General features: G+C 41.6%; 2 protein-coding genes and 3 long non-coding RNA genes across 13 annotated transcripts; 3 read left to right on the forward strand and 2 right to left on the reverse strand.

Moving 5' to 3' along the window:
• The first annotated feature begins 10117 nt into the window (after positions 1-10117).
• POU1F1 (POU class 1 homeobox 1) lies at positions 10118-30487 on the forward strand. Of its 4 annotated transcripts, none has more exons than XM_077342345.1 (7): positions 10118-10262; positions 15835-15984; positions 16713-16826; positions 20808-21053; positions 22636-22800; positions 27775-27835; positions 30274-30487. In XM_077342345.1, exons 1-7 carry the CDS (start codon positions 10121-10123, stop codon positions 30485-30487), a joined length of 1092 nt encoding a protein of 363 aa, XP_077198460.1. In that variant the 5' UTR covers positions 10118-10120. The 4 variants fall into 4 exon arrangements, with proteins under 4 accessions (XP_077198460.1, XP_077198461.1, XP_077198463.1 ...); XM_077342346.1 differs by having other exon boundaries at positions 15919-15984; XM_077342348.1 differs by lacking the exon at positions 16713-16826.
• On the reverse strand, positions 26492-57856 carry CHMP2B (charged multivesicular body protein 2B). Of its 4 annotated transcripts, none has more exons than XR_013231869.1 (7): positions 56302-56929; positions 42762-42853; positions 41895-42089; positions 38528-38630; positions 36177-36283; positions 35491-35987; positions 26492-30393 (listed from the first exon to the last, which is right to left on the reverse strand). XR_013231869.1 is itself a non-coding variant. In XM_077342344.1 (6 exons), the coding sequence occupies exons 1-6, from the start codon at positions 57839-57841 to the stop codon at positions 35874-35876; spliced, it is 630 nt and encodes a 209-aa protein (XP_077198459.1). In that variant the 5' UTR covers positions 57842-57856; the 3' UTR covers positions 34492-35873. The 4 variants fall into 4 exon arrangements, 2 of the variants coding, with proteins under 2 accessions (XP_077198459.1, XP_077198458.1); XR_013231870.1 differs by lacking the exon at positions 26492-30393 and adding an exon at positions 34492-35280; XM_077342344.1 differs by lacking the exons at positions 26492-30393; positions 56302-56929 and adding an exon at positions 57823-57856 and having other exon boundaries at positions 34492-35987.
• Positions 56596-105077, forward strand: LOC143839812 (uncharacterized). 3 transcript variants are annotated; one of them, XR_013231873.1, is made up of 6 exons: positions 56596-56730; positions 58043-58235; positions 63639-63712; positions 79215-79316; positions 95073-95244; positions 95367-98184. It is a non-coding gene; the product is annotated as an uncharacterized LOC143839812 (long non-coding RNA). The 3 variants fall into 3 exon arrangements; XR_013231872.1 differs by lacking the exon at positions 56596-56730 and adding an exon at positions 104714-105077 and having other exon boundaries at positions 58002-58235; positions 95367-95563; XR_013231871.1 differs by lacking the exon at positions 56596-56730 and having other exon boundaries at positions 58002-58235.
• On the forward strand, positions 69747-70202 carry LOC143840671 (uncharacterized). Its single transcript, XR_013232300.1, has 3 exons — positions 69747-69837; positions 69924-69992; positions 70124-70202. It is a non-coding gene; the product is annotated as an uncharacterized LOC143840671 (long non-coding RNA).
• A 1411-nt stretch (positions 105078-106488) lies between the features above and the next one.
• LOC143840672 (uncharacterized) lies at positions 106489-113997 on the reverse strand. Its single transcript, XR_013232301.1, has 4 exons — positions 113860-113997; positions 109433-109552; positions 107989-108093; positions 106489-107296 (listed from the first exon to the last, which is right to left on the reverse strand). It is a non-coding gene; the product is annotated as an uncharacterized LOC143840672 (long non-coding RNA).
• Between the last annotated feature and the right edge of the window lie 4197 nt (positions 113998-118194).

Consider the following 118194-nt stretch of genomic DNA (forward strand, 5'->3'; position numbering starts at 1 on the left):
AGTTTCTCAGTGGAATAGGCTTCCTTGGGAGGTGGTGGGTTTTCCATCTTTGGAGATTTTTAAACAGACGCTGGATAGCTATCTGTCAGAGAGGCAAATTCTGTGATGGTTCAAGGTGGTGGCAGTTTACAATGGATGAGTAATAGGGTTGTGAGTGTCCTGCATTGTGCCGGGGGTTGGACTAGATGACCCAGGAGGTCCCTCCCAACTCTATTATTCTATGATTCTAAATACTAGAAAATAAACCAAGCCAAATGCATATGCCTGGCCGACTACCAGATGTTAGTCAGCATCAGCCAGTTAGGTGGGAATTCTACCCACTTTAGCATGTAAAGGAATTGCAGACTCTGACTAGGTGGTGTTTGGTGGGGCCAGTTTCTTCTCCTTCCCTCTTCCCTGCTCTTGCTGCCTCTTGGGGGGATTTTAGTTTTCTAGGGTATGTGAGAGATCTGGTAAATTTGTACCTCTGTGTGTGTTTGTGTGGGTATGAAAGAGAGAGGGGGGCGGGTACTTCAAAGAATTTGAAAATTATCTGAGTTACTTCATCAAATCGCTTAAATTTTATCGACAATAGTTTCCTGAAGACACATTTCCTACAAACATCCCTTAACCTCACAGAACCACAAGGAAACTAACTTTATATACTCATCCCTTCTTCACCTGTGTTTTGAGAACCGTGGGAACCATCTTTTTCTGATCACACAATATGCTCTCTGTGATCTACCTTCAGAGATTGTTTTTCAGAAATCTGGTACTCGGGCAGGTGTCTTGGAAAACAAATTATCTTAAATTTTTTTATCCATATCAAGTAGACCTATTTTTCCCAATTGGGCTTTAAGGCTATTGTAGACCATAATGAAATTATACCTTTTCTTAGTCCAAGCCCATTGAACCAGAGCTTGGCAACAGGAGCTAATATGCCTTCTATATGTTTTTAAAATCCATCTACACTGTGTTAGTCCATGGGAAAGTATCTTCCCTTAAAATCTCTTAATCCTTTTTATTTATCAGGGTTTTTTAGGGGGGAAGGATGCTGGCTATGTCTGTCTATGATACAAACTGTTCAGGGAATTGTTTTGTTTGTTTCAGAGATGTAAGGTATCAATTGCAGTGTTTGATGCATGTAATAACTGAGGAATCTTTTTCTATAGTTTACCAAGAAAAATCTGCCTTACTACTCAATTGTGAAAAGCTTCTACCCCTATGCTCCAGAATTCTGTCTCTCAGCCTTTGGGACCCAGAATACGTTTGCTGATATATTCATACCTATCTGTGGCCCTAGTTTTTAACAGTTTCTCCTGTCCAGTCTAATACAATTATCTTCTACAAGCTTAATGACATCCTTGTGGTTTATCACTATGGGGATATGCTTTTTTTAAAAAAACAGAAAATTGTATTCATATATTTCTTCTCAAACAGCATTTTAGACACTATTCCATATGTATAAATCATAGAATCATAGAATCACAGAATCATAGAGCTGGAAGGGACCATACGGGCCATCTAGTCCAACCCCCTGCTCAACGTAGGATCAGCCCAAAGCATCCTAAAGCATCCAAGAAAAGTATGTATCCAACCTTTGCTTGAAGACTGCCAGTGAGGGGGAGCTCACCACCTCCTAAGGCAGCCTATTCCACTGCTGAACTACTCTGTGAAAATTTTTTCCTGATATCTAGCCTATATCGTTGTAGTTTAAACCCATTAATGCTCGTCCTTTCCTCTGCAGCCAACAAAAACAGCATCCTGCCGTCCTCCAAGTGACAACCTTTCAAATACTTAAAGAGGACTATCATGTCCCCTCTCAACCTACTTTTCTCCAGTCTGAACATTCCCAAATCCCTCAACCTATCTTCATAGGGCTTGGTCCCTTGGCCCCAGATCATCTTCGTCGCTCTCCTCTGTACCCTTTCAATTTTATCTACGTCCTTCTTGAAGTGAGGCCTCCAGAACTGCAAACAGTACTCCAGGTGTGGTCTGACCAGTGCAGTATACAATGGGGCTATGACATCTTGTGATTTTGATGTGATGCCCCTGTTGATACAGCCCAAAATGGCATTCGCCTTTTTTACCGCTGCATCACACTGCCTGCTCATGTTTGGTTTACAATCCACAAGTACTCCAAGGTCTTGTTCACACACAGTGTTACCTAGAAGCGTATCCCCCATCCAGATGCAGAACTTTACACTTATCTTTATTAAATTGCATCTTGTTCTCATTTGCCCATTTTTCCATTGTGCTCAGATCTCATTGAACTCTGTCTCTATCTTCCGGAGTATTTGCCAGTCCTCCCAATTTGGTGTCATCTGCAAACTTGATGAGTAGTCCCTCCACCCCTTCATCTAGATCAGGGGTAGTCAACCTGTGGTCCTTCAGATGTTCATGGACTACAATTCCCATGAGCCCCTGCCAGTGTTCACTGGCAGGGGCTCATGGGAATTGTAGTCCATGAACATCTGGAGGACCACAGGTTGACTACCCCTGATCTAGATCATTAATAAATATGTTAAAAACTACCAGACAGAGGACTGAGCCCATTGGTACCCTGCTACTCACCTCCCACCAGTATGATGAAACACCATTGACAACATCTCTTTGTGTGCGGTTCTCTAACCAATTTCCTATCCACCTAATTATCTGAAAATCCAGATTGCAGTCCTTCAATTTATCCATCAGAACATCATGGGGAACCTTGTCAAAATCTTTACTAAAATCCAAGTAAATTACATCAACCGAATTTCCAGGATCCAGCAAACCTGTTACTTGGTCAAAAAAGGAAACCAGGTTGGTCTGACAAGATCTGTTGCAGACAAATCCATGCTTACTTCCTTGGATCACCAAATTGTCCTCCATATGTTTGCAGATCGCTCCCTTTAATATCTGCTCCATTATCTTACCCACAACAGAGGTCAGACTCACTGGTCTGTAGTTTCCCGGGTCATCCTTCCTCCCTTTTTTGAAAATCAGAATAACGTTTGCTGTCTTTCAGTCCTCCGGGACATCTCCAGTCCTTAAAGATGCCCCAAACATGATGGACAAGGGTTGTGCAAGTTCTCTGGAAAGTTCTTTGAGCACTCTCGGGTGCATTTCATCCGGCCCAGGGGATTTGAACTCAACCAGTGCAGCTAAATGCCTCTTGACAAACTCTCTGTCCATGTCAACCTGCCACCCAGACACTATCCCTTGGCTGCTGCCATCTCTAGATGTGCCTAAACCCTTTGACCTGTGGGGAAAAAACAGATGTAAAATAGGCACTGAGCCTTTCTGCTTTCTCTGCATCCTTTCTTAGAGTTTGTCCATCTGCACCCAACAGTGGGCCTATTGCCTCCTTTGCTTTACATTTGCTCCTCACATAACTGAAAAAGCTTTTCTTGTTACAATGGGCTTCCCTGGCCAATCTTAGCTCACTCTCAGCTTTGGCCTTTCTGATGATTGACCTACAGTGCCTAGTAACCTGTAAGTACTCATCTTTAGAGCTCTGTCCTTCCCTCCATTTCCCTCCATTTCCCTTTTCTTTCTTAGTTCCTCTTGAAGTTCTCTGTTCATCCATATAGGCTTCTTAGAGCTCCTGCAGTGTTTTCGTCTTTGTGGGATAGTCATGGATTGAGCATGCAATAGCTCTTGTTTGAGTAGTGCCCACCCTTCACATGCTCCTTTCCCTTCCAGCATTCTTGTCCATGGTATGACACTCATCATGTCTCTGAGTTTATTAAAGTTTGCCCTATGAAAATCCAACATCCGCATCTGGCTACAAGCTTCTTTGCCCCCCCCCCATCTAAAAAGGAATTCTATGAGGACATGGTCACTTCCCCCTAGGATCCCCACCTCCTTCACTCCATCCACCAACTCTTGCCTGTTGGTCAGTATTAGGTCCAGTATGGCTGAACCTCTTGTGGGTTCATCTACTATTTGATAAATGAAATTGTCAGCCAGGCAGATCAGAAAGCTGAGGACACTTTGGAGAGTTTGTTTCCCAGCACACATCTGGGAAATTGAAGTCACCCATGATTACAAGGTCCTGCCGCTTGGATATTTTCCAAGCTGCTCACAAAGTGCAGCATCCACATCCTCTCGTTAGTCAGGCGGTCGGTAGCAGACACCAACCACCACACTGTTTGTTTTCCCCTCGCTTATTTTCACCCAGATGCTTTCCAATGTAGATATACTCTCCTTCACTAGAATTTTCTGACAGGTAAACCCTTTCCTCACGTACAGTGCCACTCCTCCACCTCTTTGATCTATTCTGTTTTTTTCTGAACAGTTCATATCCATCCACTATTACATTCCAGTCATGAGAATCATTCCACCAAGTTTCTGTGATGCCTACTAGATCATACCTTTCCATCAGCATGAGAAGTTACAGCTCTTCCTTCTTATTGCTCATGCTTTGGGCGTTAGTATAAAGGCATCTGAATCCTTTTACTTTTGGTTCCCTATGAGCTGACCTTCCTGGTTGGGCTGTCCCCAATCGGTCTCCTTCCTTACACTCTGTATGTTGAACATCTCCTTCCCCTTGTGACTTCAGTTTAAATCTCTTTTGATGAATCTCCCCAGGTTCCTGCCAAATACATTCTTCCCCAACTTTGACAAGTGCAGTCCATCAGGTGCTAGTAGGCCTTCTTCAAGAAAGCCTATCCCATGGTCCCAGAAACCAAATCCCTCATGCCGGCACCAACTACGCAGCCACTGATTCACCTCCATTATCTTCCTCTCCCAACACATTCCTCTTCCCTTGACAGGCAAGATTGAAGAGAATACCACTTGTGCCCCCATTTGCTTGAGCTTCCTCCCCAGATCTTGATAGTCTGTTTTAATAGGAGCAATGGTATTCACAGACATGTCATTCATTCCCACGTGGACCATCACAAATGGGTAGCAATCCGTAGATTTGAGGAGTTTGGGCAGCAGTTCTGAAATATCTTTAATATTTGCCCCTGGCAAGCAACACACCTCTTGGGTTAGGGGGTCGGGCCCAGCCACATGACGATCCATTCCTCTTAGTAGGAAGTCTCCAATTACCAGTACTCTCCTTTTTTTCCCCCTTATCAACACGATTTCCTTCTATCCCCATGGCCTCTTCACTTTGTCTTAGACTTTGTTTTGGGACCTCTTCCCTCGTTGACACTTGCACCTCCTCTGCAAGGGCCTGAAATCTATTCTGGAGTTCCAAAGGCCCCGAGAACCATCTTGCTCTATGCCGTTGAGTCTTTTTCTGTCTACATAGGCTTCATAATGAGGTCAATCCCCTTATCCTCTTCAGGACTGGTTGGGGCAGATGTAGTCCATCTTGTCTTCAGGAAGGAAGGCTATCATGTCACACTCAGTGCAGATGATGGGATGAGTGTCCTGGAGGTCCATTGTAACTTCTAGGCAGTGCAACTACTAGGAAAATATAATCTACAGATTCTAATTGCTAGGCTAAGAACCCCAAGCTAAGAGCCACAGGTCAAGAGCCCTTTGTCTCTCACCAAAGGTGAGGAGCAGCCCTTTGTAATCAGGAACAGAGAGTGGCAGTAGGAGAAGTGTATCCCAACATAGGGTCCAGAACTGTGAGGTTCTACAGGGAACTATTCTTTGTCCAATGCTATTTAATATCTATATGCACCCCCTCACCTGGCTGAGCTGGAATTTCAGGATGGGCTGTCATCAGTATGTGGATGCCACCCAGCTATTTCTGTCAATGAACAACCATCCATCAATACCCCCAGACAATCTAGCCAGGTATCTGGAGGCTGTGGCAGACTGGCTAGAGCAGAGTCAGCTGAAGTTGAACCCAGCCAAGACAGAGGTCCTTTGGCTGAGCCAGCATGTTGAGAAACAGGTAATACAGCTCCTAGCACTAGACTGGGTGCAAAAACACTGGCACCTACTGTCAAGAGTCTGGGTGTGATCTTGAACCCCTCTTTATTAATGGAGCCCCAAGTCACAAAGACAGCTCACTTGGCATTTTTCCATCTGCAACAGGAAAGGCAGTTTGCTCCTTATCTCTCAGAGTCTGACAAAGCCAGAGTGGTCAATGTGATGGTCACTTCTAGATTAGATTCCTGCAACTTATTCTGCACAGGGCCACCCTTAAGACTGCTCCAGAAACTCAAACTGGTTCAAAATGCAGCCACACGAGTTTTACCAGGGACTCAGTGGAGAGCACATATAACACCAGTTCCTGTCTAGCTACATTGGCTCCAGATTGTAGAATAAATCAGGTTCAAGGTGTTGGTGCTTACCTTTAAAGCCCTAAGTGGATTGAGATCAGTGCACCTATGAGACTGCCTTTTCTCTTATAACCCCCTAAAAGCTCTAAAACCTTTGAATCAATATCTGGTCAGTGATCCTGACCCAAAGGAAAGGCCTTTTTGGGCCGGGCCCCAGCCTGGTGGAATGAGCTCCCAAGAAAGTTCTAAATCAGTTCCATAGGGCCTGCAAGACAGAGTAATTGCACCAGTCTTATAATCAAGGCCTAAGATAACATCCATCGAGAAATGGTGGTCTCACCACTAAGAGGAGGAGGAGGATATGCTGCCTGATATCCCTCTGTCTGGGAATTTTAGTTGGGGGAGCATTAGGAGAACTGTAACTGTTTTTAAGTCCTTTAACTCTAACGTTGAATATTGTTTTATTGTTGTTACTCACCCTGAACAATATGGAGGGTGGGATAGAAATTGTTGTTTTTAAGTTTCTTCACAAATTCTGCCACGTGCAGCCTAAAGCTTCGAATATAGTTTTGTGAGACATGGCATACTATGAGTCTACAATCTTGTAAAATTATCGATTTTACCATTCCTCTACAAATATTGTAAGCTAGTTAGTCAGTACATGGCACTTGTAGCAGTAGCTTGAGTACTGAATCAGCAGTTCTGCTATCTGCCAAAAGAGCTACAGCAATATCTCATGTATCGGGTGGGGGGGGGGGACTTTAGCCAAAAGTAGATTCATCTATTCCATGTTGAGCATCTATGAAAAGTACATTTTATTGAAAACAGCAATATCTATGAACATGCTCATTTGGTCCAATATTAAGTGTGGCTTATTTCTCATATGGAGCCGCCAAGCTATCCATGATCATATGGAATATCTATTGCATATTCCTGTGCACATACATAACTATCCTAATGGACATTTCCTTGAGGTTTAGGAAAATGAAATGCTTTCAGATGAGTGTACCCTTGATTAGAAGACAATCTTCAATCATAAATTGTAAAATTCATAAATTATAAGAATTTGAAATATGACAAAGTTAAGCATAATAGTAAACGTATTTCATAACCTTGGAAATTATAAGCGAGTTACTGTTTCCTCTAAAATATTATTACAATAAGTATCATTTTCTAATTGAAGCTATAAAATTTTTAAAAGTTGCAAATCTGAAATACATAAATTGCAAAATGGTCCCAGATTCAGCAACTTACAAAAATATTGTCCAGGCATGTTTTAAAGAATTCCTGACATTAAACTAGGGATAGGCATGAATCGACATATTGGTTCATACTGAACCAGCTCATATCAGTTTGTTAGCCATGCTTTCAGCACCCTGTAGCTTTTCAAGGACTATTTACGCACTGGAGGTTTCATTCTGGGCTGCAGGCTGGAGTTTTAGTTGTGGCAGGTTGCCCCACCTCTTCCTTCACCCACATGGGGGAGCATTTGGCCTGTTGTACCTCATCCAATTTGTGCTCCTGCACAGGAGCTGGGGCAGTGAAGTTTCCAGTGCGTAAACGGTCAAGGGGAGCAAAAACTGGGGTCTTCCAAGCAGTAGTTTAAATGGCTCCAAGTAATTTTTATCATGAAAGCAGAAACCCCTGCTTTCAAGAACTACCACAAATGGCATCAAAATTCATGGGAATTCATGCTGGCTCTTCAGTCTGAGAACATCATGAACCACTGGTCAAAGTTCATGATAAACTTTAGTTCATCAGTTGGTTCATGCCCATCCCTATAAGGTAGATGGCAAAAAAAGCTTTTATTTTATATTGAACTCTGCTTCTGAAACCATTAACCTTTTAGCAGTATGGTGGACGCCAGTTTATGAACTCTGGAGAATTGAAGCAACAAATGCTGAGTTATTAATTAGATGTGAAATAGAAACTTCCAGGGTTTGTATCTATTTGAATTATTTAAAACAAGACTGAAATAATGAAAAACTAATAGGACAGAATATGGAGAAACAGAATGGTTACCCATTGGCAAAGATGTCAAACAACAATGTCTTTTCAATCTGTATGCAGAATACATCATAAGGAAAGGTGGATTAGAGTTAGATGAAAGTAGATTGAAAATCGTTGAAGGGAAAATCAAGAGTTTGAGATACACAGATGACACCACATTACAGGCAGAAAACATAAAGATTTGAAATGACTGATGAGGGTTAAAGCAGAAAGTACCAAAACAGAATTACAGCTGAGCATCAATAAAACAAAAAGAATGACTACCAAGGAATTACACAACTTTAAGTTTGATTATGTAAAAAGTAAAATTGTTAAAGATTATCTATTCCTTGACCAAAGGGAAGACTACAACCAAGAAGTCAGAAGGAGATTGAGAAGGAGATTGGGAAGGGCAGCAATGAAGGAGCTAAAAAAGATTCTTAAGTGTAAGTATGTGTTGCTAGCAATTAAGATAATTCATACTGTAGCATTATCCATTACTATGTATGGATTTTAAAGATGGAAAGTGAAGAAAGCTGACAAGAAGAAAATGGATTCCTTTGAAATATGATGCCGGAAGATTTATGAATACGATGGACCACCAAAAAGATAAATGTGGGTTCAAATCATGCCTGAACCTTCCTACTAGCTAAAATTACCAGACTGAGGCTATTGTACTTGGGGTAACATGATGAAAAGACAGGAGTTACTGGAAAAGATGTAACGCTAAGAAAGGTTTAAGGCAGCAGGAAAAGAGGAAGATCCAACATGAGAGGATTTAACTCAATTAAGAAAGTCATGGCACTTAGTAAGCAAGACTTATTAATGGTTGGATGTTTTGGAAGTCAATAATTCATTTGGTTTCCATAAGTTGGAAATGACTTGGCAGCACTTAAAACACACAAGATTACTCTAGTAAAATAATGCATGTGCCTGGTCTAGTTTTCTAAGAGTTCCTTTCCTAAATAGATACTTAATACTTTCTACTCATGCAAACCAGTATATGTGTGTATGAGAAACTCTGAGATATCAGGAGCAAGCTGGAATCTGTGAGGAGAATGAAATTCTTTTTTTGGGGGGGGAATCTCGTGTTCTTTCTATCTTCCTCTGTCTTCTCTGCTTGTGTGTTGAAGATTCATGGCTTAAGTTTGTCATGATGTACAAGCAGAAGTACTTTAAGGAATTGCCATTGTTTCTTTTCAGTAACCAAGATTCTAAATGGCATTAACCCATAGTTTGAAATTCTGGTAACTGATAAATAAACCTCATTTTGTTAACGTGCCCACAATTTGATGCCCCACTGAAAAAGAGCAATGGAAAAGGAAGGAGCAAATTTCCCATACCCCCAAATGAACTGGCTTTCTGCTTATCACAAGCAAACTCTAGTTTGTTTGTGACATCTGTATACTACGTCATTTTGGCTTAATGTTGAAAAATCAGATCAACTCCTTATAGTTCTTGTACTTATTTTTCTTGCATATTTTTTCTTTAAAGCTGTTTATTTTTCAGCCAGGTACTTTATCTGTGGAGGCCTTCTGCCCCCTTCTATTTTGGACAGGTGTTACTACTTATAAATAACTCTAGCTTTCTGCAACTATATTGTGAGCAGAAATCAGGATAAAAGAACTGCTTCCAGCTACCTATCCAATGTTGTCACTACACAAAAGCTAGCTTTAAAGAATCTGCAAAATTGTGTCTCTGGTTTCCGCTCATTAATTTGGTGTCTATTGTGTTTGGGTGGGAAGGAAGGAGGTCCCAAAATGATCTAGCCATACAGCTGAGCAAAGCTCATTAAAATGGATCAAAAGATTCCCGCATGGTATAAATACCTGCACACGACCACCCTGTGCATCGTAGTTTGGGTCATGTATATATGCAAGTGAAAGAGTTGCAATTGAAGTGAAACTTCACTGAACTGCACAGGGCAAGCTGGGAAGAAAAGCGAGGCGAGGCATCTCTTGATTTCTCCCTTTTTGGTGGGAATGAGTTGTCAAGCCTTTCCTTCTGCCGACACTTTCATCCCTTTGAATGCTGAGTCGTCTCCCACTCTGCCTCTGATAATGCACCATAGTGCTGCAGAGTGTTTGCCTGTCTCCAATCATGCCACTAATGTGGTATCTACAGGTACATTTTTATTATAATAACAATTCTATTCTTGTCTCTGTTCTATTTCATTACCTCAGCATTTTTCACATGCTAAGCAAGTGTTTTAAGAAAAAATGGGGGGTGGGGAGCCTTTAAAAAGTGCCCTTTAGGATACTGCAGTCAATGTGAATGCAAGATTATCATAATTATATAACTGAAAGGTTCCAGGAGAAACTCAAAATGACAAGGCTAGGTTTGTAATTATCTTTACAATGCAAATGTTTTAGAGTTTTCATTGCCACATATACTTCCTGTTAAAACTTTTACTATCGATTGATTCCTTGGCACAATCAATTTTATTACATGCTGAAATTTTTGAATGATTAAAGCTAATGGGCCCACTTAAAAATAATTTTCACCAGTACAAAATTGGTTTCTTTTCTTATTATTTATGTGGGGAAATGCTAGGAAAGCAATTTTTATGTTGTAGTAGAGACTTCAAGAGCATAAACATATGCCAAATGGCACTGGACTCCAAGCCTGAACAAATGTCCTCATAAATCAATTGCCTTTGAATTTGGTGATTAGTTGTTTTGTTTTAATTGTGGTTGACCAAAATCATCAAATTGTTTTAAGTGCCATGAAATATCCTTTGTGATTAACTAATATACAACTTCATCAGTGTCTCTGCATTCAAACAAAAGCAAGTCATGGCAAAGGGAATATAATATGATCTTCATTTATGTCAAAGACTTTGATACAGGCTGAAAGCAACAAGTGCTGAAATTTCAAAAAAGGAAGATGTTTATTAGGGGCAACAAAACTAATTTAAAAAAAATTGTTAGCAAGTTTCTATGCTGTGCTGCTTCATTAATAATTCCCAAAACAGCAGCAGGTTGCTGTCTTTTTCTTATTACAAAATAAACTATCCCAATATGGTATGCAAGTTGTAATCTGGATGTTCAATACAAAGAAAAAAGAAAAAGGGTGAAGCAGAAGGCAAAGGCATACCAGCAAAGGCATATTTAACATGGCACAAAAAAGTTAACATTAAGTAGCATTTTTGTGAGTATGAGTTAAAGGAACAATCTGGATCCGGTACTTGAGTCTGAGACAAAATGGAAAGTATGAATAACTACAGAATGATATATGTGTAAAATCCTCAGGACGTATAACCATTAGAATTTGGGAAAGAGATAATCAAACATGCCAAATTAATTTTTTTCCTGGAAGATGTCTAGTCTGTATTTTACTTTTAAAAAATGGCAGCCTTGATTGTATCATTTTCTCCAGCTAACTCCAGAGGCAATCCATGTGTAGACCATATTATTACTTTGCATTACATAGCTACAATAAGAAATGTGAAGTATAGTTTTGTAACATTTGGATTGTGTTTCTGTGCCCACAGATATAGTTCCACTGAAATCTACTTCAAAGCAAAGGAGTTTATGATAAGGATCTAAAATGGAAACATTAAGATTAAGGGGAAAAATTATAAATAGAGCTTCATTGTCTGCTAACTCATTGCTCTCCAATGGAAAAAGGTTTTGCCTCAAACATGTCTAAGTCAGATATATTTATGGTGGTGTTCTTTTTAGGAACAGAAGACAATATAATCAGATATGTAACCAGCTAACAGATACTTTTATGTACATTGATATGAGGGACCAGAAGGTCACAAATCCTAACAAAGTTCCTATGCCTCCCTTTATTTTGAATCAATTAACTAACAAAGAAAATGTTTGTCATGCCCCTTGCCTCCTTGCTTTAGTTGTTCTACTTAAAAAAAAAACACCCTTCATGATAATAAGGTGTCCTGTTTTCACAGTCTTCTTTTCAAAGGTAGATCACACTTCTTCAAGATGGCCTAACTATAAACTAATGAACTAGATCTAATAGAATAAGTTTTCAAAATAAGGTGGGGTGGTTGACTAACAAAGGTTTTTTCCCATCAAAGTCAAGGGACAACAAAACTCATGTCAATTACTTAGGCTGGGCACTATCTTAGCAGTTTTTATTTGAAGCACTGCAGAATTTGGATCTCTGTGAGTAATCTGTGAAAAGACATGACCAAATAACTTCTCACTGACAGAAAATTTTACTATGGTAGGATCTATGGTCTGTTTGAGAAGCTGACCCTTCCCACTGTAGCCTTTTTCCTCCCACAAAATACTAAGGACTCTGCAGGCCCTGAGTAATAACATTGAGCATGAAGAAGAAGACTTTGTTCTTATATGCCACTTTTCACTACCAGGAGGAGTCTCAAAGTGGCTTACAAACACCTTCCCTGTCCTCTCCCCACAACAGACACCCCGTGAGGTAGATTAGGCTGAGAGAGCCCTGATATTACTACTTGGTCAGAACAGCTTTATCAGTGCTGTGGCAAGCCGAAGGTCATCCAACTGGCTGCATATGGAGGAGGAGCAGGGAATCAAACCCAGCTCACTAAATTAGACGACAACGCTCCTAACCACTATACCAAACTGATATGGAGGTCTGCAGTAGGAAAGAAATGGTGAAAACTGCCCCCTTCTCTCTTGGCAATATGCCATTCACCAGCAGAAATACTGTAGGATCCTGTGGGGTTTTACTGCCTTCTATTTTTCTTAAATGATCACATTAGGAATACATGAAAATCAGTGACAAAGAACTGCAGCTCTCTTTTACAGATACGGTAAAGTTTTGTATGAGTATATATTTGTTGTTTCAATCTCAGCGTCAGGTGATAAGGTAGATGGCAAAAAAAAGCTTTTATTTTATATTGAACTCTGCTTCTGAAACTATTAACCTTTTAGCAGTATGGTAGACGCCAGTTTATGAACTCTGGAGAATTGAAGCAATAAATGCTGAGTTATTAATTAGATGTGAAATAGAAACTTCCAGGGTTTGTATCTATTTTAATTATTTAAAACAAGACTGAAATAATGAAAAACTGGAGTTTGTTTCCATGGATGGAAAGATTTGAACTGTGGATAATAGCCTTCACATCTCCCCTTTCCTGCAGGCCCAAATGGTCCATGTTGCTCCTGAAAATTCCCTGTCTCCCAGAGTGCATTGTCCTAGGGGCATTTTGGGCTGCAGTAGGAGGGAACAGGCAGAAATCCTTCTGTCCACCAGAACGTTCTGGAGGATGCAAGCTGCTATTTCTTTGCATCAAATATTTTTCCTCATTTATTTTACTAGTACTATAAAGCCTTAGCGGTTTGCTAATTTAACATGTATTCATACCTGGGATCCCAGAATTGTTTTGTAGTTCTGACTTTTGAAGTTTCCCACACATTGATTGTGCTGTGATTTGAACATGTTTCCCTTAGGATTTGCAGGTAAGCTTTAAATAACTCTAGGTCAAAATAAAAATGATACATGCAACAAAGTTGGTATCTCTGGCTAACTAAACTGGGATGCAGCTACGAGTAGGCATTTTTAAATTGACTTGTTTTTATTGGCACGATTTCTTATTTTTTATTATTGTGTTCTACTTCCTTGATTGGTTTTATTGCATAATCTGTTTTGCAGACATGTTTTATTGTCTTTGTTTTATCAGTGTTTTTGAAGTTAGCTTCCTGGAGTAGGTCTGGAGGTGTCATGTACAAATTTCCAAAATAAGACCATTTCCGCATGGAGGTATAAAACATGTGCCACCTCCTTCTTGCAAATGTGCGATAGGAAACCATGCATTTGCACGCTTCCTGGTAGGATACCTCTCCCAAGTTATCCCACCACCTCATCATGGCTTTTCCCTTCCTGACAAGGTGGTGGAAGAAGCCTAAAGTGTGGACAACCTGCACTTCTTCCCCCACTCCTTGGGTTGTCAATGAACGCAAGCCACCAATCCCTTCCATCTCCCCCCCCCCCAAGTCCCAAAAGCATTTTATTAAAAAATACACTTCTACATTGTTATGGGGAAATGCCACAACAGTAAAATGGTTTTTTAAAAAACAGTAGTTTTTTTGGGGAGTCAAACTTCTATGCCCCCAAGTCACAAAATTATTTTAGTTAAAAAAATACACTTCCACATTGCTACAGGATCACACAACAATAAAACATTTCCTTAGATTCCTTTTTGGGATACTTTGTATAATTGGTCTCTCTTTATGATTGGATAGATTTGTGATAGGCTGGCCATAGTAACTGGACCCCGATGATTGTGTGTTCACAATAAAGATTTAAAACCAAAGCATGGATGGCAAGCTAACAGGGAGATGACTGCTTAATCATATGCCCCCCTTATTTTCCCATTCATACGCCACCACCAGAAAACAGAAATCGGAATGTGTTTTAATTACCTGATCCCAATATTACTATGCACACTGAAGAAAACATTTTATTTGTACTGAGGGCCTGTCACTTTGTGGCCCCCGTAGCAATGCATACTGTGCCATTTGTAAAACAAATCGATCTGGAAATGGAGAGGGCAGGGTGGTCGTGAGGGTGGGCAAAACTCTACCAAGACTGTCATGCATTTCTTCCTTCAGACGGCCTTGCCCGTTTGTGCCCCGATTTACAGCCCAACAAGAAATGGAAATCGTTTTTTTGTATTTTCTCTCATTTCGGAGCAAACCAGATGAAGATTTCTGTCAACTCCTGCACATAACTCCTGCACAAGGGACCAAGCCCTATGAAGATAGGTTGAGGGACTCGGGAATGTTCAGCTTGGAGAAAAGGAGGTTGAGAGGGGACATGATAGCCCTCTTTAAGTATTTGAAAGGTTGTCACTTGGAGGAGGGCAGGATGCTGTTTCTGTTGGCTGCAGAGGAAAGGACACGCAGTAATGGGTTTAAACTTCAAGTACAACGATATAGGCTAGATATCAGGAAAAAGTTTTTCACAGTCAGAGTAGTTCAGCAGTGGAATAGGCTGCCTAAGGAGGTGGTGAGCTCCCCCTCACTGGCAGTCTTCAAGCAAAGGTTGGATACACACTTTTCTTGGATGCTTTAGGATGCTTAGGGCTAATCCTGCGTTGAGCAGGGGGTTGGATTAGATGGCCTGTATGGCCCCTTCCAACTCTATGATTCTATGATTCTATGATTCTATGATTCTATGTGGGTTGTTGCCGATGTCATATGGAAGCAGCACTAAAACCCATGAGCAATGAGAGGCTGTACAGGGACAAATTCCTTGTGCAGAAATGGCCAATATATTAGGCATGAAAGAGAGAAGGGATTTAGAACTGCAATCCTTAGCATTTATACATGCAAGATCCCAGCTGAACAAGCATAAACTTAAAAAAAAACCCTGTTTGCATGATCCATTATAGTCTACATTATGTACTTTATCATGGAAAGCCATCTTACTTAATGATATGTCAGAATGGGGGGATGAATGGATACATTCAGAATTCAACATTTATAAAAGCGTTATTCTGTTTCTTCACTGTGCATCCAAATCAGACCTTTTGTGCTTCTTCTCAGCAGCAGATTTCTTTTGTCTTGATCGGTAAATCTGATCTGATTTAAAATCAGTTGTATAGCTGTATATTTGGATTGCTGCTTCACCATTAAACATGGCTGTGAGAATTGCCATTTTGGTGGGTTGACTCAGACAGCTCCAAAATGACATGATAATACCCTGCCTTCTGACTGAACGGATGTATCTTGAAATTTCTTACCAGTCTCATCTGTTTTGTTTTTGATCCCAACTCTTAAATGTTCCCACATATGCTTTGCCATGGCAACTTTGGGAGCTACTCTATCAGGTCTGCATTACTCTGTCCCTTCTTGTCATTATGGAAGCCAGCAGGCAACATATGGGGTGATGGCAGGTAAGAAATCCTTTCTTAAACTTAATTTTTTAACGAAATGGATCTATACACTTTTTCTCTCAATCTGAAAACAAAAGACTATAGACCACATATTTAATTTCAGCTGTAGCTGACATCAGTCCCTGAATCTATTGTGAACTTTCTTGGAACATCTATGACCCATATTAGTTGGTATTATTCTTCTTTACTATGACCAAGCTTGTTTGTAGATGTGACAGAAGGCCAATGGTTTGCCAGATATGTTAATATGGCTAAAGGTAAAGGTATCCCCTGTGCAAGCACCGAGTCATGTCTGACCCTTGGGGTGACGCCCTCCAGCGTTTTCATGGCAGACTTAATACGGGGTGGTTTGCCAGTGCCTTCCCCAGTCATGACCGTTTACCCCCCAGCAAGCTGGGTACTCATTTTACCGACCTCGGAAGGATAGAAGGCTGAGTCAACCTTGAGCCAGCTGCTGGGATTGAACTCCCAGCCTCATGGGCAAAGCTTTCAGACAGCTGCCTTACCACTCTGCGCCACAAGAGGCTCTGTTAATATGGCTACGACTATATTAACTAGCTATCAGGAAAGGCTTCCTGGTCAAGGTACAGGGTTGCCTGAGAAAACAGCAGATGCCAACCAGACATGAGAGAGAGGCTCTAGACATCATATGGGGAACTCAGCCAGCGTCATTCATATGACTTTATCTTTCAGACTCTTCTTGTGGGTTTGTTTGTTTCTGTCAACAGGCATCAAGCCTGCAGCTTCTGATATGTTAGCAGCTAGTCTCTCTCAAAGTCGCATTTTGCAGACCTGCACCATGCCTCATCCCAATGTTATGAATGGAGTTGGCAGCTTACAAGGCAAGTCCATCCCTTTTTGTGTGGTTGCTCCTGTTTGATCATGGATTGATGAAATGTTACATTTCTAATAGTCTGTGAGAATACTTCATGTGCTGAACAGGTATACCTGTTGCCCTATATTTTGCATTCAGCTTGGGGGTCCTTTATTATCTGCACAACACAACAAGGTAATGAGAAAGCTCAGAGAGTTCTTTATTAGAAGCCAGCACAGAAAAATGCCAATAAATTGATATATAAACATTTGTGACTATTGGTTTTTAAAAACTTGAAAAATCTTCTATAAAATATAAGCCTTTCAAATTCATAAAGTTTCCAGTAAAACCAAACTAAGGACAGAGGAGGTGAAAACCTTAAGTTTTTTTAAAAAACATTTTTATGATGCCTTTCTACCCAGATAGATTCCCCAAGGCATACATGAAGTGTCAGTATCCCTCATTCAGGCAATGGGTCTCCAGAGTCTCAGGCACAGAGATCTTTCACATCCCTACCTAATTCTTTTAACCAGAGACGCTAGAGATTTAAACCTGGGCATACCACTGGGCCATACTGTACCACTATGTTTTTGGCTTGTCTCTCTTGTATTCTGAAGGATTTACTAAGTAAACCAAAGGTAGAAAGGAAAGGACAAGATGTGCACTAACAGAAGGTTTTGTTGAAATTAATGACCCCCATCCATGTTGATTTTAGTAGAACTGAGGATCTATATGTTAGTTCAATAGGTGTAGTTGCCAGCATGGTATAGTGGATAAGAGTGGCGGCTTCTATTCTGGCGACCTTGGTTTGATTCTCTGCTCCTCCAAATGAAGCCAGCTGAGTGATCTTGGACTCACTGCAGCACTGATAGCGGCTGTTCTCACAGAGCAGTCCCTCGCAGAGCTCTCTTAGCCTCACCCACCTCACAGGGTGTCTGTTGTGGGGAGAGAAAGGGAAGGTGATTGTAAGCTGCTTTGAGACTCCCTTGGGCAGTGAAGTGACACTCCCTTGGGCAGAGTGAAGAAGGGTGTTTTTTTATATAGGAGTCTCAAAGTGGCTTACTTCCCTTCCCTTTCTTTCCCCAAAACAGATCAAATTTAGAGTCCAGTGGCACCTTTAAGACTAACAACTTTTTATTCACAGTATGAGCTTTCATGTGTAGGCACACTTTCTCAGATACAGTGGCAACAACAGACACTCTGTGAAGTAGATGATGCTGAGAGAGCTCTGACAGGACTGCTCAGTCAGAATAGCATTATCAGGGCTGTGTTGAGCCCAAGGTCACTCAGCTGGTTGCATGTGGAAGAGCAAGAATCAAAGCCAGCTCACCAGATTAGAAGCATTAACCATTACAGCACACTGGTATATATTAAAAAAAACATCTCTTCTTCTTCTGTAAATAACTGCTCACATGAACAGTCAACTTCCATGGTCACTTGGATACTGGAAGAAGCAAAATTGGAAGCAATGGCTTACCAAGGGTGGGGATGTGGTACTGAGTTTGTTGGGCACTGTAAATTGGAGTGGTTCTGCTGGGCTTCTACACACACAACCTTGCGTGCACTGTGTGTATGTGCTTGATATCAACTGGTCTTGCATTGGTTCTGCATTGTATTGGTTCTGCTAGGCTTGCAAACCACCCTTCTAAAGCCCTTCAATTTGTAGTCAGAGATTCTCTGGTTTGACTTAGTCTTTTGGAAACAATGGGACAACTGTGTGTGTGTGTGGGGGGGTGTTTCTTAACATTAAGTTTAGTGAAGCTTGTGCCCAATATTTTGTAATAAAATAAATAAAAGATGTTTGGGTCCAGAAACACCTTTAAGACCAAACTTTGTTCTGCCACTTCAAACCAAAAAGCTATCCACCTAATCTATTTTCTGGCCATTATTTATTATTTTCAGTAATAATTATTTCACAATTATTACTGAAAATAATAATATCATATAGAGGAGGGGTCTATATCATATAGAGAAACCATATAGAGAAACCACATCAGGTCTCAGAAGCTAAGCAGGGCTTGGCAATAGCAAACCATCTCTGAATACTTCTTGCTTCAAAAACCCCAGGGTCACCATAAGTCAGCTGTTACTTAATAGAAAACAATACAATGAGGGGTCTTAAAAAATTATCTGCCTGGGGCACCAAATAGATTAGGAATGCCTCTGCCTGTGTGAAAGTTATTTTTCTAATTTATGAATTGAAAACTGTAATTCTTGCTGTTTGCCGAAGGATTATGTTCATACATTTGCTTTGTTTTACTAGTATTACACTGCCCACATGGAGAGAATACTCACGTGGACAGTTTGTGCTAGTGAACTGGCTTGATCACATCCATCTTACCCTTGGCATAATCCCAACTCTTCTAAACACTTTTGAGTTCAATAGAGTGAACTGAACATTATACTGCGATAACATTTGCCTATTGGTCTTGGATAATTGCTTATTGGTCTTGGATAATCAATTTAAATTAAATTGGATCAATTAAATATAATGAAGTCACAAAAGGACTTAAAAGTAATTAAGTAATTAATTGGACTTGCTTAGCTTTTCCCTGGAGACCATAGAATGCTGCTTTTTAAATATATGTCTCTGTGTCTGTGTGTTTTATTTAGGGTGCTTTTCCTGCTGCCTTTTCAGAAAAAAGCTGAGATGGCTTATGGTCATATTAAAGTTAATAAACTGCAAAATCAAAATAGCTGTTAAAGTAACTAGCAGCAGTAATAGCTCATACAACAGACTTAGACCTCCAATAATAAAATTCAAATGGCCAATCCATTTTAAAACAACTCCTCAAGGAAAACAAAGAAATAAAACATCAAACACAGCAAAGCCATAACAATACACTGATTATTATCCTGCAATAAAATTTGCCTATTGGTCTTGAACAATCAGTTTAATTTCAGTTCATACTGAGATTACAATAAAGTGGAGGCTGGACCCTCAATATTCACCCTGTTTTTGGTCTCTTCTTACGCTGTTCCATTCTCACCACCATGGAGGCAATAATCTGTTTTATGTACAGAGAAACGATAAATAATGAAAGATAAAAGAATCTGATCAACTGCAGTTATGTGAAGTATTATTTAACCCCTGATATTTTCATAAGCCAGCAAGTGTTCCAAGGCTTTAAGATCAGGAGGACTTCATGAAATCTGAATTCCTTCCCATGGAGCTGAAATTAGCATATTTCTAGTCTGACTGACTTTATTTACTCATTTTTTAAATTAATTTTTGTATTTATGCTTCAACTTTTATCCTGCCATCTCAGAGCAGTGTACAACATGGAATCCAAGACATAGCTTACATAAAGTTAAAACTGTAAAATCCATATATATAAAATAATGTAAAATTAACACATAAAAAAAACAAATAGGAAAACAAACACTAATCTGAATAATTAAAGCATTTAACTTGTTTCCATTTCTTTCATGATCTAAATATATCACCTGCAATTTTCCATGAGAGAGTGGCTGTGACTCACAAGTTCCACCAAAATGATCCATATAAAATCCAAACACTGATTTTGATAAAAACAAGGGGATGTCGGGTTTCATTTTGAACAGAGCAAATTTCCAGATTTCATTCATGAATCTGTACTATGCAGAGTACTTGCCAGTAGTGATAAAACCTCTATCCTCTTTAACACAGGTCAGCCTAAACACATGAAAGTCAGTCTAGACACATGAGACTGCCTTACATTTATTCAGACCATTGACCTATTGAGGTCAGTGCTGTCTGCTTTGGCTGGCAGCAAAGCCTGCAGGTATTTTTAACCAGACATATCAAGGACTGGCCTGGGATCTTCTACATGCAAGGTGTGTGCTCTGTCACTAAGTTGTGGCCCTACTCAATGGTAGGTCTCTATATGGCATGTTATAAACCATAAGCTCTAAATTTTAATGTGTGTAGGAAAGAACAGTCCACTGTCTATGGCTTGACACTATAGCATTTGGTTCCCCCATCTTTTTTCTTTTCTTTTTTTTCTTTTTTTCTTTTGGTTTCTCGCAGGTGGCCTTACCCCTTGTCTTTATAAATTCCCTGACCATACTCTAAGTGCCAGTTCATGTGCTCTAGGCCACAGCTTTACTCCCATGCATCCATCTATCCTTGGAGATGACCCTTCCACTGCTGATTTTAAGCAGGAATTCCGCAAGAAAAACAAGTCACTTGAAGAACCAATAGACATGGATTCTCCTGAAATCAGAGAACTGGAAAAATTTGCCAATGAGTTCAAGCTAAGAAGAATTAAGCTTGGTATGTGAATCATCTTTCAAAGAGATATATATTTTTACAACTTTGTCTTTTACTTATGTTACTATACATGTCTCATATTCTATTTGAGTCAATGGAGTAAAAATATTAATAGGCATTATTCAATCAGTCTTCTAACTGAACTTCAGAAAAGTATCTGTTACAATTTAATGATAAAATGATATAGTCAAGCCAAAATGAACCTATGACAAAAAAACATGCTTTAAAACAGTGGTCCCCAACCTTTCTGAGGCTGGGGACTGGCAGGGCACCGGGCCACGCCCGCGGGCCATGCCCGCGCACCGGGCCGCACCCGCGCATCGGGCCGCACCCGTGCATTGCGCATGCATGAATGCACCATGCGCATGCGCAATGCGTGGGCGCGGCCCATCCCTGATTCCCTCTCCCCGCCCTCCCGCAGTAAGAAGCTTCCCGGGCCGCAAGCTTGCGGCCTGGGAAGTTTTTTACTGTGGGGGGGGGATGGGGAGAGGGAGCCGCGGCCCGGCACCGGGCCGCAGCCCGCAGGTTGGGGACCACTGCTTTAAAAGGTCATCTTAAGCCTTTTGGTTCAGATTAAAACAGAAGTCTAACAATCTCTGACTCTATTCCTGAATGTTCCCAGATTCAGGATGTTCAGATGTTACAAGCTTAGTGGCACATCGGCAAGGAGAAAACATTCTTCACTGGCAAAACACATGCTTTGCATTCAGGTAGTCCTTGATTCAAACCTTGGAATCATTAGTTAGAAGATCTCAAGGAATATCAGTTGAGACCTGAGACCACTACCAAATTGTGCTAGATGTACTAATGGCATGATTTAGTTATATGACAACTTTTTATACTGATATGTCATTCTATGTGCATAAGTTCATCATGGAGAGGAGTGACTCTCAGACACAAACTACCCTCTGGCTTTCCTCTATGGAAACTGGTTGATAAAAGAACAAACCTTACTTGGTGGGTCAGAAATAACACAACACTGTGATTTGGCACAAATGTGGAAATCTTTCATTAGATTATCACATGGAAGAAGAGTAAGAGGAGAGAACAGGAGGAATGAAGTTTACCCAGGTTTGGTAAGAAAATCCTGATGGTTAAGATCAGAAACAGCTGGTGTGGTGACCTTAATGCAAATCATAGCTAACCATGGGAAAGAAAATGGATTATCCTCTGATACTTAGAATCCCCATTGCAAAGGCAATTTAACACTGGAACACATTCACAATCTGACCACCACAGAAGGACTCCCTGGTGTGGAAGCAGCTCCTGTTCACAGAATAATAAATTATAGTTTACTAAACATGAATCATGTTATTTGTATGTAAAAATAGGTGTAGTGGTCCAAAATGATCATATTCACAAAATTAAAACAAGAAACATTTTCAGGAAGTAAGAATATAAATCATTTTCATCTGTGCATTTAGCTACTGGTAGTTTAAAAACAGATTAGGAATATGGAATGAAAAGTGATCAGAAGAACTTCAAAATCATTTATTTGAGCAAAAACCAGGAGAAATGTGTCTTAGACATAAACAAGACCATCACTTCCTTTGCTTAAGCTTTTAGTTTTGTCTTCTTTTGGCAGGTTATACACAAACAAATGTTGGAGAAGCTCTGGCAGCTGTGCATGGTTCTGAATTCAGTCAAACAACTATTTGCCGCTTTGAAAACCTGCAGCTAAGCTTCAAGAATGCTTGCAAACTAAAATCGATTTTGACCAAGTGGCTGGAGGAAGCAGAACAAGTAGGAGGTACAGCAAAATCCCAGTCAGTCTTTTATAGGAAATTTCTAGTTAACATGTGTATAGATCACCATGGGGCAGTAAGGACTCATGACAAGTAAATGAGCATCTGAAATGTCTGCCTGCGACATCTCTCCTTGCAAAGTCAACTCTTGATGGACAAAATGCTTACAGTACAGAAATCCCATGCCTTGCCTGTATGTAAAAGGTCATATTTTAACAGAGGTATGATTTCAGATGTAATGGTGCTTCTACAGGGGTTCTTTAGGACTATGTAATGCTACCACAGCTTCAGTCTGGCTGCTGTCTTGTTGTGACATCCATCATCCCATTACCGGTGCTTTACTTATTGCAGTGGCACCTCCTCCACACCTGCATTTTATCTTTGCAAGAACCCTGTGAGACAGGTTAGGCTAAAAAGGTGTGGGATAGCCTAGGGTCAGCCGTGGCAGAACGGGGATTTGAATGTGTCTATTCATATCTCCAATATCCAGATTTAAACATCCACAGATGTAGCTACTTAACTCTCAGAGGCAAGATTTTTCCCTCCATTTCTCTTTCATTTTTGTGATTGAGACACTCTAGTTGTATTTTCTTCTTTCCTGGAGAATTCTGGCTGGCCCGCCCATTTGCTCAGCCTAGAAACCTGAGGAGAGGAATGGGAACCCCCTTTAACTGAGATGAATTAAATGGCACTCTAGACGATTTTATATTCCCAATTAACAAAATATTTTATTCAACACAGAGGGGAAAGATCAGCTGAGACCAGGGATAAAATGTTTCAATTTGAGGTAAAATCATTACATGCATAGACTTTCTTAAATTTCAGGCTAATGAGAGTTTCTTAAACCTTTCACAATGACTTAAATCTTAACGAGAGGTTTCTGTTCTAGAGCCCCCCCCCCCCCAAAAAAAAAAAAAACACCTCAGTATACTTTCTCTGAATAATCACTTTCAGTTTCCAGAAACCTGGCATAATCTTTCCAGTACTCAAGCCTTTCTCCTGAAACCCCAGTTCTTGTTTTAAGTTTCTAACTGACTCTCAAGGTCTCTAAAGGCAGACCAGGGATCTCTGTACTCTTCAGAGCTACCTCCCTGTTTGACTGGGTAGGGAATGTCCTTCTCTCTCTAGAAGACCTAACCTCTTTTCTTGGCCCATATAACCATCCACTCATCCTTGCCAACTTTCCCCAATTCACCTGTCTATATTAAATCCACTGTTAGTCAGGGCTGAATTCTGAATGAATTCTCCTCCTCAGGTTCAGTTCTAAAGTTTCCTTCTCTCTGCTCAGCTAATGTTAATCAATCAGATTGCTTGGAGCAGCCTGTCACTCAAGGCTCTCTGTTTTTGTGAATTAACCCTTCACAGCCATTCAGCTATTTGTGCAGGACTTTTAAGCCTTTTCAAAGTGTAGCCTGTCATAACAGCCACTCAGTTAGATATGAGGGCGTGAAGATATTCCACAACCTTACCAGCCAGCACCCTACTGCTCTGCCCCTCCTCTCACCCACCAAGGGTCATGTGAGGGGAGAATTTCTACTATCCCACCTGCCTGCTTCTTGGCTTCCTTTGGTCCAAATAGGACCAAAGGAGGCAAATAGGACCTCCTTGCTCACTTTCCTTCCTCCAGCATTGCATTGCCACTTCAGCTGTGGTTTTGGTGAGGGTGGGGCACTGGGGAGCAGAAGCTCCCCCTTCTCAGCTGACTACTTGCCTCAAGCACTGCCACTTCAGCAATAATTGGGGTGGCAGGCCTAATCCTTGCCAGCTACCTGCATACCTCTAGGAAGGCTGTCTGTCAATCCACCTGCCTATAATTCTCCTCACTACTTGTGGGTGGGTGTGGAAGGGACTGGTGGCCGCTTTTGGGCTCTGTTGCTCACCTGCAAGAAGTTAGGGGGTCAAGGCAGAAGTCTGTGTTCCTCCCCTCTAGTCTGCAGGAATACCACTTCATTGGGGATACTTTACACTCCACCTCCTCATTAACCAGCAGGATTTGAAATGACAGGCAGGGGTGGTCTGCATCACAGGATCATCTGTCTCCATCTTCCCTCCTCAATCCTGGCAAGTTGATGTGTGAGCCTGTGCAGTTATCCTGATTTTTTCTGCAAACCTGCTACTATGCATAATTTATTCATTAATGATTTAGCGCAAAAACTGGAACCTATTAATGGTCATCCCCCAAAACTTGGTTCCCAGCATATTCCTTTTTTGTTGTATGCCGACGATACTACAATACTCTCATATACAAGGGTTGGCTTACAATGATACTTATCCACCTTTTACCAATATTGCCAAGATAATAAGTTAGTAATTAACTAACTTAATTAGTTAGTTAATTTAAAACAAAAAGTTAAAACAAAAAGTTTTGGTTTTCTCTAAGAGCTGGCATGCAATGACTTGGTCTATTGGAGGCACTTCAATAGAACAAGTCAAAACATTTAAGTATCTAGGTGTTACCTTCCAATATAACCAGAACTGGCACTCCTACTGCCAACGAGCTATCAATCTGGTCAAATCCTCATCTTGCTTGATAAAACAGTTCTTTTTCTCTGCGAAAGGTAAGCAATTTATTCCTGCAGCAATTAAAAATTTTAATGCCAAAGTGATGTCCCAGCTCCTGTTTGGATGCCCCTTATGGGTTCCTGCCTTTAATAAATCTATTGAGGGTGTTCAATCTGCTTTCTATAGGCAAATTGCAGGGGTTCCCAATTGTGTCTCCTACCATGCCATTTGCGCAGAATTTGGCCAAATTAGGGTAGAGACAAGGGCCTGGATAGCTACTTTTAAATTTGGGGTCAGACTATTTTTTAGAATAGAAACTGGCAGCCTTTTAACTTGTCTGAAAAGTGACCCTCTTAAATTTCGATGGCTCCAGGCTATTGAACAAAAATTAGTCTCCATTGGCATCGATCTGAACTCCCTACTACCTCTGGAAGAAAAATGTATCTTCCGGATTATTAAACAGAGAATACTAGACCATGAGCAGCAGGAACTCATACCTACCCAGCCTCGAGTTTGCTTATCAGCATTCTTTGGCATCACTATGCATAAAAATATTATGCCTACATATTTGCATCTTCTTGATGTCCCACCCCTGAGAAGAGCTTTTCTCCTGGCACGAATGAATGCTTTCCCCTCAAAGGTCTTAGAGGGAAGATTCCACCGTATCCCATACCATGCAAGACTCTGTCCGTGTGGTTCTGGCTGCCCTGACTCTGTCTCACACATTTTGTTAGATTGCCCCTTATATGAGCAGTGCCGGGATGACAGCTTTGTTGCTTTGCTGGGAAACAAGCCTTCTGTAAGTAAATCTATGACCTTGCAATTTCTGCTCTCTGACAAAGACCCAAAGGTAACCATTTTAGTTGCCAAAGTTTTACTAAGATGCTTTTATAATATGGTGCCTAGTATTTTATCTTTTATAGTTTATTTCAGTGGTCCCCAACCCGCAGGCCATGGCGCCGGGCCGCAGCTCCCTCTCCCCGCCCCCCCCGCAGTAAAAAACTTCCCAGGCCGCAAGCTTGCCCTGCTGGTCTCCAGCCTCAAAAAGGTTGGGGACCACTGGTTTATTTAATCATTTTAAGATCTGTTTGGTTATGTAACCCCATGACCTATTTTATTATTTTGTTGAAATTTTAAACCCTATTTTCATATGTCTTATACATATTTTGTGCCAATAAAAGGTTACTGACTGACTGACTGATAAGAACATTCTTTATTTTGTATACTCACAAATTGCTGTTTTTAATTATCATTTAATTTTAAAGAATTTTGAATACAAAATGTAAAAACGGAAAGAAGTACAAAATAGAACAATTATTAGAAAGATAAATTACAAAATAACATAGCAACCTTTATACAAAATGAAAAATGAATGAGTTAGATAAACATTAGGAAAATTAATAATATTTTAACCATTTGTTTTACACTTTGAACACAATAAATTAATGAAAGATTATAATATGTATCTGCATGTAACCCTCTTTTCCCAATATTATATTGTTTCTAACTTAGACGGAAAACAAGCAAAAATGTGTTTTGTTAATGACTTTTCTCCTGACAAGTCTGAAAATTTAGCAATTTGCCAGACTCTATTTGTTTTATTGATCACAGTTTGAAATGTTATCAATTTTATTTTTGAGTTTTATAACTATTTTTAAAGTATATAATACTATATTACGATATCAAGGAGTAACACAAAGTGTTACAAATAAAACAGTAAAAAAACTTGAGGCTTTATCAGTATTTTGCAATTTACCATCAGATACATTTCTAAAATGACTTTATTCCACCTTGAGAAGAGCTGCTATATTTGTAAAAGAAAACCCTGGTGAGATCTGATGACATTGCCAACCTTGTTTATTCTGTTTAATGTATGAGGTATCAACTACAAGGAAGATTCTCTTTTTAACAGTTCTGTCCAATATGCTGCATCAGCTGATCCTATGGTGAATATATATCTAATAGCTATGTGTGACCCCTTATCTGCAGATGTATAAATCTGTGAATCAGAGCCTCATAAACTCTAAACAGATTTTCCTGCAAACATGGAGGTTTGGAAAAAAATCTGAAATCTTATATATATATATGGCTGGAGCCACTACAGACCCTCCACATGTTCAGAAGATATTGAGAGAGGCTCTGGGTTCAGAACCATTTCCAGGTACTGGCACTGTGGTAGCCAGGTTCAAAGGTGTGCCCTGGAGACCCACTAGGCTCAGTGATGGAGAGATGTGATTCCCCATTTGTGGAGTGCTATTCCAATAATCTGTTGTACTTTAATTTATTGCATTGTATTCTGAAATTTCCATTAACTGCAGACACGGAATGTGATTACATTCTTTTTGGCATATACAGTGTAAACCCAGAATACAAGTACAAATGTATATTGCTCTTATTAACATGCAAGTAGCAATTGTATATGATACTGTTCACATGGCCTTGGAAGTAACTTTATCTCAACATTGCTTTCTATACAGCTTTATACAATGAAAAGGTTGGTGTGAATGAACGGAAAAGAAAGCGCCGAACCACCATAAGGTATTAAAGATTGCTGCTGGGTTGGAATTTTCAGCCCTAGAAACAGTGTATTAACATGTACATTTCCATCTGTTGGATTAGTGTCCTAAATTGTATGCACCCTGAATATCCCAGCATTAGAGATCCAGCAAAGAGAATATCTTTTTAAACTATATGATCTTTCAACAAAGTACTCATTTCAATAGGCATATTTTGGGAAGAACAACTGGAGAATTTACGTAAACAAAAGAATTTATGTAAACAGAAGAAAAACATTTTTTTATTTATGTTTATCCAAAATGAAGCATAATTGGCCTATCAAAGGCAAAAAAGGTTGATTGCTAAATTCAGTATGTCTATTCACGTTCATGCTTCTTCTCTTAAACCTTTTTAAAAAGAGCCTATACATCTGTACTGCTCACTTCTTTTTCACCAAAAGGAAAATTTCCAGGTGCAGATGAAGAATGCTTTTTCAATATTCAATGCACTTTCTGTGTCCAGCATAAAGCACACTACTGCCCTCTTGAGGTCAAACCTAAAAACTAGTTACTGTTACCAGGACACATTATACAGCACGAAAAACTCACAAAAATACTGCCAAAAACGATGTCTTCAGGCTATGAGCAGAGGCTCCTGTTTTGGGCTCATCAATGATTTTAAAAAACCTTCATGGGGAAAGGGATGGTATGCTAGATGGGAGCCTGCAGTCTGCTGTGGTCCATCCTGCCCACTTTCTATGAAGAACAGTATACCTCAGTGGAGGAAAGGTGGTAGTTTTAGCAATCAGAAGCCTGTGTTTCCCCACCAAAAAGTCTCTATGTTCATGAACTACAATTCCTATAAGGCCCCGCCAGCAGAATGTGCCAGAGTGGTGGTCAGGTGACTTTACAGCACAATGGAGGAAATTTCCCCTCCCACAGTTACAGTCAGAATGGTTTAGCATGCATAATCGCTCAAAAAAAGAGGAAAAAAACAGCACAGAATCAGAGCAGATGCATAAATGGGAATGTTTTAAAAACATTTTTAAAGAACTATTTTAAAAGGCCAGCGAATTGACTGCGGAGGAAAGCAGTGTATGCATAATAGGCCCAGAACTCTACTTCTAAAGAACAAATCTTTGTGTATTCTATGTGCTTTTAAAAAGAACATACCACTTTAAATGGGTTAAAAAAGCACAAAAATGTTCAGGAACAATTTCAACTTAAAATATGTTAAATTTTCCTCTCTGAATAATGCAACAACCCATTGTAATAACAAGGAATTAACCAAGAGGAAGCTGTGCTGTTTGTGCAAATTTTAAGCACCAACAAGAAGTGTTTTATCTGTTTTGGGAGCTTGCTTGGAAAAGGGTTAAAGCATTAGTCTACTCATATGCTCCTAGGATTCTAAATGTTTAAATTCAACTGTATTTTTATTGTGTTATAAGCCACCCTGAGCCTCTGGAGAACAGAGGCATATAAATTAGATTATAAATCCCTCAATGAATAGTTGGAGCAATGTCGATTCAAGAAACATTGCTCTCAAAGTTAGCTTCACTGCCACTCATTAATGGCATTTTCTAATTGGCTATGTACTGTAATGGACTCAAATGAGCATCTGTTGGAATCATTCATATAATGGTGGCCCTAGAAAAATGTGGTGGAAGCGGCATGCAAACAGATAATAGAGGGAAGCAATAAATGGATAATCCTTCACAAAACTCGTGGGCCTCCAGTACTGTTCTGAACCCAACAGAACAGCATTGAGCAGGGGGTTGGACTAGATGGCCTGTATGGCCCCTTCCAACTCTATGATTCTAGAACTACTTGGATTCTGCCTGCTGAAATGTATGATCCTTGAGCACAGAGATCAACTCTGCACAGAACCATCTAAGTGCACTCCATCAATGTGATTCTACTAAAACCCACTGATGGGGATTGCTTGTTTTTTGAAGCCAGCCACATTATTTTAAGGTACCAGCACTATATGAAAAGACAATTTAAAAATTAACTCAGTCTACACTTTGATGCCATGAAGAGGATCAAGGGAAATAGCACTAAGTAGTAGCTGATGCTGGTTTGCAGACACTGAGTTAGTGAGGTATTTATTTGCTCTACAGAATGGAATGAAAAACTTTTGAGTTAGGCTGTCTTCCATTTAAAGACTAAAGATTCATGACAGGTAAAACGAGAAGAAGCCATAGATACATTTGGCCAGGAGAAAATTAAATCTGTGTTTTCTAGAACTCTCCATCTGAACACAATCATGGATGGAAGTTTCTGAAGCACAAGGCCTTGATGATACACCATAACTCTTCAATTCCTGCCCACAGTTTCATACCCAAGTGTAAAATCTTTCCGTATCTCTTTCCTAATTGGACATTCCATCCGTGTATATAGAAAGTAAATGTTTCAAAGAAGCCTGTGATTTCCTGAGATACTGCTCAGGTTACGATACGACTACTATATTCTTCTTTCTAGTATTGCTGCTAAAGAAGCGCTAGAAAGTCACTTTGCTGAACAAAGCAAGCCGTCTTCACAGGAGATTATGAGGATGGCCGAGGGGCTCAATCTGGAGAAGGAAGTTGTGAGAGTTTGGTTCTGCAATCGAAGACAAAGAGAGAAGAGAGTGAAGACAAGTTTACATCAGAACAGCTTTCACTCCATTATTAAGGACCACCCAGACTGCCAGTAATTTTTTTCCCTACAGACTCTTCCTGATTTCTTCTTCAATACTTTTAAATTTTTAATTGCTTTTCCATAATAGAAATATGTTTGCGGATATGCTGTGTTTGTCACCATTGCAAAGTTAATCTACTTCAGTCACACAGTAATCTTTGATAATAATTTGTGATGCTTTATGATGTACATCATTCTCTAAAGGGTACACTGCTAAAAAGCTCCCTGCATTATCACCCTGCATATATTAATATAACAGCAAAATGAAGAAAGTAATCAAAACAGCTTTCTCCAGACATTCTGGTACAAGACCTCTCATCTGCAGGATGGAAAGGTGGACTTGGCCAATGGCACCTCAGTAGATGGCAGAACATAGGTGTACTTAACCAACCATCTTAAAACTGACATACATCCATAGCTCTTTTAATTCATTTACTCTTTGGTACTTGTAGCAAATTATATTTTCTTTTTGAGATAGATAACACTTAAATGCTGTTGAGACTTGAACCACATTATCATATCATTTATCATTTACTCTAAATATAAGGCACAATCCAGCATCTTTATATGATGTGCATAGGCACTAGGTCAGTGATCCCTAAAAGATTCCCTACACAGCCACCAATTTTCAGAAAGCCAGCAGCACAGAATGCACACCATTTAGTAATCAGCCCCCGTCTGAGAAAAACAGAGTTAAAGCAAACTTAACTTACAGCAAACAGGGCCACACTCCGGCAACCCTACTTGTGCTTCTGGGACACTTGGCTTAGATCTTGCAGTGCTAATGATGATTAATGTGGGCTCAGCAATTGCCTCCTCCTCCTGCACTGTTGCCAGTTCGTGGGAGGTAGGTGAGTCAACATCCCGTTCTGGCACTCAACTGGCCCCTGTAACACTAGCTCATAGTAATGCAGGGGCCACTCGGCTCGCTTCCAGGGCCAGGTTGGGACCAATACCTGCAGGAGGTGACCATTACACATAGGGGGAGGAGGCATGGTTATCATTATTGGAGCAGCACAGTATATTTGTGTCTGTAGCATTCAGTGAATAGCACAAGCCAGTATCAAGACTGCACAGGATGCTGTCTTGTTTTTCTGTTTGCCAACTTCAGAAGGGATGGATGTGTGTTTCATGTAACTGGCATTTATGAAGATCCAGGATGCTATAGTATAAACTGGCCTCCTTAAATTAAGGCCCACAGATTGTGAAATCCAGTTTAATACATAAAATCTTTGCATATGACATTTAGACAGATACTTAGATTGACGTGCGTGTGTGTATATATATATATATATATATATATATATATATACACATACATACACACATATATATACATACACACATATACATATATAAGACTATATGTTGTAGTCTGTTTAAATCCACCTACTCTGTTAGTGCTGTGCACACTAAATCAACAAGCTAAATAATTTAAGCAGAGAGCCTTTTCAAAACTGTCAAGAGAGCAGACTACAAGTATTAAGAGATTTCAGAGAAGAAAAATGGAAAACCTGTCAACTCCCACTGTGACTGAGCTTATCTGCCAGTTGATGAGAATACTCTTACTTGACAGGCTTCCTCCATGCAAAAGCAGCTTAAATAAGGGCAGCCTAATGAGAAGCCAACTTTAGAAACAGTGAGTGCCCCTGCTGGTTAAAATATCGGCGACAGCTTTAATATGGGAGAGGCTTATAGGGAAGATGTCCCTTCAACTCACGTTTAAGCTATTTCAGTCTCTCTCTGTCTTTTGCTGTTTAATGCTACTTAGAAAACCCTGTGAGGATTAAAAGATTGCTGTTACCAAAGGAACCTGGCCTAGTGAGAGATGTGGCTTAACCCACTTTGTGCTACATCTCAGCATCAAAGGAGCAATTACCACCGCCCAGTTTGCTTAGAAAAGTCACATGTATTAGTTCTTCTTCCCTTCTTCCCATTGCTCTGGTGAAAAAAGGAACTGGGGGATGGTTCCCTCTGACTAGTCAAAAGGATATACTGTGGGTCATGAGACCTGCACTGACAAAAACTATGGGAAATAAATGTTTTTTTAAAAAGGATGGCTAGATACAACACAATGTACTTTTGCTACAAGTCTTTCCTTACCATTAAATGCAAACCAGCAAATTTTAATTTGTATTTTCCTTGCAAAGCAGAATGTCCCATAATTTGGGGGGAAAACAAACCATGGCTTTAGCTTTAGCTTTAACAGCAAACTGCGCTTTGGGCCAAAAGTAGACATATCTAATTAGGTGACCACACACCAAGCCTCAGTACCACTCTGATTTGCTCATGTACCAGCAATTAGTTTGCCTCTATGCCTGAATAATGGTGTCACCCAAGTTGTACTCACTAGATCTGTCGAGTACATAAGGTAACTTTAAAAAAACATCAACAAAAACCAAGGGAAGAGGATATTATCTGAAAACTGTACAATTTTATTTATTTCCTATGTGTGCTTTTTTTAAAATACTAGGCATTTTAAAACAAGGTAGACTGACTTAATTTATTCGTGTAAGTTATTTGACAGTACTGAAATCTTAAAAACACATTTTTTGGAGGGAAATAATTGTATTTCACATGTATTGGTCCTTATTGTATCATATTATTTTTTAGTTTAGTTTAGTTTCCAAATATTGGGATAGCTACTTTTGCAGCTACTGTTCAATGAATTGTTTATATGAACTGGAGTCTAGTTTGTATTATTATATATAAGCCCAAGGAGCAAGAAATAAGGCAAGCACACACATATAAGCCATGATTCAGCCGTCAATTTTCATAACAGAGCTTCTGTGACTGTTTGCCAAACCATGCTTTTCTTCTCATAGCATGAGGCCATGGCAAACCTTTCTACCTGCAGAACGTCTGACTTGTATGAGTTACTAAGAGAACAGCAGGTCTGGAGCAGAGAGAAAGAGAGTTGGAAGCACCTTTCATAAAGATGATTTTCTAAGATTCAACCAGATGAGTGCAATATGATTATCCTAATAATCTATGCTCATTTACTTGATAGTAAGCCCTATTTTATTCAGTATATTTCATATATGACTGGGTTTTTAAAAATCCAATGCAGATATGGTCTAACTTAATTTATTACTCTTTCAAGATCAGCAGCTTGCCTTCCTCATGCTTACTACACAGCCTGCCTTACACATATATTTTAATCTCCTCCCCTGAATCACAGACAAGAGCTGTGCCAACATTAAATGCTATTTTAATGTTGTCCAATGGATAAAGAGCTCCATTTGCTATTAGATTTAGCTGGTTCATTATAAGTCAGTACAATACATAATCCATCAGGGATATATTTTCATTTCATATTTTTGTTAAATCACTAGATTTGCATAAAAAACTATTCTAAATGAACACAGACACTGCTTCCATTTTTTTTTAGCCCTTGCCTTTAGTTGTTGGTTTCTTTAAGCTTGTAGGTTAGTGGTTCCCAATGTTTCTGAGCTTGTGGCACATTTGGAATTCTGACACAGGACGGCGGTCACAACCACAAGATATTTGCTACAGAAGGCAGGGCCAATCACAAAAAGGCTGCCACAAGAGGTAGAGCCACACACAGGAAACCCAAATGATGGGGAGAAAAGAGTTAATGTAATGAAAACACTAAAGACAGGGGGATTAAAACAACACTGTGTTGACAGCTGCCACTGAAACAATACTATTTTAATCTTCCCTGCCAATCAAAAGCCTTGCTGGGCAACTGTCCCACCTGGTTCTACCCTCTTATTAAAAACACTTGGTGGGCCCCAGGAAAGATGTCAGAGGACACTTGCATTGCAGAGTTCCTTCATTGTGCAGGGGATTGGACTAGATGACCCTGGAGGTCCTTTCTAATTCAGACACCCTGGTGTCCAAGGACACCACACTGAAGACACCTTTTGTACATTGTTCAGAAAAATACAAAATGAAATCTTGCAAATGGAAGCAGCACTGGAGGAGCTAAAAGCTTTTATTTAGTTGATATATTTTTATAAACTCCATAAAAAGAAAGATTCACCCACGTAGCCATGCTGTCTGCAAAACTGCAAAACCAAATTCAATATTTATTGTAGATAGCTTTGACCTTTTGTTTATCCAGCCAAACATTAAGTACATTAAACTGGAATTCTAGGTTCTCAATATTGCTGCAGATTCTCTACTTTGATGTGTTATATGGTCAGAATAACAGTAGTCACTTCCTTGTCTTTTTCCTTGAAGAAAATCAACTGTTGTGTTCTTGATGGTTTCCAAGGTTTGGGATATTTCCACAAAGGAGAATAGCCTCCTTTTTACATACTGCTGCAGAGTTCCAGTACACTACATTTCCCATAAGAGCCACTGTTTCACTTTAAGGTATAATTTTTAAATCCCAAGTAAATCAATTAACTTCAAATAGGCAAACTTATAAACATTCCTGTTAATGCACGATAAATCAGTTTAACATAAATAAACATACATTGGACAATCAAATATTTTTTATGAAAAAATGATGCATGGCAATATGTACGCATGCTATTTCAAGAAAACACATGACTCCCAGGAATCAAATTTACGTACTTTGCAGCAATAGCTGTTATTTGTGTAGATTGTATAAATTGAGAGAATGGCTTTTAACATTAATTTTTCACAATTCAAAGCTTAATAAAAAAATATGGACTATGTACACAAAGGCACACAATTCTCTTCAAGTTAGGTAAGTTACAGTACAATGGAGTTTGTTTAGTACTTTCCTGACAAACAATCTGCTACAACAAAATACTGATGGCAAACAGCCCTGTTTCCAGGAAGGTTCCCCTAATGATACCAGCATTGTACTCAGATCTGGGAATAAATCAGAAATGCACATATCATTTCAAAACAAGGCTGAATAAGCAACAATGTGTTAGAAAGGCCTCCTAAACTGTTAAAACACATCCTTCACCTGAAGAAAATAAATGCCACCTCCCACTTTAAAGAAAAAAATGAAGTCTCATTTAAAAAGTAATATATTACATATTATTTCACTTTACTTGCAAGAGACTTTTAATTTACCTTTATCACCTCCAGAGGGGCTGCTAGCAATAACTTCAGAAAGTTCACAAATCTGAAGGAAAATGAGTGTTGGTCAAGCAAGGCTGTTTTGGAGAAGTGGCTGAAGGCAATGGATCCAAATTAAGACCCAACATAACAGATGCTCTTCTTTACAGTAGAACCTAATTTGGTTATGCATGTTGTTTTGTACACAATCGTCACTTTATATGCTTCTCTTGCAATAAAATTCTGGCTAGTTTCACCAACTGCCTCTAGAATTTGCTATCACCAGTGACAGCTGAGGCTAGATAGATAAGAGGAATTTGGTTTTTATTGAAACTGGTGCTGGAAGTTCATATACGTGCCTACATTGGCGTCAAGGCAAACTGCACATCACCATTGAGTTAATCTACTCCCAGGGCTTTGAGCTGCCTCTCAATCTCTTCATCCGAAATGGTTGCACTTTGGGATGTCGATGCAGATGGCATGCCCCTGGCAGCTGAAGGAGCCTTGGCCATCTATTAGAAAGAGGGGAAAAACAGTTTTGTTTAGGCAAGCAAGGCAACTCATGTTGACTGAGACATAATTAAAATGCACACAAAGTAGAACTACTACAAAAGGTGTTCAAAATGATCAGAGCAAAGAGAGATTGGTTTTTGTCACCCCTCTTACACCAGCCATATCTTTGAGTAGCCATTTCCTCTTACCTTTCCAGATATTTCAATCCCGATTTCATCAAGGACTTGGTTCACAATATCCTGACTTTCTTCTTCTTCCTCAGAATCATTGAAAATATCATCCAGAGTATCATTAACTTGGAAGAGAAAGTAAGAGCTGAATCAGGACTGCAGAAAAGTAAAAGCTTCTGGTTCAGGTAAATACTACCCAATATTCCTCCCTTTCATTTCTTAGGAACCTGAATGTTTTTCTTGTGTGTGAGTTTTGAATTTTCCCCAATATTTTCTGCATGTAAATCTCCATAAGTGTAAACTAAATTGTCATAATTATTTAAGGAGGGCTTCTTCCAGGGAAAGGCCCTCGTAAAAATTGGTAGGAAGATCTTGCACTATCTAGTCTCTTGCAATATGCATTATTTCCCATAATTTCCTTTAAGGGAGCCATTTTGGGTGACAACACAATCCCTGATCCAAACTGTAAAATGAGTAAAATGGTGATGAATGTGAAAATAAATGATGCCAGAATTTTGGAGCCCCTACAGCAGCAGTCCACAACCTTTTTCAAGTTGCGGACCGCTGCCAAGGGGTGGGGGGGGGAGAGGCCGACCCGGGCCCTGCGCAAACGGCATGTGTGGACCTGTCATGCCTGTGCGTTTGCGCCTGGTGGGACTGCAAACGCGCATGCACGCTTGTGCAAAACTGCTGCGCGTGCTTGTTTGTGCTCCCGGCAGGGGTGCAAATGCACATGCACGGCAAGTCCGTGCATGCATGCTTGTGCCGCTGGCATGCCGATGGACGCGCTTTCCTCTCCCCCCTCCCACAGCAAGAAGCTTGCCGGGCCGCAAGCTAATCAACTGCTTCGGTGGCCGATTTGTTTGCGGCCTGGCGAGCTACTCGCTGTGGGGGGGGGCTGGGAGAGGGAGCCGTGGCCCGCTGCTGAGGTTCTTGTAGCCCGGCACCGGGCTACGGCCCCGGGGTTGGGGACCAGTGCCCTACAGCAGTGGTCCCCAATCCCCAGGCCGTGGCCCGGCGCTGGGCCGCGGCTCCCTCTTCCCTCCCCCAGAAGCGAGAAGCTTGCCAGGCCGCAAAGAAATCGGCTACCGAAGCGGTTGATTAGCTTGCGGCCCGGCAAGCTTCTTGCTTCGGGAGGGGGGGAAGAGAAGCTTGCCGGGCCGGAAGCTAATCAGCTGCTTTGGCAGCCGATTTGCTGGCGGCCCGGAGGGGTGGAGAGAGGGAGCTGCGGCTGCTGGCATGCCGGTGGCACAAATGCGTGCGCCGCGGGATGCAAACACACGGCAAGTCCGCCCATGCGCGTTTGCGCTGGGGCTGCCGCGCATGCACGGTGCCCCGGGCCGCCCTCTCCCTTTGCCGCACAGCAGCGGGCCGCAGCAGCCAGAAGGTTGCCGACCGCTGCCCTACAGGACTTGGGAAAATATATCACAATTACAAGGTTTTAGGAAATAGAAGACAAAAATGGATCTGGCTCCTACTACAAAGACTCATCCACCCCTGTATACTATTTCAAATAGACTTCTGAAAATTATTATATTATTGTTGTTTTCATGTTCTGACCCAGATAGCCCAGGCTAATCCAATTAATTCCATACACACTGGATGAAGAGAAAGTGTGCTCTGTGGCAGAGGCTACCTAACATACACAGAACCTGCCCAAAGCATCTATCTATACATAAGAAAATTAATTGTTGCAAGTATTGCTAAACCCCTATGAAGCAATCAATGTACTGATTAAGAAGCAGGAGAAAAAGAATCCAGTTTCTTCATCAGAATGTACAGAATGACTCATCCCACAAAATTGATGTTTTAAACTAATGATGCTCAATGGAATTCTATTCTGAGGCAAGAGTCTTTGTTACTACTTGGTCAACTGCAACTTTAAATCTGTAAAACAGTCTTTTCATGGCTTCTTGTATTCAAAGCCCTACAGACACTCCAACAGAGTTCAACCCAGATGATGAATTGATGCTATATGAACAACCAGTATTATATTTATGTACTCTTTCTTTCCCCAACACTGGAAGCCATTAGTTACATCCTGGTGTCTGGCAAAGCATGAATCCAAACTGGCAATGAACAGGAGCATATGCTTCCCATGAAAACCAGGAACAAATTGTGGGCTTGGATATAGCCAAAAATTAATGCTAATGGAAGGATTCTTTCAGTGGAGCATGACTTTCTGATCTATGCCTTCCTGCTGCAGCACAATATTATTTCCATGGGACAGAGAGCATTCAAAAATGTTCTTGCAAACTGCAGGTACAGTTCAAATTAAATAAGATGTTATGTAAATGGTAAAATACAACTAATCTCAGTTTCATGATAAATGAATGGTTTGAGGTATAACAAGAGATGCTTTAACTTACTCATTTCTTCAGTCATTTCCATTTTCATGTTTTCCTTCTGGAAATTCTGCATTGTTTGCAATGTCTTTTGTGGATCCATCTTCTTATTAACAGCCTGCATTGTCTAAAAATATAAAATACAATATTATACATTTGGAAAGGTTTTGAAGATAGGATAATTAGCATGGAATTATCTGACAATACAACACTATTTGCTGATACAACACTATTTGCTGATATATACATATACACATACACATATACATATATATATATGCTGATATATATTTTATAAAATCCCAAGAATACTTTATAAATTCCTTAGGGCATTTTCATTGTACAGGATCAACCCAGAGTAGAGTACTTTTTGTGCAGATCTGGAAGAAATCCAAGATTTGCAGAAAAGTCTCAAGTTTTCTAAAAAGGAAAAGGTACAAACCCTGAAAAAGTAACATCTGTAAATGTTCAGATAATATCTTGGCTTTCTGCAATAATCTAAAATAGTAGCCTGTGATCCCTACCAGCAGGAAAGGGAGAAGCAGAATAGGGAACACCAAAAGGGACATGAAGGCTAATGGGGAACTGAGAAAGAGGAAAGAAGAGCCAGGAGAGAAAATGACAACTGGAGTGGGGGTAGGGGAAGGATCAACAAGAAGATGGGCAGCTGGCTGAGAGGGGGTAGGAAGATCAAGAGTGTTAGAAGACTGGGTGGACAAGGTAGAACAGAACAGACAGCATGTTACAGAAGGAACAATAAAAAAGAAAACCTGGTCAAGATATTTAGAAGTAGAGGCCAGCAAGATGCACTAAAGAGGTATCCACTCCTCTATGATCCTCATGGGTCCTCTAATTAAAACAGCCGGGTCTTCTAGAGATGATTCCATTTTTCTTTTTAAGTTCCTCATTTCCCATCAAAGACATACATAGGTATGCATGCACAGCAGTGCTAATGAACCATTCAGGACCTCAGCAACACTACACCATATGCTAGTTTATGATATTCTAATTTCTTATAATTTCTTATAAGTTGGTTCCAACAATTTAAGTTTCAGAAAACTTTGTGCGTGCTTCTCATCTGAATTGCTTATTCTAATGAACTACAGACTTGGTTTCTCTAGGCACCAGGCTAGTTTCTTTGATATCTCCATGGTTTATCTTGATTTTATCTGTTGTGTTTATGGTTATATGCTTATGTTTTCATTCTTAAATTAATGTTCACAAAGTATTTGACATCTCTTTATTCCTGAACTACCACTTCACAGAGTCATTATGACAAAAGGAAACAAATTCATTGATACTATTTCTGCTTTTCAGCTGATCCTGCTACAACTTCAACATTTTGTGACTATTTAACATCAACACATGCAATTGAAGAGCAACCCAGATTGCAGAAAAATCTGCTGTCTAGTCCCATCTAGATGTAGCAAACATAGAATATGCTAGATGTTGTATACATGCCATCATGAAGGCTCTTGTTTAACTTCGTTTGTATGATACTAACAGACATTACTGTATACTTTTTGACATGGAAACTTTGTCTATACAATTCAGTGTGCAATGTCACCAAAATGTACCATATAGTGAGCAAGGAATTGTGTACCTTAGTCATTAGAACATATGATTAGAGAAACTTTTATGTTACTTTTCAGGGGCAAAGTTCCTTGAACATACTCCTTGAAGTGCATTGGAATGAAGAAGAAAAATCTACATTCACTGGACACATGCAAGAGGACTTCTGTGTCTTATTACAAGGATAATAATATTCCTTGCAAAAGAACACATTACCCTACAGCACATTAAAAAAAAAACTGTTGTAAGCTCCCAGAGGTTTTCTTCATTGCCATCCACTGCTATAAACCCTGGCCAATGGCAGAAGGCCTATTATCAATGCAGTACAGAAATTTTATCTTCACATTGGAAAACTGGTTTCAAAGCCTCGGTCGGCCCAGACTAGGGATAGGTGATTTGGCTCAAATAAGCTTGAAAATACTCAAATCAATGCTGATTCAAGTACTTATCAGGCTTAACCAAGCCAAATCAAGCATTGCATCAGTTTAAACCAGGTGAAATCACAGAAGCCCGACTTGATTCAGGCTTGATTTGGCTGGTTCACGATTTGGGCATTGAGAAGGAACTGCCAGCCAACTTTAAATGCCTCCCTAATCCTTCCCAAGCAGCGGAAAGCCTGCTCTCTGAAGGGGGGGGGGAATCATAGCATCATAGAGTTGGAAGGGACCTCCAGGGTCATCTAGTCCAACCCCCCCCCCCCACACACACACACACTTCAGGCACTGACAACTACTTGCCTCTGTCAGAAACTCTTCCGGATGTTTAATTAATTTCAACCCACTGGTTCTGGTCCGAACCCCTGGGGCAACAGAAAACAACTCTGCTCCATCTTCTATATGACAGCCCTTCAAGTATTTGAAGATGGTTATCATATCATCACCTCTTAGTCATCTTCTCTCCAGGCTAAACAGGTCAAGCTCTCCCAATCTTTCCTCATACAACTTGGTCTCACCATCTTCATAGCCCTTCTCTGGACATGATCCAGTTTGTCCACATCTTTCTTCAGTTGTGGTGCCCAGAACTGAACACAGAACTCCAAGTGAGGTCTTAACATAGTGAAGTAAAATGGTAACATCACCTCACATGATCTGGACACTATACTACTTTTAATACTTCTTTTAAATCCTATTTGCATTTTTAGCCACTAAGTCACACTGCAAATTGTATGTTCTACTAAGACTCCCAGATCCTGTTCATATGTACTACTGCCAAGACATGTCTTGCCCATCCTAAGTGATGTGTATTATTTTTCCTACCTAAATGAAGAACTTTAAATTTAACATTACTGAAATTCACTTTTTTCATTTCAGTCCAGTTTTCTGAGCTAAAAGAGCATTAGGATGAGCTGGTTGGTGGATCTTTGCCCCCCCCCCCCCCGAAAAAAAAATCTTCTAGGCATTGGAGAGTCAGTTCTCAACTTCCTGGGACGGGTATGGGGGAGGGGAAGAGTCATCAAAGTTGTACATACAGCCACTTCCCACCCACTGTTAAAGAGTCAACAAGAAAAACAGTTTTCACATGCATGTATAGTGCTGACCTACACTTAAAGAACAAAGTGACAGTGAGGAATTAAGAGCAGAAAAAGAAAAGTTTGAGGAGAGTCCAACCACTCCTGAAACACTTCAAAAACTGTATAAACATACACTCTTTGCATAGCAAGGCATCAGACAGCTAAACGAGCTGAGCTTAAGCTCCTAAAACAAGCATACAAAATCTTCACTATAAATTGCACGAAATAGTGACTAATTGTTGCCAATATAGTTACTGTCCATTATCACTGACCAAGAAAATGACCTGCAGCTGGCATACTGTGGGTTACCTTTGCGGTTGTTGACATTGCTCCTGCCATCTTCATCTGGGAGTTCATCAGTTTTGTTTGTGTAGACATAGATGTAACTTTTGAACTAACTGCATAAGTTCGAGTTTTCTGTTTTCTCAATTGCACAAGTTGTTTGGCCAGAACCGTACAGGCTTCTTTGTTTCCAGTTTTAGCCATTTTCTTTATTTCCAATTCCTATTTATTTAAAAAAAATCATTTAGTATGCATATATTTCTCATGTCTTAGCATTAGTTATTTACTTATTTCAGGAACAGAGCCTCTTGTGGTGCAGAGTGATAAGGCAGCAGACATGCAGTCTGAAAGCTCTGCCCATGAGGTTGGGAGTTCAATCCCAGCAGCTGGCTCAAGGTTGACTCAGCCTTCCATCCTTCTGAGGTTGGTAAAATGAGTACCCAGCTTGCCGGGGGGTAAACGGTAATGACCGGGGAAGGCACTGGCAAACCACCCCGTATTGAGTCTGCCATGAAAACACTAGAGGGCGTCACCCCAAGGGTCAGACATGACTCGGTGCTTGCACAGGGGATACCTTAACTTTTAAGCAATGGGGCAGAGGGGACACATACACACATAGCAAGTGACTGGGACTCAAAGTAATTTTAAACAGTCTAGTCTGCTTTCCAGTGTGAGGGGAGGGTGGATCCAAAAGCAGAACCTTCCTCTAATGCAAGGTGACGTGCTGGCCACAGAAGACAACCTTTACATTCAACCCAATGTTTCCCAAAATCTAGTGGCAAAGAAGACAGCAGACAGACAGCAAAGTACACTCTGATAATAAGTGAAATGTTTACCATAACCAGTTTGACCACCTACTGTGAAAGGTGAAATAAAAACGTGTATTCTACTTACCAGTTGCTTTTCCTGTTTTTCCAAAGCTGCTCGATCTCTCACTATGGCCCTTTGTGTCCCTCGCAACTCTCTGTTCTGTTCTTTAATTATATCTGTCAGACAGCATAGTTGCAGTTAGCACTGTTGGTATTAAGAAGTGTATTGCAAATACATAGCATGTCTGATGAAAACATGCTTACCTTCTCATGAGAATACTTTTGCTATGTGGAAGACAGCCACACGTTTACTACTAGAGTAACCCACAAAGCATCAGCAATACAGATTTTGCTGTCAACTCACAATGTAATTAAACAACCGTGGCATGTTAGTTTTGGCACAGAAAACAGGGTTGGGGGTGGGAAACTCATCCTGATCATACCTTGGCTAGGCTGTAATATGTCATTTTCCCAAATGATATCCAGCAGTTTCTAATGAGGAACAGGCTGATTTATAGTTAATGAACATAACCCTTCCACCCAAAACAAAACCCAGACAAAAAACATATCAGCTGCAACTTTTGCACTTACCTTACCACATTTTATTGTGCTGTTTAGGGGATTTTATTGTGCTTTTATTGACTTCTGTAAACTGACGCAAGACATTCGTGAGAGGCGGTATATAAATTTAATTATAAATGCATAAATATATTACTATCAGGAGCATTTTCCTTCCTTTTCATCTTTTAAGGGTGCAAAGACACTGTCAAGGACCAACATAGAAATCCTAACAAAAAAATCATCAAAGACTATATCCATCAATACCCTGAGTCTTGAGATCTCTCATCCACTACAGGAAATACATTAACATTAAGAGACATACTGACAGGGGTACACTCAACACCTCAGCATGATCACGTTTTCATCACATTCTCAGCGGGATTCACAGTAAGGTTGTTCCTCATCTCCATCCCAGGTTTATCTTTATACTAGGAGCAAAGCCCGTTGTACCCAGGAATAGAAGAGACGCTAGTACACATGCCTACCCTGTGGCTTTCCTGGGTGCTGACCCCTCCCCCATTCCCTGCTGTATCTTGAGATCCAGCATGTTAGAGATGATTAAACAGTAGGAGAGTCTAATCTCAAGAGCCCAGATTGATGCCTCACTTCTCCTCCAAGTGCAGGCAGATGAGTTGCCAACCTCTAGGTGGGGGCTTGGAGATCTTCAGGAACAACAACAGGCATCAATTCTTCTGGAGAAAACAGCTGGGAGGAAGGGAGAACAGAGGCTACACTGGGTCCCATGGGGGCTGGTGGGCAGCTTTTACTCCTTCTCCCACCAACCCCCCTGACTCTTGAGGCCCCACCTCCAACAGGGGTCACCAACCTCCAGGTGCAGCCCGAGACCTCCTGGAATTGGAGTTCATCTGCAAGCTATAGAGATCAGCTTCCCAGTGGAAAATGGCTGTTTTGGAGGGGGAATTTTGCTATGACAGCTTATCTCCAGACAACAGAGATCAGTCCCTCTGCAGAAAAGGGCTGCTTAGGAGGGGGGACTGCAGCCCACAGAGGTCCAGGGATGCCAGCCTCAAGGGCACCCTACCCATCTAAATGGGGCAGGCTCTGTTTACCCCACCCCACCCCACCCCTACATCAGGGCAACTCACTGGGGCCAGCTGTGCTTCACCGCACTCCACCTCTGCACCAGGGCAACTCACTGGGGCAGTCTGTACTGCACTTCACCCTACTTCTATACTAGAGCAACTCAATAGGGCAGTCTGTGCTTCACCCCACCTCCACACCAGGATAACTCATTGGGGCAGGCTGTCCTCCCACCCCCCTTCTAGGGCTGAGCTGGCTGTTCTTCTGCTTCTAACCCCTCCACCCCCATGCCTGAGCTACTCACTGGGGCCTTTTCTTCTGCTGCTGCTACTTTTCCTCCTCTCCCTCCACATCAGGGCTACTAACTGGGGCTAGCTGCGGTTCCACCCAACACATTCTGAGGGCAGCAGGAAGTTTGAGATGGAGAGCTGACTCCTTATCAGCCCTTCCTGGATGAAGGCTCCCTTCCAATAGGGGCTCAGCTACAGGGGAGGGCTATTACTGGCTAAGGGCAAATCAGGAAGTGAGTAACCTGTCATTTCCAAAAATATATGGTTTACTGATATCACCCTGTGATCCATATTAAGGGGGAAGATTTGTCAAATTTCATCACTCTCATTCATTAATCTGAGTCATATTCAGATACCCTAATGAAGGAAGCACTACAAATTCCCCACAAAGTAGGGAAGGGTGGCAACCATAATTCTGATTTATATTTGAATATTTGAGAATACATATTTTTTACTTTTCTGATATAAATTACTATTTATTTAATATATTTTTGTACTGTCCTCCCCAAAGGCTCAGGTCAACACACATAAATAGGCATCCAATAATGATAGTATAACTTAAAAAAAATCAGACACATACTATTAAAACAATATTCCAATATTTTTATAATTTTATTATTTATTATTATATGAAGCGTTTACAGAAAAGTAAAGAGAAAAAAAGCGACCAGCTGATATGGTTTGCCATCCTCTTTTAACATACATATTCAGTTCCCATCACATATTAATCCTAATCTAGAAGTTTTTACCATTTTTCTTAGCAAAATGATTGTTATGAGAGTATGATCTATTATAAGAATATATTCTATTATTATAGTAAGTGATATACGGCCAGTCCCTTCATAAATTGGCCCTGACCTAAGAGTTACTGCTGCTGTCTTGTTAATACATATGAAGTATAGTTTGTCATCTTCTTTTAGCATACATATTGGCATACATATTCAGTTCCCATCACATATTGATCCTGATCTAGAAGTTATTACCATCTTTCTTGGCAGAGTAATTGTTGATACATATAAGAGTATAATCTATTATAAGAATATATTCTATTATTGTCTTAGATGATATAAAGTCAGTTCCCTTCATATATTGGTCCTGTCCTAAGAGTTACTGCCGCTGACTTCCCCACAGGAAACCAGGAGAATGCTCCACTGTTCAACACATCCTTCAGGTGGTCGCAGAAAATGAAATTGTGTTTTTTTCCATAGTAGAGTATTTCTGATTGTCCTTCTGTCAGGGCTGTCTGTCTCTTGCTTGATTCTTGCTTGCAGTCGCCTTTAAGTAGGCTCTGTATACTTTATCAATCTGGATCTCTTCCTCTGGTCGCACAGAGATATCTCCTGATAGCTTTTTTGCGTGCTGTCACCTTTGAATAGACTCTTTTTATTTTGCTGATCCAAATAACTTCCTGCTCTAAATAGACTTCCAGGTTTTCGGTGCTTTCCTTCCTTAAATCTGTTTTCCCAGATTCTTCCAAGGTGCTTTGGATTTTTACGTCCCTAGCTCTCTCCCCCTCCTGTTGATTAACTTCCAGACATTGAATTCTCGTTTGTATTGTTGACTGAGCTGTGCCCTCATCAACTGCTCTCTCCAGATCGTCGGCTCCGTCCAAAAGGTCCCCTTAGTCCCTCGGATTTCCTTTTCCACCTTATTGACTGCTTTCAGTATCTTTGAGTTCCCTTCGCATAACAAATGGAAAAGCTGTGCCTTAGTTAATTTTTCCATAGTTCTAGGCAGTCACAAAGTATAAACAGAAAGTCTCGTGAGGTCTTGCGGGAGCACGAGCGATCCCAAATTATCAGTTTGTCGATCTCCGTATCAAGTCAGCTTCCCCCACTGAACTCTCTCCAGCAAAGCTTTAAAGTCTCTTTTTTCTTAAGCTCTCTCTTTGTTTGGTTAGTGGGTATAATTAGCTGGGAGCCTCTCACTCAACGAAAGAAGGAATTCACTTGTAAATTGGTTGAGGGGGGGGGGAAGAGCTTGTGGGGAAAGAAAAGGGAAAGAAAAGGAAAAGCCAGAAAGCTTTCAATCCTTACTGTTGTAGACTTCAGCTCCTGTCAGTCTAGTAAAAGATGATCAGGGAAGAATGTAGGGTCAGCTGGTCGTTTCAGGCTTAGAAAGTTATTTACGACAAGGGCGCCTTCATGACCTTAAGCACATGCCGCGGTTGATCCGGAGAGCTTCGTCTCCTCCCTCTCCACGGATCTGTAGGACCCTCAGGATGCCGTTCCCGGTTCCTGGGGTGACCGGCGAGCAGATTTGCGTATCTGCTCAGGTCAGCCAGGTGCGGTTGCTCCTGACCCTCAGCATGGCTTAAGAGCCGGACAGAAGCCCAGATGTTACGGCGCCATCTTCAGTCGTTCTCCATTCCTGGTTATTTTTTGACCTAGTTGTAATCTGCTGGGCCTATGGTTGCAGTCGGGGATTACTTCTAACAGTTGCCTCCCCGCTCAAACCCACCCACTTATACCTCCATTGCTTAGAAATAGGAGATGATTCAGATAGAACAGGCAACAGTTTTAAATCAATGAAACTGTATTTTTATTGAAATGTATAGTTTTTATATTATCTGTAGATGTGTATTTATCTGTAGATGTATGAACTGCACTAACTGCACTAAGAAGTGCAGCATACTCAAGCACTGATTTTTCTACTAACTCACAAAAATGCATACAGCTTCCTGCCCCTGGCAACTTATAGCAACAATTTACTTCCATTAGCATCTGTTTTCAAAAATCACATCACTGAGCGTCAGGCAAGTATAAGAATTTTACTGTCAGGAAAAAGACAAAAGAACATTACAATTGACTGTTGTTGATTTAACTTATTGCAGGAAGATCGTTTTATTGTTGTTGGGGGTTATTCTTTCACTTTTTTGTTTTATTTATTTTTATATTTTTATTCTGCCCTAATTTCCCAGTGACACCTCCTTAATAAAAGGAGGGGGATGGTAGGTAGAAAAATAATCCCCAGGGTATAGGCAAGATTAGATAGTAAGTCCAGCAAAGTTTTAGATGTAATTCTAGGCCTTAAGAATAGGCCTGGAAGCTCTATTTTACATACTCTGTGGAAATATTTAAGGTCCTGATCTCACTGATCTCATCATGGCTGAAAATGTTTATTTTATTTACTATATAAATAAAATAAACAAATAATAAAACATATAATAAATAAAACAAACATTTTCAGCCCTGGTGGAACACTCTGCCTAGAGGGATCAGGACCCTGCAGGAGCTTAAATAGTTCCGCAGCAGATGTAAATCCTAGCTGTTCCACCAGGGCTAGTGTTGAGGGCAATAATATCCTATGGAGGAAGAAAAAAAAGAAAATTACAACCAATACTGCCTCAACAAGCAAAGTAGAATAGTTCTGTTGGCAGTATTTTTTCTGAAGTATAATATGCCAGCATTTCAAACTATTACTGATTATTCCTGTCATCTTATCTTATTGTATAAAGATTGCTCTCTAAAATGCAAGCCTTTAGGGTAAGCATTCCATTTTACACTAATATGTACTCCTAATTTTGATGACCTGCCAAGAAAAATGCAGTCGGGGTGGAGGGGGTGGGCTTGGGCTACTGCCAAACTTTCCAGGCCCCAAACATTTAACCACACTTTCGGCAGGAGCTTGCCACTGCCAAATAAAATGAATCTAATGCAAGGGCTCTCAATATGGCTCCCAGGAGCACCATGGCAGCTGTAAACACTGTTTCTGGTGCCTCTCAAAAGTTTTTAGAAAGTGGGTGCGGCTGAGCAAGGATTTTTCCCAGCAAGGTTTCTGATTGGCTATGCAGAATTTTACATTTTTCTCTGACATCAGCTGCCACCAAAGCACAAGGATCAAAAGTGTGTTACTGAAGCTCAGCTATGACAATCCTTTTGTGGATGGTTCCTGTAGCACCCATTCTGTTGCTGTGTCAGAATTACAAATGTTTCCACGGGCTCAAAAAGGTTGGGATCCCCTGAGCTAAGGCATCCACAAGCAAACTGAATTAGCTAAAGATAATTCACCATACAAAAATTGACTTAGGTGGTCTGAAAGGTGCTACTGGACCCAAGCTTTGTTCTGCTGCTTCAAACCAGCATGGGTATGCACCTGAATATGCATTTTAATATTGATGTTTTCAATGACATATCTATGATCACCAGTCACATTTCTAAACAAATTTGGAGATGTAATTTTAATGTCATTTAGATAAGGTTAGTTTCATAATTTTAAAATGTGCAGTCATGTTTCATTCAAGAAAAATACTTTTAATGAGTAACATGAAAGGATACTTTTTAAAAAAAAAATGTAAAAAATACTATATCTTTTATGATGGAAACTTACTTTCTACTCCAAGAGATGGAAACATTTTCCTGAACAACAGATGACGCTATGGCTTCAGAATGGCAATAAAGTTTTTAAATTATGAGACTGACAGCCAAAGATTGACAATATTTATCTATTCCTTCCTAGACAAGAAGTGCAGTTTGTGTTTTGGTGCCTGGGGTCATTTCAAAGCAGCACACAAAATAATTTATTTAGGTTGTTCAGAAGACAATTCCCCCCACCCCAGCCTATACTAAGAAATCTTAGTCTATTAAAAATCCCATTTCTTTTCAAAATGAAACATTTCCAAAAGTAAGTTTCCATCTTGGCTTTGCAATCTGAAGGAATGGATTATAGCCATAATAAATACGATGCTGCTGCTTGTCACAATGTAGACTGGCAAAAATGAATAAGACATGAACTGTTGCTAGAGATTTATTTTAATGCCTATATTAATCTTTTTTCAAAGATTCATCTATCTAGACAGTCCCAAGTAATACCTATCTAGACAGTCCCAAGTAATACCAGAATAAAATTATTTCAGAGAGATAAGGGGGTGCTAAGAAAAGGCTTAAGCAAAAGACATTTAATAAGAGAAAAACCCACTAATTGCCTATACATGCTTTAAAGTCAGCCACCCTCCGAAAAACCGCATGAATGTTTTATGACCTGATCTAGGAACTTAAATTAGGGCAACATTCATGAACAGCAAAGTTGTGAGATAAACAACAATCAAATCCACAAACCAGTGAAACCAGTAGAAATACACTGAACATGACACTATACACATTAAATTCAACAAAACCTACTTCCAAAGGCAGTTCTCCTGTATAACGCAAGTAACCTGATCCAATACAGTTCTCAATACAAGCCTATGCAAAGTCATCCCAGTCTTCTCCTTAAAGTAACTCCTTAAAGTAATCTCTGTACTTTAAACTGGCCAGTTCAGTGGTATCCAGATCATGATTCAGCAACAATTCATCCAGTTTAAAGGAAGGGTTTTTTTTGGGGGGGGGGGCACACCAAACAGCTGATCTCCTATGATCAGCTGCTTGGTGTGTTCTTTACATGCCTCCTGTTCCCCAATTTTTTCAGGTACTGCCTGGGAAGGTGGGCAGGGGGAAAAAGAGCATGACAAGCAGTTCATCTGTCATGATTAATTGCTTGGCATACCCTTTAAAAGCTCCCCCCCCCAAATCTTCTCAGGCAATGGAGATACTCTCCACTGCTTGGGAAGGCAGGAGAGGGAGAGAGGCATGTGCACTGGGATGGATTTGAAATTGTCTGATTTTTTCCCCAGCGTGCATGTCTACTTGGTGATGGGGAAGGAGCCCTTCCACCTCCGCTGGCAGACTTCTGAGTCTGTTTGAACTCGCCTGTTTTCCCCCTTTTTAGAAGCCATCCCCTGCAGCTGTTATGTGATTTTATATACCTTCGTTTTTGTAACTTTTAAAATATTGCTTGTACACACTTTCATAAGCTATTTCATGCACTTTATTCACTAATAAAGATCTGAGGATATGTAAATCTGGTGACTGGTGCTATGAATGGGCAAGACAGTTTGCAGACATATCTAAAATATCTTTTAAACAAACAAAAAAAAAACATTTGGGAGTTTGTTGTTGTCACCTATTCAGTCATGTTGGACTCTTGGTGATCCCATGTCATAACTGTGTCCACAATTGGGGAGTTTTAAAAAACAGAACATTATATAAGGAGTACTTGTAGCCTTAAGAAACAAATTTTCTAAATAGCTGTTCCTAAGCAATCACAATATTCCAGGCTGGGCTTCTGTGAGTGAAAAGGCAGGGAAACAGGGTAGGGTCTTTTCCAGACCTACTTTTGGCCTTTGTGGAAGAGCTCATTGTGGTTAGGGTTGCCAACTCCAAGTTGGGAAATTCTGGAGATTTTGTAGTAGAATCTGATTAAGGCAAGGTTTAAGGAATATAATGCCATAAATTTCACCATCCAAAGCAGCCATTTTCCCTAGGGGGCCAAATTTCTGTTTTCTGCTGTTCAGTTGTAATTTCAAGAGAAATATAGGGTCCATTCCACACAACAAATGTAGCTGAATTGTATAACTTGGTATTTTTGACACTATGCACGACGTCGTACACAAACCGCAGCACTCCAGCAACACTCCTACAACATTCGCTTTTTTATAGCGCTTCTGGGGGAATTGTAAAAAGTGGATTCCCCCTTTAAAAAGTGCTTGACTCCTGAGAACAACCTGCAACACATCAGCAAAAGACATGTGCATTCTCAAAATAGCGTTAGGAAGAAGGTCCCTCCTCCACTCCTACCCCCAAGCTTCCGGGGGATGGGAATGCCTTTTCCCCCCTACAAACCGTATAAAGCAATGAACAAGCGAGCACACTTTTCATTCAACAGAAGGTTTTAAACTTTAAACTTTCAAAGTGAGCATCATAACATCACAGAGTTCCTTGCTTACCATGTGCCTGAATGTTGCCCTGCCTGTGCTAACATGCATTGTATATTTTTTTTTCATGGAGACATGTGTCAATGTTTACACACATGTCCATCAGGAAGATGTATTAATTAGCGTGGATGGAGGAGCTGTGAATGGAGGAGCTTTTTTCCATCTCCAATGAATACCGCCCCCCCTGGTTTAGCCTCGGGGGAAATTACAACAAAATACAGTTCAGTGTGAAGCAAAGAAGCAATAAATTAACACGTATTCGTTGCCACGTGTGTTTTTTGATTTTTTAAAAATAAACTTTAAAGGGAAATGGAAACTTCAGAGCCACAAGGGCAATCCATTTGATTGGCTCTTCAGTTTGATTGATGGGCTGAGGCAGGCAGAAGCGCCACAAATTTAGAGCACTTTGTTTGCAATTCCTGCAAGACCGGAAACATGTGTGTTACCAAAAAAGCACTATGGGTGCATGAATATTGCACTACAATTTGCACTGTGTGAAACGTCAAAATTCCACTACAAATTGTAGCGATTTGGGCTGCCGCGGACATCCATCAACATTGGCAGATGTGCAGAATGGACCTAGGTTTCACCTGGAGGTTAGCAACCCTAGACCTAACAGCAACCACAGGGTAACTTGATACCACCCAACTTGCATGACTCAGCTAGGCCTGCCTGCTCACTACTGCTCAGCTATTCAGGAAGAAATTATCTCCGTAGCTGGAAGATTGCTGTGATTCCAGATCTCTAGGCCCCACATGGAGGCTGACAACCCTAAAAGGAGAGAAAGCAGCAGGAAAAGGAGCCTTTGAGGGAGAACTCAGTGAGGGCAGGTATGCTAGCAACCACTAGAATACTTACTACCATTCAGATTACTTTCCAAGATCTGCCTGCTTACTACTGTTCAACAGTGGCCAGCTCATGAAAACCAGCATGATATAGTGGTTATATTTCAGACCAGGGCAGAGTCTGCACTTACCGTATTTGCCGGCGTATAAGACGATTGGGCGTATAAGACGACCCCCCAACATTTCCACTCAAAATATAGAGTTTGTTACATTACATTACTATGGGCCACTATGGGCAGCTATGTCTATCCCAACTGAAGTGCACCCGGCGTATAGGACGACCCCCCCACTTGGAGGCATGTTTTTCAGAGGAAAAAAGTAGCCTTATACACCAGCAAATACTGTACTTTGTTTATTCCATTGTCAATTCTGTTGAATTCAGATCGCTTTGAACTCGGATCTTCCTCTTTCCCCCCCCCCATTGAAACAGGAAAGTTTTCTGCACGTGGTTAGGGTAGTTCAGAAGGGGGGGGGGGAAGCCAAGCCTCTTTCTTTCTTTTCTTGAAGGGGGGGAGAGGAGCCTGGGAGGGAGCCTCTTTCTTTTCTTGGGAGGGGTGGGGGAGAAGATCGAAAAAGGCAGAGGAGGGAGGAAAAATCCAGGACCGACAGAAGTTGAGAGAAATTAGGGACTTCTCCTTTAAGGCAAGTTAGTCACATGACCAGGTGTGGCCTATCAGAGGTTCTCTACCACGGAGCTGGTTTCCCAATCCAGATATTGAGCATTAAAAGCACTCTAAGATATGGCACAATAAAGGTAGGGTCACTCCAGATCAATCCTTCTTGCCGCAGAAGGAAAATTTAAATCGCCCAAAATCCAAACGGAAATCGCATTCTGTGTAGAGGGCAGGGACTGAATCGACCTGGGGTTGGAATAAAAGCTCTGTGCAGTTTACACCGAGGATACGGTTTGATTCCCCACACTATGCCACAGAAGCTCATTGGGTGACCTGGGGCCAGTTACTCATCTTCAGCCTAACTTACCTCACAGGGTTGTTGTGAAGATAAAAAGAGTCAAAAATTATGTAAGCTGCTTTGCGTCTCCAATGTGGAAAAAGGAAGATATAAATTAATAGTAAATGTAATTTATGTATTATATGTATTATAATATTTATAGGCCACCTTTATCTCTGTTGGGAGATAAAGGCAGATAAAAGTTATGTTGGCTGTTGAGTGGCAAGGAGATGGAAGGAGGGAAGGCGAAGTTCACAGAGAAGAGAGAAAGGGTAAGATAGGAAATTTGCCAGGTTGGTGTAGTGGTTAGGAGCACTGACTTCTAATCTGGTGAGCCACGTTTGATTCCACGTTTCCCACATGCAGCCAGCTGGGTGACCTTGGGCTCGCCACAACACTGATAAAGCTGTTTTGACTCAGCAGTAATATCAGGGCTCTCTCAGCCTCACCTACCTCACAGGTGTCTGTTGTGAGGAGAGGAAAGAGAAGGTGAATGTAAGCTGCTTTGAGACTCCTGGTAGAGAAAAGCAGCATATAAGAACCAACTATTATTTTTATTATTGATTTATTACATTTTTAGTGTATTCTTCCCCCAAGGAACTCAGGATATCATTCATCCATCCCTATTTTGTCCTCCTCCATTGGCCTCATAACAGCCTTGTTTTAACCAGATATAAAGCTGTACCTACCAGCTATTCGTATCTATCCTTGATGTCATAGTGAGGAATAGTATATAAATTGCATGAATAAATAAATATGCACATAGCAGGCATATGTTAGATTTTTTAAACAACGTAACTCTTTAAACACTTGTTTCATATAACTGAAGAATAATTTTTACAATGTACGTATATGCGTACTAACCACAATGTGATAAAATGGTAAAAAACAACAAAATATCAACAGCACATATAGAAAACAAATCATAATGTTGGAAGAAATATATTCACCACTCAAAACTAACAGCTATTCTAATTACTACTACTATACATCCAATAGTAAAGTGAGTGGCTCATATTAATTAGGGAAGCAGAAAAAACAGGACAGCCACAAATAAGGCAGGGTTTTCTACACACTCAAAGGATTCCCTCAGACATAGAAACATATGTCTTTGTACACTCCTCCCCAAACATCCTGCTAAGAACTATGGCTCCAAGAGCCACAGAATGCAGAGAATGGTGGAAGGCAGAGAAAAACAGACTAAAGAAGCAAAATGACCTGCTTTACTCCATAGAAACTCCATATAGCATACAGGAATATTTGGATTGTGCAAAAAAGTTTCACAATCATTATTCCTCTCTCCTATGCCAGCTGATTCTTCCTGGGCACTGGCTTGTGATTTACTAATACATCCGTGTGGAAAATGACTTACTGCTTTGTAAATGTCCCTAAATTCAACATTCAGGAGAACACATCTCAAGGGGAAAAAATACAGTTGTGTATTTAGATAGATGAACAACTATCTGACTGGAAATCTTATCATATAGTAAACTGGTCTGTATTCACCCTATTGTCTAATTTTCATCTGACAAGAGAAACACAGCAAGATAGTTGTCCGCAAATTTATATTCAAAGAATGCTGAGCAAACCAGTATCACTATTACAATTCTGCATTCAAATTCTTTTCTAGCCCAAAAACTGGGGGCGGGAGTACCTAAATTCCTGTGGTGCAATGTAATTAGTGAATGGAATATATATTTTCTCCCCCCCTTCTATGATCCATTTGAATAAAATGACTGCCCATTTACTGATTTATGAATACTACATCACCAACAATATGTTTGTTTTAAGAGGCAAGGGATTAACAATAGATTCTGTACAATTCATAAAGGAACTGTTTCTCTCAAACAAAGATCACCAAAAAGCAGTAGCACCAGGGTGACACTATACTTCAAAGGAATTCAATTAAACAAATCCCTCCAAATAGAAGAAAAGCTTTAAGGGAATCAAAACACAAAATGTATTCTTTTTGGTTGTCTGATTGCTGCTTTAAAAAGCTGTTGTAAACTAAAATGAACCCCCCATACCCATTCACTAAAGAAAACAATAAACATTTATGCCAGTAACTATGCAGTTAAAGTAATAAAGAACATCATTTAGAACAGAACACCAAATGCTTCTGTTAAATCTAGGAACCAACCCTGAGTGCCAGTGCTGAGCAGACTGGCTGTTCCGATAGGAAAGAAAGTTCATGCTGTAGAAAACAATGCATCATGTCTCCTTGGTGTGTATTTTTAAACTTGGGAAATTATTTTTAAGGCAATTCTAATAATTTCTTAAATCAGCTGGAACAAACAAGAACATGCTTTTAAAAACTATGTCCAGTGTTAGTCACCAAGTAAATTGATGTCATAGTCCTGTATGGTGCTTTTGTACCTGGGTGACAGCTCACCTAAGGATGAGTCATGCTCATTTTCTTCTCTCTTCCTGTCTTGCACAAACAGCCACCTTAACCCATACAAAGTTCAAACCCAAACACACACACTGCATCTGATTTACGGCTCAGTGAAGGGGGATGTAGGGAAGGCTGTCCATAAAAAACTGAGGCAGACTGCTTGTCAACTGCCTTAAGCCAGGAGAAACAGTGAGAACCAGAAAGAAACTTTCTTTCAGGGATGCTGAAAGATGGCAATGGGAAACTGACGGTATGTGGGGAAATCAAGTCAGGGAATGAGGATTGCCAGGTCCCCGGCTGGGAACTGGGGCAGGGAGACATGCCAGATCCAAACTGGGAAAACTCCTGTAGGTCTCAATCGGATACAATACCATAGAGTTGTTCCTCCAAGGCAACATGCATTTTCTCTAAGGAAGCAGATCTCGGTTGCCTGGAGAAGAGCTGTAATTCCGGGGGATCCCGAGCTCCCCCCCCCCCCGGGAGGGGGAGGCATCCACCCAACCCGCTTCCCCTGAGGCAGCCTCCTCTACCCCCAGGCCAGTCCGGAGTAGGAGCCGCTTTAAGACCCACACAATTTTGGTCGGGATGGAAGCTTCCGCGCGCGGGGACCCTTCTTCACATACGGCCGAGCTACAAGTTAGCGCAAGACCTCCCTGAAACGCGGCAGCGGAGGGGGACAGAGTCGGGGCGGGGGGGTCGATGCAGCTGCGCCTGCTCACCCGCCCGCCGGTGGACGAGGGACGCTCCGTCTCCCGAGGGACGGACCTCCCCCCTCCCCACTCCCCACTCACCGTCCACCGTTTTCTTCTTGAAGAGCGAGGCCATGGCGGCGCCTGTCCGCGTCGAGCCGGCTCTCCCCCGGGCGGCCTCGTTCCTCTTGGCGGCCGAGCAGGAAGCCGCTTCGCCCCCTAAGTCCCGCCTCTCCTGCGCTCGGCAGAGGCGGAGGGTGCCGCCGACAGGTCGGAGCGAGGAGGAGCGGCGGCGGCGGCGGCCCCGGCTTGGAGGCCGGCCCTCAGCGTCCGGGTCTGGGCAGCCGCCGTCACCGCCGCGGCCTCGGCCCTCCTGCGCCTCCCTCCCATTCGCCGGCTGGGGCGGCCGCGCACGTGAAGCTGACGGCTCACGTGACCCGGGTGTTCGGCGGGCGAGGGCGGCGTCGAGGCTTCCCCGGGGAGGAAGCGGCGCCTGGCAGGCAGGGGAAAGGGCTTCAGACTCCCTCTCAGGTGCCAAGGTCGCCGGGCGATCCCGTTGACTGCCATACTCTTTCTCGCTGCTTATTGCGCTGACAACACGGAGAAGGGGAGAAGCAGAAGGGAGAGTTACCACGGGTTTTTTTTTTTTTTGGGGGGGGGGTTGCTCCGTACTAGCCTGTAACAAATGGCTTTCGCTCCCGGAGTCGTGCCACATTTAATGGCTTTGTTTTCTGCACTGCGGGGTAGAAGAATTTGCTCAGTGAGTTGCGTAGGTTTTTAGAATCCTAGTTGATACCTCCGCTTTCTCAGCTGCTAGGATGATGGTAGGATGTGGATGACATAAGAGCATAAACACATCACTCCACGGCTGTTGGTTCTGAAATGGTCTTAGGCAGTGACTTCCATAAATAAGATGACAGGAGCCTAGGCATGCACATAACATATAGCCGCCACATAAAACAGTCAGTGTAGTCAACAGAACATTGGAGCGCACAGAGTATTCATTACATCGTGAGATAGGATGGCTACAAGTGTGCAACAACTGTTTTGAATTGTGGCACATTAGAGTTCTGTCAAGGCAGGGAATGTGACCAATGAAAGTAAAAAATAATGTTTTGAAACAGCCACAGGATAAAAACTGGAAGATGCAAGATGCTTTTCTGGAAAAAAGAAAAAGTGGGAATTTTAGAAAGGGGCATTGAGTTTGTACCTGCTATCTTCAAATGCTACACTGCTTCAATATAATTTATTTTAAAACAAATGTAGAAATAAATTGTGTGCCATTTTTGTAGCAGAGACTGTCAGTAGAAAATTCATACCCACTCTGAAACAGCTATCTCCTACCTCCTATGCTATAATAACTATCAACCTTTTGTAGTATTATTTATCTGTTGTTATTTCATATCACACCTTAATAAAGTGCACTGACATAATCACATGCCAAAAATCATCAAATGTAGTCCAGTTTTCCTGAAAGTAATATATGTTGTTGCCTTAAAAATAGAATCATAGGTAGTAAATGTTCTTTATTCTCCACATCATGTTAGCAATACAATTTTAGATACTAAATTCATATAACAATAAAGAATATATAGTTACCAGTATATACAATGACATAATTACCTTGAAAATTAGAGATCATTTGGTAAGTAGTCTTCAGTGTCTTGCTCTTTTTTCTATCGCAACGTTGTGTTTGCAAAGTATGTTACTGGCATTTAGTTAGCCAGAATGTACGTATTTGGAGGAATGCTTCTCATTTTGTAATTTTGTAGCTCCAGAGGAATTTGTGAGGCAGATGTCCCAACATCTTACTCACTCTTGTTCTGCCCATTTTATCCAACAGTCCTGTTTCTACAGATCTTTACAAGTGAAGATCCGTGGCTATGCATGACGTGAAGTGCTGAAGCAAGTTGGATCCTTCTGCACATGACTTGTATTCCCATGAAAACTCTTCATTGCCCTCATGATTCAGGCGCATAGAGTAGTACAGTACTACTGGCTCCTGATTGAAGCAACTTTGGTGTTCAACATACACGGTATATGCAGTTGTTTTTTTATACACCCAGAGCCTTCAGAATAGGGTTGGTTCCGTATTAAAGTAAAAGGACTTTCTCTTTTCCTGTTCTGCCTCTTCTCCATCTAATGCCATTGTGTCATACATCTATACTGCATCTGGTGATGGTGGCTGACAGAATTGATGCTGTGCTGCTGATTCCTGATGTACTGGCATAGGCTGCCTATGCACAGCAACATCATATACTATGAAAAAGTTGCCATGATGTTGTAATCACTGAATCCTGTCGTAAAAACATCTATTTGCTGGGCAAAGCAGGGTATTGTAATCTTGTTCAGTGCAGCAATATTTCCATATTTGGGGGGGGAAGTGTTATAAACAATAATGCTTTCCCCATCACTAGTACATATCTTTCATTCTGCATACTTCTTGTTTTCTTTCTTTTTAATATCCTCTCTAGATCTTTAAACTATTCATTTTCTCTGTTCTATTCTTAGCTACTGTCACTGCATTAAAATAATCATGAGTACAGACTTCACTTTCCAGTAACTTAAAGGAACAATATGATATCTTTAAAAAAATTCTAGTACTGTTTTGGCAATAGGAGAAACCTCAAAACTGTACCCAATGGATTATTGTATCTTATAGATTCTCATTAATAAGCCTTTGCAGATTGGTTTTTCTTGTTTTAAAAATGAAGCTTGCTGCCCATGCCTCTCTCCTTTTGATCTTTTTGGCTTTATTTAGCCCTTGAACTTTTAGGGAATGTGTTCTTAACAATAACAACAACAAAACACCCTTGGTTAGAATGACACTGAGGCTGTTTACTAATAAACAACTTCAATATTTTATTTACGAAGAGGAAAAGGGTAGTTGGCGTTGAAGGATCAGTTTCCTTTAAACAAGTTATTTCACAGCTTCTAGTATATAGTTATAGGCTTTTCAGATGTCCTTAGGCTTTTCTTTCAGATGCTAAGAATTCTTTTACACTGAGATGTTTCTTTACTATATCTATACGAAAACACATTTATTTTTATTTTATCTTTGTCTTCTGGAGTTCTCCTGAACCCCCTTCCCCCTGATTCATAGAATGTATGCACATTTAACTTTTGCCACGAATTTCTCCATTTCTAGGTGAACTAGTCTCCCACTGCCTTCTGAAGTAACTGAAGCTCATTACACACAGAGAGATCTTTGGAAGTACACTCCTGATTTCCCTTTACAAACTAACCAGGGCTCCTCTTTTCCCTTAGAAGGATTCTCCTACTACTTTGGCCTAATTGGAAGTAAACACCTGACTATCCAATTCTTACTGCCAAATAACTGCCCTAGTTGTTCAGACACTGTGTGGGTTAGCTGCCAAGAGAAAACTCTGCACTTTCTCACTAGAGTTATCACTCTGACGGGTTTATCAGCTAAGAAGCAGAAGTAGACCAGTCTCAGACTGAATTGACAGCCAGTATATCAACCCCTACCCAGCTGTGGCTGGCTCAGAGCAAGCTGTAGTACTGGTTCTGTCTGTCTAGTGAGGATTTTAGTTCTTTGCTCATAGCTGCTGTTGCTTCACTTAGACCGATTATGCACTGGAGGTTTCATGCTGGGCTGCAGGCTGGAGTTTTAGTAGTGGCAGGTTGCCCCACCTCTTCCTCCACCCACATGGGGGATCATTTGGCCTGGTGCACCTCATCCACCCCCGATTTGGCCTCCTGCGCAAGAGCTGGGGCAGTGAAGTTCCCAGTGCATAAACGGTCTTAGAGCCTCGTTTTCTAAGCGCTGTCTGTCACAGCTACTAATAACAAAATGGGCAGGGAAATGTTTGCACTCTAATTACAAATACAATGTTTATAAAATTGAATAATGAAGGTTGGTCCCAGGACATACAGTGTAATTTCATAGAAGTGCATGCCTCATGTTAAAAAATATGAAATTTCTACAGATTTAGACTGGTCTGAAACATTGAGACCAGTGATTCTTGACCTTTTATCCACTTACCAACCACAAGCATGCAATGTTGTCAATGAATGCTTCCATAAATTCAGACAAAAACAGTAGTCTAGATAAGGCAACTTTGTTTACATAGATATAACATGATGTACACATATGATTACACAGATTTGAGGTGTGCAATCAATGAGATCCTTGAACCTGGTGATCATCATCCAGTTTCTTAATGCTTAATTCCCCCTTCAAGGATCGCTGCCTTGTTGTGGCAAGGGGGCTTGCGTAGTTCAGTGAAGCTATGAGCTATGCCGTGCAGGGCCACCCAAGACGGACAGGTCATAGCTGAGAGCTCTGACAAAAGGTGATCCACTGGAGAAGGAAATGGCAAACCACTCCAGTATCTTTGCCATGAAAACTCTATGGACAGTTCCAATAGGCATAACGATATGATGCTGGAAGATGAGCCCCTCAGGTCGGAAGGTGTCCAATATGCTACTGGGGATGAGCAGACGGCTAGTACGAGTAGCGCCAGAATGAATGAAGCGGCTGGGCCAAAGCCGAAAGGACGCTCAGTTGTGGAAGTAACTGGTGGCGAAAAGACAGTCCGATGCTGTAAAGATTTTTATTCCATAGGAACCTGGAACGTCAGATCCATGAATCAAGGCAAGCTGGACGTGGTTAAACAAGAAATGACAAGACTGAACATCGACATTTTAGGAATCAGTGAACTAAAATGGACAGGAATGGGTGAATTTAATTCAGATGACCATCAGGTATACTACTGTGGACAAGAATCTCGCAGAAGAAATGGAGCAGCCTTCATAATAAGAGAGTAGGAAAAGCAGTCTTGGGATACAATCCCCAAAATGACAGAATGATCTCAGTTCGAATCCAAGGCAAACCATTCAACATCACAGTGATCCAGGTCTACGCCCCAACCACTGCTGCTGAAGAGGATGAAGTTGATCAGTTCTATGAAGCCCTACAACACCTTCTAGAAGCACCGCCCAAAAATGATGTGCTTATCATCATGGGGGATTGGAATGCTAAAGTAGGAAGCCAAAAGATAACCGGGATAACAGGCAAGTTTGGCCTTGGAGTACAAAATGAAGCAGGGCACAGGCTGGTAGAATTTTGTCAAGAGAATACAATGGTCATAGCAAACACTCTTTTCCAGCAACCCAAGAGACGACTCTACACATGGACATCACCAGACGGTGAACACAGAAATCAGATTGACTATGTGCTCTGCAGCCAAAGATGGAAAAGTTCTATCCAGTCAATAAAAACAAGACCAGGAGCTGATTGTGGTTCAGATCATGAGCTTCTTGTTGCAAAATTTAGGCTTAAATTGAAGAAAGTAGGGAAAAGCACTAGGCCACTCAGGTATGAACTAAATCATATCCCTGACGAATACACAGTGGAGGTGACAAATAGATTTAAGGAATTAGATCTGATAGACAGAGTGCCTGAAGAACTATGGATGGAGGTTCGCAACATTGTACAAGAGGTAGCAACTAAAACCATCCCAAAGAAAAAGAAATGCAAGAAATCAAAATGGCTGTCTGAGGAAGCTTTACAAATGGCTAAGGAGAGAAGGGAAGTGAAAGGCAAGGGAGAAAGAGAAAGATACACCCAGTTGAATGCAGAATTCCAGAGAAAAGCTAGAAGAGATAAGAATGCCTTCTTAAATGAACAGTGCAAACAAATAGAAGAAAACAATAGAATCGGGAGGACCAGAGATCTTTTCAAGAAAATTGGAGATGAAGAGAACGTTTCATGCAAAGATGGGCATGATAAGGGACCAAAATGGTAGGGACCTCACAGAAGCAGAAGAGATTAAACAAAGGTGGCAAAATTATACAGAAGAACTATACAAGAGCGAGCTTAACATCCCTGATGACCACAATGGGGTAATTACTGACCTGGAGCCAGACATCCTGGAATGTGAAGTCAAATGGGCCTTAGGAAGTCTGAGTAACAATAAAGCTAGTGGTGGTGACAGCATTCCAGTTGAACTATTCAAAATCTTAAAGGACAATGCAGTAAAAGTGCTACACTCAATATGCCAGCAAATTTGGAAAACTCAACAATGGCCACAGGATTGGAAAAGGTCAGTTTACATTCCAATTCCAAAGAAGGGCAATGCCAAAGAATGTTCAAACTACCGCACCATTGCACTAATTTCTCATGCTAGCAAAGTTATGCTCAAAATCCTACAAGCTAGGCTCCAGCAATATGTGGACCGAGAACTTCCAGAAGTACAGGCAGGATTTCGAAGAGGCAGAGGAACTAGAGATCAAATTGCCAACATACGCTGGATCATGGAGAAAGCTAGGGAGTACCAGAAGAACGTCTACTTCTGCTTCATTGACTATGCTAAAGCCTTTGATTGTGTGGAACACAACAAATTGTGGCAAGTTCTTAAAGAGATGGGAATACCAGAGCATCTTATTTGTCTCTTGAGAAATTTATATGCAGGTCAAGAAGCAACAGTGAGAACTGAACATGGAATCACTGACTGGTTCAAAATTGAGAAAGGAGTTCGGCAAGGCTGTATACTGTCGCCTTGCCTATTTAACTTGTATGCAGAGCACATCATGAGAAATGCGGGATTAGAGGAGTCACAAATTGGGATCAAGATTGCAGGGAGAAATATCAACAACCTCAGATATGCAGATGATACCACTCTAATGGCAGAAAGTGAAGAGGAACTAAAGAGCCTGTTGATGCGGGTGAAGGAGGAGAGTGCAAAAGTTGGCTTGAAACTCAACATCAAGAAAACAAAGATCATGGCATCCGGCCCTCTCAATTCCTGGCAAATAGAAGGGGAAGAAATGGAGATAGTGACAGATTTTATTTTCCTGGGCTCCAAGATCACTGCAGATGGGGGCTGCAGCAAAGAAATTAAAAGACGCTTGCTCCTGGGGAGGAAAGCTATGGCAAATCTAGACAGCATCCTAAAAAGCAGAGACATCACCTTGCCAACAAAAGTGCGTTTAGTCAAGGCTATGGTCTTCCCAGTTGCAATGTATGGCTGCGAAAGTTGGACCATAAGGAAGGCCGAGCGTCAAAGAATTGAGGCTTTTGAACTCTGGTGCTGGAGAAGACTCTTGCGAGTCCCTTGGACTGCAAGGCGAACAAACCGGTCAGTCCTAGAGGAGATCAGCCCTGACTGCTCTTTAGAAGGCCAGATCCTGAAGATGAAACTCAAATATTTTGGCCACCTCATGAGAAGGAAGGACTCCCTGGAGAAGAGCCTAATGCTGGGAGCGATCGAGGGCAAAAGAAGAAGGGGACGACAGAGAATGAGGTGGCTGGATGGAGTCACTGAAGCAGTAGGTGCAAACTTAAATGGACTCCAGGGAATGGTAGAGGACAGGAAGGCCTGGAGGATCATTGTCCATGGGGTCGCGATTGGTCGGACACGACTTCGCACATAACAACAACAACAAAAATTGTTTCCAATTTTTTGTGTTCTAAGGAATGAAAGAAGACTGGGATTTTATGTTCAGAATGGGATGCACAGTATACCATCAGATTAGGAAACCAGCACAGGTGAGATGATTAAAATACTCTTTCCCAGAACTGTGGCTACAATAAAAAAAATCACAGTGTTCACACTTAGCATGGTGGATGGCTAGAGATCAAGGTCCTGTCTTGTGAGTATATGGTCTTCTGGCCACAGTGCAAGTTGAGTAACAGAAGAAGAAGAATTGGTTTTTATACCCTGCTTTTCACTACCCAAAGGAGTCTCAAAGTGGCTTACAATCACCTTCCCTTCCTCTCCCCACAACAGACTGACACCCTGTGAGATAGGTGGGACAGAGGGAGGTCTGAGAGAAACTGCTCTGTGTGTTCAGCACTAACAGAACTGTAACTAGCCCAAGCTGACTGCCTGTGGAGGAGCAGGGAATCAAACCTAGCTTGCCAGATTGGAAGTTGCTGCTCCTTACTACTACACCAAGTTGGCTTTCAGCAGGGGTCATCCCCCATTACCCATACACTCTTTCATTTTCCTCTGCAAGCAGCTTGCTCAATAGGAGGCCATTGCCAGGCCATCAGATTAGTGTTTGCAGACCTGGGTGAAGAGGACACCAGTACAATTGTGGGCTCATCAACCACCCCTCTATAGAAGCCCCCAGCAGGCTACAGCCCTGCCATGCATACCACAAAGGTGAGCCCAAGAGAATATAGAGGACAACTGTGGGATGGCCCCCTCTACCACAGAGCCTGCATGTATGGGAACTGAACTGAGGTGATTGTGGGCACGTGCTTAGTGTATGTGGGGCCATCAACTAATGTATTGCTCTGTCCCACACACACGGCTCCTTCTTGGCTTCCTCTGCCAATGTCCTAGAATTTCTTCACATTGTCTATAATATGGCAATAGTCGTTAACCTATAGGTTTGTTACAAGGATTGTACTAATTTACATGAAATGCTCCAGACAGTTGAGTGCTGAAAGGCAAGGAATAATGGGGGGGGGGGGGAGGGGGAGAGATGTTAAAATAATGATAATAGGCATCTATATACTTTTTTATATATGGGAAAGTAACAACATTTATTGAAACAAAAGTCTCTTTGTATTTGATGTTTTGGTTTTGGTTTTTAAATTTGATCTAGTTAAATGTATATTGCTTTAAAAAAGATTGCAAGCTATTCAGATTCAGTGCTCAGAGTTGCAAGGACATGAATTTTCTTTCCAAATTATGTACTGGCAGTCAACTCCTTCCTTGTTTTTATCTCTTGACATTAATCTACTTGCACAGTTGGTTTCCCTGCAGCTGTATAACTTTATTCCAAAATATGTTTAAAATAAGCCCATCAGAAGAAAAAAAAACATAATATTTTAAGGGCTATAGTTTTTATTTGTTAAAATTATGTTGTTTAGCTGTTAGCAAAAACATCTACATGAAATATTCTTCAGTCATAGACTTCCAGCATCATTAGTTCACTTTTTATTTTCTCAGTATTGTACTTATGCAGTTTAACAAGAACAGCTAGGAAAGCCTAAAAATAAATCTATTTCACATTTTGTAGTTAAAAATTATAGGTCTTAATGTCAACTCCCTAACAGCGCAAATGTTCTTAAATACAGATCAGCAATATATATTTTATACATTATACTAATGAAGTCCTGCTCTTTTGTGAGTAACTTCACAGCTGAGGGAGTACTTACTTGGTCCCCAGGTAGGGGCAGGGCAGTACAATTACTGGTATTGGAGGCTTCTCTCACCAATGTCTAACATGTTGTCTAAGACAGTGGTCCCCAACCTTTTTATCACCAGGGACCGGTCAACGCTTGACAATTTTACTGAGGCCTGGGGGGGGGGGTAGTCTTTTGCTGAGGGATGTTGTGGCCTGAGCCCCTGCTCCACTTGCTTTCCTGCCAGCGCCCCTGCCATGGTGGCCGCTGGAGAGCACCAAAGGTGAACCGGCAGCAGCCAGGGAGGAGGACAAGGAGGAGCTGACTGATCTATGGACTGGTCCTGGTCTCCGGTCCAGGGGTTGGGGACCACTGGTCTAAGATACATAAAAGAAAAAACATTAAAATATGGAAATAAAATTATAAAGCAATGTTAATACAATGATTTAAGTGTCTACATCACAACTTGAAATTTGTTCAAGTCTCTATAATATTAAATAATCTGGATAGGCACTCTTTGAGTTAGGGACTTCATTTTGAAAAAGCTTTAAAGTGCTGCACAAGCAGCTGAAGGGCTGTGAAGGGTTAATTCTACACAGAAACAGAGATCTTTGAGTGGCAAGCTGCTCTGACTGGTTAGCATCAGCTGAACAGAAATACAGCCCTGCCATGCATACTGAACAGAGCTACATACTGAGGAGAGTCAGTCAGATTTCTGTCTTGACTGAGGAGTCTGAAGTGTAGATGTCCCCGTTTTTTTCCTGGTTTATATTTTGCCCTCTTCTCCATGCCTCCACTGCTGATGTAGCACAATAGTCTGTCACCTTTTGGTCAAGATATCAATTCAAAGATTGTAGGAGACTTCGCCCTTCCCCTTTTCCCCTCCCTCAGTTTGCTCTGGCTGTAGAGTCGGGGGGGGGGGAGCAATAAAGCCCTCTCCAGCTTCCTCTTCCTTCAATGACAGCTGGAGCTCCCCCCAACATACTCTAGCTTCAGAACTGGCTGGGAAGAGAGATGAAAGGGCATGTCATTGCCCAACCCCCCCAATCAATCAGGAAGGAGAGAGGAGATTGACAATTGGAATGATTCAAGTGCAGAATGCAGCATCCTAGTAAAAGCTGTTCCCAGCCAGGAAAAAGGAACATTGCAGATCTGTTGCAAGATCCTGATTCAGATTGATCAGTATTTGACAGGATAGACAGTAGAAAAAAATGTGAGTGCACACAACTACCTGACATCAGTTTGACACAGACAGGAAAACTTCAGTTACTAGAGAGAGAAGATCATTTCCCAGTCAAAGAGGAGCCCTAAAGTGTGCAGAGATCCCTGGTGTGATGTGGTTAGAACTGCCTGTAGAAACCTTAAAAGTCAGGGCCATTTCGCACAGAGCTCAAAGTGGCTATTTGGTTGATGTTTGCGAAATCACTACTTTAACTAGCGAAATGTAACTAGCTGTGCCCGTAATGCACAGCTGCGGTTTTTGCGGAATTTGGCACTTTCACTTCTCGTCACTTTCGTAACCCACAGGCTTCCGGTCTCCGTCTTATCGCTACAAAGGAGGTCCCTTTTTAGCGCTTCTGGCCTCCCGTGCCCGTCAATCAAACTGCAGGCACACCTTTGACCTCGACCCTAAAGCCGGACTTGTCGGGGTTCCCTTTTTTTTTAAATAACCTAGGATACCCCATAGCAACGCGTCATCGTCAAATCATTGGCGCCGTTGGAACGTGTTTTCTATTGTTTTCTATGAACCAGAGGTTGATGCATTGATATGTTTGATTGGTTAATCCCCGCCCACAGTACACGCCCACAGGTTACCTGCTTACATGCACCTAGGCAGACACGTGGTCGGCCTCACTCTTTGTTTGCGTAGCCTACTGCCCGCAGCACAGGTTAACGTTGCAATGGAGAGGATTATTTATCAATTGTTGGCTCAGATGCTTGCGGTAGTCCAGCGTATCCATACCACCGTGCGGCATAGGAGGGCTGCTATCGAGGACTACCGAGAACGTATTGCCGGAACGATGACCACCAGTAGAAGACGTTCTCTACGGGCAACCATGGCGGCAAAGAAGCACTGGCAAGCTCTGGCAGAGGTCCGGTTCCCCAGACAGTTCTGGGTGGACGAAAGATCCTCTGACTGGTGGGAAAATTTTGTGTGGTCTCGCTGGAATGATGACCACTGGATTGCCAACTTTAGAATGTCTAGGGGAACATTTTTTGAACTCGTGGAGGCTCTACGTGGCCGCATGGAAAGGCAAGTCACTGGCATGCGGCGCCCCGTGCCAGTGGAAAAAAGGGTGGCAGCCGCATTGTGGTACTTGGCCACCGCTCAGTACTTCCGGACAGTAGCCCAGCAATTCGGACTCGGAGTCACAACGGTTGGCGATATCCTTAGGGAGTTCTGCCTAGCCATGGAGGCGGAATTGTTCAGCAAAGTGGTGTGCCTCGGAGACCGCCTTGGAGCGGTGAGTGTCATTCTATGCCCTTTTCCCTTTAAATTTTTTTTTCTTGTTTGACAGGTGAGCAACGAATACGCGATGCACCCCACGCTAACATGCCATGGTTTTTTCCCCTTATTTCAGAGTATGGACGGGTTTGCCAGGCTAGGATTTCCGCATTGTTTCGCAGCCGTCGATGGAAGCCACATCCCTATCCGTACACCCGGGGGAAGCATAAAGGAGTACGGGAACAGGAAGGACTTTTGTTCTGTTCTCCTGCAAGGAACTGTGGACTTCTCCGGACGGTTTATAGATGCCGAGGTGGGGTGGAGTGGCAGGAGGCATGATGCCCTTGTTTTCAGGGAATCTAACCTCAGGAAAGCCATGGACGAAGGGGTCTTTGTTCCAGGAAACCCCACCGCCACCATTGAGGGCATGCGTGTGCCGGCGTTGGTGCTCGGGGACGGAGCCTACCCATTACGCCGCTGGCTCATGACTCCCTATAAGCGGCCAAGGACAGACGTGCAGAGCCACTACAACCTCAGTCACTCCCGGGCAAGGAATGTAGTGGAGCGTGCCTTTGGACGTTTGAAGTCCCGGTTCCGTTGCTTGATGTCACGACTCCATGTGCATATAGACAATGTGACTCCGCTGATCATCGCATGTGTCATTTTGCACAACATCTGCGAGGACAAGGGACATAACATCCCCTTCCCTGTGGATGAACCTGATCCTGTAGTCCTTGAGGACACACAAGACATCCCTGAAGCAAGGAAAAAAAGGATCTATGCGGAGGGGTGCAAGGTTCGGGACGCTATAGCCACCCACCTCTACAGAAATAGGAGGCGTTTGATTGTTTTTTCTGCTCAGTTGTAAAATAAAGGTTTCTGTTCTTTGTTTAACCTTGTCTTGTGAGGTTTGTCTATTTAGCCTGCCAAAAAACGGGGAATCTCTGGTCCAAAAGCACTTTGACAAAAGCACCCTTCATGCTAACTCCACGCTGAAGTTGACAAACACAGTACGGAAGCGCAGAACAGGGAAAGGTTGGGGAGGCGGGTAGCCAGGAAGTATTGGCAACCCCTGTCAAACTGGAGGATAAAACCACTGATGTTCCAAGGAATAATTTTATTGGTCGGCGGCTTTGATACATTTAAAATTGGGGTGGTCGATCGGAGCAACGCATGTTCGTTGCCTAACCGTCATTCCGAAGATGCCGAAGCCACGGAAGGGCTCCTTCTGGCAGCGCGCCGAGGCTGAGGCACTTCTGGAGCTGGTTCTCCAGTCCAAAAGCGTTGGCCGCCTTATGGCCAGCACCCACTGCCACACCAAGGGTGCTTACCTGGTGTTGGCATCCAAGCTGAGGGAGAGGGGCTACGTCCGGACCTGGGAGCAGGTCCGGACGAAATTTAAGAGGGTGAAGCTGGACTTCCTAAATAGTCTAGAACAGTGGGGGGGGGGTCCCGCAGCCAAGTGGGAGAACGGTCTTCCACGACCTGATGGTCAAGATATGGGAGAAGGCTGGGAAGCCCCCCCTGGAGATGAGGAGGCATATGGGTGAGTGCTGCCCTCGTTATGTTTTACCCTTAAGCATGCATGGAATGTCTAGATGCCACTTTCCCCTACTGTCTACATGATATTCCAGAAAGTGTTAAGATGCTGTCAACTCCCTCTGACTTAGCCCGCCAGTACTGTCGAACCACTTTGGTAATGCGCTTTGGCTCTGATTGTGGTGTGGCCATCAGCTGTGTTTTATCTTTGGTTTGTGTGCTTTTAGTTATGAATTCTCTTTTTCTTCGCCCAGCTACACAATCACCATCTAAACTTGCCGTGGCCAAATTACCTGAGCGTGAGGAAGGGGAGGAGGAGGGACCTTCCACCTCAGGACAGGCTGCAGGTGAGAGTTTTATTTCTTTGAGGGAGACCCATGTGTGTGTACCCCCATGGAGCCATAAGGGAGCCTGCCGTGATGCTTCCATTTGAAGTTTGATTGAATTCTTTATTTGATTTCTATAGCAGAAACAATGGAGGCCAGGATGCGTGCCATGGAGGCCAGGGTGACATCCTTGGAGGGGCTAGTCGAGCAGCAGAGAAGGGACTGTGAGTACTGCACCTGTGCTTGGGTGTGGGTTGTGTGACTGTAGCCTACATATATGGCTTACCATTTGTTTTGAACCCATTTGCAGGGCAGGCAGAAGTGGCTGACCTAAAAGGGGAGATGGAGAGGCAGAGGCAGCAGAGGGAGGCGGAAGAACGTAGGTTATGTTCCCCACTGCCCAACTCTCCTCACACTGTGGCTAAGGCCACTGAAAAGTGTATCCATGTAAACTCCAGATTGGAAAATATGTGTGGCACTAATGTGTACTTGTTCTCCCTCCCCACACAGTTAAGAAGAAGGAGGACGAAGACTTGTTCCGCCGTAAAGTCAGGGGAACAATGGGACGGTTGTGCAGAAGAGTGAGGGAGATGGCGGAGGCCGGAGGGGAAGGGGCTGGTGAGGGGAGCAGTGGGACCTGAGTATTGTTTTCTGTGTGTGTTTTGGGGTGGGGGGTGGTGGGGGGGTCCAAGTTACATTCCCTAATTTTTTAGCCCTGTTAAATATATACATTTGTTAAAAAAAAAGTTGGCTTTCCTGGAGGGTGGGGGGGGGGGTCCAAGTTACATTCCCTAATTTTTTTCCCCTGTTGAACTGTTTTTGAAAATAAAATGTTATTGCAAATTTTCTGAAAAAGACTCCAGTGTGACTCCTTACACTCGCACACCTTTCACCCCACACTCCTAAAACGCCTTTAACTGACACCCCTCCAACCTCCAACCCACACAACAGTACCAGAATAGACACAATCACTAGAGAGGCCGCTTTCAGCCTTCCTGATTCTACAGTAGGGTACACAGAGACAGAGTCAAAAATATAAACTTTATTTAACAAACAACAGCAAACACAGATAAAGTTAAATAGACAACCTGGCCCAAACTAGGAGGGGGAGAACTTGTCCGCGGGTTTTATTATTCTCTTCCCGAGAACAGTCCTCCTTCTAGTTTGGGTGGAGGCATTCTGAGACGGGGTCGGTGGGGTGGGTGCTGGAGGTGGTGGTGTAGGTGTGGGTGGGGGGGGACGTTTACGGTGATCTGTGGAGGGTTGGCCGTCTCCATTACCACGACCGCCCTCTCCATCAGTCTCCTTATCAGTCGCACCTCCTCCACGCTTTCGCGTAGGGATTGGTTTGACTCCCTAAGGATTGCCCGCAATTTTTTCCCCTCCTGGGCCATGAGGGCAAGCATTGCTTGGTCGGCGGCCGCAGCACGCCTTGACTCCTCCTGGCAGTGCTCAAGGATCCTCTCTCCAACGCTTGTCAAGATGGAGACGCGCCTCAGCCTGCCGCGTTCCCTCGCAAGCCTCTCCTCTGCTTGGAGAGCACCTCTAGGTGGTGAGCCGGCTGGACCCAGGGCTGGTTCATCCTCATCTGAAAGAACCTCTGTTGGCAAAAAATGAGAAACAGAACTGTTAGTACCATCTAGACAGTCAAAACCCACCCTGGTGCACATGGTGCACATGGTGGGCTTTTTTGTTTCCATATTGTTAAACCAAGACTCTAAACAATGCCCGGGGAGCACATGGTTAGTGTTTGTTTGCCCATGGTGGGCTTTTTCCTTTTCCTACTTTCACAGCAAGACTCACAACAATGAAAAGGGAGCACATGGTTAGTGGCTTGCGACATTGTCCTTCATCTATGGCTCAAAAGGAACAGTTCATGCACGCTCACCATCTTGAATCTGTATCCGCCTGCGCTGGGCAGGAGGTCCAGCCACCCCACGCTCCTCCTCCTCCTGTGTCCCGGGTATGAAATCTGCGAAGAAGAAAAAAAACAGATCTAGGACCGAAGGGTGGCAAAGCAAGCTTCAAAGCCTAAACCAGCAACGTAGAGGGACTCGCTTCTGTCTCTTAGCAGTGCTGCTGCCCTGCACAAACAGAAAAGCACAAAGCAGTTAAAACGCCCCCCCTTATTGTAACTGACACTTACCAATGTTTGTTGATGCCCCAGAATCACTATCCTCGTCCACCGCTGCTGGAGACTCGAGGGGCCCCGTCCCTGGCATCTGTGTCTCTGTGGACAAGAGCAGAAAATAGTGAAAAAGGAGCAAGCATACAACCTGAACCACACAGCAAGCTCCCAAAGTAGTGGCTAAAGCACTGCAGAAGGCCTATGGCTGAGGCATGCTGCAAAACTTTTTCGGTTGTTGGTTAAACATTACCGTTTTAAAAAGCCACCATAGCAAGCAGTCCACAAACAGGCTAGCATATTATGCGTTGCAACGAACACAAGGCATACAATAGTGAAAAAGGAGCAAGCATACAACCTGAACCACACAGCATGCTCCCAAAGTAGTGGCTAAAGCACTGCAGAAGGCCTATGGCTGAGGCATGCTGCAAAACTTTTGGGGTTGTTGGTTAAACATAACCGTTTTAAAAAGCCACCACAGCAAGCAGTCCACAAACATCCTACCATCTTATGTGTTGCAACGAACACACGAGAAAACGATTCCCAAACGTCAGAACACACATTTGTTCAAAATTAAATATAAAATTAAAATAAAAGTGCTTACCGGAGGCAAGGGGCGTCTGCTGCGGAATTTCTTCTGGCTCCCCAGGAACGATGGCGAGTAGGTCCAGCGTCACCATGTCCGCGCCGCATTGCTGGACCGGGGGTGGAGGCCGGACGGTGGACGAGGTGCCCTCTCCGGGATCCTCCTCAGCGGGTGGTTCCTCCACCGGGGCAGCCGGCTTACGAACCACCTTCAGGCTCCTCCCGACGCGCTTCGGCCTGCCGGCTCCGTCCACGTCGCCGTACAGTGGCCGCTGCTCCTCGAAGTACGGGCAGGTCACTTTAGCGTTGCCGGAACCCTTATTGTGGTTCACGGCCCGCATGGTTTTTGTTTTTGACCGGCATTCAAGGCCGGTCCTGTTGTGGCCCAGGGCACGCATCTTAATGGCCACTTGCTCAAACACCTCCCGATTCCTGTGTGAGGACTGGAAGGCGTCCTGGATTTTCTCTTCTGAAAAAATCGCGATCAGGTCCCTGATCTCTGCGTCCCTCCATGTTGGCCCCCTGCCGGTTGCCTGGACGGACGACGACTGTGAAGAAGATTCCATGCTGCCTTCGTGAGTAGCTAAGCAAAATGGAGGTGCGAGGTGCAGGGTGCAACGGATCATATACCTTCCCGCACACAAAGACAAAGGGACTAGCCGGCTCCTGATTGGTGGTGGGCAGTAGGGGACACGCACATTGGCCACATGAGGTCACATGTCACGTTCAAAACTCCTCGCGCGGGAACAGGATCTGCCCCTAATGGCCAGATTGGCGCTCTTGTTGTTTGACTTCTCGCATGCGCTGATTCGTTTACACGCGAGAAGAGCAGTTTGTACATGCAGCGGGAGCCATTTTACTGAAATGTCCGCCATTACAAAAACGCATGCCGGTGTTCAACCGAGAGCAAGCGCAGCGGTACTCGACAGTTCCCCAATAATATTCACCAGCCAAAGCATAAATCAATGACATGTTACTGGCGAACGTTCGTTGGCACGCTCAGAGGAAAGTTTTTAAAAATGAACGGTGGACGGCGACTCCGCTTGCCGGAGGTCTAGCCGCCGATGGAAGGGGTTGTCCGCACCCAGGCACAACCACGCACCCGGAACCACACAAAGACCCACTACACATAAACCACCCCTCATGATATCACCTCGAATCATTTTTATTGAACCCCTCTAAGCTAAACAGGAGACTGCGAGCGGCGAACGTTCGTTGGCACGCTCAGAGGAAAGTTTTTAAAAATGAACGGTGGACGGCGACTCCGCTTGCCGGAGGTCTAGCCGCCGATGGAAGGGGTTGTCCGCACCCAGGCACAACCACGTACCCGGAACCACACAAAGACCCACTACACATAAACCGCCCCTCATGGTATCACCTCGAATCATATCTATTGAACCCCTCTAATCTAAACAGGAGACTGCGAGCGGCGAACGTTCGTTGGCACGCTCAGAGGAAAGTTTTTTAAAATGCTCCCTGTACGTTGACTCCGCTAGTACTGGCCGAAGGTAGACGGGGTTTTAAGCTTTGGGCAAATTTTGGGAACGTGACGGTGTGTGCTACTGTGCTTTTGAAATACTCTTGTGGTGTCCGGGCAGAATTTCCGAAAGTGATCGTGCTAGAAAGCCAGTCGCTGTCTCGTTGCCTCGTTGATCTGTGCTCAGTCCGAGAAAAAAAAAATGGCGAACAGTTCGCCGGAAGTTTGGAGGAAAGGCTCAGGAGGAGGGACTTTGAAGAACCCGCAACAATGGTAACGCACAGGTCTTTAGCGCTATTGTTGCAGATTGGTTGCAGGAGTGTATCGCTATCCGGAGGGTGAATCCACTTTTCTGGATTCCCCTAAAAGCGCTACAACGAAGCGCTTTTTGCGGGTCCGTTTCAGGAGTGTTGCAGATTGTCTACGACGTCGTGCGTTATGCCAAATTAGTAGCGTTTTCAATTAGCAACCATTGTGCTATTTTGAAGCCGTGCGAAATGGCCCTCAGTTAAAAACTCCAGTTGAATACAATGGATATACCCGAAGCTGAGAAAGTAAAGCAGGTTTTATGTCCACAGTTTTGACTTCAATTTAAAGCAGTGACCCAGAAGGATAGTGCTTACTGACTTCCTCTTTAGGACTGTTCCACTGATAGTGACCCATAGCAACCAAGGGCAGAACATTCCTGTGAAACAGAAGGCTATGATTCCAGCATGAAGCTGACTTGTCTTTCTCCCCCACTCTGCTGGAGCTGGCTGGAGGCTCGGATGGTGAAGGAGACATGGATCTTTGTCAGCCTTACACCTGACCTCCCCAACCCACCTGGGCTGTGTAGGAAGGGCTAGTTGAAGGAGAGAGACCCCAAAAAGCAGCTGATCCCTGCAGATCTCTCAGAAGCCTCCATGGGCTGACCATTTTAACTGGGTCCCCCAGCTTTTGTCCCTCTGCCACTATGGCTTTTGCCAGAAGTTGTTTGTCCTCTGGTAAGGAAACAGTAAATGACAACATTTTATTCCAGAGGGACATCTAATAGTAGCTCATGACTGCCTCAAAATTGACCACATGGAGAGCCAAAACCCCCGGGAAATAGACCTTATGGCCAAATACATCAATTTTTTCCCTATCCTTAGCTAAAGGGGAAGATTGGTGGTTCAACTTGCCCTTCAAAGGTAATACTGTGAAAAATATTGAATTAACCTTAGGATATCAGAACAAGTTATTATATCCAACCTTAAACTTATAAAGATTCTCCAGCTTTCTAGCTGAAGCAGGAATGGAGGCAGGAGTTGCCTACACTTTAAATGCCACTTCACTGACCCCTTTTATGAATGAAAGGGCCAGAGGCCCTGAGTCTGGAGAATATAAGAGCAGGGGTTAGAGCAGGGGTAGTCAACCTGTGGTTCTCCAGATGTTTATGGACTACAATTCCCATGAGCCCCTGCCAGCAAATGCTGGCAGGGGCTCATGGGAATTGTAGTCCATAAACATCTGGAGGACCACAGGTTGACTACCCCTGCATTAGAGGATTATCTGATTTCACATTTGTGTAGAGGTAGCCCAACTTCAGTGCCTTAGCCATTCAGATTATTTGATCCAAGTAAAGTCTAAGATTATCCATCAGTGATGGTACCAACACCCCCACCCCCATCATTAGGAGAGGGCAGTTATGTGACTTCAGAACTAGTCACTGATGCTTTATCAATGGCTTCATCTCCATTGGCTTTACGAGCCTTGATGTCCAGAAACAGAAATTGTCAATCCTGAGACCTGCCAGTAGCTTTTGATCCTGAAGAGAGTCTGTAGGTCTGTGGCATCGATCCCATTCTTTCCACCTGAATGATATCATCATTAGAACTATGATCAGATGACTTCCCAGAGTCTCCCTACCAACGCTTTGGGAGCAAATGCAGAACCTCAAATATATCACCCTCAGAGTTTGACAGTGTGGAAGGTGTTTTCCTCAATGTCAGGGGCAACCCTGGTGTCTGATTAGAAAGAATAGTCATAAACCAGCAAATCCATATTATAACCAATTAATGGGAGTTGGGTGGTTAACTGTATCAAAGGCTACAGAGAGATTTAACAGTACAGAAAAGGACAACTGCCCCATGTCCACTATTTTGGCTTATAAGCCAGTTCTCTTGGTAGGTAGGCCGAAATAAACTGAAGTAACTATTCTGTTAAGCAAAATATTCTTGCTGCAAGTAGAATTCAGAGAAATCATATGTAACTTTCCCATTTTCATGTGCTTTTGTGAAACATTTTCCACTATAGCTATAATTTATTCCCCTGACTGATATGTAATAGGAAACTTGCTTTTTACCAACCACATTTTTCAAATTTAAAAGACTTAACCCGAGCATTTTCACATATTGTTAAGCATATTAGAATGCATAAGATACAAAATTATAAAAAGCATATTTAGAACGGCTTGCGACTTTTAAATTTTTTGCATGCAGCTAACAGAATACTCAGTTTACATACACCAGATAATTTAAAGAAATATTTCCTTGGTCATAAGGTCGTCTTGGCTTTAACAACTGCTAGAAATGTTCTTTGCCATCTTGTTTATTTAATGAATACATGACCCTCCTGTACAATCTTATATACTGTGGTTAAGTTGAAACCAACCCCACATATAAAAGAAAAAACACAATTGAATTTGGTACAATTCCTGCAGAGATGTGATAGATGTCTTTCTTTACAATTTAGTCATGCTTCTCTTCTTTAACAAGCATAGAAGACAGAGAAATTGCTTTCTGCTGGTCTTCCTAGAATATTTTGTGTGTCAAAAAAGAAAACATAGAAAGATAAATAATTTATTATAATATTGCTTATAAATGAACTGCAAGAAAAAGCTAGAAGGCTATTGTAGTCTTTGGTGCTCTGTAAGGACCATGCTTTATTTTGGGGGGAGGGGAGAAAAGTGTATCAGTCATACACTTTTCTGATTTTGTGCAAGAATTCATACATCATGAGAAAGATGAGTGGAATGAGGGATAAACTGATTCTTTTTATGTATTTTAGAAAGCATATTGGTCCATTGAGCACCTGAACTTTTAATGAACTTTAATATTAATGGAAAAGGAAAACAGTGAACTATGAAAAGTGTACTGTCTGTAACCTTTAGAATGCAAGTTTCTTTGACCCTAAAAAGCACATTTTTGAAGTAAGATTTCCCTGATTCTCAGCATACTGAGCAATTGCAAATTATTGAAATAAATGGGGCCAGCCATGGAAAGGTTGTTTGAGACTTCCAGCCAAAGTGTAGCTTGATCAGCCAGGTAAAATGGCTAAATGAATTTCTTAAGGGCATAAAGGTACACTTCAGATTTTTGAAGCCATTTAACTTGCAAACTCTATATCTTTCGATGACTTTGCCCCAGGTAGAACAGATACCAGAGAGTATCACCTCAGAAACTGAATGCTTTTAGTATTTTATCATGCGCTTCAAGATTTCCTTAAGGCATAGTATTTAAAAAAAATATGAGAGAGAGAGAGAGAGAGAGAGATTAGATGAGGGTATTTATTATTACAAACTGCAGAGTCAACAGGGATTGCTGCTAAATGCTCTTACAATCATAATAGCCAATCTTGTGTTAATTCTAGCCTGAAGCTCCTTGACTTTTTATGTGCAGAGATAATGGGGGGTAAAACTACAAATTTTTGGTTGTACAGCAGATTCTTCCCAACCATGTCAAATAAATTATACAGGCTTGCAAACTAAAAATGGTTTGGGTATTGAAAGAATTCCCAGAAATAATATGCAAAAGTTATTACCCTTGATAGTTAGAGGGTGTTACATTTTGTAGCTGATGCTATTTGAATGAATATTGCCTTCATAGTGTTCTGGCAAAAGGGAAAAAAAGAAAAAAAATCTTCATTTGATCTTCATGGTATAGCAAATTCCTTTCTAACATACTGCATTTATTGCTCATACTGGAGACATATATTGTGTTCGTGTATGTGTAGTGTTTTTATGAAATACACATGTTCACATAAACGTATTAATCTTCATCTTATTCTTGCACTTTGAGTGAATGATTATTTTGATTAAATGAAGTAATGCGATTAATGCTAAAACTTTTAAACTTGATCTGCCCCTCATTAACATAATTACTGTTTAAGCTCAGAAAATGATCAATGTCCTTGATAACCAAATCATTTAAAATTCATTCAACTTCCTGTTACTGTTTAAAAATGTGGACTTCCATATACATTATTGAGGAATGGAATTTATTTAAAAAGCATATCATAACAACTGAATCCTAAACCCAACATTTTACTTTCATGCAAGTGTGATTATGTTGTAGTTATATAGCTGGGGTAACCGAGTCATATTTACTTGAAAGTAAAAGCTGAACTAAATAATGTGGGACTTACTTGCATGTAATAGGACTGCAACCTTCATAAATGACCATTATGGTCCTAATTGTTTGAATATGAAAACAATACTACATATAGATAATATGTACTAAGATTACTGACACACAATAGCTAAATAATTGTTTCTGATCCTTATTTGCTTCTGTTTTCAGAAGTTAATGGGTCCTTGTCAGTTTCATGTCCTATTAACTATACAAAAAAGTAGCCTGTAAAGCCAATTTGACAAAAATATGTTTCATGTCTTCACTACAAAATGGATGTAAAGCCACTGAAGTCATTAAGACAATCCATCTGTGGCATGTACAGCCCGAATTTAGGTCATATTTTGTGTTTTCTTGGGCCCTAAAGTATGATAAAAATAGTTTTTCCTCTTTCCTTGTCTTGCCTTTTCATCACAGCAAACCCATGTGGGCAGAAACAACCCGTTTATGGCAAATCTATTGTTCAAGCTTTGCCTGACTGCTGCTCAGTAGGCCCTTGAGCACCGTTTGGGTTTTTTTTACTACCATGAAACTACTATCATTTTAATTTAATTCTACCTTTCCTTTGTTCTCAGCTTTGAGTTCCCTTTTTTCTAAACTGGATTTCAAAACTGAATTAAAACTAGGCTTACAGTATTTTTGCTACGTATGATATACAGTGATAATATGCTTTTTTGTTTTAATGTCCTTTCTCTACTTTATTAGTCAAAATTAAACATGTAAGCACTGTGTTCCATCAGACATACAGATCAGTGACACTGAAAAGAACTAGATACAATAAGTAAAATTATAAGTACACTATTCATATACATCAGTGAAAGATGCAAGTTCAATTCCATGATGCTCCCTTGATATCAATTATAAGTCTAAAATCCTAGACACCCTTGGGAGTAAGGGCCACTGAATTCAGTGGGATATAGTAGCAAACATTCACAAGACTGGAATATATACCCTGTTTATTTCACTACTATTTAAGTGTTTTTAACACCGCCATATGTTTTATCTATATATGCTTAATTTTGCCCTTTGCTGTCAACTCCACAATAGGCCTATTGAGAATTTCAACACAAACGGAACAACTAGGAACTCAGCCTGATGGAACTGCTTCGATTATATGTGAACTCCTAATCAGATGGCTTCAAAGTGCTTGTGAGTATGTATATTTTCACGAAATTAACCTTGTGCACCATGCCAAGTGGTTTTACAACTGTTCAGTAGCTGCTTGTGCCACAGAGCTGGGCTGTGGGTTAGCAATAAGTAACAAATAACAAATATCACTAAATATTTCAGTTGTTGAAGAAGCATTTATCCCACTGGGTCATGGTTGGCTTATTAAAGTGACCTTTTTGTCAAGTACATAATTGCTTGGAGTTCATTCCTTCTTTTTGCAGCAGTTTGGATGCAGACTTTAAATTACCAAAATGAAATACATTTCATGTCTGTGTCTTGCACCAGAACCCAAAACTGGCTATGTCTGTTGGACAGATAGACCAAAGACATACTGACATTTAAGTAGTAAATTTCAGTTCAAAAATCTAAAAAGGTAAAAAATCGAATACCCAATTCAACTATGTGCCTTTTAAGAACTGAAGGTGGTGGCAGCAGCCAGGTACAGGGGGGTGACAGTTGCAAGAAGGCCGTCTTGTTGCACAAATGGATACCACTCAATTCATTAAAGTGCATCTAGGCAGCTCAGCAAATGATTAGCTCCTTGATCACAGCTAGCAAGCAGAATGCAGGATGAACCTGATCAAATATAACTATTCTGCATTTCTGAAGTAGTTCTGCTTGAGTTATTGTGTTTGAACTGGGAGGAACCCTAGTAGAACACATGGAAGGAATTTACTTTAAAAATCTTTTGTAAAAGATGTAGGGAAAGAATTTAGCTGTCTGAGATCTGTAAGAGCTACTATCCATTTACTAAGATAAATGGACTAATAATCTGACATAATACAAGGCAGCTTCATCGGTTCATATGTGGTTTTATGGTTCTAAACAAACTGCTCAAGAAGTTCAGTTCATTTAACTAAGAAACAAGATTTAGTTTTCCTATTTAGTTTTCCTATCTCGCCTATCAAGTATTGGACTGCAACTTAGCTCATTCCTTATCCTCTAGTCCTTATTCTTCAGTTTTCTCTGGAAAGATAAGTTGTTTAGGGTTTTAAACAAATGCAAAAGCCAGAGGAAAACATAACATGATTATGAATAATGCATCTAGCATTCATACTTTCAAACCAATCTATCTTGCATTTCAACCACAAATAGTAACATGTATCCTATACACTTTCTAGCTAAAGCTACCACAAAATAGCCTGGTTTAAAGAAATAACCTTTCTTCCACTATAAGAAGCCCAGCTCTTTCTACTGATCTTGTGATGGATATGAGCTCCCACTAATTCTGCTTCTTGCAGGTCTTCAGTAGTCAAATACTTTATTTCAACATATATATTCCACCTTACCTTTTGGCTCAAGGTGGCTTGATAAATAATACCAATGCCCTATATTCAATACTTGCCAGGTACTTCAAACTCCCAATTCTGAGCAAGTAATGCCACTCAAACAAGCAAGAGGACAAAGAGAAAGTAAAAGAAGTTTATAACGACCAATCCTGAAAGACCAACTAGGGCTCTAGTACCTATTAGAGACCATGTATCTGGGCAGCAAGCAAATCAAAAGTATGGATCAGAGAGAGAAGGGCCATGTTTCATGTGCCACAATTGCACAAACATATGTAGATCATGGCTGAGCCATGGGATCGCCAAGAGTCTGAACTGACTGAATGGCAGACTGCAACAGTGTAGTTTGAAACTAACCAAAAGTTGAGTTCGGGGAAGGATTCTTTCCACAGTTACAGACGTTATCAGAGTTTGAATAGGAGGAGGAGAAGAAGAAGAAGAATTGAGCCCATTCCGCACCAGGATCAATGTGGCAAATTGATCACGGAAAAAAAAAAACGCAATTTAAAATAGTGGAATTCGTCGTTATGCATACCTGCTTTTATAGTGGAATCCAGTTGCGTTTCAATCATTTCCCACTGGTGTGAGCTGCCATTTCATCATTGCCACGCTCCCCCCGAGTGGAAAAAAATCCCCCCCTCCGTGCACGGGCGCAATCTTTGGCCAAAAATAAAGAGAACCAGCAAACGGGGCTGTGTGGTGCTTGGTGACTTAAAACAGCTCTGTGGAGGGACTGCAGCTGGGGAAGCCTTGCTGGGTGAATGAAGGCTCGCCGGTTCGTTGCTCTCTGCTCGCTCCGGGAAAAACAAATAGCAATCGCTTCGCCGGAAGATCAGAGGAGAGAGCCAGGGGGAGGGACTTTGTTGAAACCGCAACAATGGTAACACACAGAGCTTTTTCGCTAGTGTTGCAGATTGGTTGCAAGAGTGTAGTGCTTTCCAGAGGGTGAATCCACTTTTTGGGATTTCCCTGGAAGCGCTACAATGAAGCGCTTCTAACGGGACTGTTTCAGGAGTGTGTACGACATTGTGCATAACTGCATTTTAGTAGCGATTACAATTTGTCACAATCCTGCTACAATGAATCTGTGTGGAATGGGCCTGGGTTCTTATATGCTGTTTTTATCTATCAGAAGGAGTTTCAAAGTGGCTTACAATTACCTTCCTTTTTCCCTCCCCACAACAGACATCCTGTGAGGTAGGTGAGGCTGAGGGAACCCTGATATTACTGCTCGGTCGGAACAGCCTTATTAGTGCCGTGGTGAGCCCAAGGCCTCCCATCTGGTTCCATGTGGGAGAGTACAGAATCAAACCTGGCTCACCCAGATTAGAGGTCCACATTCCTAACCACTACACCAAGCTGGCTCTCAGACAGAGAAAACAAAGCACCAGACTGTTTAAAAAATAAAATAGCTTTAATTAAGAAGAGAATGAACTACGTATAGAAAGGGAGAGAAAGAGAGACCTAAAGTCTAACTAAATGTTGTCTTCAGTTCTTCTGTTTTTCAACTGCTGTTCTTGAGGCAAGCAGGGAGGAAGTATGCTCAAAAATCAGGAACTCTCTTTCTGAGCCAGTCAGGACAGTGGAGATAATTTGAAAATCATCAGGAAGTTCTTATCCTATCTATGCTAAATATACATCTCGTCCAGTGCCCCTTTATCTTCTGCTCAATTATGCATACTGCTGATCTTGCATATTCAGGACACGGGAAGAGATAATTTGAAAATCACCAGTTCTTATCCTATCTATGCTAAATATACATTTCCTGCAATGTTCCCTGCAGACACTCTTTATATTCTGCTCAGTTATGTACACTGCAGATCTTGCATATGCCAACAATAAGTAAGTAATAAAAAACCCCAAAGGAAAAAATGTTTTCTTTTCACCTTGGAAAGAGGGGAGAAGCAGAATTAAGGCCAGCAAATATTCTGGTAGAACCAGGAATGGAGGTGGTGGTGTCCAGGGTCCTGGGAATTCCAAATAAAGTGAAGGGGTGAGCTGTTCAGACACAGGTTCACCTGGAATAAAGAAGAGCATTTGACAGGCCAGAGGTGTAAAGGAAACCGGAGGCTTATCCATTTAGGGGAATGGAGCCTATTTGGATAATGCAGGGCTAATGATGATGGAATCTGCTAGTGGCCATCACTGGGTGTCCATGATTAATGATCAAAATGCTAAGCACTGGACAAGGTGAGGCTTCATCCAAGTGGACCTCCTGTGATGTCTGTTCAGCTCCAGTGCCTAGCATGACTGATTCAAGTGGGGTTCTGCTTTCTCTGCTGGCTGCCTGCCTGTTGTTCTGTGCTGGCCAGGACAGCTGTTCACTTATTTGCTCTAGTGCAAAACATAAAAGCATGCAAATTTGAGCACCAAAATGGAAATGACAAAAGCAGCTTTCACCACCAAAATGAAGATAACATTTAAAAAAAGGATTGTTATAAGACAGTCCCCATCTGAATCCACAATTTGCTTTGGCAATTACACTGCTCTTAGCAGAAATAGTACTATCTACAACATACAGAAACTAGTAAGTATTCTACTAGCTTCACAGAAACTATGTTCACTTAATGTGGAAGAGAGTGTTGAACCAACTTTAGGGCTGTGTTAAGCCAATTGGTTTAGGGAGGGCTCCACAATGGCAGATCATTCCGTTTCTCTATTCGAAGATGCTATGCACACTGCTTTGATGAGATCTAATTACTATTGATTGGTCATAATGTTTTTAGGGTGGTATTAGAACAGTGAGTGAGTAGAGCATGCCGTACACATTTCTGCTGAGTAGGATATTTAACACAATAGTTATCTTGTTGATAATTGCCTAATCAGTGCCATTATAATTTGCTAAACTAGCTACAATCTGAAACCAGTGGTGGGTTTGAAACAGTGATTGCTAGATCTATTATGGTTGATTCTCATGTTCATTCTCATTTTATCTCTTATGTTAATGACATGCCATTTATCCTGTGTTATTGTCATAAACAAAAACCAACCCTGTATTTTCTGAGCCTTGTTTTGTTGTCCAAAACATAGCCATTTTAGAATCTTCTATGCCTCTGTCTTTCTAAGAAGCAAAAGTTGTGCTGTCTTTCTGAGAAACAAGTGTATCTCTTACACCAGCTGCAGACAGCAGGGTGGACCAGTTTATTGGTCCAGAAGGTCAGTTGTTTATTAGAAAAAACAAGGGCCCTAAAGACACATCCAATGAGAACATATAGAATATGAACTCCAGATGGAGCTTGATCCATCCATCCTCTCTTATCACATTAGGGGCTCTTGCAACTTATACATAACATGTAATCATGTATGTTCATTCTGATACACTGTGGTGCCATAAACCATTGTATTGAACTGGGAATAAGAGACTCCAAAATGAACAAAAGGGGTAGTTCTGCCTGAGCAGTCCATCTCATTGGCAGCAACGGAGAGCTTGGTGATGTAATCAACCTGTCTCTATGTGTGTGTATCAATTTTTGTTTTCTAGCCCAATCTGGGGTATCAGTATGGGATTGTGCTACTTGCTTGTTATCTGTCTGTTGCTTTGGACAAGAGTTTGTTTCTGTGAATCTCTGGGTAGCAGGAGAGCGTATGGAGAATTCTTTCAATACTGCTGGTCCTGCTCTTCTCAGGAAAAGGTCTGATCTGCATTTCCATGACTGGTTGTGGCTGCAGAACAAGATCCTTGAGATAACTTTCCCATGCAGCCTAACAGTACAATTTTGGTACAGTGTTACTACAATACATATGCTGGGGATGGTCGAATATCCATGCTGTCAGCACCATGCCGGCAGGGGCTCATGATAATTGTAATCCATGGAGCCAGAGTTTGGCCACCCCTGTTTTAGGTCATTCCGGTCAGGAAGGACAGGACTGTTATTCTTCAAGTCCTGCCACTGCTTTAAAAACAGCATTTTATCCTTAGTGATGCAGGTATAAAATTCAGTAAAGCAGCAGCATTTGATATTTCTGCTGAAGGAAGAACGAGGAAAGTGCTGCTATAGAAGAATGCCAGTATTAGTCTTTGAAGATTAACTCTCTCTCTCTCTCTCTCTTCTATGAAATTACTGTCCGTTTTAAGAATGTGCCTTGAAGAAATACAGCTTCCATGTTCCTCACTGACTTTCCTTCTTACTTTAAGCAACCTTATCTGTGTTGGAAATGGCAATATCTGGTGTACAAAGATGACGAGACAAAGACCTTGAAGGGTGAGCAAGATAACAATTAGTTAGGATAGCAACGACAGAACCTTCTCTCTCCTGTTAAATGTCATTCCTTGTCTGTCTCCAGGTTTCTGCTCTTATAGCAATTTCCCTCTTCTTCTCAGAAGTGCTATACTCAGAGTCTCTCTTTCTCTGTCTCAGCTAGAGATTATGTAGTTAGGGAACTATATCTCTCCTCTTTCCTCTCAAGTCTATTAGTTCCTAAATAAACTACTCTTACCAACTCTTTAATCAGGTTGTGCACCATTAGTGTATTAATTACTTTGTCAACAGTCTCCTGTCTTCCACATCTAACTGGGATTGTTTCCACACTAGTGATATCATTTGGATTTGCATTTTTAAAGACATTTTTATCCCTTCAATTGCCCCGCAGCAAAGGAAATCCCAGAAAACCCAAATTCATATTTTCAAGCAGAGTCTAATTTATTTTGCAAAAACAAAAAACACCACATTTTTAAAAAGGAGAAGGGAGCAAAGTATGATGAGAGGCTGCCTCCATTGGACTCAGTACGGAAAGCATATCATGAATAGGAAATAAGAAGACTAAGGCCAAATGTGGAAAGGCTAGAGTTGACTCACAGCATTCAAAAGAAATCCAAAGTGAGGCTAAAACAAGGTATATTTATTTATTTATTTATTTATTTATTTATTTATTTATTTATTTATTTGTAATTATGTTTATATACCGCCACTCATGAATGCCTCGTAGTGGCTTATAAAAGTTGATAAAACACAATAAAATCCCCAACAATACCCTTAAAATATCACAATATAACATCAACGTTAAAACAAGATGGCAGACCATAAAACATCAACTTTCTCCCTCTGTTCAGCAAGTAGGTCAAGAAACTGGGAGCAAGGATCCTAGCTGATCTCTGTTGGTCTCTGATGGAGATTTCAGATGGTAACAACAGGGACACTGTCCTGGCCTTAACCATATGCCTGGCGGAAGGGCTTCTTCTTGCAGGCCCTGTGGAAAGCTGACAACTCTGACAGGCCCTTAGCTCTTCTGGGAGCTCATTCCACCAGGTTGGGGCCAAGGCCAAAAAAGCCCAGGCCTAGGTCGAGGCCATGTAAACGTCCCAGGGACCTGGGACAGTCATACCCACAGAGCGTAACACTCTGCGGGGGCATAAACAGATATGTGGTCCCGCAGGTAGATAGGACCCAGGACACGTATAACTTTAAAGATTAAAATCAATACTTTAAACTTGATCCGGAAACAGACTGGTAACCAGTGCAGATTATGGAGTACCAGCCCTCCAAGATGTCCCAGTGAATACCCTTGCAGCCACTTTGTGCCAGCTGTAATTTCTGGATCAAAGCCAAGGGCAAGCCCACATAGAGTGAGTTACAGAAGTCTAATCTGGAAGTGACTGTTGCATGGATCACTGTAGCTAAGTAGCTTGGCACAGATGAAAAAAATGCCATTCAGGCTACTTTCGTGACCTTGAGCCTCCATGGAAAGGGTGGTATCAAAGGTCATGCCCAAATTCTTGGCAACCTGGGCCAATGTTAATTGCACCCCATACAGGTATGGGAGGTATGCTTCCTGGTCCTGCCCCCTTCTACCCAGCTACAGGACCTCCGTCTTGGAGGAGTTGAGTTTCAGGCGACTCTTTCTGAGCCACCCAAGCTACTGCTTCCAAACAACTGGCAAATGTATCTGGGGGTGGGGGGAGTCTGGCCATCCGTCCATTAGGAAGTATGTCTCCTAATGTAGCAATGGTCCTAGTTTAAAATGGTAAAGGACTCATCCTTCTGTATTTTCTTGCACAAATGGCCAGCTTCTCTTGTTACCCCTTCTGAGCAACATTGTCATAAAGAAAGAGCATGAATAAATCTCTGCTGCTATAATGGATGCTATTGATGCAGAGTAAGAACAACATTGGCAAAATATTCTTTATACAGCAGTTATCCCATGGCTGGAGCAACAGCACTGAAGCAGAGGATACCCTCCCCTCTTCAGCTGTCTTGTCACATGATTCACACTCTTGTTTGAGGACTGCCAGCTATGCTATAAATTGGTACTATGCTGCCCTACATATGCATGCATGTGCACACACACAAACCCAGTTGGCAGGAAAGGTGGCACCGAACAAACCTGAATTCTTATAGCTTAGAAAGGGTTTGTATGTTGAGTGAAAGCCATTGAAATACAAGAATGCATATCCATCTGGAAATAGTACAACAGCTGGAAACTATTAAGTCTACTAATTATTAACTGTTATTTGAAAATAAATTGCATGCTAAATAAAAGGATGTCATGCTTCTAGGATTCAGATGTTACACTTTTTATTAAATGATCATAAGCATGGATTCCCCACTCCCCCCATTTTTCCTGCCATTTTTCCTGTTGAAATCATTGGTGCTTTTCAGTATTTCCTTTAATTATGCCTATGGATTTCATATTAAATATTTCTGGTGATATACTATGATGTACTCTTTCTATATAGTCTTAATAAACTTCTAATAACATAGATGTTTGCAATGTATGCATACATTAATTGCTTATCTTATGACCAACTGAAATTCACATTTTGCAGCTCCTTAGGAAGGAACCCACTCTATATATGTATAATGTTCTGCTGAAATATTTTTCATACAATATATTTTATGGACATTTGGGGTTTTAAAAAAATCAGATTCTGAAAATGTTTAGCATTTCAAATTCCCTGAACATTTGTTTCATTTTGATTTAGAAAGTACTTTCTAAAGCTAAAGCATACAGCAGGGGTAGTCAAACTGTGGCCCTCCAGATGTCCATGGACTGCAATTCCCATTGCTGGCAGGGGCTCATGGGAATTGTAGTCCATGGACATCTGGAGGGCCGCAGTTTGATTACCCCTGGCATACAGTGATGATCTTCTCCTTCAGAACATAAAACCTGATGCCCCTGGCACAGCTAGGAAAGGGCTTGAGCCATCAGGTGAGAGGCCACCCTTTCTGGAACCCAGACTGCAAAATTGGGAGAGCTGTAGGAACAAATAGGTCTTAGTGTGGAGAGCATGCCCCACAACCACAAGGCTAGAGTGAGGCTGGCTGCTGCGGTCATTAATAAGGTGCCATCCTATAAGGAAGAGACTCTGAGCCATAGGGGTTATAGAGGCAGAAAGGTGAGGGCGTGCCCAAAGCTGGATATCCAGGCAAGTTCAAGCATCGGGGATGCTGAGTAGCCTTGCTGCTTAAAGAAATCACTCTCTATAGTTTAAGTGGGGGCCCCTGAAATTATTGGCCCTGTACTGCCTTGAAACAATAGGTTGAAGTGATAGATTTCTTGGGAGAGGTGAAGCTCTTCTCTATGGTTGTAAATAAGAAAGAGCCATTGAATAATATGAGTCTGAGTACACGTTGGCATCTTCCCCCACCCCCCAAAAGACTCAAACCATCACTCTTACTGCCATCAAACCCTGTAGTTGTGTTGGCACATGAGCAATGATATAACTACATCTATATGTTGAAAATCTATACATTGAGGGAGCATATATTTTAAGTGCTCAGTCTACTCATTGTAAAGGATAGACAAGCTGTAATAATACACATAATAAAGAAACACATTTTAACAATCTCCTGCTGTTGCATGAGAGGTTTCTATTACATTTTTCTGTCCTTCTACCTCCATGGGCCTCAGGGTGGGATACACAGTGCTGTTCACCCTCCTCCATGTTATGTTAATAACAAACTTGTGAGGTAGGCTAAATTGAGTGACAATAACTGGCCCAAGGTCAACTAGTGAGTGACATAGCTGAGTGGCGATCTGACCCTTGGTCTGAATCACTTGTATTTTCTGCTGCATTCTAGCTCAACACAGTAGGAAAACTATATATAGGGGGGGGAAATTACTTGTGCAGTTTTTCAATCATAGCCAAAGGATGTAGAGTGGGTTGAGAGAATGAAGCTGTGAATAGAAACTCTTTTTTCTCTTCCAAATTCCTTGCCCTACTCAAATGATGTGTGACCCTGGATGAGTGAATCCAACCTTCCTCTTTCTCTAAATCTTAAAAAAGGATATTTTTCACGGAGTTATTATGAAGGTTGAAGCATTTTCAAATTACAGAAGGTATTACCAAGAAGTACATCAGGAACATGGGAAAGAAAGAAAGAAAGAAAGAAAGAAAGAAAGAAAGAAAGAAAGAAAGAAAGAAAGAAAGAAAGAAAGAAAGAAAGAAAGAAAGAAAGAAAGAAAGAAAGAAAGAAAGAAAGAAAGAAAGGAATGAATCAGAGGTTTGATGCATGCTAGCATCTAAATCCAAACAGATAGGAAATAAATACAATCAAATAATTTATTAGGCACATCTGCTAAACTGCTCACAGCTAGACAACCTGTAGCTTAATTGCTCCTTGTACAGCACTGGATTTATGAATAGTCTTTTTGGCCCCAATACCCAAAGTAGGAAAGCCAGCCTCAGGCTCTGAGTGTGTTGTACAAGGAACATAGGTAGCATAATTCAGCTGTGTCAAATTAATGTTGCTATCATGGGACATAATAGCATAATGAGGAAAGAATAAGGGCGTTAAGGAGAGCCAGTCCTTCAGTAGGACACCCCGTCAGATTTCATCTTGTTATGCACCAAGAAATATTTTAACTTTCCCCCCAAATGAACAATGTTTTGTTGATTAGCTTTGATACAATATATGACCAGGAGGCATGTTGCATTGATAGTTATTATTGTTATGGGTGTCAGCTCTTCTACAGTTGGGGCAATCTAAGATATGTAAGAATTCTCTAAAACATGGCACATAAAAACACAGAATTTTTCAGAAAAATATTTATATCATATTCTATTGGAGAGGTGAAAACAGAATTAATTTTGCATCTGATAGCTGGATGATAACCTGAAAGATTATGTTGGAGGTATATGGTACGGATCAGATTAATCCAGGACCATTATCCTGTGATTCATTTCAAATGGAAGTGAGACTAGTGGATTTTAGTATGGCTCAGACATATCTAATAGTGATTACCATAAATTCCATATGTTTTAGAAGGAACATTTAATATTATGAGTCTAAATGCATTTACTGAGTGGAAGGCTAGCCTTTTTTCACATGGGGCATCAAGAAAAAGAGGGGGAATCTTACATTCACCAAGAATCATCCTCTTGAGGGTGGCATTCAGTGAACAATGATAAGAACAAGAAAGAAGAGAGAGTATGACGTGGTGCAAGTCTCATGATAAATCATAAAAAATGTTGCAGGAGAACAGGCCTGATTTTCCATCTTAAGCTGTTCAGAGCTTAATTATCCCAAAAGGGATTACTTTCTGATAAGAAAAGTTGCTCCTGAACTCTCTCTTGTGACCAGAGAAAAAGAGAGAGTAGAGAGTATGCAGGCAAACTATACTGTCCTATCTCCCTTCTTAGCAATGCAGAGCGAACCTGTACATTGTACATGTTACAGCCAACTTTGTGTTATGATTCACTGGAACCCCTTCATTTGAGCTTTTGGCACACAGTTCTATAACACTTTTTCAGTTATGCCTAAGATTTCTCCTTACCCAATGATTGCAGGCATTCCCTTGCTTTTACTGCATCCTCCTAAAACTTCCCTTCAGATAGTAGATGGACAAGAGAGGAGACGGCGTCACTTATGGTAGCCAGCAGTGCTCTAGATATTCTCTAGGTCAGCGGTTCTCAACATTTTTGGGGTCACAACCCCAACTTTGGTGGCGGTGGCAGCAGCAGTGTGCCAGCAGCATGCATGGGCGCATGGGTGCACATGCGCATGCAAGCACACAACAATTGAGGTTGCTGCTGGCCGCCGCCCACCTCCAACTGCTGGAAGGGGCGACTTAGACATGCACCGGGCAGTTTCCCCAGAGGGGAGTGGCAAGGAAAGGAGACACGGCGGCAGCTTATGCAGGCTGCATGGTCTTTCTCGCTCCCTTCTGCTGCCCACAGACCTCCCCCCAGCGGAAAGGGGCCAGGGGACCCCACTTGGGGTCCCGACCCACAGATTGAGAACCACTGCTCTAGGTAAAGTCGGCTTGCAAACTTTGGAGTAAGGACCAAAGAGATTTTGAGGAATTCCTTGAGCACCACAATATGGCTGTGATTTTAGTTCTGGATTTTCTCTGAAAGATGTTGCAATTCACACACTGCCACTTTTACAACGGTCCGACCAACAAAAAAAAATCTGCTTTTTCACTTCTTTTAATATATTATGCAAGTGTATCAGTATCTGTGATTTTGTTCCTTAGGAGTCTGAGTTCCTTACTCTCATTACTTTTGCAAATAGCAAGTTTTTATGTACAGTGTACCAGCAGTCAAATTAATGTCATAATACATTAGACTCAACCGTATCTATCAATCTATTGCATTTTCACCCCCTTTCTTCCTCCTTGGAGCCCTGACGGTAGTACATATAGCTCTGCTCACTATTTTATTGTTGCAATAACTCTGTGAGCTAGATATGGCTGAAAGAGTATGAAGTGGACAAAAGGTATCTGTGAAGGATAAGGTAGTGATCCATACCTTTAATCTTGGGTATGAGATGTATAAGTTTGTCTTATAATTAATTAAACGTTACTTCTTGACCATTTGGGCAGACACTGTTTATAATGATTTTATGTTTAAACGTTGTATTATGAACATTTTAATTGATTTATCTGTTTCTTTTGAATTTGATATCCAATGTGGAACCACTTTGGTCAACAGGATTGGGTGTAAATATGTTAAATAAAGGACTGTATACCAACTTTTTTCTGATTTTGCATCAGTACTAAGGGCCATTCCACACTTGTCCAAAATAGCACAATGGTTACAAATTGAAATCGCTACAGTTTTGCCATTATGCACAATGCCGTTGACAATCTGCAACACTCCTGAAACCGATCCACAAAAATCCCAAAAAGTGGATTCACCCTCCGGAAAGCGCTTGCAACCAATCAGCAACACTAGCAAAAAAGATCTGTGCGTTACCATTGTTGCGGTTTCTGCAAAGTCCCGCCCCCTAGCTCTCTCCTCTGATCTTCCGGCGAAGCGATCGCCATTTTTTTTTCTCCGAGCGAGCGGAGATCACCGCACCGGCAAGCCTTCATTTACCCAGCGAGGCTTCCCTGGCTGCAGAGCTGTTTTAAGTCACCAAGCACGAAACAACACACAGCCCCATTTGCTGGGGCCAGTTTGGTGTAGTGGTTAGGAGTGCGGACTTCTATCTGGCATGCCAGGTTTGATTCTGCGCTCCCCCACATGCAGCCAGCTGGGTGGCCTTGGGCTCGCCACAGCACTGATAAAACTGTTCTGACTGGGCAGTGATATCAGCGCTCTCTCAGCCTCACCCACCCCACAGGGTGTCTGTTGTGGGGAGAGGAATGGGAAGGCGACTGTAAGCCGCTTTGAGCCTCCTTCGGGTAGGGAAAAGCAGCATATAAGAACCAACTCTTCTTCTTCTTCTGGTTTATTTTCCCTTTATTTTGTACTGTATTTTCGGCCGAAAATCGCGCCCGTGCTGGGGGGGGGGGTTTCCACTCGGGGGGAGCGTGGCAGCTCAAACACCACCTGCTACCTAGATGGGTCTCTCCGTTGCAACGAATCAACGCAGATTCGTTGCAACGTGTGTTTTTTTTTTAGCTTCCTTAAAGGGAAAGGGGCTTTTTGGGATCATGATAACGGCCGCCCATTGGCTGCTTGACGGCCAGGGGCGGGACGAGCTCGGCAATATCGCTTCCTGGCTAGTGATTTTTGCCGAGACCGGAAACCTGTGGGAAACAATAGAAACGCAACTGGATTCCACTACAAAGCCAGGTATGCATAACGACGAATTCCACTATTTAAAATTGTGTTTTTTCGTCCCGCAACCAATTTGCCACATAAATCCTGGTGCGGAATGGCCCTAAATGTTCTCGAAAGTTAAGGACAAGCTTAATAGTTACAATAATTGTAATGAATTCCATATAAGTTCCCTTGATGTTTCCCCATTTCAACCCTTCTCTCAAAATACTCCAAGATGACCTCCACAAACTGGGTGAGTGTATGACAGTGTGGCAAATGACATGGTGATGTACGCTGGGAGAAACAATCCCACTTCAAATATAGGCTAACAGTGCTCCAGTGATGAGACCCAGCTTGGTGTAGTGGTTAGGACTTCTAATCTGGCAAGCCAGATTTGATTCTGCGCTCATCCACATGCAGCCAGCTGAGTGCCCTTGGGCTCACCACAGCACTGAGAAAACTGTTCTGACCGAGCAGTAATATCAAGGCTCTCTCAGCCTCACCCACCTCACAGGGCGTCTGTTGTGCGAAGAGGAAAGGGAAGGCGACTGTAAGATGCTTTGAGACTCCTTTGGATAGAGAAAATCAGCATATAAGGATCTCCTTCTTCTTCTTGGAAGTAAATTCATGGTGGACAAAAGGTAATTCTACTTTACACAGAGTGATTAAAATATGGAATTTGCTGCCAGAGAATATAGTGATGGCCACAGGAATAAAGAGGGGCTAGATAGATTCGTGGAGGCTAAGTCTATTAATAGCTAGTAGCCACGGTGACTGAGGGGAACTTTCACATTTGGAAGTACTAAGCCTCTAAATCCCAGAGCCAGGAAGCAACATCAGGGAATGGTCTCAGCCTTTATGCCCTGTTGTTGGCCATCCAGAGGGCCACTACATGAGACATGATGCTGGGTTAGATAGGCCATTGTTCAGATCCATCAAGGCGCTCCTTATGTTCTTACATTTATGTGGAGCATCAGAACTTGCATGAAACTAAGTAACCAGCTTTGTTCCAGCCAAACTAGAGAACGTGCCAAGGAAGGGGAGGAAGGACAGACTCCAGTAATTCAAGGGAATAAGTTTGCACTACTGGTGAGATAGAACTCAATGTGTTTCTGTTTCTGAGATCAATATTTATAAAAATAACACCATCATCTAAATGTTGTAACATCTACATTACTAATGTATGAAGTAGTTTTAGGGAAGTAGTGACAGATTGTCATTGCCTGAAGCACTGGTATGCCAGTAATTGCTCTAAAAGAGCATCTTTCAGTATTTTTCTTAACTCTTATGCTGCCTTTGATATAATTAGTTTTTAAGTTAGCTGCATGGCTATTAGCATGTGAACTTTTGGACATGCATAGAGATGTTTTGTGTCAGATGGCTTACTCAATTCTCTCTTTTGCTTAGTAGCAGGAAATGAACTACAATTCATCTCAGATATATGGAGTACTTAGCATTATTTCACACAGTAGGATTATCACATCGTTTGATAGAGAGCTGTTAGGTTGTGGAAGGCATTAGGCTGTTGTTCTTACAATGCCATATCCTACTATATTATCATTGCCATGCAGAAGAACGAATATAATATCGAGAAATTCCTGAGAGTAAAGCAGATGAGACAATATGAGACTGTGCAAAATAGCTATGGCTAAATAAACATTTAAAGGGCAGATAGAACTGAAGAAATTCATTCCCAAACTTCACAGTGTTTTTCGGAGTGTGAAAAATTATGATGATTGGTTCTCTGGTGACAAAAAGTAATTGTCTACCATCTGGTATTATAGCAATTGCACAGTATTCATGCATTGGTACTCTAGCAAATGCTTATTACAATTCATAATCTAGTTTCACATCCGCAGTGTCAGAATTTTCTTTGGCTTGTATAAAAGCAACACCTTTAAATTTTGGTTTCCGTAGCATTGCAATCCACTTTTTGGGTTTTTATTTCTATATTATGTTCTTATCCGCAAATGCTTGTAGCACAGTAAGTCAACTCTTAAGGTATATTTTCCTGTTTGGCGATATAAATAAATATAGCTACCAGTTGGGAATTTACATTCACGATAACTCTAAACATTTGGCTCTTATCCTGCAGCACAAATCTCATTAAGTTTTGTGGGTCGTGTGCTGATGAAGAACTTTGTGCAGAACTTAATCTTCACTATTCAACCTTTGCAATGGGTGATAGAAGATTAGAATGTACTGTAGCATCAGCAGCTGCTTAATGAGCATGAAAATACTTGAAAACAGGTTTCAGAAAGTAATTTAGAAAACCCCACACACCTTGTAATTTCTGTTAGTGAATCCTGGCTATCAGTTCAGAGATACTAAGCCTCACTTAAATGATGGCTTAAACTGCTTACCACTTTTTCAGTCTGACTATCTGAAAATAACTATACTTCCAGTTGGCTGCAAGTCAGTTGGGAGCAAAAGCTCATTTAGCCCATAACTGACACTAGTGTGGGAAAGCAGCCCTGCTAGATAAGATGGTATCCAACTTTGTAATCCGTTTTTTAACAGTTGCCAGTCAAATGCCGCCAGGAAACCTGAAAGAAGACCATGAAAGCAAGAAACTTCCCATGTGATGTGACTTGCAACGCCTAAACTAAAAACATCTGGAATCTGCAACTGCAAACAGAAGCATAAAGAGGCATTCTGAAGAGGCAGACTGCATTTCATGAATGAATGAAAGGTGTGTGTGTGTTGGGGGGGGGGGTATTTCTGCCTAAATACTAGGAGGGCCTGCTTGTTTGATATGGCATCCTCGGATCACAGCTCTCTGAACTTGGTTTAACCTCTTATTTGTTTACATAGAGAAGAGAAAAAAACAGAAGCCCACTCCAGCATCCATTTGAATATTTGGAGGCACGGATAAGAGTCAAACCTGCTAACTCTTCCTCTATCCTCTATCCTCCACGTACTGAGGGATCCATTTGCAAGGATCCTGCTCTTCTATATGTGGACCCTCTGTTGTTCAGAGTCCTAGATCATGCACCCCAAAGTGAGTTCAGGTAAGCAAAAATTGTGGGAATGGAGATTTGGGCGAGTGTATTCACCTCATTCTGCCTGACAGAGACTGTGTGAGAAGTAGGGGCACTTGGACACCCCTCAGTTTGACTCATGACCTGGGAGATGCTCTTACATGCCACTTTGCACCACACAAATAATCAGTAAGCAAATCAATCAACTAGCAATTATACATAAAATCTATATTTTAAAATTTGTCATTTCAAATAGCCATGTTATTTGTGCACACAGCCTCGGGGATAGAAAGTGTGGTCGTTGCAGCCAACTTATGGCAACCCTATAAGTTTTTTCTAAGCAAAAGATGAGCAGAGATGATAGGCATTGCCTTGCTCTGCATAGCAAGCCTGGACTTTTCAGGCTGGTCTGGACCATTGAGATCAGGGCTCACACTTCCTTGGGGATATAGTTTCTCCTCATGTCATTGAATTATCTGACCAGATCATCCATGATGTGGGGCAGAATCATTTCACTAACTGCATAGTTGCAAAAGCCCCTTCAATACTAAATTGCACAATGCTTATTGTGCAGCGGCAAAGCAGTCAGCAATTTGAGGCAGACAGTGAACAGGCAAGAAGACTGGAGGTTCAATTTGCAGGTAGTTTGCTGCAGACTAACATGATCTTAATCAAGTTCAGGCAGTCCCCAGTGAGAAAATTGCAAGCTGGAAAGTTATAATAAACATCTCCCATTTGCAATCTGGTCAGTGCTGTAACTGAAGCAAGGAGTCATTGGTCAAAGACTGGCTAGTGAATGAAAATGCTAGACTGCATTAGCTGTCCACAGTGATCAGAACCAATAGAAGCAAGTAAGGACTAGATCCTGGAGAGCTAGAGTGCTCTGTTGTATAAACTAACTGTTCATGCTGGAGCATGAGCTGGCCTGGCAGAATATTGAACCAGCAAAGTCAGATTCCTGCTGAGGAGTCTTATGGGAGTTCATGTCCCCACCCTTTTGTGGATCACCAAGTTCTGCTCAATTCTTATGGGTAATACTAGGTGTCTGATACCTGTATTTTTGGATAGTGTCTTCTTGGTTCAGAAACAAGTCCATTTGGGATGCTGCAGGTTCTCCAAATCCACTAGATTCCTAGACAGAGACCATTTCCACAAGAGGAATTTGCCTCTGCCCAGCCTCTCATTGTTTACGGGTTTTAATGCTGCTTCCTCATCACATCGGCAGCAACCTGCACTTGTGCAGTGGTTGACACGCGTTTTTGTCTCTTTTGCCCTAAGATAAGGGAAAGCGGTAGAACCTGCTTCCCCTTTCTTGTTGTGGCATACAATGAGGCAAAAACCAGGGCAAGCCTGTCTGAAAGAATGCACCACAGTCTCAGTAGCAGTTTGCCTGCCCTCAGATCTACCCTACCTTCTCCATTTCCGGATTGGAAAAAAATGGCACAGACTGCATTGCAATGGGAGCGCAAACCAGTATGCCTGTGTATCAGTGGAAATAAAATGTACTGTTGTGTTCTCTTCAAAGCGCACAGCAATATATTAGCAGCCAGCAACCCTATCCAAAACACGTTCATGTTTTAGTTTCCTGGTGGGAGGTTATGAATGGGGAAAGGGTGTGTGTGTCAAGAAGCAGACCTATCCCCATTAGCATGGTGTCTGTGTTCTGTATTTTATTTTGTATTGTAAACACACAAAGCATGTTTATGAATCCTGAAAAGAAATCAAGAAAAATGTTTTATTGTTGTGGGTCCTTGTAACAATGGGGAAGTTTCCTTTAAAAAAAAAAATGAATTTTGGAACTCGGGGTCTCCAAAACCACCGCTGAGAAGGGATTGGTAGCTTATGTTGATTAACAACCCAAGGAGTGGGGGGGAAACCTGTGGGTTGTCCCTGCTTCCAGCTTCTCTACCACCACATCAGGAATGGAAAGGTAGCGACAAGATGGCAGCATAACATGGGAGGGGTTTCCCATCAGAAAGCGGCCAAACATGTGGTTTACAATCATGGTTTTACAAGCAGGAGGTGGTGTGTTGTCTGCCTCCATGCAGAAATGGTTAGAATCTATTTAGTAGTGGTTTTGGGACTTTTTGCTACGGTCCCTAAGGAGCTCAAAACCTTGAGTATGACATGGATTGTTGGAGAGGATCCTCCTCCACAAGGAAACTCTGCCCCATTTTAACTATGGCCCAGGGAGCTCCTGACATAATCAATAAAGAAACTAATATACAAACAACATATTAAAATAGATTATCATATGTAACATATTTACATAGACGTATCATTGAATTATTCTTATTGAGATTATACTTGTGAGTGGAGGTAAGGATGCATTTAATTTGATATCACAACCCCTGAACCTTAAGACTAATCCTTAAAAGGAAATCAATGGAAGAACAAAAGCTGCAGATGTTCTCAATAGCTTATTCAGCAATAAGCTACAAAGTGTTTCAAGCAGTGGCAAACTGTACGTAATATTTCTCAATGTATAGCTGAAGAAGCATTCTGTAGTAGATCTTCAATTAAATATATATATTTTAAAATGTGGACCATCTCTCTGTTTGGGTTATGATAAATCTCTGGTGTCCTTCAACCTTCTTTTGAAATGGGAGAAGAAAGGGTGTGAAAGGGTGTGAAATATAATTTTTTTAATGTTCAGCTTGTTAATATATACAGTATTTGCTGGCGTATATACTTTTCCCCCCTGAAAAACATGCCTTCAAGTGGGGGGGAGGGGGTCGTCCTATACGTCGGGTGCACTTCAGTTGGGATAGACATAGCTGCCCATAGTGGCCCATAGTACTGTAATGTAATGTAACAAAACTCTATATTTTGAGTGGAAATGTTGGGGGGTCATCTTATACGCCCAGACGTCTTATACGCCGGCAAATACGGTAAATAAAGGATTGGATTCAGGTCCAGTTTCTGATAGAAGACACAGAAGCTAGTTGTCGCTGCTTTCCCACTCTTATCTCCAGTTCACCTCTTGTGTTGTTCCATCCTGAGTGTTTCCTGGCCCCAGGGAATAGCGTTTCAGGGAGTTTAGTGGGCTGCAGTAGCAGAGGGGGATCCCATTCTGCAGGTAGATGTGCTTTCCATTAGCAGGAGATTAACTGTGGATCCCACTAATGTCTTACCTTTAATTTGCTGACATAAATTCAAGACTATTTTGGGCGGGGAGCACAAGACATTTCTGTGTTTCAGCGAAAAGCAAACATATAAAAAACAAAGCCCAGTGGCACTTCTATACCATAAATACTATGCACAATTGTCATTTTTAACAGTGTTGAGGTACAAGACCATGTGTTTTTCCCAGTGCTCTTTACTTTCTGTTATCACCATTCCTGTCTTTGTTTTGTGTTCCTTTCAGAATGCCAGTTTTACTAACATTTCTCAAGAGTGCCTCACACTTTTAAAATCAACTACTATTTGGAAACTGAAACATGGGATTGTATATAGCACAAGACCTTATCCCAAAGCCACAAAATATGTGTACTGAACAAGCTGTTCAAAAGTTCTGTAATATCTCATCTAGTCCCGGTCTATTACCTTTCCAATAGGAAATGTTATTTGTAAAAGTAGATTTACTGGGAATACAAATGGCTCTTTGAATTCACAAAATACAAGTTAGGCTGGTGATGTTTTCAGAACCACACAATATTCTGACTGTGTATAAAAGTTTGAGTGAAATAGTCATTGCACATTCCCATTAAAGAATGGTCATTTAAAATTGACCAACAGATGGCAGCATCACACCCCCTTTTATCCCTACCGGACTCGAGCTCCTTCTATTGTGGCATTGCTCTGTTCTCATTAACCTTTCATTATAACTTCTAAACATTCTTGTTTTCAGGATTAAGCTTCTACTCATTTGATTCTTATATTAAAAGTCTTGGAATTACTGTGTAATGACACAAGCAAGGAAAGGCTTAAGACACTTTGCACAGTGTGTGTTTTGCATGCTTGTGCAAATGTGATAAAAAGGTGGAAAGAGCCCAGTTTTTAATTAAATGGATGTTCTAGCCAATGTTCGTATTGCATTTAAATTATGGATGCCTAAAATACAAATTCCAGTGAATCCATCTAACGTCAAATAGCCACCATTTCAATAAATTCTAGAAACCTCATGCTGTTAGTCTTGACAGCCAAAATAACAGACATTTAGATGCATTTGACAATGGCCCTTTCTGCTTACTTTCAATTATTGGAGAAGCCATATTGGTATCCCATTTGATCTAATCCTGTCCCTGTGCTCTGCACTTTTTATCTGAATCTATTTTTATGTTTGTGTTAGCAGAGTATATGTTCTGTACCCCAATGAGAAAAAATGGACACACTATGGGGAGGGGGGTTTGCCTCACAGTTCTTATTGGTCAGTTCTGGGAAGAGCTAGTTTTTTTTTTTAATTGTAGGCAGAGATTCTTATAGCCTTAGTTACTTTTGGATCCTTCATCAGTTTATAAATTCAGTTCCTTTTTGTATGTGCAAAACTGGGGCAAGTCTGGCATTATTACTTTAATGCTAGCTTCAGAGGGCTGAGGAAAAGAAATTTACCAGACAAGCTGTAAAAAATTAAATCAAAAATTTAATGAAGTTATTTTCTCCACACACACACTCCTGGCACATACATGTCTTGCCGGCTGCAGTGGCTCAATCTGCTCTTAAACCTGGTCTGCAAGGTGGAGCTGCCCCCCTGACTGCTTCACTGCCAGTCTGTGGCTCCTTTCCTGGCTGGCCTCTTTCCCCTCCTCATCTATCTGTGCTGGGCTCCACCTTCACAAAGCGCTGATCAGTAGAACTGGTGGAGAAGGGGGGGTTGTGAGGGAGCTCCTCCTGCATGCACAGTTGTTGCAGGTTGACCTGCAACATTGGCTCCACTCAGCAATTTGCAAAGCATTGGCAGAAAGACAGGGGAGGAGACGAGGTCAGAAGGAAGCTACATCTCAGTAGAGAAGGAGGTGGTGGCCAGTACCACAGCCAACTAGAGGCACTTCACCCTCATATTTCACCCCTTGGTTTAGCTCCCCCTTGCTTTGAAGCTGTGCAGAACAGAACCAGGGGGTTACCCCTCATGGCTTTTTGCTCCTCTCTGCTTTCTGCTTCTCGCTGCTTATGCAGAGAACAGAACAGAAAGCTAGGGTTTAAACTTTAAATAGCTCAGGAACCTATACAAACTAGTTCAGTACATGAATCAGCATGCGAAGATTCATGATACAGACATAAAAAAAACTTCAAAAATATGGTTCGTGACCATCTCTAGCGCCTAACGTTTTCTGTTTTGCACCAAAATGGGAAATTAAAAACAATGCCAGAAGGACCCTGGGTAGAACTTACCTGAACTGCCATTTTTATTTGTTACACCAGCAGATTATGTCATTGAATTTATACTTTTGGAACCCATGTTCTTAATGATTTCAAATTTCTTTTTACCAGATCGAATGTACTAGTTACTTAGGTTGTTTTGATTCCTGAAAATTACCACATAACCATTTGTTCAATATAGCCATTCTGCAAAATTGGTGTGTGTTGAGGAAGGTAACAGCATTGTACTGATGGTACTGTTATGTACACAGGTAATAGGAGAATTACAGTGGCTTGCAAAAGTATTCACCCCCCCCCCCCTTAAGTATCTGTCCTGTTTTGTCACATTGCAACCTGGAATTTAGTTGGATCTATTTGATTCTCAAAACATGCCTACCCCTTTGGAGGTTCAAAATAATTTTTATTGTGACACAAACATGACTGTGCATAAGTAGTCACTCCCAAAGTCACAACTTTGTAGAGCCACCTTTTGCTGCAATTAGAGGTTATGCCTCTATCAGCTTAGCACATCTAACCACTAGGATTTTCACCCATTCCTCAAGGCAAAACTGCTGTAACTCCTTTGAGTTAGGGTAGATTATCAATTGGATTGAGGTCTGGGCTTTGACTAGGCCATTTCAGGACATTAACTGTCTTCTATTTAAACCATTCCAGTGTAGCTTTAGGTGTATGTTTAGGCCATTTTATTGCTTGAAATTGAACCTTTGCCCATTCTCAAATCTCTGGCAGACTGAAACAGGATTACCTCAAGAATCACCCTGTATTTATTGCCTTTTTATCTTTCCTTAAATCCCAATCTGTTGTCCTGTTCCTGCCAAAGAAAAACATTCCCTCACCACCATGCTTCACTGTGGAATTGATGTTCTCAGGGTGATGAGAACTATTGGGTTTGCACCATACATGGTGTTTTATAGGCTGGCCAAAAAGTTCATTTTTTTTCTCATTTGGGGAGTCTGCCACGTGTAGTTGGCCAAACTTCAAATGTGTCTTATTTTTTTTTTCCTTTGGGCACTAGCTTCTTTTTTTGGCCACCCTCTCAAAGGGCCCCACTTTGTGGAGTGTACAGCTTAAAGTGGCCCTATGAACAGATATTATCATTTCTGCGGTGGATCTTTGCAGATCATTTAGTGTTATCCTTAGTGTCTTTGTTGCATCTCTTGAATAATGCTCTTCTTGCTTGGTCTGAAAGTTTTGGAGGGTGGCCTTCTCTCAGCAGATTTGTAGTGGTGCCATATTATTTCCATTTTGTCATAATGGATTGAATGGTGCTCCATGGAATATTTAAAGTTTGTGATATTCATTTATAACCCATCCCTGATGTATCCTTCTCCATAACTTTGTCTCTCGCCTGTCTGGAGTGCTCCTTGGTCATCATGTCACTTGCATCGTGGTGCTGCAGAGTCAGGGACCTTTCAAATAGGTCTATCTATTCAGGCAACCTGTGGCAGATCATCTGCCACTTGCACTGCATACTGGTGGACCCTAATTAACTAAGTATGTGACTTCTGAAGTTAAGTGGTTGGACTAGATCTTACTTAGGGGTGTCATAGCAAGGGGGGCAAATATTTATGCACAGTCATGATTTCTGTTTTTCTTCTCTTGAGAACTGTTTGTGTTACAATAAAAATATTGTGCAACTTCAAAATAGTAGGCATATCGTGAGAATGAAATTTTGCTATCCCCCTCCCCCAAGCCAACTTAGTTCCAGGTTGTAACGTGACAAAACAGGACAAACACCAGGGAAGGGAATACATTTGCAAGCCACTGTATGTTTCACTTAACACCTGTTGACACAATTCAGAAACTGGACTGTTTATGCAGAAGTAGATTTTTGCACATGAATTGCTTGTGAGCATGAAAGTATTCTGCATGCATACAAGGATACAGGATTGTTATTTAATTGTATTTAACACTGCAGATTTTATACATGGTCATCCTTGCTGAACCATGTTGATGTGTGCATCCCTTAATGAATTAGTAGCAGAGTAATCTCTGATAGTGTCAGTCAATTGTTTATGGGGGTAGATGTTGAACTCAGTTGCCTGTTTCTGTCCTACCACTCCAAAAGATGAGTGGCACTGTCAGGGTGACCGTTACATGAATGAAGCATGCATGCAAGCTGCCATTATTCATAAGACTGTTACATGTAATGGTATCTTGAATTACTGTACATTTTTTTGTGTTTGGGATCAGACCAGGTGTATCCCTTTTTGATTTACAAGATGTTGTTGAAACCTTAATGTTAGAAAGCTTCATGACTTCATTTGTGAGTACAGTTTCTTGGTAAATTTATTGCTTTATGTGTCTCCTTTGGAATTAAATTGTGTTTGGTTGTTTTTATTACCTCTCATAAATCCATGGTCTTTGATTTTGTGTATTGTCTATCACTGCTGCTCACCTTTTTATTACAGATTGGGGATTATTATTATCTTTTTTCCCTGGCTTGCTGACAGAATCCAAACTTGTGTAGGCCTGTACCTTTCTAATTTATCTCTTTCTTATGAAATCCCTCCCCCCCACCACCTACACACTTAATAAGCTTGTTACAGGCTGACAGTTGTGCTGCTGTCTTCCTGCTGATATATTTTATTGCAGTTTTATTTGTTCCTGGACATGCATTTTCTTTTCAGACTGAATGCATAACTCCAGTAGTATTAATAAGAGGAGTATGCTTTCTGCATGGATTTATAACTTAGCAGACCCTGGTTAGAGGCAGAAATGTGTACTATTTGAAGATTCCCAGCATCAGTGCTATAACAAACATGAGATGTCCCTGTGTTTTCATTAGCTGGTCTATTTGGTGCTTTTCTTGCGAGTAACCATATAATCACTTTTTAGCACAAACCTTTTTTATATTGGTTATAAAGGCAGGAAACATCTGCGGGAAAGCGAGTAACGGATCCATCAATAAACGTAAGCACAAGCCTCAAGTATTAGAAGGCACAAGTGAAGCAATCCACGGTGTAAAATGTAATTGCAGAATGTAACAGTTGCACCACAGCATCATTAGCTGGAACAAGCATCACGAACTGAAGATTAAGCCATACTGCACCTCATTTTATTATCAAGCTGGGCAGATCTAGTAACTATCACAGTTATTACTGCACATAGAGGAGTCCAGATTGGGAGGTTGTGCCTTCCCTTCCCCCTACTTGAAAAAAGCCAAACATTTCATTGTCTCTGTTTTGATTTTCAAGGGTCTGATTTCAGACCCAGGAAACAGCAAATTGTTTGCATTCCCATTTCTACGTAGTCAATTCAAGAGGGGTGGAGGGGGAACTCTTTTGTCACAGCCTGCCCAGAGTGAGATCAATCCAAACCATCTTCTATGATCTCTCACAGTTTGTGCCATACTTTCCAGTTTCCTTGTACAAAACCAAGTAAGCTGTAAACAAGCGTTCTTGCACTGTTTCACAGTCATGATGCACTTTGACACACCACGTTGTTCTTTTCATACAAAGGCACTTTGGTGCTGCTGAGGTGTTTAGCGTGCACAAGGGCCACCTTGCTGACACACAACTATAAGGAAGGTACTACACAACGGGCCTCACCTGATGCCAAACAAAACTGTAGAAACCAAGAAGCTGTTCCCATAGAAGAGGCCTAAGGAAGTTTTGGATATGAATGGGATGGAGGTGATTAGGTAAGGCAGCCACATGCCCTGTGCGATGGACATGTTGATGACTGCACTTCTCCTCCCACACCCAGCAATGTCCCTGTCACAGCTGAGCCATTGTTAAAGGGACACTCCATCTTAGCTGCGAATGGAGGAGGAGGAGATAGTTCAAGGGCTGTTGGGTGGAGAAAATGTGAAATGTTGTGGATGGAATTTAGCTCTGACCCCGTCTAAATCTGCTGCAGATTAAACATCCACACAGATGCCCTGCTTGCACCCGCCTCAGAGATGTTTGTGTCATAATGGATCTTGAAGCTGTCAGAAGATTTTTTGCTGTTATTGAAAGAAAAGCACACTTAGCAACTCATATAGTCTTCCTTCAGACATGGTCTTATTACCATTGGATTCATTGGACTCCCACAGAAATCTGGAATCACCATGGTCCATTGCAAAGCACTGCTGCCTAGTCTTCCCTTCCTACCCTCACATAAAAGTTTCCTCCAGGTAAAAAAACCAAACAAAGAACACCCTGGTATCCATGCAAAGTGCTAGCTCTTCTGGGGTAGGAATATCTCTGAATGCTGGGGCTTGAATATTCTCTCTTCTTAAACTAGCATCTGTTGTTTTCGGACTCATTTGAAAGGAATTTCCTTGTTGCACATCTAAGTGCCTGCGTGTGTACGATTAGCAAGGAAATGAGGCAAAATTTGGTTTTGTTTTCCGAAAGGCACGCACCAAAAATAGGTTCATTCTGTAATGATTTTAATAAACTGCAACTGTGCAACACATGAGCCATCCTTTTTCAAGCATACGTTCTCAGTCCAGGAATTCAGTGCGTGTTTTTTTTTTAATGATGCTACATTCTTAAGATGTTTGTGTGCTTACTATTACTGAATGTACAATGCACATTGCACAAATTAGCGTCAGGCTGAGTGCTGAGTGAGTAAACAAGGGTGTTAAAACTAAAGTTACACAATATAAGAGTGACAGCAAACAGGTGTTTTCTTGAATGAACTGCAAACAGCAAAAGTCTGAAAGTAAATCCCCATTCTTAAAGCCAAGTGCTGATCCTATTACAGCCCTTATTTATACTCCTAAATCTGCAAAAGAGTCTAAAAGGAAGCAGTTATTGTACAGTGGTGCTTAGCTGTATTTACATATGTACGGAAAACATTTCTACTCCTTCCTACTGTTTCAGGAGGCTCATTAATATTACTTAAAATATCACAGGTGTTTCCATGAATTAGTGGCTCTTAAAAGCCAAGTGTTAATGAACCCAAAGGTTCATAACTACTTGTGGGTCCAGTCAGAGGTGACCAGATGCAAAGGAAAGACTATATCTTTCAAGCAATTTTTAAAGTGGATAATTTTGGCAAATAGAGTTTATCATGCAGGAATTTTAAAAAGCTATACTTTTGAAAATTTCCTTTTCTACACAACTATTAAACACAATTGCCTCATTCTCCTTTACATTTGGTCACCAAAGTTTCTGCAAGGAAATAAGAATGCAAACTTTCAGGAGCCTGAGAACCCCAGAAAGCACAGCACAGTGCTGCTGAAGAATGCTAGCAGGAAAGCTGTTCTAATAAGAATTTTCATAAATGGAGTGTTCCTAATGGGTTACATAGACTCTGCCTAAAATTTCTGTGCATGCATGGGGTGATTGTTGCTGATCCCCTGCCCCATGGTCGCTCTCATTCCTCTCACCCATAAATTACTCTTGGGGGATTCTTCATCCCCCTGCAGTGGTATTTCAAGTGTCACTTTCAGCTGCAGTGGGGAAGTCATGCTTTTGTTATTTCACTTGCGGAAATCTTAGATGAGATACCAGTCAGAGTGAAGGTAGCCCCTGTGGGAAACTTTGTGGGTCCATGATTTAGGAGTTTGTATGTTCTCTGTGTTGGACAGGGTTGTACTTTCTCTTAAAAGTCACCTTTGTATTTGGGGGCTACTCCTCGATTCCCCAGGAGCATCTGTGGCTGTCATCTTCATCCTCAGTGGGAATGCCAGTGTCCTTCAATTTGGTCAGAGTCACAGAGCTTTGGTCACAATAAGTGATGCCTTAGGGATATCAAGGATGCCTTTGAAGAGTGCTCAGAAACTGCAGTTTATTCAATTTGTCTGTCAGCATGTTGATGTTTTGTGCTTATAAGTCCACTTTAATATCATCTATTCTCAGCTCCAGTAATACTTTAATATCTGGGAACCTGGGTAACTCAAGGGCTACTTTTATTCCTTATGAACCTGCCCAAACACTGGGATCATTTACAGAGACATTTCTTCTTGTAGTTCAGAAGTGTATGGGTGATTACATGGAACAGAGTATTATCTATAGTGACACCAATGCTATGGGACTCTGCTAAGACTGACGGGCTTGATGCTTCACTGTTGGCTTGTTAATATAATGTTAAGATGATATTTTTCTTGGGGTCCTCTTTAGAAAATGAAGTACTAGTGGAGTCCCTTTAATTTTAGTTTGCTGAATTAAACTCCCACATTGCCTGCCTCTTATTCACATGTTTGTGCTTTTTATTATTAAATTCATTGTATCCTTTTAAATTTAGTTGTAAACTGTTCAATGGATCCACGGAAGGATAGGATCAAAATAGGGATGACCTGAGTTCAACTGTCCAATACATTCAGCCCCAAACTCAGGTTTGCAACTGTCTGTTGGTCAAAAGTTGGATCACAGCTGATTGCAGAACCAACAGGAAATCTGGTTTGTATCTTCCTTGCTCCTGAGCAAAACCTCTACATGATGGTTGCAAAAGGGAGCTCCTCTCTCTCCTGCAACTTGCCTAGAGACTTTAGAGTAGTACTTTTGACCTCTGCATTGTAAACAAACAAACAAAACAGTATCATATTCTTACTAAATACAAGGATAAACCACCAGTAATCTTTTTATAGCCTGTGAAGCTTATAGGTGGGTTAAAGTTAAGTTGTCTGATTAAACTTCATCAAGAGCAGCAGTGAACCAATGTCACGTACAGATTTGACCATGAAAAATGAATGGATAACACTGACCATATTTTTGAATTCAAGATCAGCCAATGCTTTTATGGAATTTAGCCATTGATTCCTTGAAAAGAGCTGAAAGAGTTAATGGTTGGCATGTGTACCTCTCTTTCTCCTGCCAATGCATTTGCCTTTTGACAGGGTGTCTCAAGCTGTCCACCATCTGGGTGCTACTCAACCATTCTGGCTGTCCAGAATTCCAACTGAATGAAGGCCCACCTACAACCAAATGGCCACACATTTTGTAACTTCAGTATGATTCATAATTTGTCATGACATTATAGAAAAACATAAATTTTAGCAACAAAGGTTATTGAGTCTTCTTCTTTTGAACCAAGTTCATTTTAACAAAAGCTACACTATGGTATCTAGATGATTTGTACTTCCTGTCTTTAAAGTTCTGCAAGTGGGATTTCACATTCACATTCTGATAACATTTCTAATTTCTCCACTTTACAAAAAAAAAAAAGTTCCTGGTTACTGCTGGGTTTGGAGTATGACGTACCTTCCTGACTCATGCCTTGACTTGGGTCCTTCTGTTACATGGAGGGGGATTAGTGATGCACAGCTGAGGTAGGAGGTTGAGCTTTCCATCACTAGTACACCCAACCTGTTTAGTGAGAAATAGGAATAAACTTGCCAGCATCAATATCTAGCAACATTTCAAACATGCCAAAGCAGAGGCGTTATATCCAAAACAGCAGATGAAGGTAGTTTTGGTCACTGTGGAAACTGGACCTTCCTTGAAAAAGAACCAGAATATGCCGTGCAATTTTGCTGTGATTTAGCAGGAAGAGGAACAATGGGTTGGATCCAAACCATGAGTTGGATTTAAAGGTCAATTTTCACTCCCTAGATTAGCATCATAAATTCGGATCACTTGTTTCCCCCCCCCTCACTGTTTAAACAGGATGTATGTAATTTACCACACCCCTGGTATCATACCAAATCTATATGCAAATATAATATTTCATCAAATGCAGGGCATTTTCTCTAGATCTGATATATGAAGTTTCACCTACCACCAAATAGATACACATTTTGTGACTTCAGTTTGATCCATAATGTTTAGGTCCTGTAGGCTTTGTCAGGAGGAATCAGAAACATGTACCTAGCGCTATGGATAGTAGGAACACCAGGTGCGTGTTCTGATTCCTCCTGATAAAGCCTGCAAGGCAATAATTGAGTATGATATTGGTATGTGTGTGTGTGTCTTAGTGTGTGTGTCTTATATTCAGGGTGTGTGTTTTTTTATAGCAAATACAGTATTTTAGAGATCAATATCATATGTGAAATGAAGATACACTGAAAACTTTGCTTAATAACTTAGGGAGACTGAGAACAAAGAAAACTTTCAGTTGTGTAAGTTATATGACTCTGATTTTTAGCTCTGATACACTGATGACACATTTCCTATCTACCTTAAACAAAGGAATAAAGTATTTACTACCAGATTGTCAAGAAAGAAATTGGAATTTAAGGAAGAAATTTAAACTATTTTCTTTTGAATTTAAGCACATTTAAGATAGAGGATCCTGGAAAACTGAGTAAAAATGTTAATCCTACCACAGTTCCACAATCCAAAATACCAGTTAGGAATTTCCCCCCTCCAGTTTTCCAAATTTTTGGCTCCAATGTATTCTATTGGATAACAGGGGGTCTTTTAGGGGATATGGAGTGTGTGTTTTTAGAGCATACAACACCAAATTTACAGAGAACCAATGGCCCCATCTCCTCTAAAGGTCCCCCAGAAGTATTGCTAACTCTGGGTTGGGAAATTCCTGGAAGTTTCAAGACAAGAGGAAGGAGGAATCTGGGGAGAGGAGGGAGCTCAAAAGGATAATGCCATAAAGTCATTGGAACTGTTTCCTGTAGAATGGAGATCACTTATCATTTTGTGAACATTTGTCCAATACAAAGAGATTGGACAAAGGGGTAGGGCAACAGACCTGTGAACAAGATATCCTTAGCCATCCTGGTTTGCTTTGTTCTCTATGGGGGAGGGGGGGAAGCCATCCTTCCTTCAAAGCAATGTCAAACAGCATCCGAGAAAAATTCATTCCCCCACCCTGAAAAAAACAAAAAACAAAGATCACCTCCTACATAATAAAGCAACAACCCGAAGCACTAAACCTGGTCAATATGGCATCTGCTGTCCAATTCAGAGTCTGGTGGGGGGGGGGGGGGGGAATCACCAGAGCTTTAGAAAAGACTGAGAGAATAAATCCTCCTTAGCTGAGCCAGCCAGTTTTCTGAGTTTTTCTGGCCTCACTGGAGCTTCTCTGGAGTAGGAGAGGATTGATCCTGCTGTTGCTACTGTGCTGTGCTGACATAACGTGGGGGTTTCTTCAGGATTGTGGTGCCTTGACATTCCTGTTTGTTATGGTTGTGTTCCTGGTTAATTGTTTTACTGTTGTTGGCAAGGCTTTTTATTTACTTATTAACTACCTTATTTATTTTATTTATTTTTACATTTGTATGCTGCGTTTCCCCAATCACTCAGGGCGGCTCACAACAACCGCCCTGAGCCTCTGGGGAGGGCAGTATATAAATATAATAAATAAACAAACAAACAACCATTACAATAAATAACAAAAAATTGATTTATAAAATCCTAAAATCCAACTTAATTTAAGTTAAAAGTCTTATAATTCCAGAAGGGCTGCCTCCTTCTCTTTACTGAAAGAGTGACATATTAAGTGCACTCTTGGTGGTCAGGAGGTGGATATTAGATGGTTTAGGTTGAAACCCCAGAACTTTTGATTTCTAAGTCTTAACTGTAGGCCTGGTGAAGCAACTCCATCTTAAAGGCCCTGTGGAACTGTGTAGGGTCCCAAAGGGCCTTGATCTCAATAGGAAGAGTGTTCCACCTGGCCCTTATATTTTTTATTTGTTTATTTTGGTGTAGGGGGTTGGGATAATTTAAAAAATTGGTTCTGTATTTCATGTTTTACACTCTGAATTAGCCTTTTCATTGGGGGAATCTCACATCTGGATGGATTTATTTGCAAATTTGGTATCATTTACTCTAAAAAAAACCACTTCTTAGGAAGATACTTTGGGCCATTCCGCACCAGGATCTATGTGGCAAATTGGTTGTGGAACGAAAAAACGCCATTTTAAATTGTGGAATTCATTGTTATGCACACCTGGCTTTGTAGTGGAATCCAGTTGCGTTTCTATCATTTCCCACAGGTTTCCGGTCTCGGCAAATATCGCTAGCCAGGAAGCGATATTGCCGAGCTTTGTCCCGCCACCGGCTGTCAAGCAGCCAATGGGCGGCCGTTATCATGATCCCAAAAAGCCCCTTTTCCTTTAAGGAAGGTTTTAAAAAAAACACACACACCCACACATTTGCAACGAATCTGCGTTGATTCGTTGCAACGGAGAGACCCATCTAGCTAGCAGGTGGTGTTTGAGCTGCTATTTCATCGTTGCCACTCTCCCCCCGAGTGAAAAAAAATAATAACCCCCCCCCCCCCCGCATGGGTGGAAAAGGAAAATAAACCAGCAAATGGGGCTGTGTGTTGTTTCGTGCTTGGTGACTTAAAACAGCTCTGGGGCGGGACTGCAGCCAGGGAAGCCTCACTGGGTAAACGGAGGCTCGCCGGTGCGTTGATCTCTGCTTGCTCCGAGAAAAAAAAAATGCCGATCGCTTCGCCGGAAGATCAGAGGAGAGAGCTAGGGGGAGGGACTTTGCAGAAACCGCAACAATGGTAACGCACAGAACTTTCCTGCTAGTGTTGCAGATTGGTTGCAAGAGTGTAGCGCTTTCCAGAGGGTGAATCCCCTTTTTGGGATTTCCCTGAAAGCTCTACAACGAAGCACTTTTTGCGGATCGGTTTCAGGAGTGTTGCAGATTGTCAACGACGTTGTGCTTAACAGCAAAACGGTAGCGATTTCAATTTGTAACCATTGTGCTATTTTGAACAAGTGCGGAATGGCCCTTTATTCCATCCAATTTTGTGGAACACATTTTTTTAGAGTTCAAAAGAAAAAGGGGAGGGGAACCCTTACTTAGTATTAAGGCCCTTCTAACTGTTTTTGGATCCAGATTACCCATGGCTATTTTTTAGTAGCACAGGGACCATTCTTGAAAAATACTTTTTTCCCCACTGTCCTGAATAAACCCTGAATCTTGTTAGTCACAAAGGGCAATTTTTGAAAAGTCTATGAAATTATATTTACACCAGAACATATTCTCACATGCTGCGCATCATACACATCACAAATGTAAAGAGATTTGGTCATGTCATTCTGAAATACTAGTTGTGTAACTGAATTTGGAATGTAATACTCTGGCAAGAGGTATATAGGCTTTCATAACTGCAGCCCTGCCACTTTCTCAGGCAATTAATCACATTGGAAAATGCCATCCAGGACACCCTCAATCATCTGTTGTGTGTGTGCTACCTTTCACTGGGGTTTGGATCCATGGTACTCTAGAGTAGGACTGTGCTGAGTATGTCAGTGAATTGTCAATAATTGTTGGCCTTCAAAATATGTGTCCCATCAGCCCTTGTTCATTCTACTCACACATCCTTATCTCCTTGCTCTTATAATTAAGCTGATTAGTTGTACAAAGGACTTGATAGTTGTGTAACTACTGTATGTATGGATAGAACTGCATAGTAGTGGAAATATAGACAGAACAGGCTCACATATTTAACATATCTACTGCAGTCACTCACAGACAGAGGTCTTCATAGCAAAATTGCTATGATTATCTATAAAACCATTTGCTATATTTTTAAATTTATATTCTGGTCTAGCAATTTAACCCCCTCCCAAAGAAAACCCCATTTAAAGCATTACTGAGGCTGTTGTCCAATGTGTTCACACTTGGATTTTAAATTACCTGTGGAGACAATACTACCTTTGAGATAGTTTCCATTTGCATCTTTGTTCTGTTATGCCACATTGTAGTACATAGTTCATTTCCTTTGTAAGCTGATGACATGGTTGCTCATTGGAGCATTGACTCAGAACCATGTAGTAATTGTTCAACTTCAGGCAAGACAAGCGTATTTATTTTTCTTCATTTGTCTTTGGAATTAGGCACATAAAGTGTGAGGTTATCAAACATGACGTTTTCAGACATATGCTCAGATATCAGCTCTCTAAGCTATGTAATAACTCAAGAGTGTAATTTCCATATTTAGGCACCCTAAGCACCCTATCAGAAAGAAACATCTTTAAAGTATCAGCATGCCTTTAGCAACTGATTAAAATTAAAGCATTTTAAATATCCAGGCCAATTAACAACAGAAAAAACTTGCTAGACCCACCAATTTCTATAAGCAGCCATGTATGGTCATAAAAATGAGAATAAATAAGCAACACTTATTTGACAAATGAACTAGGGCCTAACTCTAGCCCCACAAAATGTGGTTAAAAATGGTGGTGAGAGACCCTAAAATATACATAAGAGCAACTGTTGCAAGGCTGTGAATTTCAAAGAAGGGTATTAGGAACAGGCTGTGACTGTAATTGTTCAAGCTCTAGTAATCCAGCCTGGGCCTGGCCATATCCTGCTATGAATACTTATTTGTACCTTGATATGAATAGCTATTACATGCTGAATAGTTATTTGAAGGATGGTATCGACATATATGTATGTATGTATTTGTGTGTGTGTATGTATGTGTATATATATGTATGTATGTATGTATGTATGTGTGTATGTATGTGTATATATATTATTTTATTTTATTTATTTATATTTATATACCACCCTTTATATATACACACATATACATATACATACACACATACATATACATATACATACTAAAAGGATAACATTTAACTGGTCTGAAAGGCTCACAAATCAGGCAGAACAGCAGAACAAGGGAGATGTGGTCTGTGATGGATTGTGCTTTAAAAGCTCATAAACATGGTGGACTGTGAAGAATTAATGTCTCACAGAGCCAAACAGCCTTTGAGTGAAAGGCTGTTCAAATGGATTTCATTGGATAGCCTAGCAAAGGCCTAGCAAAGCTTCCTCATGCCTTGACCTGGGTACCCCTGTCGAGGCCTGGTGATGCAGCAGCTGGTGTGACTCAGGGCAGGGAGAGCACTGGTGGGGGTTGCCTCCCTCCCCCTGGGCCTGCAGTCCCATGCCCTCCCCCTCAGCTCCATCTTGCTGCCTGGTTTACTGAGCTGGAACTTCTTCCATGAAGAGGGATGTAGCCAGGGGTGGAACAGCCTAGCTGATTGACCATTTATTGGACAGATGGCCAATCAGGTAGGCAATGAGTGCCAACTCCTCCCACCACCCTAGTCAGGTATTATTTATGTTACAGATAAACACAGTCCCTTGAAGTTCAAATGCCATAAACTTCCCTGCTAAGACAGTACCCAAGAGGCTACTCACCTGCTCCTGCAATCACAGATGTATTAGAAGACTCCTAGCTGGTGTGAGGAAGGGAGGAGAGACAGAAGCAATCAAGGCCAGAAGTCAGAACAACCAGCTCTTGTTGTGGAAGGAAGAATGCTTTTGTTTGTAAGCAGCGACCTCACCAGTAACTTTGGAATCCACTTGCTTTGATGGGTGGAGCCTCTAGAAATGTTCAGTATGCAAAAAAAATGTATCCCTTTTTTGCAAAAATATCAGGCTTTTTACTGCTCTTTCCCTGCCTGTTTTTTTTTTTTTTTTGCAAAAGCAGACCTGACATCTGAACCCATTCACACAGCGAATTTACCTTCCTTATATACATACATAGCTTCAACATGGTAATTGATGGAGAGGGGAGTTAAAAAGCTGAGTTGTATGGGTGCCTGAACTTTGCTGGCTAGCAAAGCAGAAAGAACCATGGAGAACAAAACAAACAATGTTGCTATTGTCTTTTTTGCAAGAAAGGGACAGGATCAACAGCAGTAGATGGTGCCTCTTGAGGTAGGAAGAACAGTATGGGTCTGGGGGTGATAGCAGCAGACAAGCAGGTTGGAGGGCTATACAGAAAGGACGCCTTCCCTCCCCCCTGGCCCTTTACTTCACCCCCCCTGCCCTTTTCAACACACTTCGGGTGTCATTGTCTCCCATCACTCCCAGATGGGAATATCTCGTTGCAGAGAAACAAGCTCAGGGTTCCCATTGATTTGTCATTGTCATGAGTTAAAATTTCCATGAAAATAAAATGTTCCTTATGTTCATTGTTGTGGCGTGTCTATCTTATTTTGAAGGGACGTTTAAACATTACCATAGCGATCAGAGAGCACTAGGGCAGTGGTTGAGAGTAGAGGAGTAAACTACCCCCCCACACCGGGCCTCAGTAAAAGGCATTGAGTGGTCCCCGGTGAGTGGTCCCTGGTGTTGAGTGGTCCCCGGTGATAAAAAGGTTGGGGACCACTGCTCTACAGCATTGCTTAGTCTTATAACATCTAATAGAGAAATTCAATTCTAGGTCTGTAACCTCGTTATATGCAGCCTTTGCTGACTTTGTTGACTTCATTGTTGACTGCTTTTGACTCTATTTCAAGGCCAGGATTATGGGCTGAAATGGAGGCTTCATCAATAGATGACTCCTCTTTCTGTTATGCTCCCTACATGAGCAGACCTTACTTAGAGTCAGATGCAATAAGCAAGGCCACCTAACTGAACAGATAAAAAACTTATAAAGGTGTCAGATAAAGCTGGCTATTAGTTCCTCTACTTTTCATCTATTACATTAACAACCCAGTAAACTGTTTCAAACCTGCAGATTGCCATGCACCTAGGCTGGTGGGACAGCACATACCAGCCCTTCCCTATACTTTATCAACAAACCCCATGGGCCTAAATAGGGCCCTTGTCTGCCTGGTGAAATATAGTGAGAAAGAAACACAATTAAGGAATCAAAACCTAAAGCCCTTGGTAATTTCTCCCAAACTAGACCCTGGTTTGTAGCTGGGAAAAAGCTTGAGCAAGTAAAAGCATTCAAATATTTGGGTCTTTGGAATTCAGCCTTAAGCATTGCGGGAAGATGTCAATCTTAGGGGGAAAATAATAAATTTAATCACTCAAATGGAGCTTATCTTTTACCAGCAGCATTCAAACTTTTTCATGCTAAGGTAGCACCATAGATGCTCTATGGGACCTTTTTAGGTTAATTTAAGTCCCATTTTGCTCCACTCGAGCAGGTGCAATCTAAATTCTATAGAGCCATATTACATCTTACAAAATGCATATCTAATTCCTGGATAATACTAGAGACAGGGTTTATGACATTTGAAACCAAAATTGACTTTGCTTCCATTTCTCTCTGGCTCAAGGTACACTGGACTCTTGCAGGGCTATTACCCCTAACCGTATGTGACAATAACAAATCAAAGTGAGTCCTACCTACAGAGATGGAAATTAAAAGACTTGGTTTCTTCCCCCAGGTTATTGGCATTGTGATAAATCAGGTGAAAATTGCAATTAAACAAAGGATAGAAGATTCTGAGTGCCAAATGGATCTTGCTTGTACCCCTAAATACCTTGCTCCATACAATACTACATATATCCAAGTCCCGGCAGAGTATATTTCTTTACTAGAAACCAAACATCTTAGGAGGGTCTTCTCATTAGTGAGGGGATTGGTTTGCCCTCTGCATTTCTGAAAGCCTGTTATAAGAAAGTGCCTAGAGCAGAAAGATTTTGCTCTTGCAACTCTGCGGAGGTGGAATTTCCTGCTCATATGATCCTTAGGTGTCCTTTCTATATAGCCCCCAGAACTAAGCTAATTTCCCCCCTACTTGAAAATACTCCTAGTTATATGGAAGAGGAAACAATCAAACTCCTCCTATGGAAAAGTAAAGCCTCAATTATCACACAGGTTGCCAAATATTGTGCCCAAATATAGAGTCCAACATACTCAGCTAAGGGCCTATAAAAGGTGACCTAAAGGTGAATAAATAACAATTTTTAATGCTTACTTTTAATTTTTGTACACATGTCAAATTTTTAAACTTGTATACATTTTATTTAGTTATAAAAATTCTATATTGTTAATCATCTTTATTTGCTGTACTTGCCTAGCATATAGTGAAATGTCTGTATTTTATCTTATATCCTGAAATATTTTGTACTTGTATTGTTAACTAATCATATATGGCCAAAGTTCTGTACTGAATAAACTGAACTGGTCTCTCTTCTCAAAAATTCTAAGACTTTGTGAAAAGCTTACCATTCCTACTTACTGGAAACATATTAACTGCTATTTGTAAAACTACCAAGTTAACCCAGAGTTATTATTGATTCACTTCAGACATTTTACCCCTGATTTCACCTGACTTTTTCCCATCTTTCTTGAATAAAATATTTCATTTATTTTTGAACTTTCAAAAAACCCTTGTGTGCCATTTTCAGGGGCTTTTTGCACACCTTCAAAATAGCACAATGGTTGCCAATTGAAAACGCTACTGATTTGCTGTTTTGCACAACGTCGTCGACAATCTGCCACACACCTGAAACCAATCTGCAAAAAGCGCTTCCTTGTAGCGCTTTCAGGGAAATCCCCAAAAGTGGATTCACCCTCCGGAAAGCGATACACTCCTGCAACCAATCTGCAACACTAGCGAAAAAGACCTGTGCGTTAACATTGTTGCGGTTTCTACAAAGTCCCTCCCCCTGGCTCTCTTCTCTGATCTTCCGGCGAAGCGATCGCCATTTTTTTTTTCTCCGAGCGAGCGGGGATAAACGCACCAGCGAGCCTCTTTCAGTTTAGAGGCTTCCCCGGCTTCAGTCCCTCCCCTTCAGTCACTAAGCACACTTCAGTCACTAAGCACACTACTAAGCAGTCACTTTATTTTTTACACATTCATTCAGCCGAAAATCGGGCCCGTGAGGGGGGGGGGGGGATTTTTTTTTTCACTCGCAGGGAGCGTGGCAACGATCAAACAACAGCTCAAACACACCAGGCAGCTGGATGGGTCTCTCCGTTGCAACGAATTAACACAGATTCGTTACAATGGGTCTGTTTTTTTTTTTTTTAAACCTTTCTTAAAGGGAAAGGGGCTGTTTGGGAGCATGCTAACGGCTGCCCATTGGCTGCTTGATGGCCAGGGGCGGGACGAGCTCGGCAATAGCGCTTCCTTTCTAGCGATTTCTGCCAGAAAGGAAGGGAAAATGGAAGGAAAATCCTGTGTGTGAGAGAGAGAAGGTATTATAGCGCTAGAGTTGGAAGAGAAACATATCCAAAGTTAACCAAAAGAACAGGCATGCTAATGGGTATATCTGGGGTGGGGGGACAGACAGGGGAGGGTAGCATCTGTGAACCTGCCTGCCATAGCTTATAAAGTGTCACCGTGTCTGCCTAGCATGATCACCCTTCAGAGGAAAAATAAGAAGATGGAAAGGAAGACTTCCAGTCAGGCAGGAACCAACACAGCAAACAGAGGAGAAAGAGGTAGATCACTGTTTGGGAGGGAATATAGATGTGTGAGATTTGGGCCACAGATAGGGAAGGATATGGCATAGTGTAGAGTAAGAGAAATGCAAGGATTAAAAAGGAGGTAGTAGAAAAGAGAGATTCAGCCTGCAGGCACAGAAGCAGGGAGGTGCAGCAGGCTCTGGACACTTGACAGGAAATAACAATGTGATTGCAAGGAAGGTGTCATGGTAGTAAAGTTTGGTGGGACAAAATTAGGGTGTTCTGAACAGTGGTAAACATAAATCATATAGAGAGATAGTGACAGAAGTAGCAGCGAGAAAGCAAAAGCACAGAGGTGAAAACGGTGCTGGGAAGCA

Source organism: Paroedura picta, chromosome 6, assembly GCF_049243985.1.
Source record: "Paroedura picta isolate Pp20150507F chromosome 6, Ppicta_v3.0, whole genome shotgun sequence".
NCBI classification, from domain to species: domain Eukaryota; kingdom Metazoa; phylum Chordata; class Lepidosauria; order Squamata; family Gekkonidae; genus Paroedura; species Paroedura picta.

Coding starts and splice junctions, on each gene's coding strand:
- POU1F1 (XM_077342345.1), top strand. CDS start 10,121: ATGAGTTGTCAAGCCTTTCCTTCTGCCGACACTTTCATCCCTTTGAAT. Junction 21,054..22,635: donor GCTAAGAAGAATTAAGCTTG/GTATGTGAATCA, acceptor TTCTTTTGGCAG/GTTATACACAAACAAATGTT. Junction 27,836..30,273: donor AAGCGCCGAACCACCATAAG/GTATTAAAGATT, acceptor TCTTCTTTCTAG/TATTGCTGCTAAAGAAGCGC.
- CHMP2B (XM_077342343.1), bottom strand. CDS start 56,914: ATGTGGCACGACTCCGGGAGCGAAAGCCATTTGTTACAGGCTAGTACG. Junction 42,090..42,761: donor AAAAACAGGAAAAGCAACTG/GTAAGTAGAATA, acceptor TTAAATAAATAG/GAATTGGAAATAAAGAAAAT. Junction 36,284..38,527: donor GGAAATGACTGAAGAAATGA/GTAAGTTAAAGC, acceptor TTCTCTTCCAAG/TTAATGATACTCTGGATGAT.